The sequence below is a fragment of the Myodes glareolus genome, chromosome 25, assembly GCF_982192425.1.
Source record: "Myodes glareolus chromosome 25, mMyoGla1.1, whole genome shotgun sequence".
NCBI classification, from domain to species: Eukaryota; Metazoa; Chordata; class Mammalia; order Rodentia; family Cricetidae; genus Myodes; species Myodes glareolus.
Genome location: NC_142050.1, coordinates 4,098,403 through 4,242,581, shown reverse-complemented (window position 1 = coordinate 4,242,581; position 144,179 = coordinate 4,098,403). Strand labels below are relative to the sequence as shown.

The 144,179-nt window shown below is 41.1% G+C and overlaps 3 protein-coding genes and 2 long non-coding RNA genes across 7 annotated transcripts in view; 3 read left to right on the top strand and 2 right to left on the bottom strand.

Annotated features, from left to right (window-relative positions):
* The first annotated feature begins 28,746 nt into the window (after positions 1 to 28,746).
* Positions 28,747 to 58,992, top strand: LOC125402356 (serum paraoxonase/arylesterase 2). The gene is made up of 9 exons (XM_048437032.3): positions 28,747 to 28,906; positions 40,993 to 41,063; positions 49,083 to 49,138; positions 51,968 to 52,133; positions 52,741 to 52,867; positions 55,857 to 56,057; positions 56,639 to 56,720; positions 57,463 to 57,591; positions 58,210 to 58,992. Exons 1-9 carry the CDS (start codon positions 28,833 to 28,835, stop codon positions 58,366 to 58,368), a joined length of 1,065 nt encoding a protein of 354 aa, XP_048292989.3. The 5' UTR covers positions 28,747 to 28,832; the 3' UTR covers positions 58,369 to 58,992.
* Positions 58,993 to 61,821: 2,829 nt separating this feature from the next.
* On the bottom strand, positions 61,822 to 64,351 carry LOC148117806 (uncharacterized). Its single transcript, XR_015736629.1, has 2 exons — positions 63,741 to 64,351; positions 61,822 to 63,501 (listed from the first exon to the last, which is right to left on the bottom strand). It is a non-coding gene; the product is annotated as an uncharacterized LOC148117806 (long non-coding RNA).
* A 50-nt stretch (positions 64,352 to 64,401) lies between these two features.
* Positions 64,402 to 96,330, top strand: Pon3 (paraoxonase 3). Of its 3 annotated transcripts, none has more exons than XM_087901669.1 (10): positions 64,402 to 64,559; positions 66,044 to 66,114; positions 73,837 to 73,892; positions 79,288 to 79,453; positions 81,657 to 81,713; positions 85,999 to 86,125; positions 89,750 to 89,950; positions 91,497 to 91,578; positions 91,800 to 91,928; positions 96,026 to 96,330. In XM_087901669.1, exons 1-10 carry the CDS (start codon positions 64,486 to 64,488, stop codon positions 96,182 to 96,184), a joined length of 1,122 nt encoding a protein of 373 aa, XP_087757795.1. In that variant the 5' UTR covers positions 64,402 to 64,485; the 3' UTR covers positions 96,185 to 96,330. The 3 variants fall into 3 exon arrangements, with proteins under 3 accessions (XP_087757795.1, XP_048292966.3, XP_087757796.1); XM_087901670.1 differs by lacking the exon at positions 64,402 to 64,559 and adding an exon at positions 65,037 to 65,055; XM_048437009.3 differs by lacking the exon at positions 81,657 to 81,713.
* A 4,888-nt stretch (positions 96,331 to 101,218) lies between these two features.
* On the bottom strand, positions 101,219 to 119,361 carry LOC148117805 (uncharacterized). Its single transcript, XR_015736630.1, has 3 exons — positions 119,233 to 119,361; positions 103,028 to 103,154; positions 101,219 to 101,404 (listed from the first exon to the last, which is right to left on the bottom strand). It is a non-coding gene; the product is annotated as an uncharacterized LOC148117805 (long non-coding RNA).
* A 14,290-nt stretch (positions 119,362 to 133,651) lies between these two features.
* The window catches only part of Pon1 (paraoxonase 1), a 24,417-nt gene continuing 13,889 nt past the window's right edge, over positions 133,652 to 144,179 (top strand). Inside the window, exons 1-4 of the mRNA XM_048437000.3 lie at positions 133,652 to 133,851; positions 140,437 to 140,507; positions 142,312 to 142,367; positions 142,681 to 142,849. Coding sequence (XP_048292957.1) covers positions 133,778 to 133,851; positions 140,437 to 140,507; positions 142,312 to 142,367; positions 142,681 to 142,849 — 370 coding nt within the window. The 5' untranslated portion in view covers positions 133,652 to 133,777. The remainder of the gene's footprint in view (positions 133,852 to 140,436; positions 140,508 to 142,311; positions 142,368 to 142,680; positions 142,850 to 144,179) is intronic.

Genomic DNA, 144,179 nt, shown 5'->3' with positions numbered 1-144,179 from the left:
TGAAGTATTTCTTAGTTGTTAAAAAAAAAGACATTATAAAATTTGAAAGCAAATAGATGGAACTAGAAAAAAATCACCCTGAGTGAGGTATCCCAGATCCAGAAAGACAAACATGGTATGTACTCACTTATAAGTAGACACTAGTTTTTAAGTAAAGCCTAATCATGCTGCAATCCACAGTGAGACTGAGTAACAATGACAGCTCAAGGAGGGACCCATGGATTTTTCTGGGAAAGGGAAATAGAATAGATTTTGTGGGTGCCCTGAGAGTGGGTGGGGATGAGGACAGAAGTGATCAGATGGGGAGGAGGAGATTAAGGTAGAGAGTACAGGGAGAAATATGGAAATTATGGGAAATCTGGGGGACAATATGGAAATCTAGTGCAGTGGCAACTCATTGCAACTCTACAAGTGTGACCCTAATGAGGACTCATAGTAATAGGGAATATGGAGCCTGAACTGCCCATTGTCTATAACTAGTCAAGGCTTCCAGTGGTGAGACTGGGACACCAACCCAGCCACAAAATGTCCAACCTGCAATTTGTCCTTCCTCCAAGATGTGCTGGGGTAATAATGGTGTTGCAGAACTTGTGGGAGTGCCAACCAATGACTGGTCTAACTTAAGGTTCATGCCATGAGAAGCAGTCCATATCTGATACTGCCTGGATGGCCGGGAATCAGAAGCTGGAAAGGCAGAGACTTAGGATAAAACAAAAACAAAAAATAACCAGCCAAAAAGAAAATAAAAAGTCAATGAAGTAATTCCTAATGATATTCTGCTATACTCATAGATCAGTGCCTAGCCCAATCATAATAAGACAGGCTTCATCCAGCAACTGATGGGAACAGATGCAGAGACCCACAGCCAAACATTTGGCAGAGCTCGGAGAAGTTCACGAATAAGAGGGAGGAAGGATTGTAGGAGTCAGAGAGGTCAAGGACACCAGGAGAACAATGACCGTGAAATCAACTAAAAAAGACTTTTCGAAGCTCACAGAGATGAAAGTGACAGTCACAGCGCCTTCATGGGTCTGCTCTCAGTCCTTTGAATATATGCTATAGTTGTGCAACCTGTTCTTGATTTCCTAACAGTGGGAGTAATGGGTATCTGACTCTTTTTCCTGCTCTTGGGACCCCTTTCCTCTTATAGGGTCCACATGTCTAGCCTTGATGTGAGAATTTGTGCCTAGTGTTATTGTAACCTGTCATGCCATGTTCAGTTAATATCTCTAGGAGCCCTGCTTCTTTCTGAAGGGAAACAGAGGAAAAGTGGATTTGGGGGAGAATGGAGGTGTTGTGAGGGAATGGAAAGAGTAGAGGGAGGAGAAAATGCAGTCAATATGTATAATATAAAAGAAGAATAAACTAAAAAATAACAAGAAAAATGAGTCAAAACAGAGATGAAAATCTTTTTATAAATGAATGAAAATGAATGCACAGCATACCCAAACTTATGGGATACAATGAAGGCTGTTCTAAGAGCCAAATTCATAGCAATAAATGACTACATAAATGGTGGTGGTCAAACTAGATAGCTGCATGTAGAAGAACACAAATAGCTCCATACTCATCAACCTGACTAAAACTTAACAAACCTCTCAACATTAGACCAGGCATTGAATGTGATAGACGAGTAAGTGGGAAAAGTCTTGAATTCATTGACACAGGAAATGACTTTTTGAACAGAACACCATTACCACAGTCACTAAGAACAACAATTAATAGATGGGACCTCATGAAATTGAAAAGATTCTGTATGGCAAAGGACAAAGTGGCAGCCTACAGAATGAGAAAAGATTTATTTTTTTAATGAACTACACAAGTGATAGAGGGCTAATATCTAATATATTCAAAGAACTAAAAAATATGGACATCATAAAAACCAAACAATATGAATACAAAATGGGATACAGATCTAAACAGATAATTCTCAAAAAAAAGAAATACAAATGGCTGAGAAAATTTTAAAAGAAATGTTCCACATCCTTAGTCATTAGGGAAATGTAAATCAAAACCACTTTGAGATTTTACCTTACAACTATTAGAATTTTCAAGAACAATTAAACAAGTGAAAGCTCATGCTAGAGAGAATGTGGAGTAAGGAAAATGTGAATGCAGTAGCTGGGGGTGGGGATGTTTTGCAAACTGGTACAACCACTATGGAAATTAGTGTGGTAGTTCCTCAGGAAGCTGGGAATAGATCTGCCTCAAGATCCAGCTATACCACTCTTGGTCCTATAGCCAAAGGAGGCTTCATCCTGCCCCAAAATACTTGCTCAATCATATTTATTGGAGCTTTATCATAATAACCAGAAACTGAAACCAACCTAGAGGTTCCTCAACCAACATATGATTAAGAAAAATGTGATATATTGACACAATGGAATATTGCTTAGCTGTTAAAATTTGAAATCATGAAATTTGCAGGCAAATGGATGGAGAAAAAAACATCTTAACTAAGATAACTCCAACCCAGAAAGACAATATGGAATACATTCATTTCTATGTGGATCTTAGCTGCTAAGTCTTAGATAAGGAAGCTAAAATTCTTATAACCATAGAAGTTAGGTATAAAATAAGGGAATAATGGGGAGAGATGTATCTCCCTAGGAAAGGGAAATATAATATACAGTTATGGATAAGTGAAAGGAAGGAAACAGGAGAAACAAATGGGGAGGAGAAAGAAAGAGAGAGTACATAAAGAAATAAAAGGAGAGACAGCTAACACTAAGGGCCATTTAAAAGGTAGGATGGAAAATAAATATAGCATAAACTTCCTAAAATATATAAATGTATAAAGATGATGTAAATGAAATTGTCAAATAATGGAGGAGACAGAGCTCCACCTAGACATCTCTTATCACCAAATGAGGATTCCAGTACCAGGTTTGGCTTACATCTAATCAAGTTGTTGGCCAACAGGGCACCATAAAACCCCCCAAACAACCTGGGTCATTGATTGCTTTCCCTAAACTGATGCTAACTCCCTATTGATGAAGACAATACCTAAACAACTCATTGGACAGAGAAGTTGAGATGGTAAAAGCTTCACCCTAGCAAATAGTGTTCATGGTATTTATTCTGCATGCTATCAAAGGAGAAAAGTAGCTAACCTAGCTATACATTCTTTGACTTATAATGATGGTTTGCCTATAAGATGTGCTAGAGAAATAGTGGCCCAAAGCTTATGGAAGCAACCAACCCAACTATGATTTGACTCAAGGACTACTCCACGAGACAGAAACAATTCCTGACACAGCTTGGGTAGCCAAAGAACCTGAGACCAGACAGGCCATAAACCTAGGGAAAAATCAAACTCCACAGGTCTGAAAAATAAAAAGCAAACAGTAGCAATAAAATGATTCCTAGTAGCAATATATATAACAAATGAATTTAATTTATTTAATTTATGAATATTACATGCACAAATAATCACAAATCAGTGCCTTTTCCAGCCATTATCAGATGGAGATTCTTAGTCTCATATTTTGTCAGGGCTTTTTTTTTTTTTTTTTTAAACCTTACAAGTTCTTTGTGTTCTTATTAAAGTCCTGTGTGTACGAAAAGGTGTTTCTAAATGTGTTTCTCATGTTTTTCTTTGGCTATTTTTTTTTGTCTGTTAATTTTGTCCTATTCTGATTTATTTATTTTTGTTTTACTTATTTGTAGTGAGGAGCTGCGGGCAGGCCTGCTTTTCATCCTGCCTGGCTCCTGCACAGCTAGCTTAGCCCCAGAAATAACAACACACAAATTGTATTCATTTAAACACTGTCTGGTCCATTATCTCTAGAGAGTTAGTTACTGACTAACTCTCACATCTTGATTAACCCATTTCTAACAATCTGTGTAGCACCACGAGGTGGTGGCTTACCGGAAAAGATTCAGCATGTCTGACCTGGTGGCTGGCTCCATGGCGTCTGCCTCATTGCCCTCTTCCCAGCATTCTGTTCTGTTTACTTTGCCTACCTATTTTTCTGTCCTATCAGAGGGCCAAGGCAGTCTCTTTACTAACCAATGAAAATAACACATAACAGAAGGCCCACCTACATCACTTATTTTATTGTTATTCCTTAGATGCCTAATTGTTTTCTAAGGAGAGACAGAGAAAGGTTTATCTGCAGATGGGAGGGGAAGTGGAGGATCTTAAAAGAGTTTGGGAAGGGGAAACAATAATCAGAATATATTATTTAAAAAAGCATTTTTATTAAAACAAACAAAAAAGAAGTATGACCTCTGATAGACTGGCCATGCTCCAGTTAATGGCCACACATGTATGAGAATACAGGTAAATCAGATTGGATTTGGTGTGTTATTAAAAACACAAGACAGGAATTGAGAGGAATGAAGAAGAAAGAGGTAGACTAGGGAGGAGTTAGAGAGAGGAGTAGGGTGTGAATGTGATCAAACTTAATAAAAATACATTTAAAATTGTACATAGAAAGTCCTCTATCAATCATTGCTATAGAGATTTGCATTGGTATGGATCTTGGTTTATTGATACAAATTTAAGGTCAATTTTGTTATAATGTGTATATATTTCTGCTATTGTTTAAGGAATTGTGTTTGTGCAGCTCTTTTAAAAATGTAATGCATAATTAAGAAACATAGGTTAATAGATAGTCATCTATAACAATGAAACATAGGTTAATAGATAGTCATCTATAATAATGAAACATAGGTTAATAGATAGTCATCTATAATAATGAAACAAACTTGTAGTTATCTTAGTTAGATTTTCTAGATGTACAGAGATGTATTTCACATGTATAGGCATTCTTCAAACCTTTCAAAGACCACAAACTATGGCATTTAAAATGTTTTAAAATTTTAGGATTTATCATGACAATGAGACACATCTGCTTGTGGCAGCACCAATTACTTTAAGAGGAAGATGGGCATCAAAGAAGCTCCTTATGAAGTTGGTTAGCCATTTGTCAGTGGGTCAGCCTCGATAAAAATACCCTTTCCAGAGTGGAGGCATGGGAATTTAGAAATATAATAAAGAATACAAAGACACAAATGAAAAAGATAAAATGCAGAAAAATATAGGATAGTATTGAGAGGGAATTTTTCAGTAAGTATAGAAAATTCATCCATGTTTAATTTCCAACTGGTTAATATACCCCTGACTTCAAACGCTAAGGATAAAACAAAAGACTGCATTAACATACAAATTGAAAGTCACAGACTACATTCATAGCCCATACCCTAGACTCATGCCCTAGACCAAACACGCTGTAGGCAAACCACTCCCTGGGTGGAATCCCACATTATTTCCATAAAGGGGACTGGAACTTAGTTAGATCCTTGGACTAACTAGGTAGTAACCAACTACTTCCCTATTTCAGGAGCACAGGCCTAGTAACTAGCCACACCTGTTGACAATATCCTTGAGAGCACAGAACTCTGATTTACAACTAGGTGGGACCTTTCTATGTTTGCATTAGAAGTGCAATAGCATTGAATAAACTAAAAATAACTCCCCAACTCTCTGACCTTTGGCCTTTTTGAGTCTCCACAGCCATTTGGGCAAAAACCTGCTCTTTCCTAGACTGCTTAATGAACTGGACATGCAGGACCCACAGAAAAATGACTGCTAAATTTACCTAAAGGTGAGACGATCCTTCGGGGTCCCTGTTTCATGAAAGAGTCTGCAAGACATTCTGAAGTACACAGAAAAAAAGTGACTGACTGTAACATGAGGGGTTGCGGGCTGGCCTGCTTTTTGTCCCGCCCGGCTCACGCATGGCTAGCTTAGCCCTGGAAATAACAACACACAAATTGTATTCATTTAAACACTGCCTGAACCATTATCTCTAGAGAGTTAGTTACTGACTAACTCTCACATCTTGATTAACCCATTTCTAACAATCTGTGTAGCACCATGAGGTGTGGCTTACTGGAAAAGATTCAGCATGTCTGACCTGGTGGCTGGCTCCATGGCGTCTGCCTCATTGCCCTCTTCTCAGCATTCTGTTCTGTTTACTTTGCCTACCTAATTTTCTGTCCTATCAAAGGGCCAAGGCAGTCTCTTTATTACCAATGAAAATAACACATAGACAGAAAGCCCATCTACATCATTTCCCCTTTTCCTATTTAACCAAAAAAGAAAGGCTTTTACTTTAACATAGTAAAATTACATATAACAAAACAGTTATCGAGTAAGAATTACAGTTACAATATTTATATCTATTTTATCTTTATCATAATAATGGAAAACTATAACTATAACTAAGCATTTTTTAACTTCATCAAAGACTCCAGAAGGATATAATATTACCTAAGTAAACAAGAAGTAAGCAACTTCCAAAACTCTAGAAATGACAGAGATATCTTGCTGCCTGGACAGTCACCCAAAGTTCCTCTGTACTGTTGGGGCATCCATCTTCACCCTACAGGCCCATAGTATCCAGAGACATTTCCATGAAGCAGGAAATTTTAAAGGTAGTTTAGTCACTATCTGTTGTGTCCTGCAGAATGTCTCCCAGACTCTTTTATGAATCAGGAACCCTGAAAGATCATCTCACCTTTAGGCAAGTTCATCAGTCCTCTCTCTGTGGGTTCTCTGTGTTCAGATTATACAACAGTCCAGGTAAGAGCAGTTTTTTGTCCAAATGGCTAACCAACTCCACAAGGAGCCTCTTTGATACCCATCTTTCTCTTGAAGTAAATTGGTGCTGCCAGGAGCAGATGTGTCTCATTGTCATGAAAAATCCGAAGTTATTAAAACATTAAATGTCATGTTTTGTAGTCTTTGAAAGATATGAAGAATGTATATCTGAAATATATCTATGTACATCTAGACAATCAAACTAACATTACTACAAACTTGACTATTATTGATGATTATCCATTAACAACCTATATTTTTAATTATATATTGTATTTTTAAATGAACTACACAATCACAATACCTCAATCAAGATCAGAAATATATATACACACAACAAAATTGACCTTAAAATCCATACCAATGTAAATTATTTATATCTATATCATATCCCCCTTTAAATGTAAAAGAACATTTATGAGCAATATTTAGGAATATGGACATAGTTATTTCTTTCTAAACTTTTTTTTTTTTGCTGTATGGGGCACTGTTAATCAGGTCTTTTATGGTATAAACTGTGTGCTAGATTTATCTCAGTTGGCAGTTGAGCAAAGTAATTTCTTGAGGTGTTCATAGCAACCTTTCAGGAGGACGTGGACTATCATACCATATTGGGATAGAAGCAATCCACAGGGTGTCATCCTCTGTGGAAACAAAAGAACTTTTTTAAAGCATCATAAGCGTAGATCCAAATTTTGAAGTCAAGGTATTTTTAAAATTTCTATCTTGGATTAGTTTAGCAGCATTTATAAACAAATATTTTTCAGTAGCTGTTGCTTCTTTCTCAGCATTCAAAAAATTTAAAGAGAGCACAAAAACGTACAGTATCAAGATTTTTTGTGTATTTTTTATATTTATGTGGCTTTATTTTAACCTTTATTTTATTTATTTTTACTTTTTGAGACAGGTTTTTTGTATATCTTTGTCCTGGAATAACTCTGTAGACCAGGCTGTCCTCGAACTCACAGAGATTCACTTGTCTCCATCTCCCCAATGCTGGGCTCAAAGGTGTGTGCTACAACACCTTGAACTCACAGAGATCTGTCTGTCTCTGCCTCCCAGGCATTGGGATTAAAGGTGTGTACCACCACACCCAACTACTCTCTTTCTTTTTACTTTAAGAATTTTAACTTTTATCTTGCACATATTTTAACACACTGTAAACAATTTAGAGGGTTTTTTTGTCTTTGAATCTCTCTTTACTGTATCTCTCTCTTTTTCTGACTACATGAATCCTTAACTTACCAAGCAATATCAGTAGGACTAAAGCCGTGGCTTTGACAGCTAGATCCAGCCCATTCCTTAGTTTCCCAGCCTCATGGCGGAGGTACTGGCTGTAGCCATTTTTATTGGCACAACTCTATGGCGTTTCAAGGTCCTTGTCAGCAAGCAAGCTGCAGCATTCTGCTCACAGACCACACTCAGTCAGACTGCCTGTCTGAAAGAGTTAGAGTTTGCCCTGGCAGAACAGTCCAGAAAGCCGGCTTTTTAAAATGGCACAGCTTTTTTCCTGCTATGGCTGAAAACTGAAAGGCATGCAGTCAGCTTTTCATCAATACCATTTTAGTGTTAAATGACAGGACCTCTTAAAATAGTTGCAGGGTTTTGCAGCTAAAGCTGAGTCAGGAAGCCTCTCTTAGATGAGAGTAATTGCTTGCCTCTAGCAAGCAGAGCAGACCCGAGAAATTGCTGCTACCAAGAAAACATGCTTTACTCTATTCTTTGTGGAACTGTCTTTGAAATTTCCTGCTTCATGGAAAAGTCTGGTGGATACTATGGGCCTGTAGGCTGAATATGGATGCTTCAACAATACAGATCATCTTTGGGTGACTGTTCAGGCAGTGAGATGTCTCCGTCAATTCTAGAGTTTTGGATGTTGCTTACAATGTACTTCCTGTTTACTTAGGTAATATTAATTATTACCTAATTAATTAATATCCTAATTAATTATTACCTAATTAATATCCTTCTGGAGTCTTTGATGGAGTTGAAGAATTTGTAGTTATAATTTTCCTTAGTTATGGTAAAACATAAAGTAGATATAAATATTGTAACTATAATTTTTGCTTGATACCTGATTTGTTATATGTAATTTTACTTTGTTAGAGTTAAAACCTTCCTTTTTATTTAAACAGAAATGGGGGATTTCCCTCTGTATGCTGTGATTACCATTGATAAATAAAGGAACTGCTTTGAGCCTATAGCAGAGCTATAGGGTAACAGAGCTAGGCAGGGAAAACTAAACTGAATGCTGGGAGAAAGGAGGCAGAGTTAGAGAGAAGCCATGGAGTCTCCGCTGGAGACAGATGTGCTGAAACTTTGCTGGTAGGCCATGTTCTTGTGGTGATGCATATAAATGGAGATGGGTTAAATTAATATGTAAGAGTAACCAATAAGAAGTTAGAGCTAGTGGGCCAAACAGTGAATCTCTGTGAATTTTTCGTTTTTATGTGGCTCATTTTTCTCTATTTCTTTTAATCTATGACTGTCTGTACTCTATCTCTTTAAAGACTTTACTTTTTTAACCATTTACTTCTTTTTATAACTGTCTATATTCTTTTCTCTTTCTCCCAAGCCCAGCTCATTTGTCCAACAGTGTGACCCATTTACATGTCTTTTCTATGTGAATTTGTCTTTATTGTGTATCTGTAATTCTTTACTGTCCAGGAGTGCTTCTTAAAATTCTAAGTGTTTCTTTAAAATCTGAGTTGCACCATTGTTAGGATATATATGATACTTCCTGCTTGCTCTACACAGCCCAGCATGGTGGAGCTGCTTGAGCTATGTACAGTGCCCCATCTCTAGGCACACAGCAGGTCCATGTTGCTACCAAGCAAGCCATAGCACATTGCTCACAAACCCCATTCAAATGCTCTGTAGCCAGACCTCCAGAAAGAGTCAGAGTCACCAAGACCCAGAAAGCCAGCATTTAAAATGGCATGGCTTTTTTTCCCCTCACTGAGTCAGGAAAACCTCTCTTAAAGGAGCTGCAGCAAACTGCCAGCTGAAAAAATGAGGCTAAACTTTGTTTTTTAGTGTCTAGAATTTCTTTCAAGCCTTCTAAGGTTTTATGTGAATTTAGTCCACTACATTGGCATGCCAATTTGTATTAAGGGGGCTACTTGTTCATCCTGGTTGCCCAGAACAGAAATAAGAAGCTAGAGTTAATGGGGCAAACAGTGATTTAATTAATTACACAGTTTCTGTGTGATTATTTTGGAACTAAGTGGTCGGGAACCAACAAGCGGCCTCTCTCCCTCCAACAAGTCATGTCATCAGATAGGTAGTAAATGTTAGTAAATTCGAAGTGATTGGGATCATAAGAGCCATGTTCTCTGGTCATAGTAGAATCAAACATCAGAAAGAAATCTTCAAACATTTGGTGATTGAGCATTCTACTTCCAAATAGAAGTGGTCTCAAGGAAACTTTTTCAAAATAAACTGAACAAAATAAATATTTAGTGTTTGAATCTCAGAAAAACTACAATGAGATGTAACCATAAAATTTTCAGAATGGCTAAAACTTTTTAAAAATACAGTGATAATACCAAATATGGATAATTATGTAGGAAACTTGTACTCTTATACATCTTTGGTAAGAGTATAATATGGTAAGAGTACTTCAGTAAATAGTTTTCACTTTCTTTAAAAAAAATAAAATCTTTTACATATGCATGTGCATCTCCCTTTCTCTTCTCTCTCTCTATCTCTCTGTTTCTCTGTCTCTGTCTGTCTCTCTGTCTCTCTCTGTCTCTCTCTGTCTCTGTCTCTGTCTCTCTCTCTCTCTCTCTCTCTCTCTCTGTGTGTGTGTGTGTGTGTGTGTGTGTGTAGATACCTGCAGACCAACCACAGATAATAGTAAAAACAACAGAACTGACAACTACAGACAGGTACAGTAACTTTTAGAAATTCTCAAAGAACTATGCTGAATTACAAGCCATAAAAAAACAACCCATGATTTATATGCCATGTTATTCTACTCATAATAATTCAAAAAAACCAACATTTTAGGGTACTCAGGGTTATGGACACAGAATCTGTAAGCAAGGTAGTTGTGGTTATGCTTGGCAGCAGGAAGGATCTGTGACTGTTGCAGCTGATTAGCATATTGTCTGTGAGGGTGAATATGGAAACCTTCAAAGCAGCAATATCATTCAGTACATATACCCAATAAAATTAATCTTTTATCAATGCCAAAATCCTGAAGGTGATATTTTTACTATAATTTGCTAAATATTATCTTCTGCTGGAGACTAAGCAAACTATATAGCAGGTCCATGTCATTCAAATCTGTGTGGTTTAACTATAGCAACACAAAGAGGGAATTTATTATAATAAATAGCTTAGGCTTAGGCCAAGTTGGGTGTAAATTTTGCTCAGAAAGTCCTGATGACATTAAAGCTTGCAAAAACTAGTGTTATCCTGTACAAAAAGATTATAGATTTGAGTGTAAAATGTAACTGAGGGGTTTTAGCAGAAACCATAGTAGAGAATCTATGATCTAGGGTAAAAATTGCTTAGACAGGACAATAAAGACATGAATTCTTAAAGAGAACAGTCAGTAAATCATAGTTATTCTAAACTGCAGATATCTGCTCTTCAAGATACCCTATCATTAAAGTAAACAAAACAGGCTGGGGCTGAATGTTTGCTAATCATACAGCTAATAAAACAGGGAAAACCCTGTACTCGCGTATCCAAAACAAGTGATTTGCTAAACTCAGCAGCAATCAAATAAGTCAATTTCTACCACATAAGAGATTTGAAGAAACACTTCAGCAAAGTTGGTACATGAGTACAACAAAGGTACTTGTGATAGCTAGTCTTGGTTGTCAACTTGCCTACATTTGGAGTCAGCTAAAACTTAAGCAGCTAGGAAGGCTTGTGAAGGATTTTCTTGGCTGCATCATTTGACGGGAGCAGACTCACTTTAAGTCTAGTTCACACCTTCTAGTGGCAGAATAAAACTTTTGTGTTTTGCCTGCTTTCTCTCATTGTTGCTGTCAAGTTCATCTACCTATTGCTGGGGTATTCCTTCACTGGTGTGAGAACCTACTTCTTTGGGATTCCAACATAGACTGAAAAGAGTCAGCTCTCTAGGACTACAGAACCTGAGCCATCCAGGCCCTTGAACCAAAAAAAAATCCTCTGGATCCTTGACTTTTACAGTCAGGAGACAGTCATTATAGGATTGCTCAGGCAACAGTTCACAGTCTTAGTATGCATGCGTATATGTATGAAAACACACACACACACACACGTGCACACATGCACTCTCTTGCATGCATGTGCCAAACACACATACACATTCTATCAGTTGTGTTCCTTTTGAGAACCTTAACTAATAGAGTATTTGATAGTGTCTGCATGGTGAGTTGAAGAATGGTCCACATTCACATCTCTGAAGGTTGGGAATATGCTTTCTTACAGGCAAAAGTGACACTGTGTGATGGATGTTAAGGAGTTTGACAGAGCAGAGTTCCTAGATTGCCCATGGGGAGGTCCAGTTTCACTAAATGAATCCTTAAAGGGTGACAAGTATGCCTGGCTGCAGTCAGGGATCTGTGACAGCAGAATAGTCAGAAAAATCAACATTACAGATTTTCAAAATGGGATTAAGTACAGGGGCTGAAAAAGCCGGGAAGGGCAAGTACGTATGGTCCCTTCTGTGTGGACCCTCCAGAAAGGACAGCTTGTTAACACCAGGAGACCTCTACTAGACTTCTTATCTGACCTAGAACCTAGCAAATCTGTGTTCTTATTTATCATGATGGTAATGAAAAACTAAAACAATTAGTCATTCAATGTGTAATAAGAGGTAGATATTGTGGTGCTTGCCTATCATCACAGCACTGGGAGACTGAGGCAGAAGGACTGTTGAGACTTGAAATCAGCCTAGGTTCCACAGTGAGCAACTGACTGACAAGCCAGGGCTGCATGGTACCATCCTGTGTCAAAAAACAAAGAACAACAATGAAGGCATAAGGGGGCTGGAGAGATGGCTCAGTGGTTAAGAGCATTGCCTGCTCTTCCAAAGGTCCTGAGTTCAATTCCCGGCAACCACATGGTGACTCACAACCATCTGTAATGAGGTCTGGTGCCGTCTTCTGGCTTGCAGACATACACACAGACAGAATCTTGTATACATAATAAATAAATAAATAAATATTTTAAAAAAACAATGAAGGCATAAAATAGTGAGCTAGTTCAATACTCCCTTTAGAACAAATAGTTCAGAATTCTTTCGCAGAACCAAGCACTGGAGAAGACTCAAAGAAGCCTGTTTTTAAACCTGAAAAGCTACTGGAACAGTTTTGTTGGTTTTGGAAGAACTAGACATTGAACAAACACTTAACAATTACAGATCAAAACAGTCACATGAGACGTGTAAAGGGTTATTCACAGCAGCTGACTCTCTTTGTCACCATTAAAAACTGGCACCTATCCCAATGACCTTTGTGTGACTAAACAGTGATTTGTCCATTCTGTGGAATGCTTCTTAGTAGTAAACAGAAGCAAATTTCAGAAGCATGCACATTGTAGATGGATATCAAGACTCTCATGTCGAATGAAAGTTCCTCTCAAAAGGGTTGTGTGCTGTTTGATTCCATATGCGAATCATTTCAAAGTTTGCTATATTTGCAGAAAATGGCTCAGTGGCTTGGGGAGTTAGTCTGTGGGAATGTACATGACTATTAAGGGGCAGGTGGACTCTTTATTTATAGGGTGACATAGCTCTGAATCCCTGTCACAGTAACAGTAAATTAATCTAAGTTGAACCATGAGGCATTTTACAATGTTCCTCCATAGAAGTTCACCTAATATTCATCAAATTATGTAAGAAATGGGAGCAACACCTCCACCTTCATGCCCACCTAATGAAGAGAGGATGTACCGCAGGTTGTCCAAGCTATAACAAAATGCTACCTGGCAATTGAAGGGATGCAGTCCTGGTGTTTGCTTTGCCACAGATAAAAAGATGGGAAAATCCATAGAAGAAAAAATAAAATTGTGTTTGTAGAGGGTTGGCGGGGCAGAAAAAGAGTTATCTCAGGTGAGTAACACTTTTCTTTGGGGAAACATTAAAATAATTTCAAAGTTTGTTAACAAACCACTCTGTCAATGAACTAAAAATTATTAAATTGTACCTTTTTATGCACCATTTTTATGGTGTATGAAGTGAATGTCATGAACATACACTACATGAATCCTCAATAGAACTGTTTTAAAACTAAAACATATAAACACTGAAAGTGTTTGAGCGATTCTGTCCTGGGTTTATAGAGTTGGACCACCATGGTTTCATAGGAATTCCCAGCAGTACTATTCTCTGACTACTTGAGAATCTTAACCTCCTAAAGAAAAACAAAAAAAAAGTTAATTTAAAAAAAATGACACTGTTTCATGCACACAGATGAAAGATAGCTAAAGTAAATCTCTATCTAAATAAAATGAAATGAAATTAAAATCAGTATTTCTTAACTAGGAACAGCCTTGGGACAAGGTACTAAGGAAAACCATTATGTTTTTCTTGCAGTGAGAAACCAAGAAGGTCATGTATTCCATGCTTCCCTCGATGTGAGACAAGAAACACCCATGACATCCATCTATGGGCAGCAGTGATACATGCAGAGTCCTCTATTGGAAAGAACTGGGGCCTTAGAGTAATGGTCAGTGTCAGGACAAGTGATATATGCCCATCCCAGTGACCATCACTTGGGAGACCCAAATGAGAAGAGTATTCTGCTACTCCCCTAAAGCCAGTCCCCTCTTAGTGTCCCCTCATCCACAGAAGGCTAGGGAAAATAAATGGAGGTTGACAATATAGCATCACAGATGCAAATATACACACCAATCCTCAGATGAAGTTCCCAGAATCTTGAGAAAGAGCACTGATTATGGACTAAGAAACACACAAAGAAATAGCTGATAGAACTAGTGGAAATACTTTGAAAATTCCTTCATTACTGGAGTGTCCCCTACCAAGACAGCAAAGTCGTGGGTCAGTAAAGGGTGTGGAGATACACTCCAGAGATGGTTTCATGGAACAGCATCTTCTTTATGGAAATAAGCAACCTCTTATACAGAGGAAGCCTGTTGACTGTGGTTGGTTAGCACATTGCCTCGGATGGGACAGTGTGTGCTCACATCACCAGGGTCTCTATAAGAAGAAGCACATTAAGATGACCTGCAGAGTTTAGACTGATCCTCAGGCCAGCTACAGGCTACTCAGCCCACTTCAGAATTCAGTTTTCTGACTTTGGAAGCATGGTGTATTGATAGAGACTGTTTGTTTGTTTCTTGGCTGCCCAGACTCAAATAATAACACAGAAACTATATCAATTACAACACTGTTTAGCCAATAGCTTAGGCATATTATTAGCTAACTATTACATCTTAAATTAAACCATAATTCTTGTCTGTGTCAGCCACGTGGCTCAGTACATTTATCAGTAAGGCATTCTCATCTTGCTTCCTCCGCATCTGGGTGATGACTGCAGATTGAGCCTTTCTCTTCCCAGAATTCTCCTAGTCTGGTCACCTGACCTATACTTCCTGCCTGGCATTTTATTGTTTTATTAAACCAATACAAGTGGCAAATCATTACAGGGTACAAGACCATTGTCCCACAGTAATGGTGTATCATGTTTCTTCTTTAGAACCCAGGGCGTCAAGGAGGCTGACCTCCAAGTCATACCCACATTTTCTCCAATGCACTACTCACATAAAATGTTTCTTTAAGTCTCTCTTATGTGTACCAGATGTCCTTATCATCTACTGTGCTAAAATGTGCACAGTTTCTACCATCATGGACATTTGCAATTTATAGATGGAGCCAAGGCAAAAATAAAACACAAGCAATAGTGTTTAGGACAAAAATAGCATAAAAAGGAATGGGAGGGGCAATGCACATGAGTGTTCTTTGTGTCTTTGCAAGATGGTCAGGGATTCTTTTTCTGATAGGTAGACATTTCTGAATGGAGCTCTGAATGAGGGGAGAAAGCAAGTTTCATAATATTGAAGGAAGAACATGGCAAGGAAACGGAGGAATTGATATGCTTAGAGGATCAAAAATGTTGGCAACAGCAGAGAAACCAAAATATTGAAAGCAGAATAGACAGGGAAAGGTGTCAAGAATTCACTGGAGACTCTGTCATCTACGACAGCAATGGAGATTAAGAGAATTGTTTAAGGTGTTCGGTTCTGTTTCAAGACTTGGTCTCACTCAGTCTTCAGCCTCATGTAATGACCTTATTTTTATTCATCATCAATCCATAAGAACACTTGAAATAAATATGTAAATATCAGTAAATAAACTGTATTATCAATAATTTTATGTTTAAAATTTGGATATGTGGGCCTGGAAAGATGGCTCATCAATAGAGAAAACATTGCTCTTACAAAGTTCTGAATTCTGTTCCCAGCACTCATATCAGGTAGTTTACAGCTGACTATAATTCCAGCTCCAGGGAATCTGACACTCCTTCTCTGAACTCCAAAGGTACCCACATTCATGTACAAAAACTTATACACAGACACATACTTTAAAAATGATAAAAATAGATATTTTTAAAAACTGGACATCTGTTCTATTCCAACAATCAGTATTATTTGGTACTGTAGAATGGTACTTTACTGGAATAACAGTCTTTTGGTTTTAATTTTGAATATCTTATCAAATATTTTATTGAGGTCAGTAATTTTAAATGAATATATTTGCTTCATAAATATTAAAGAATCATTGAGAGAATTTAAGAATCATATGCTTAATATATATAATTTATTTAATATATGAACTACCTAATTACTCGGGAAAATATTGTTTGCTAAATGTAGAATTTAAAAGTGAAATATTGGTTTCGTTAATACAATTTAACACAAATCTAGATAACTATGCTTATAAATTAGACTTAATATTAATTAAAAAGGTTTTATTTAACAACTGTTATAGTTATGACAGTCTTAGTAAGAGAACTATAAGATTTGCTAGTTTTACCTTAAATATGAAAACTAACGTTTATAGCCTATAATGTTAATTATTTTTTTTAAAAAAATCAAAGATATTTTCACAAGTATTTGTAAGTGTATGTGTATACATATATAATTACATAAGATTTAAATAGTAATAGGAAAATAGAATGTAACATAAGTAAATAATACATGTGGAATTGGGTATGGGGCAACACTTGGTAGGTGGGGCTGGGGTTCAAGGCATCCTCAGCCTGGACCACATGAGACTGAGCCATAAAACAAAACAAAAGCCTGTGATTTGCCCTAGTGTTTTACCCTAGAAAAGTTTAACAGACTTTAAAGATTCTGCAGTGTCAAAGTGTTCGTGTATCACTTGTGTAAGTAACAATGAAAACGTCCTTGTGAACTCGTGTGTGTCCATTTTGCATTCCATCAACAGGGTCAACTCTCTCCTCAACACAGGTGTGACAGAGGCTGTTAGCCTTGGTCGTACTCTCAACAGAGTTAGTCCACCTGCACTGCCATTTCTGCCCCTGTCCCGACCGAGATCTTTGCACATTGCAGTAAACCAAAGGATACGCAGAGTTCAGACTGTGATTCTGGCACCTATGGTGAGAGTTATCTGTATCTGACAGCACAGTCATGGCAGAGGCGTAAACATCTGACCGTGACTGGAGGAGGAGTGAGGAGGGAAGAAGAGGAGCATCTGACCGTGACTGAAGGAGGAGTGAGGAGGGAAGAAGAGGAGCATCTGACCGTGACTGGAGGAGGAGTGAGGAGGGAAGAAGGGGAGCGTTCAAAGCGGGCAGTGGGTGGGGAGCTGTGCCCACACAAGACCAAGCTCTCCAAGGACAGTCAGAGGCAAACTTGCTCATCTCAAGGAAGTAAAGACAGAATTCCTCTTGAGAAACTATTCTCCTGATTGCTTTCCAGAGAGAACCTGTAGGCAGATTGATTGTGAAATGCAGGCTTTGGATATGGGCTATAAGAGAAGGTCACACACAGGGCTGGGGGAAGACTATCTGAGAGTCAAACTTGGATGGTTCTCCTTGAAACGAAGTGTGATTGGAGCAAGACCTTGTGCTTGGAAAAAACAAATCAAAACAAAATCGTTTATGCTAGATACTTTATTTTCTTAATAAATAAAACAAGGAAGCACATTGTTTTCCCCGATTAGTAAGGTCTGTAGGACTACCAAATTATGTGCTGCAAATACATGTAAAAACATGTTAAGCACAAAAAATAAGCTTCCAACACCCTGGAAACCAGGAACTTGGGATTTGGGGTGCTCAGTTTTACATTCAATAAGCCAGTGCTCTGTCACTGAGCAACAGAAACAAGCCTGAGAAAGATAATATCTTCTCCTACGTAGGCAAGATGTTAGTTACATGGAACGTAGCCAAGGGAAGGCTAATGGAAGTATTTGTAGGTAAGCATCCTTCAGTGTTCACTGAACACCAAGAAAATGAGAAGTTTTTCAGTTTTGTACAGAATGAGTTACAGGCTAGCCAGGGCTCCGTAGCGGGACTCTCGTCTCAAAAACTAAAACAAACCAAACAAAAATAATGAAAGAAGAGTGCAAGGAGAAAGGTGAGAAAGAAACAGGAAAAATAGGGATGGGGACGGGTGGGGGGAAAGTGGTAGAGACTCTAAACCCCAAGCTAGGGAACCTTTGAGGACATTTGGAGCTGTAATACAGTGGAACAAGGGAGACGGGGCATAAGCAAGATTAAATGCACGCATTAAAGAGAAAGGAACACTGAGAGCTCGGCAATCTGGGTAATGTGCCAGAGGCTGCCATGCGAATTGCACCATCATCCACAGAAAATGGCAAACCAGAGGGTGGCTCTATGTCAGCCGAGAGTGCTAATGCGTGTAAAAGGCCGTTCTCTTTAAGGGGAAGGGGGTGTTAAGTCAACACAGATGAAAAGGTCTCTGTGTGTTTGAGATAAGAAAAAAGCCTCCGCCTAACTCTTATGCCAAGAATGAGCTCACCTTCCTCTTAAGGCTGGTGGACAGTTTCAAGCTCCATGGCTTCTGTGAAATACAAGTATTAGAAAACAAAACCAACAAACACCAGGCTTAAAATTGAGATAGTAAATAGCAAAACACTTCTGCCAGAAAAAGCAAAGGAAAGACAGACACAAACGCTCCAAAAATAGTGCTTCAAAGTCGCTCATGTGCAGTCTCCTAAGGTTGCAGAGGATGTGCGGCAGAAACACAGCAGCTGAAAGGGCAGCTTCCTGTCTTCCTATCATTGTCTTCAACCAGAGATCCCTGATGGTTTGGGTCCACTGCCCCTCACCTGACCCCAGCCTCTATTCATTACACTGCCGAGCTGGCCTTCCAGGCATCACTGATACTGTCCACAAGCCCAGTCTCTGCTTATCTACCCATCTCACCTGTTTCTCACTGCTTCCTCCAGCAGGGCTTGACTCAGTCCTCAAACCCTGATACAGGGGCAGGCAAAGATCCGTCCTTTCCGCTGCATGCTGAAGCCAGCTGGGAACCATCAAGCAGTCTATATGAGTCAGCTGTTGGTCAGAACAAACAGATACTCTGGAGGAATTAATGCATCTTTTAGACCATTCAGCTACTTAAATTATCAGAAGAGTTTTGTTTGTTTGATTGTTTACTAATTCTTACTAGGTGAGAGTACACAGTGGTCCTTAGAATGTAAAGAAAATGCATGTACTTAGAATATTCTGCTGGCCCCATACACAACTGGCCCTCCATATCTGTGGGGTCTACATATATGAATCCTATCAACTATAGATACAAAATATTTTTCTCTTCATTACCCCCTAAACAATACAATACAGCTATTTGTAAACCATTTACATTGTATTGGGCATTACCAGAAATCTGCAGGTGATTGGAAGGTACACCAAAGGATGTCTGTAGGTTGTAGGTTAAGAAAGTCGCATTTTATAGAAGGGAAATTGACTTTCAGCAGATTTAGGGTTGTGTGTATATAGAGGAAGGGTCCTAGAGAGAAACTCCCAGACATATGAAGGGACAACTTGGATATAAATATCTTACACCAGGGCAGTCATTTGCTCTGGGACTAAAAAGCGTGGAACTGGGTGCCCTCTGGCTTGGATCTGGAGCTCATCACACCTAAGCAGGCTTTCCCTGAAGCACTGAAGCTCTCCTCTGTTCTTCTGACCTGCATGACTAACTTAAAAGGCATAATTTTTCTCTTATCCCCCTCCTCCCAGGGGCTGCTGGGGTGTTTCAGCTTCCCAATTTTGTCTTTTTGATTTTTTTTTATTGTTTTGGTTTGTTTTCTTTCCCATTCTCAAACTTTGATAAAATTGCCCTTACAATTTCTTCTGAGTCCTTTTTTAAAGTTATTTATTTTAATGAAACTAAGACCCAACGAACCATGGTAATGGTGAAGTTTTACAGAATGACCAGGAGTTGGAGGCAAAGTAAAGGCTGGGTCAAGTGAACAGAAGAGTGGGTGAGAAAAATTGCTAAATAGTAGATGTGTGTCAGCCAAAGCCACCAAGAAATCTGCTAGCGTGGTGTAAAGGCTAACGTCTTATCATCTAGGACCTAGAGCCTTCCAGGACAGTTGAGGAAGTGTCCTGGTAGTGCAACACAAAAAGTTGAAGAGAATTTAGAAATGCTAAACAGATAGGGATTTTAGTATGGTTATGGTGTCCAGGGGTATAAGGATTTTTGAAAGCTGGTGGGTGAGTGGGGGGATTAAAGCGGGAGATGAGGAAGATACTAGGAGTCTATAACTTAGTGCCAGAGCTTGCCTGGCAGGCGTGGGGACCTGAGCTTAAGTCTCAGAACCAGGAAAAAACAAACCAAACAAACAAAAAGAAAAACCAAACCAAACCCAAACCAAACCACACCTTAAATAGTTAGCATAATTCAGTGATTGAAGATACCTGACTTTAAGCCTGACAGCCCAGATCCGGTCCTCAGGACCCAAGCAGTAGAAGGAGAGAATGGACTCCTTCAAGCTGTCTCCTGACTTTCACATGGATGTGCACCCTCAGCTTCCCCTCCATAAACACAGATACACAAGATTAACAAGGAATATAAACGTTGTGCCAGAGACTATGGCTCTGGACTAACCTCCTGCTCTAAGGCTCTAGCAGACAGATGGACTCACAGGCCCAAACTCCAAGTTCCAAGATGAAACAATGGGAATTATCAGACCCTCCCAGATAAGTTAGCCTTAGAGAGAGAGCCAATTCCCTAACTATCCAGGCCAGTTTCAACTAGCCTGTCGTTGAAGTTCCCTCAGCCTTCATTCTTTTCTCCCTTTTCAGACAGCATCTCACTGTTGCAAAAGACCAAGCTTACTTCAGACAACCCTCCAGCTGAGCTCAGCCTCCTGAATGCTGATGTTACAGATGTGTACCACGTACTCTCTAACTTAAATATTACACAACGGAAGAAAACCTGAACTAGCCCTGAGTTAACTGGTCAGCTACTTCCCTTACAGAGAGTTTAGCTTTGAAATGACTCCTCTTTTTGGTGAGGCTATCTTTTGCCTTTTTTTTTCTCTCCATGAAATTGACTTTGTTATAAAATATGATAAAATAAATATCCCAGCAGTCTTTCCACATAGGAAACTGACAGAAAATTCCCTTCAGTGAGGATTAGGATAATGAAAGGGCTTTGATGTCTTGATGGGACCTCATGGTGGGAGGGAGAGCTTTAGACAGAAACAATGTAATCCAAGGAGATCTAATCATAAAATGGGGCTTAAAGAAAGCTGAAGATGCTTCCCAGTAACCTGGAGTTTAATGAAGAATGGGAAGGGGGAGGAGAGGGAGAGAGAAGAGAGAGGGAAGGAGAGAAAGAGAATATGGGGCTGTGAAAGGGATCTCTACAGAGGATCCTCTTCAGAGACCCACCTTTATCTCTGGTCAAAGTCCCCTGCAGCATCGCTTACGAATCCCCAGAACACTGGAAAGTTCTGACTCTCTAACCTTCCAGGCACGGCAAGGGATTTCCTACCTTGTGATTCAGTTCACTCTAATGTACATGACAAAGACCATGGAGGAGGCAAGTACCATAAGTGAGAACTCAAGTCAAAGCACATGCTTCTTAACTCTGCTCCAGAGAAAACATCAGGAAGAGGGCCTGATTCAAGCTGTGAGGTCAGTCCTAAAGACACATATTCTCACAAAATTTTTATTGACTCATTGAAGCTATTACTCTTAAAAAAAAAAAACAAATTGTTTTTAAACTAACCCATAGAAGTGTAATAATTGCATATTAATGACGTACCATGTGGTGTTCTTCTGGTATGTGTACACATTTCATAACATGCACCTCAGGGCTGAGATAATCAGCTCTCAACACACACACATTTTCCTAAGTGTTCTGAGTCCTGCAGTGTGCAATTGTTATCTATAGTCACCCTGTTGTGTGATAACACAACAGAACATCTTGCTCCTAACTAACTGTACCTTAGGACCCATGGATCGCCCCTTCCCCTACTTCGATAACCTCCCTTCTCCTCTACACTCAGCTGCAGGAAATTTCACACTAACAGATGGAGCAGTATTAGTTGTTCTGTGCCTGGCTAATTTCAGTTAGCTCAGTGATCTCCAGCTTCATCCCATGTCATCAACTGTGATTTGTTTTTGTTTTTATTCAGCTTTGACAAATGGTTGTTCTAATCCCTTAAAAGTTTTATGTAGCTTTGCATCCACGCATGTTTAAAAACCAAAACCAAAAGTCTCAGTTCCTGAAATGGAAACTGGAATGAAGCCTGACAGTCTCTCTCTCTCTCTCTCTCTCTCTCTCTCTCTCTCTCTCTCTCCCTCTCTCTCTCTCCCCTGTAATGGGAAGTCTGCTTGGAGAAACAGAACATATAAAGAGCAGGGAAATTAAGGAAAGCAGGCAGAGGAGCACATACCACAGGAAGCCTAGCTGGAGGCTGTCTCCAGGTATGCTACATGAGGCTATGTTCTGCAACTCTCGTTTCTTGCTCACTCTTGTCTGCTTTTACCACAGAGAGCAAAAAACCATAGCAATGGTAGACTAGGGTCTGAAAATTAATTTCTTTTTTTTTCTGGCTAGTTTTGTGTCAACACAAGTCATTTCCTTTTTTTGCTGGCTAGTTTTGTGTCAACTCGACACAAGTCAGAGTTATCGGTGAGGAGGGACCTGCAATTGAGAAAATGTCACCACAAGATTGGGCTGTAGGCAAGTCTGTAAGGCATTTTCTTAATTAATGACTGATGGGAGAGGGCTCAGCCCTCCTAGGCTGATGGTCCTAGGCTCTACAAGCCTGTAAGAATCATCCCCTCCTTGGCCTCTGCATTAGCTCCTCCCTTCAGGATCCTTCCTGATTTCCTTTAATAGGCAAGAGCAATGTGTAGGCAGGGGCTGCTTGTTCATTTCCTGGCCACCCAGATTCAGGAAATTTTACCACGAGGCTCATGGCCTACCGGCAAGTTTCCAACAGACAGCTTAAGTCTTTCCCCTCTGACAGCTACATGCCATCCTGTGACCCTGCCTTCTTTCTCCCAGCATTCAGTTTAGTTTCCCCACCCAGCTCTACTCTGCTCTATCACAGACTAAGGAAGTATCTTTATTCATTAACCAATAAGAACAACACATATACAGAAGGACTTCCTACACCAGAAATGTGGAAACCAAATAACCTCTTTCCTCTCCAACTTTTGGCCATGGTAATTTTATTACAGGTATAGTAACCCTAACTAAGACACTTGTATTGAGTCCACTACATTCCAGGTTTATAATCTTCATCATTATTCTTAATACTGAGCCTCATTTCTCTCACTTAAAAGTGAGAGATAGAAGTAATACCTAATTAAACAAGGTAGCAAGTGAAATCGGAAGTGCTCAGTAAATAATTGCTGTAACTGTTACTTCAGCTGCTCCTTAACTGAATTTTCCTCTTCAAAGACTTTGAAAGGCAGTGTACATATTTTTTATGAATGATCACGAACTACATATCTCTGGACAGTGAAAATTGTGTTTTCTAGTTCACATTGACATATATCTATACTTCCCTCCTAGAATGCAAGGATATGAAATCTAACTCAGATGGAGTCTGGGAGTTTGAAGAGTTGAAAATACTGGAAAGAGAAAAAGGTAAAGACAGACATGAAGAAATATGCTTGAGTCTCAGGAGACACATGTACTTTTTGGCCAAGCTTCAAATGCTGAAAAACCTTCAAGACTGACTCTCGAATTTCTAAATTAATTTTTGCATATATATTATAATGCTATATTTATACAGAGAAAATATTAGCTTGAAACTTGGGCCGCTCCTTACTAGGAAGAACTAATTTGAAAACATAATGATTTCATGACTAGTATATCACATTGTAGTTTATATTTATGTCTGCTTTGGTTTCTACAAGCAAGTTTATTTTTTTAACCTCCTATTGAGGAACTGGGAGTTAGACAGATCCTTGCTAGGCAGACAAATAGAGAGAGGGGCCATAGATGGGATTTTAAAAAAAAGTAGCAAACTTCCGGGTTTTTCCTTCATACTCATGACCAGAGATGAAGGCCTAAAGGCTTGGTGGGGTTTTTCTCCTGTAGGATCCCTGCCCATGCTGACAAGCTCAAGGCTAGATGACAGCATGTTTCTCCCCAAGTTGGGGGCCTTCCAAGTTCCCCATCTTTATTGGAGAGAAAAAGACACATCCCAAACGCTTAAGTCTCCCTGTCCTTATAGAAAGAGCAGATTTGGCTCTGGAGTGAGTCCCCCTTTTACTTTGCAGAGGAGAGGTCTTCTCATTGTGTACCTTGCTGTCTCTGTGTGTGCTTCCTTACCCTGGATAAAAGCCCTGCCCCACCCACTGACTCTACTGCTGCCCTTGAGACTTTCTGCTGTGCTCAAAAGATTTTTCTTCCTCTTAATTCTTTAACTAGGAGAGAAAATGAACCTGATCTAGACCCCTAGACAGTAACCGTGAGTTGATTATAAATATTTTTATATATTTTATGATGATCTTTATGTCTCAGTTATAACATTTCTTGTTATCTCATTTTTTCTAGTGCTGGGGAAAGAGCCTAAGTTTTAAGCACATTAGGTTTTACCTTCTAATGTACTGGAAAATAGCCTGGTTGCAGGGAGATATCTTTTACCCTTTACGAAGCCCTGGAGTAAAGTATTGAGAAGGCAAATGTTTCTCTTTCGGCAATAACCACCTCTTTATAATATCTTTTCAGTGGGTGTGTGTGTGTCTGCCTACACACACACACACACACACACACAATCTGTCTCCCTTTTTGAAACATAGGCAAGGGAAAAAAAGGAGAAGAAAGTTACAGGGTAACAAATCTCCTGTCACACATTACATAAATGACCATAATCGTGAGGCCCTCTCCACAAACCTCCATCAGCCCTACATAGAACAATACTCTACAGAGGACCACAAAAAGTCCCAATGGGACAGAATGCTGCTGCAAGCGTGACCAGGAGAGGCAGTGTGCTGCCAGGACCATTCAGGCTGTGAACCCATTGTTTCTGGCTCACGGTGAGATAAGCATGAAAAATTGAGGGCGAATGTTTAGGAACTATTATGGAAATGAGATAAAATAATTCATATCTGTCGTATCAAACGAAAGATTTGGGTTTGTATTTTAGACAGCTGAGATTTTACTTCATTTTCCCAGTAATTTACTTTCATTGTGTTTTACAAAGGCAACGAGAAACCTGTCCTTTCCTACACAGAAGCTGAGAAGCATTGGTAAAAGGGTATTATTATTTTTTGAAATTTTCCTTAAGGACAGCAAATTTCTAGTTACAAAGCAGCCAGCCCACTGCTTTGTAAGTACCGAGAAACACTGCTGCAGAGGGAGCAGCAGGACTTATCTATACACAGGCCAGTCCTGAAACAAGCTGGGATTATTTTGAGTAACTTGGTTATTTGGTAGTCAGAAACCACATGAAACAGGGGCTACTTTCTTGGTATTGCCTTATAATTCCCAACAACGGAAAGGATAGCTAAGTTATTCAGGAAATTCAAGAATTAATCAGCATTCTTGCAGTGCAGAAGGTGAGTTTCTGATGTCCAAACCATAAACAGCAACAACAACTATTGCTTATAACACTTGGTGGCGGTTATGCCTAATGGTTATGTATAATTATGGGAACTTCTTCAAGAGAACCCACTTCACACTGCAGCATTCCGAAAGAGAGAGTGGTGAACGGTACTGTCCCCATGAGGAGTACAGAATGAAGCCAACTTGACTGGCCTGATCGCAGAATCAAGGCATGGCTGGACTGGAATGAGTCAATGCTTAAGAGCACTTGCTGCTCTTTCAGAGACCCGGAGCTTGGTCCCAGCAAACACAGTGGGTGGCTCCCAACCACTTGCAACTCCACTCCAGGGGATCAAATGCCCACTCTGGCTTCCATGGATACCTGCACACATGGGTACACAAACACATATAGCTAAAACAAGTTTTTCAAACGAAGTAGGTAAAACATGGTTTCTCTCAGATACTCTGAGATGTGTGCTGAGCTCCAGCCAGAATGTTGTTCCCAGAGCAAACCATCAAAGTGTTCCATGCTGACTGAAGTCAGCAGTGGATTCCTGATTCCCAGCTGTTGTTCGGAAACTGTGAAGGCAAATCTGGGCTTGCCCAGAGATACTGTAAGGATCTATTTATTGATATCTCTCTAGACATTAAGAATATCACAAAAGTGGGTAAACTTCATGATCTGTGACTTTATTTTAAGGACATATAGGCAGATGTTTTGCCGGTTCATATCTCATATTATATAACACATATTTTTATATACTACCCAGGAATCTTTGAACGAACTCTCAGACTTAAGCCAGGGACTTAGGTAATAGCACCACACCTTTCTAAATACTGGTCATGTTTGTAAGGTTCCATCCCTGATGAGTCATATTACAGATGGTAGAACTGCACACCTGTCTGTCCAGTCAGCCATAAGCCTCATGTCAGATGTCACCACTTATGATACCCATCGATGATTTAGAAAGATCTGGCGGTATATTTTAGAGTCCGGATGCTTGTGAGGGACAGAAAGACACAGGGAAGGAAGGGAGGGAGGGAGGGAAAGAGGGAGGGAAAGAGGAAGGAAGGAGAGAAAAAAAGGAAGGAAGGAAGGAAGGAAGGAAGGAAGGAAGGAAAGAAAGAATTTCAGAGCTGTTGATAATTTTGGATGAAGGGGAAAACCACCTGATTTCAAAGGAAAATTTGCATTTTATTCATTCATGAAGGTAAAACAGCACCAATGAAACCTTGTTACGAAAGGAAGCAGCAGCTTCATAGCACATTATAGTTGTTAAAAGTATCTATAAATAACAGGCTTATCCTTATTTCAGTTTTTTCAATAAACAACTTTTTATCTAGTCTAGACTAGTTTTAAACCCAATATTCTCCAGTCTTTGTCACAGCCTCAGTCACCAACCCTGGCCCTTTGTCTTCATCTGAAAGATGCTCCTAGAACTTTCTACATTGATGTGTTAAAGATCACACCTAACACAAGGGTGTTATTAAGAGCAAAAAGTGGTTCCCATGCCAGGATGTGAAGGAGTGTGGCGTTACTATATCCCTGTGGCATGAACTCATTTTTTAAACACTTCTATAATCACATTTAGTGCAACTGGTTTTGTTTACAATCCCAAGCACCTAATGGTGTGCATTAGCAATCATTACTCTGCAAAGGTAGCTGTAGAGGAGAATGCATAAAGGATGCAGCCTCTGGGGCTCAGAAAGGACAAGTGTTCAGCTCGCCATCAGCCATTGGATGCAGCCCAGGCTCCCTCAGGGCTGGCTACAGATGCCTGGAGCAGAGAGTCTTGCTCTTTTCCCTTTGGTGAGGGGCCAGGTACAAACTGGCATCTGCTTTTTTTAATGGTTGGTTACAAAACAGAAGTTTGGCCTGATGTGGAAGCATATGCTGGTAATCCTCTTGAGGGTAAGGCAAGAAAGCCTCAAATTCAAAGTCAGCCCAGGGTACAGTAATACAACACTGTCAAAGAATGATATTCCTTAAGAATCGCTGGTTCTGACTTCTGCATCCGCACTGCAGGTAGCAATTAAACACTGGAAAGGGTGAGAAACTGATTTCAGATGATCTCACTTACAGTCAGCAGCTGTCCCAATCTCAATGAGTGAGCTTCCTTTTTATTCCCTCATGAGTATAAAAATATGGTCTATAAATATGAGCATTAAAATGAAAAGGGGGGAAAGAAAAGAAAATTTACTAATACTCAATGAATTTTGAGTTTGTGGGATTTTAGTCTAACATAAATCTTAATATAGAAGGATGTAATTCTACCTTTAACTTTTTGTGAAGCCTGTCCAGAACTTTTTATTTCAAGTAAAAAAGAAAACAGGAAAGGAATATTTGAAATATCCGAGCTGGAGAGATGGCTGAGTATCAAGGACACTGGCTACACTCTCTGGGGTATTGAACATCCTTTTCTGACCTCTCTAGACACAAGGCCTGGATGTGGTACACATACGCACATGCAAGTAAAACATCCATGTATATGAAATTAAAAAGAAAACTAAACCAAAACATATTCCTTTAGGCAGGGTCATAGCAATTGGCATATGGAGGCAAGGAGGATCAGAAGTTCACTGATAGTCTGGACTACACGAGACTTTGTCTTCAAAACAAACGAAAATAAAAAGGTATATATATTATATTTAGTATGTAATGTTTAATAAAACAAAAAGAAACAAAAAGTACAATTTTAATATATAATGTTTAAGACTTTTCTATATTATTTACTGTTAAATACATTTTGTATTTAAGTACTAAAGTATCACACACACACATATATATCCAACAAAAAAACCTATTCTATGATTGTGATGTGGCTCAGTGTTTGCCTAATACGGACAAACGGTCCTGGGTTTGATTCCTAGCTTCTCAAAACCAAATATAAATATAAATAAATAAATAAATATCCCCCGAAACGTCTAACCAAAACAACAGAAGCAAAGTCCAAACTTAACTAAACCCAGAAAACTCCACAAAGGTCACCCTAAAGTTTCTCAGGGCGGTGAGCAGGTGCAGAGGCGAAGGGTTTGGAGGGTGTTTTGAAAAGAGTCAGTTCAGTTGACTTGCAGGGCGAGCATGTGCGGCTGTGCTCCGAGGTCGCGGCGCCGGGCGGAGCCTGGGCTGCAAAGCCGGCGCTCGGGGCGGGGAGCGGGTGCGGCCCTGCGCTCTGGGCGGGGAACTGGCCCAGCTTCCCGGGCAGCCCTGCTAGGCCCGAACCAGACGGCGGGCAGGTCCCGCGACATGGGACGACTGGTGACACTGAGTCTGCTGGGCATCGGACTGGCGCTGCTGGGCGAGAGGTTCCTGGCGCTCAGGTAGGTGCCCCGGGTCGCAGGTCCTCAGGCTGGGATGGCCGAGCTACTCGTAGGGACACCAGCGATAGAGCTTCTGCAGCTCGGGCGAACCGTGCGGGTGGAAGAACTTTGGATCGCTACCAGTGTCCCGTTCAGCCGGCCCAGCCCACGGCCATCACGACCTAGACATTTAGTGAAAAGTTTCCCTGGCTTTGCTTGTGGGGAAGTTCTTCAGCCTAGGCGGACAAGTGAGAGCGTTGCAAATTTCCCAAGGGCAAACTCAATGCTTTAATTTGAAAACAAAACCATTACTCATGCATGGACGCTTTAATTATAGAGCTTTATTTCAGGTCACTGGTGCTGTTCTCCGCAGCCGGAACCCATCCCTCCCCAGCATAGTAGTTGGGGAAACTTCAGCGCCCCAGTCCTGGCGCTGGAGATCAAAGACACTTGAGAAAGACAGCTACTGATCTTACATCATTTCCTCATTTATTCACCAGAGCTCCAGGAGCAGAGCGAACGATTGTTAGATTTTTAACTACAGCGAAAACCTTCTGGGTAGACATCGTGTTCTCAAGCTACCAACTCCAACTTCATAAGCCTCTTGCAAAAGAGTTTCAGAACAGTTGAGTGCCTACTAGGTAGTAGGTACACTTTGCCCCAGGTTCCTGTAGAGAACTGGAAACCCTAAGTCAAGTCTTTTCTGATACAGGAGAAAAATATCCGAACTGGCTCTCCAAAACAGGAAAATGGAACCATTTATAGGTTAAACAGAAAAGATGCCGCCCTCCCTCCAAAGGTGAAGCCATCTGGCAGCTATGGTGGGTGAAGGAGATCATCCCCCGTGGCAAGAGAGGCGCCAGCAAAGGGGCCTTGTTGGGGAACGTTGTACAGCAGCCACTGAGGGGCAACATGACATCACCGAAGGGCAGGGCAAGCCTGGAGGGTGTGTTTGAGGCTGCAAAGTTGGGCTCTCCTTGATAGGCAAAATGGAAGTGTTGGTGCTTATTGGTTGATTAGCATCAAGCTGATCTGAGTTCTACATTGTATAAATAAGCAGGAAGGGCAGAGACGTTGTAACCTGGATATTAGGATCTCCTGGAGCCCTGCTGTCCACGTGGCACTACGTGACAAATTCTAATTCTGTTGGTCCAGGTGGGGCCTAGGCCTTGGATTTTTGGTTTGCATATTTTTTTAAGATGAAGTCACACTGTGTATCCTCCGTTTTAAAGCTCAGTCTAGTTTTGAAACTCAGGATTCTTGATCTCCTGCTGTTACAGGCACACACCAGCACAGGATTTTCTTTTCTTTGCTGTTTGGCTCCTTCCTAAAGATCTGCAATGTAGTTCAGTGATAGAGAGCACTTGCCTAGCATGCATGAAGTTCAGGGTTCCATCCCCAACAACATACTACAAAAACAAAACACAGACCACTCCTGTGTATGGTGTGTGCTTCGTAAGGGTGGAGAGCTACTGGACTGGATGTGGGTCTGTGGTGAAAGTATCACAGAAGGTTGGGAATGATAAAGGAGACCCAGACTGCTTCCCCAGGAATGAAACAAGGCCAAAGTGATAAGATGGCTTGCAGGACAATTCTAAAGTCCCACAGCTGCAGTTTCACTTGGCAATAAGGCAATGTGAAAAGAGTGTGGGGGTTGGAGCATTGGAATAAAGAGGATGCTTCTGCCTATGGTAGGGAATGGCAATGTTGGCCTTCATTGTAATGCATCTGAAGGGCATTCATGCATTAGATGGGTTTGGGCTATACTTATGAGTTATGATGTCAATATTTCAACACATACGCACATGTGCACGTGTGTGCACACTCTCTGTCACACACACATATATTATATAAGACCTATAATGATTAGTACAGCTATTACTTTAAGCCCTTGCTCTTTTTTTTTCAAGATGAGAATAGTAAAAATCCTTTCTTCCTAGTTGGAAGCATACACTACTGTTATTTAGAGTCAGTGCAGTTATTTAGAAGACACAGCAGAATTCATTGCTCCTATTTTTTATCACAGTACTGTACCCTTTGGCTGGTGTCTCCACCACCACTGGTTCATCCTTAGTCTTGGGAAACCACTGTTATACTTCAACCTCTTTTATGAATTTCCACACCTATCTGTGAGCTTTCCTGTTTTCCTTCCTTGCTTTTTCCTTTTCTTCCTCCATCCTTCCTGACTCTTTCAGACAGCTCTCTCTCTCTCTCTCTCTCTCTCTCTCTCTCTCTCTCTCTCTCTCTAGCCCAGACTGGCATCCGTGCCATGAAACTCTTGTCTCAGTCTCCTCAGTGCAGGACTAGTCATCCTTTTCTCGCACTGAAGAGATTCCACTGAATCCATTTTGCACGTCCACCACATTGTCCTTGTCCATCTCTTGTTGGACTCTTAGGGAGTTTCCATTCGGGAGCTGGTATGTAGACTTGTTGAGAAACTCACAGAACAACAGTGTCTCCTCAGAATGGGTCTCGTTCAGTACTGGGATGGCTGGATCACATATGGTACTTCTCCTTAAATACATTTTAAGGCATCTCCGTATTATTTTCATGATGGCATAACATTTTACATCATCACCCACAGTTCTAAACAGGGTGTGTAGTCAGTGGTAGGATGCCAGGCAATGAGGGAGCATGTGATCAGTCTCCAGGATAGATATGTGCTCATGATGCTTTTCCTCGTTTTAGCAGCAGTCATTGTAACTCGAGTGATGATCTCTCCTGGACAGCTTGACTTGCATTTCCCATGATTCGTGACATGGGTTATTTCCTCATAAGCACGTTGGCCATCATTTGTCTTCTTCTAAGAAATCCCTACTCAGGGCTTTTGCTTATTTGGGTTTTTGTTTGCTTGCCTCGCTTTTTTTAAAACTCATGAATTATGCAAATTTCTTACAGATTTTGCCTATTATTATATGTATCTCAAATGCATCCTCCCATTCGACAGAAGCTTTCCGGTTTGGATGCAATCTCTTGTTTTTGTTTTCTGTGCTTTTGAGGTCTTAGCAGTTAAGAGACTTTTTTTTTTCTTTTCTTGTGCCATCCATTTAGCTCTCAGTATTAAAAACAAGACACAAATATTCCGGGACTCATCCAGCTATCACTAATAGTTAAATCACTGTGCTTCCATGGGCTGAATTTTTCTTAGTCAGTAGTCAAGTTTCCCCCTTTTCTTACTAACCTTGAAGTCCAAAGTTGAAGTCCATTTGAGTGACAAGTATAGTTATAAATTTAAGAAAAGTGAACCGAGACCATACTGATGTGGCTGAGGAGATGCTAGTGGTGCCAGCCTGAAGAACTGAGTTGGAATCCCAAGTACTCACATGAAAATCAGACAGGGCCATGCATGCCTGTCCACTCAGGCTGTCTCTAGGTGATAAGCTGGAGAGTGCTCAAGGGAGAAACCCAGGGTCTTGTTCTGGTTTCTACATATATGCACATGGGTACATACATCCACATCCACAAGTACACAACACATACACGACACCACACACACACACACACACACACACACACACACACACACAATGCAGACAGTTGGTCGTTTACAACTTGGTGCCAACTTTCTTTATGAACAAAACCTTGACTGAGGTGAAATTTGATGAGCAGTGGTCTTGTAGCTAGCTGGTGACTTGGTGATTTTATTGGATAGTTGAAGCTCCAAATAGTGTCACGTAAGAATGTGGGGTGGGGGTCAGTGCCTTGCAGTCAAATCATTCCCTGTTCCAATCCCCAAAACCAATCAGGTTTACCAGTTAAGTTTGAATTTCAGATGAACAGAGAACCATTTTGTGTGTGTATAAGTTATATGTATGTTCATACATGTATGAATTTGTATGGGGGCACACACATACACACTCAGAAGGTGGGCATTGAGTGTCTTCCTCAGGTACTTTCTGCCATATGAGAGAAACAGAGTCTCTCATTGATCCAGGAGTTCACTGATTCTGCTAGCCTGGTTCGCCAGTAGACTCCCTGGATTCCCCTATCTCTGCCGCTCCAGCACTAGGATTTCAGATCCGTGCTCTTATGTGCAGCTTTCGCATGGGTGCTAAAGACCAAACTCGGGTCCTTATGTTGGTGCAGGAAACACTTTAGCCACTGAGCCATCTAAGCAGCCCCTTAGCAATATACATAGAACATATTTCTTAGTATAAGTATGCAGTCTGTGACATCATTACACAGCAGGTAGGTTTAACTAGGCACCCTGTATTGAGTATGGTAACCATCTGATTGAAGCATTGTAGTTGGAAGCTGTTTGTTCATTTCAGGCTGCCCAGACTCCCGAAATAACCACACAGAAACTATATTATTTACAATACTGTTTGGCCGATAGCTTAAGTGTATTTCTAGCTGACTCTTATATCCTAAACTAACCCTTCTCCATTAATCTGTGTATCACCACGTGATTGTAGCTTACCAGGTAAAGTTCTGGCATCTGTCTCCAGAGGGGCTACATGGCTTCTCTGACTCTGCCTTGTTTCTCCCAGCATTCACTTTAGTTCTCCCCACCTACCTCTACTCTGACCATATCACACAGGCCAAGCCAACTTCTTTATTCATTAACCAATAAAAACAGCACATAGACAGAAGGACCTCCCACATCAAAGCATAGCCCGAGTCTCCTGCCTACAGTGTGGTGACAAGATAAAAAGCAACCTGCTCCTCTCAGACCCCACTTCAAAGAGTGGGGTGCTCTGATTCCCTGCTGGAAGGGCCTTTCAGAGCCAGGAGAAAGGGTGGCTGCTTTGTGCTACTCTTTTTGCACTAACCAGTGCCTTCTATTTGCTTATTAAATTATTAAAAATGGAACTTTGGCTGTCAAGCTGTTTCTCTCTCCCAGGATGCCCACTTAAATTTCAACTCGCATTTTAGATAAACAATGGATAAATTTTCATTACATTTGTCCCCAGTGGATAAATGTCACTGAAGTTGTCTTTTATCCCACTGAGCTGTAGCTGGCTAAGGTTCCCCTGGGAGGATGCTGCTCCATTGCCACCCATTCTGCCCCTCCCTTCTTGAGCAACAGAGGAAAAAGTAGAAGTAGGCCAGCACTCCCAGGCTAGTTGCTGTCTGTTGTAAAGACAGACTTGGAAGAGTCATGAGACTTTAGTACACTAGAGAACATAGCGCGGCCAGAAACCCCAAGACACAAGTCTCAACAGTTTGCTTAAATGTTTGTGTCTTCAAAACTTTAAAAAATTTGATTGTTGTCATGTTGCCATTATTGTGTGTGTGTGTGTGTGTGTGTGTGTGTGTGTGTGTGTGTAGAGTACACCCGGGAGTTGGCTCTCTCTATCTACTCTATCTCTATTAGGATCTGGAAATGAGACTCAGGTGAAGCTTGAGTAGCAAGTACTTCTACTCACTGAGCCATCTTAGCAGATACTGGATGTGTTTTATCACAGCTCTGACAGGAAGTTCTAGAGTTTCCTTCAGATGGGGCAGTCTCTTTGTTTCTGTTTCTGTCATCCCCCTCCTTATCATTTATTGTGTGACTGCATTGTGTTGCTTACTCTGTCCGGAGTCTAGAACTTCTTGGATGGCTCCGTCAGTAAAGTGGTCACTGGGCCATCATGGAGTCATGAGTGTTGATGTGGGATTCCCTTCTGTATGCTGTGAATACCACTGGTTAATAAAGAAACTGTCTAGGGCCTGCACAGGAAATAGAAATAGGAAATACAGGGAAAATTAACTGAATGTGGGGGAAAGAAGGAGGATAGAGAGAAGCCAAGGAGCCACTGCCAGAGATAGACACACTGAAACCTTGCTGGAAGGCCATGAGCCTCGTGGTAAAATGTAGGTTAATTCTAGATATAAGAGCTAGCTAGCAATACACTTAACTAATTGGCCAAGCAGTAATTTAATTAGTATAGCTTCTGTATGATTATTTCGGGTCTGAACTGCCAGGTGGCCAGGAAACAAACAAGTGGTCTCCTTACAACAAATTGGCACCCAACATGATCTACTAAATCTACGTAAAATCTTAGAGGGCTTGGAAAGGAATTCTAGACACTAAAAAATAAAGTTTAGCCACATTTATTTTCCTGAATGGGCTTTGTTTGCTGGCGGCATGCTGCGGTTCCTTTAAGAGGGGTTTTTCTGATTCAGCAGTAGCAGAAAAAACACTGTGGTTTTGAAAGTTTGGCTTTCTGGGCCATGCTGCCAGCAAAAACTCTTGACTCTTGAGATCCAGCTATGGAGCATTTAAATGGGGTTTGTGAACAGAGTGCTACAACTTGCTTAATGGCAACATAGACTGGCTGTGTGCCTAAAAATGGGACTGTGAGCATGGCTCTCAGAGGCAGCAAATTGCTCTGCCATGCTGGACTGGGTGGGGCAAGCAGGCAGTGCCATATTTCCCCTAGCAATAGTGCCACTTAAGTTCATAAGAAGGGCTTACCATTTTAAGAAGTGCTTCTGGTCAGAAAATAATTATAGATACACAATAAAGACAGATTCAGATAAAAAAATACCTCTAAATGGGTCACAGTGTTGAATAAATGTACATAGGCTTGGGAGAGAAAAGAAAAAGAATATAGACAGTTATAAAAAGATTTAAATGGTTTGAAGAAAAAGGTAAACTCTTTAAAGAGACAGAGAACAGTCATTGATTAAAAGGAGTAAAGAATAGATTTAAAACAAATAAGCCACATAAAGATGGAAACACAGAGAGTCTACATTATGTATATTATTGTGTTTCTTTAATTTTTTGACTGTGAAAGAGCTACGTACAGAGGGACATTTTACTGTAGAAACTGTTCAACTAAACCAGCATTTATTCTCTAAAGGTATCTTGACTTCAAAATTTCGGTCTAAGGATTTGTTGCTTTGGAAAAGTGGTTCTGCTTTTGCTTCCACAGGAGATGAGAATCTGTGGAATCTTTCCAGATTAATGTGGTTTAATGGATCATGTCCTTCCAAGAGGTCATCATGAACACCGTCCAAAAATTCCTTTGCCCAATAAAAAGCAGGAAGGAGTTTGGAGAGAACTACACCCATATTTTCAAATATTGTTTATAAATGTTTGTTTACATTTAAAGGAGGATAAGCTATAAAGATGAATAGTTTGCACTGGTATGGATCTTGCTCTATTGATACAAATTTAAGATCAATTATATATATGATATATATATATATATATTTCTGCTCTTGATTAAGGTATTGTGTTTGTACAGCTCATTTTAAAATATACGTATAATTAAAAATATAGGTTAATAAATAATCATCTATAATAGTCAAGTTATTTAGGTTTTCTATAAATAGAGAGATATATTTCAGTTAGATAGATATTCTTCAAACCTTTCAAAGATCTTCAGAATATGGCATTTAAAATGTTTTAATAACTTAGGATTTTCATCACAATGAGACACATCTGCTCCTGGCAGCACCAATTACTTCAAGAGGAAGATGGGCATCAAAGAAGCTCCTCATGGAGTTTGTTAGCCATCTGGGCAAGAAACTGTTCTTGCCTGGACTGCTTGTTGCTATTCTGTGTGAACTGGACATGTAGGATCCACAGAGAAATGACTGCTGAACTTGCCTAAAGAACTTTGGGTGACTTTCCAGGCAGCAAGATGTCTCTGTCATTTCTAGAGTTTTGGAATTTGCTTACAATGCACTTTCTGTTTTCTTAAGTAATATCATATCCTTCTGGAGTCTTTGATGGAGTTGAAGAATTTATAGTTTTCCTTAGTCATGATAAAAGATAAAGTAGATAAAATATTGTAACTGTAATTTGTGCTTAATACCTGTTTTGTTATATCTAATTGTACTATGTTAAAGTTAAAACCTTCCTTTGTTTTTAAACAGAAAAGGGGAGGTGATGTGGGATTCCCCTCTGTATGCTGTGAATACCATTGGTTAGTAAAGAAACTGTCTTGGGCCTACACAGGGAATAAGAGGTGTGGGAGGGAACTAAGCTGAATGAGGGGAGAAAGAAGGAGGCATTAGAGAGAAGCCATGGAGCCACCGCCAGAGACAGTCATGCTGAAACCTTGCTGGAAGGCCATAAGCCTTGCGGTAAAATATAAAATAAGGGAGATAGGTTAATTCTAGATGTAAGAGCTAGCTAGCAATATACTTAAGTAATTAACCAAGCAGTGATTTAATTAATACAGTTTCTATGTGATTATTTTGGGGCTAAGAAGCTGGGAACTAACAAACGGCTCCTTACTACAGAGTGCAGAGCCCCAAAACCATATAAAAGTCTAGTTTATGCCGAGCCAGGGACCGAAAACAGGACTTTGCCTGTGCTAAGTAAGCCCTCCACTAGCTGATCTATGACCCAAAAGGTACATTTATTGACACTTGGGAAGAATGCCCTTTTGTTTTTTTGCCTTGATTGTCTTCTTAGATAGATACCTTGCCCTAATTCACATGTAAATAGCTGACTTCTCTAGCTGGGGGTTCCAGTGGGCATTCCTCAGGATCCTCCAGGCTGGCTCTTTAGTTTCTAGCACCCTTCAGCCCAGTTCTCACACAGCTTGTGGGCTCCTCCATGACTGAACAAAATTCCCCAGGTTTACATACTCAGTTATGTAAGCATTGCAGGGACCATAGGGGTGAATTCCAAACAGTTTTCAAATCTGTGTATAGAAGATAAAGCTCCCTTTCTATATACATGTGTACACAGAAGATGAAGCCCTGCCAGCATTTTAAAATTCAAAGGTAGTAAGATATGGTGAAGAGGAAGGTCTGGCTGGTAGTTCAGGGTTGACCTTACTCACAGCGTGTTACACCGTTGCGTTGCTTGTCCTATTGCTACCTGTCTTCAGGTGAGATGACAGCTAACAGTCCTCTGTCCAGATGCAGTCTGGGTGGGGACCGATGTCTCCAGAATAAAAAAATTGATTTCCTGTTGATGACTGTCAGTTAACAGTTGCTGGTTTGTAGCCAGATGGCCCAAATCCATTGAAAACGTTATTCACCCTACACCCTGGACTAATAATTTTACTTCTCTGTTGAGGGAATCGCATAACTAGATGATTTCTACGTTTGGACAGTTTAACCCTTCACTCTTCATACCCTTGTCCCTCTCAAGAGTGCAGAATGTCTGCAGTTGTGCCCAGCATTGTGCATGTGTTCCAGATGTGAGGAGGAAGGAATGGCAGCTGGCTCTCTTTTTGTGTTTTCCCCATTAGGAATATTTATTTTCAAAACTTAACTCCTTCGAATACACTTGTATACAAAAAGGTCAGGGGTCCTCCTGCCCCTGCCATGGGAAGAAAATGGAAGAAGGGCGAGGAGAGGAGCTAGTGTTGTTCTGGGAAGCCATAGCATTCCCCGGGCTAGCAGAGGCAGAGAGCCCTTCCAGGAAAATGGCATGTCCTGCGGCAACTAGGCCACACAAGAGTTAAGCGAATCCCCTTTTCCTTTTATAATAAAGGAGAACCACGTGTAAATTACTCAGTTAACTAAAAGTCTCACACAGGTCTCATGTAACTTAGTAAGTAGATCACGTCTGTAAGGAGGCCCTTTTTAGTAGCAGTACATCAGAACCTGCTACCTGGAGTAGATTGCATTCACTTACACAGTTTACCGACCGATTTGCTAGTCCTCCAGCCCTCTTCTAAAAGGCTGCTGAGCATGGTCATTATTGCTAGTTGTGTTGAGCAGGCTTCATAAGTCAGTTGTGCGAAATCAGCATCTAGGACAACACGAGACCCTTCCTAGAACCCGCTGATTAGCTGTACCTGTGCATCTGGAGTCACAAGACGTCGACAGGATTGATCTGGAAGTTTTCTAGGTTCCTCCTTACTGTCTGTGAAGAAGACTGAGACTTGTGGGAGCCCCTGACCTGCTAGGGGTTGTGGTTGTGGAACTGATAACCCTAGAACCCAGAAATCTTCACTCTTGTCTGAAGAAAGGACCAACAGAAGAGACAAAACTGTCAAACAGCTGCAAGGAAGCTTGCTTCTGTCTCTCTGAGCTGTTTATCAAATATAAGATGGGACTGATGGTATCCAGTTCACCAGGTTAGTTGAAGAATTAAATGAATTCATGAGATATATCAGATAAAACAGGGACCACTTAGACTCATGGCAAATTATAGATATTTTTACTATTCCTTCCTTTGATCACTGTAGCCGCTGGCATCATTTTTATTAGTACTGTTCTTGCTATAACTGCTTCAATTATTTATACTTCTTCTTGTTGCTATTTGCCTCTTAAATTGCTCTAGGAATTTGTGGAACTGAGATTTATTACATTCTATTACATTCATTTTAAAACTTTTATTTATTTAATGTATTTTATTGCATTTACATACTCACATAGTATTTATTTGCTTTATGCCCATATTTCAAGGAATATAATTTTATTCAATTGTTTTATTTTTATTTTGGCACCAGAAAGATGGCTCAGAGGGTAAAGTTCTTACTGTACAAGTTTGACCTCTGAATTCCATCCCAAGAACCCATGTAAAACTGGAAGAAGAAAACAACCAAATCCATGACATTGTCCTCTGACCTCACACATATTGTAAGACCTGCTTGTGCCCCTCCCCCAACACACACATTATCCTCACATCCAATAATAATAAATTTAAAGCATTTTTATGTAAACTTTACGTATCCCATGAACAACTATAACATGTATTTGGCATAGTCCCATAAATTCTGGGTTATCTAGGCCCAAGCATCCCTCCTTTTTGCTTAAACCCCATCTTCAGGTCTGGCAGGCAGATATGGTCAGAGACTGGGACAGCGGAGCACAAAGCAAATTGCTACTTTGACTCTTAAATGTTTGGCTTGTGGAAATCACATTGGAAGTGTAACTTTCCCGGCAGCCCACGTGTCAGTTTGGAGGCTACAGAACCAAGACAGGAAGAGAGCACAGGGGGGAGGGGCAGAAGCCTGCAGGATGTGGCCTGCAAAACAAAAGACGGGTCTTCTTCACTGGCCCAGACTGCCTGGCGGGCTTCAGGGGTAGCCCGAAGTAGGAGATAATCCACCAGTCCCCAGGATTCTTTGTTATTACTTTTGGGTCTTCCTTAAACAACCACAGCACACATAGGCACTTGAGCAAGTAATTCTGTTAGTTACAAATGTTACTGTTGATGATGGCACAAACCTTTAATCCCAGCCCTTGGTAGACAGAGGCGGGTGGATCTCTGTGAGTTCGGGGCCAAAATAAACAAACAAAAAACAAAACAAAAATCAAAACAAACAATAACAAATGTTACTGTTGTTCTCCAAACTTCCAGTCTCCAAAAATATTGTCATAACGATGGGAATTTTCCAAATTTCTTAATAACTATTTAGAGTCCCTGCTATGTGTCGGTCTCTGAAGAATTGCTAGTTTCTTTCAAAATTTTTAATACTGGGGACATACATGTGTCCCAGGCTGGCCTCATTTCTCTATGTCCTAGAGGGTGGACTCTGACTACTGAGCATCCTTCCTCCACCAACCAAGTACTGGGATGGAAGCCATGTGACACCACACTGAGGAGCCAGCTCAAGGCGCTGTGCCAGTCAGGAAAGGGCTCTACCAATGGGTCCACACCTTCAGCCTTTTCTTTCTTTTACGTTCATATTTTTACTTTGTATGCGTGCCGGGTGAGAAGGGCACCAATGCAGAGGCAGAGGACAACTCATGGCCATGCTTTCCCCTTCCACCATGTGAGTCCTGTGGATGGAACTCAGCTTGCCAGGCTTGGCAGCAGGCACCTCTACCCTCTGAGCCATCTCACTGTGCACCCCACCTCCCAGCCCTTTTCTCTTGGTAGCTTCTCCTCGCAGTGGGAGGCTTGTTGTCATTTTTCTTCATTTGGATCCTCAGGAGAATGTTGGGCTTCGGACTGATCACCTATCCTCCCTTTCTAGTACAAAGCCACGAGACTACAGGGCTGGTGCTCTGTTTATATTTGCCTGGAAAATTGCAAGCAAGCGTTATTTATTGAGTCCACAGCTCTGTCTTTCAGCCCTGCCCATGTGTTGAACCGAGTGCTCTATGTAGTTAATGTTTCTTGTGCTTTGTATGTCCCTACACTTGTTTCCACCCCTCTCTCTCAGCTTCTTTTTGGCTTGCTCTATATCAATTAAAAACCTTTTCTGAGATGAGTCGAGAAATCCATACACAAATAGTTTCCTTCTGTTTTCCACCAGGAGTCGACTTAAAGCCTCCAGAGAAGTAGAGTCTGTAGACCTTCCAAACTGCCACCTGATTAAAGGAATCGGTATGTATGAGAGATCGCTTGCTGACAGCACTGTTTATGCCTTTGCTGCCCTTCAGCAATTATTAGGACAGCTCATTCAATCAATAGGTACCTCTCTGACCTATTCCCTTTCATCTTAGATTTTCTGTATTTCTTCTTTCTTAGACTAACAAATTGTGTATATGTTTATAGATTGATTTCTGGTTCCCTTGGGGACTTCTTTAAATTGCGTTGGTATAGTTAAAACTTAAATGCCCTCCGCAGTCTATGTTCTGTTATCTTAACGGTAAACCAGTGGTGGGAATTTGGAAGGAAGGTGTATTCTACTTAAGTAGGAGTACTATTGATCTTGTTCGCCATCCTGTCACCAGCTTCTGGTCTTCTCCCTAACAACTGATGCTTGCTATTATTTAGTGGAAACAACAGCAGCAGCAGTGTGCTAGTTTCTTCTCTGTTGCTGTGAAGAGACACCGTGACCTAGGCAACCCATAAGAGAAAACATCTAATTAGGGGCTTGCTTACAGTTTCAGAACATTAGTCCATGGCCTTTATGGGTCAGGAGTGCAGAAGCAGGCGGACAAGCATGTCCCTGCAGCAGCAGCTGAGAGCTCACATCTCATCTACAGTTTGCAGGACAAAGCCTGGACCTGCTTCTGAAATCTCAAAGCCCACCCTTAGCTACACACCTCCTCCAACGAAACCACACCTCCTAAGCTTTCTCAACCTCCTCTAACCCGGATGAAACATTCAAACATACAAACCTGTGGGAGCCATTCTCATTTAAGAAGCAGCAACAAACCCTTGTTATTTAATCTTCTTAGCTGTGAACACAGAAGGGAGAGCAAGTAATCAGGGTGAGTCCTACCCTCCTGACTCTTTGTAGGGTGTGAGGTGGTGTCCAAGTCTCAGGGGCCGCTTCTAAGAACAGCTTGGGTCAGCAGCAGACAATGAGGGACAGGGTGGGCCTCTCCACCTTCCCTGTAGTTTCTTCCAGGGCAGAGTCCCTGTCTTGTTGGTTTTTACCTTTGCCATCTACCAAAGTCCCCAGGAGTTAGTAGATTCTTAGTAATTGCTATTAACTTATCAACAGGTGATAAAAATCCTGGGTTTTCTAAAAGGTGTGATTAGAGGTAGGGAGATGTCAGGAGACCTTGTTTCCTGCTCTGGTCCTGCTACTCGGCAGCTTGAGCATGGGAAGCTTGGCCTTCCTATTAGCTACTTATATAGTTGAAGGTTTTTAGACTTTAAAACTTTTGGGCTCTATTTTTTTAGAATACACTGAAAGCATGGAAGTCATTAACATTGTTCCCCTTTCAGCCTTTATAAGACAGCTTTGACCATGGGAGACACAGTTGGATTTTTAAATGCAAATTAAAATCTATCTCACACAGAAGTATCTTGCTCCTTATAGCCAATAACACCATTAAGTAATGTTTGAATATTTCCAAATGAGAGTTTTTCACTCAACACTATGCTTTGACAACTTCTATCCACTCAATCATCTTCCTTTTTAGCAGCTGAGAAGTTGCTAAAAAACTACTATCTATGAGTTCATATAAACATTAGATGTTCAAACGCAATCTAAAATGGCAAATAAAGTCTACAACAAACTTCATTTTTTTTCACAGACGTAGCCCTAGAGATAAACCTTTTTATTCCCCCATAGACTTAGTGCACATACAGGCAAATATATACATGACTATTGTCACAAACAGCATCTTAATGAGCTGCTGTCCTTCCTGCTTTACTCTTCTTATTCCTGAATGGTGTGAGCCATGAACTGGCACATGTACATTTATCTCTCAGGTGTGTGCAGGTGTGTGTGTTCCTTCTCACACTTGTGCTCTCATTCACGGGTGCCTGTGTGTGCAGATGCAGGTGGACATTTGTATGTCGAGTACAGGACAATTCAGCTACTATTTCTCAGGTTCTGTCCACCGTGTTTGTCTGCACTTTGCTTGGAGATAGGATCCCTCATTTGCCCAGGCAGGATTAAACTCAGATCTTTTTGTCTGCAAGGTAAGCACCTTCTCCACAGAGCTACCATCCCAGTCCTACCCCAGCATTTCTCTTGTTGTTGCTGTTTTGTTGATTTGGTTTAGTGGGGGTTTTGTTTGTTTGTTTTTGTTTAAGATATAGTCACTATAGCCCTGACTATCTTGGAACTCACAGGGCAGTCCTGGCTGGCCTCAAGCCCCTTGTTGTTTTAATATTTCCATGTCCTATGATTTATTTGATTCTCCTTTTAATGTACATTTGGTATATTGTAAGACTTCTTATTTCTTTAAATTTTTAAAAAGTATGTGTAGTAAAATGTAGAGTTCATCATTCTAGACATCTGCAGTGTAAAATTCAGTAATGTGAAGTATATTTTCATTATTAGCAAGCTAATCCTGTATGGCAGGCTAAGCTGGAACTTACTTTGTAGCTCAGGCTGACCTTAAACTTAAAAATCTTTCTGGGCTGGGTAGTTGTGGCACATGCCTTTACTCCCAGCACTTGGGAAGCAGAGGCAGGTGGATCTCAGTGATTGCTGGTGCTCTTGAGTTTGTGTATCTGTGAAAAGATACTTAACAGAAAGACTGTCTTTAGGAAATGTTTTAAGTTCTGGTAATCATCACTGAATTGCCATCAAGTTGACAAAATTAATAATGCATGGATTTATAACCACACTAAGTCCAAACAGCATTTATAGTAAGGTCACATCAGCAAAAGCAGAATCTCCGTGTCACCAAAGAGTTTCTCAGCAGGTGTGTACTGGCCCCGTGTTCTTTACTCTTTCTCATGAGTTCTGGCCCCCTTTCTTCATTGCTGTCTTTTATTTTCCTAGTCCTCCTTTCTTCTCCCTGCTCTGGATAGTTTTCATGGGCTTCTTCTTCTTACTATCACCCAGACAGACTCAGAATCAAACGCAAGACTAACTTGATTTCTGCTGGATAATGCAGCCAGATTTGGAACTGAAGGTTTTGTGGAGTTCCAAATAATCCAGCAACTTACTTTATTTTGCCTGGCAAAAATGAGAGAGGAGGGAGGGGAGAGGAGGAAAGGAGAGAGAGAGAGAGAAAAAAATGAGAGCGAAAGAGAGAGAGAGAGAGAGAGAGAGAGAGAGGCTCAGAATTGATCTGGCAAGAGCCAAGAGACATCTATGAAGAGTGTTGGACAAGGGTGGGAAGCTGGATCACTGAACTCTTTGGTTACTTTTGCTCTCCAGTTAATAATTGTCACATTATTAAACAGCCTTTGGCTCTGTGAAGGCCACCTTCTGTGATTTTTCAGTCTCAGAAAAGATAATAGGGCACAATCAGACACATTACTGGACAAACTGCCAAGTATGTTCGTGTTACAACTCGCTGAAACGAAGCATGACTCTGAGGAAAACAAGCCAGTATCATTTGTATTCTGAACAGGCGTCTGTCTGTGTTTGTGACCTTTATGTTGTGATGTGTGTGAGCTGCTGTCTGGAACTAGAGAAAAGGGGGGAAGTATGTCACCTATGCCCCTCTCTTGAAGTGTTTATTGCCTCTGAGGCTCTTCAGAAGCCAGCAGAGCGGAGACGATAAGCGATTAGAAGCACATTTGGGATACATTTTTGGATCTAATTACAATTGTGCTTTTTTTTCCATTCTATTTTGCTTTTGCCCTATAGTTAGAACACACCATATGAACATTTGCTGAGTGCCATGTTAGCAGTGTGTAATGGTTACTAAAACCTCTGTGTATAAATATTGACAGCAGCTGTTTATCCACTGGGCTTTGATTACAAGGAATAAGGGTGCTAGACCAAGATCCCCATGTCCGCAAAGCACTTTTTGTGTTAGGCACAAGGGTAACTTTAGTAGTTGTGCACTTGACACTAATCTATTCAGGTGGAGACTCCTTCTTGCTAGTGCTCTGTCCCCATCATACACACACAGACACACACACTACAATGTTACCTTCATCATCACTGGAAATGAACTCTTTGTAAGTCTTAAGTGTTTTGGAAGTGTATCTATCATATATCATATCATGTCTTTCTGTTGTAGTAATAGGTGTTGACTACAAACCATGTGTTTACTGCAGACACACATCTCCTGCAGTAAAAAACTGTTTACTACATACTGCACTTTAAATTCCTCCTGGTCTGCCTTATAGGCAAGCATCCACATCCTGACAATTTAGTGCAATCCCAGTATCTACATAGTAAAAGATAATGCCAGGAGCTGGTTAGGTTGAGCCTAGATTAAGATTCAAAACAATTTTATTTTCCAATAGCTAGACATTCAGAGTTATAAACTAAGACAAAGTTTCTTTCTTTTTAAAAAAAATTTATTTATTTTTATTTCATGTGCATTGATATCTTGCCATGTGTGTTGGGTTCCCTAGAACTGGAATTACAGATAATTGTGAACCGCCATGTGGATGCTGGAAATTGAACCCAAGTCCTCTGGAAGAGCAGTAAATGCTCTTAACCACCGAGCCAACTCTCTAACCCAAGACAAAGTTTCTAATCTCTCAATTACCGCACCTCCTTCTCTTCCATTTTGGGTTTAGAGCTTTTACCATCTACTCCACAATTTACATATGTAAAAATTAGACAAGTAAGCCCAAGCCAATGAGATACAGATTTATGTGTCCTTTTTTCTTTTGTATGACACACAAGAATCTGAGAGCCAAAGAGTCTAGATAATTATGTAGATATTGTAAATTCTTTTTTCAATGCATTATATTTTTTTTTTCTGAGTGATTGGCATTCTATACCAGAGTATTGAATCAAAAATTTAGAAAGAGGAAGTGTGTGGTATATAGGCCTGTAATCCTGAAACTTGCAAGGCGAAACAGAAGGAACACCATAAATTTAAGGCTACCTTGGTTTATTTTGAAAAGTTTAGACTAAATTGAGTTACAAAAGTGGAGCATAATAATGATAATAACAATAATAATAGGCTACAGTAATACACATATATCCTTTTATTAAGGCCTATGTTGCTGTCAGAAAGTTACAGTAGTTAAAGAGGTTTATTTTGATTTTTCTATTACATTGTCTAGGAAAGGGCTTGGAGTGATCAGGTGGCTGCTTTTCATGTCAACTTTCAGGAGCAAATGTTAATGATGTGATAAAACTGTCTCCAACATATCACTTACGTTTTTGTACAAGGTTACAAACTCCTTTGTTGGCATTTCAGTTCAGGAAAGGGTAGGAAAGAAGAATGCACAGAGACAGTTTTAAATCTTATTTTGCCCAATAGTTGTGGATGTCCTTTATCCTCGTGTCCTACTGATTTGAACTTAAACACGTGGTCATCAATGTCAGCAAACGGCTGTGGCAGCTGTGTTGTCGGCTGTCTATTGCTAAGAGGGAAGCAGGAGAGAGTGTGGGACCCTAACACCACCGGCCCACAGTGGCTTGTAGGAAGAGGGGTCTAAAGCCAGATGTGCTGATTGAGAAGAATTCCTAGAGACAAGGCTTTAAAGGAGGTTTTAAAGAAAACTTCAAGATTTGAAATTGATAATGATTTCAGTAAAAGACATAAAAGCAAACACCCAAATATGGTGTTATCCATGACTGAATTTATAAAGCAAAACCTATTTTATGTATTTATTTACTTATTTATTATTAATTTACCACTGTGTGGAAGTCAGAGGACAACTTTGGGTCCCAGGACTCAAACTCAGATAGTTAAGCTGTGTGACAAGCTCTGCCCATTGAGTGATCTTGCTACCCAAGTGTGTTTTTAGGGAAAACCAGCCTATGGTTCTAACGGAAAGTTCACTACATAATAAGCTGATCCTTGTAGGTCATACTAAAGGACTCCAATCCTACCTTCCCAGTTGGAGACATTGATTGATTGATTTATAATTTGCTTAACCTTTCAGAGGCTCCCTCTTCTATAGAAATATGAGAAAATGATGCTGCTTCTGAGTGTTCTGAAATTATGGAAATGACTTACAAAGAGCTCATCGTTTGTGAGCACTGAATTACATTGACGGCTATCACTGCAGAAAGGAGAAAGCTTTCTCCCACAGCAATGATTTCACTTGGAGTCACTGAAGGGGTGATGGGAGCTGATAAAACCTCCTGAGATATTAGCCATAGACATGAGCGTGGGCAAGAAGATCTCGAAAATATTCCAAAATAAGCAAGACACAAAATTCAATTTCCTCAGTGGAGTGAGACCATAGGATTAAATACAGGGAAAAGATGCAATGTGGCTGAATGGAAGCAGCTTTTAAATTTGTCTTATTAATACATTACCAGTATTTGTAGAAAATTGTATCCTTACCTTGTTACTGAATTATTTGTTCTTTTTCTTATATTCCCAGTTAGTTTTGGGGGTTGGGGGTTGAACACAGCCCCACAAATTCCAGGCATGAATCTTTTTACAAAGCTATACCTGTCGCCTTTAGAAAGTTTGAAAGGCAGAAGGAGTAAAGTGGAAAACAAGAATTGCTCATCCTTCTCCCACTCAGGGAACAGTGGTGATGTTTTCTTTATCCTTTTTATAAGTATGAATCTGCACATGCAGTTAAATATTCTTAAATGACTTTCAGGGGGGAAATTAATTGAGTTTCTCCTACATGGGCCCAGAAAAAAATCCTTAGACTGGAATTGTGTGTGTATGCATGTTTATGGACCACCTTTGGCCAATGATCGATAACTCCCAAACTGAATTAAACATGTTAGAGTCTCTTTTCTTCCTTTCATCTCCAGCATGGACTTCATACATAATAATTAGAACATAGCATCTCATGTCAAAGATGAACATAGCAGGATGTCTGGTGATTCTTAGACATGGGGGCTTATCACAGACCCTTGCATGGATCTTCTGCAAAACCAGGGACCCCTGTCACAGTAAAGTTATCATCTGCAAAATAAACATGACATTTTTTTCAGTGCAAAGAACTTAAACAGGTTCATAGACTCCCTGGAGCCCATCTGTGGCCCTCAGGGACCTAGGATCCCCTCCTCACAGCTAGAGTATACATAAGCATCTTTTTCTAAGACTCCCTTCTGAGGACCCAACAGGGAGTCCCTCTTATAAATGTACTTGTGTTTTCAATTATGTTTTCCTTTTTTGTTCTGTGATCGAGTAAGGGATACTAGGGGTAATAACCCACCTATGGGCAGAGTCATGAATCAAAACCAGGATGGTGGCATAAATGCTTTTTGATTTCGACAATCTAGAAATTTTCTCAGGAATAACCTTTGGAGTGGTCTTAAGGAGAAAGATTGGATCTTGTAGACTGAAAGAATGTGTCATGATTTGGCTTCATAAAAGGAATTTTTAAACCTTTCCTTGTGTTTGAATCTCTATTGTCTATCTGTGAAATGTGTACAGGGGGGCAGTGAAGAGAGTCTTCCGGTTAATTCTTTGCTATGCTGTGTGGAGGATACTGTCCACATTCAACAACAATAATAGTAACTGTAGCCTGGCCCAGAGACTCGAGTCAGAAGCTGGGGTGGGCATGGGTCCATGGTACTTTTCATTAATTTTGTTTTGCTAGTTTTTCTTGTAATTTTAAGATTAAATTGAAAGTTCTATTGCTTATGAGAACAAATAACCACTTTCTCTTTTCCATTTTTTTTTTGAGAGAGAATATGTAATCCCAGGTGTTTTCTCTCTGTTAATGAGAAAAATGTCTTTTTGCTTCAGACTGAATGAGCAGAGAGGGGAACAGGAGATTTGCATGGTTAAATGACTGTGGGTTCTTCCTTGTGGAAGTAATATTCCCCTGTTGTCAATTACTTCTGTACAGACATCTGGATGCTTACCCTAGAAGTGTGCAGATGTCAACTTGTTCTGTATCGAACTAGGAAATGTGGTGATAACTTGACTTTGATTTGAGTAAACATAAAATATCTAGCATTTAAAGTCAGAAGTTCACTTTGAGAGAGGGTTTAGACTGACATTTATTAAAAACAATAGTGCCTTGGAAAAGAAATTGGAACCATCCCTAAAGAAATAGACACTCAGAGAAAGTAAACAAAGCCACAGTTATGCTATCTTAAACCAATGGCAGTGTTTGATGATGACCTTTATCTCCTCCTTGAACTTGCAGAAGCTGGTGCTGAGGACATTGATGTTCTTCCCAATGGTCTGGCTTTCTTTAGTGTGGTGAGTACCATCTTCTTGTCCCTCACTCCGTCAGGGACAGACTGGGTCATTCGTGTACGCCCATATACTAGAAACAGATTTTAAATTTCTTACCTCCCAAAGTAAATCCTGAAAAAAAGACAGGTCAGTCTGGGTTGAGAAAAGTCCTTAAGCTTTTCTGAGTGTAGAGTCGAAGAGTCCTTGCTAACTGACCAATTGCCTTTTGTCTCCCAGTTGTACAGCCTGGTCTACAAAGCAAGTTCCAGAATGGCCATGGCTACACAGAGAAACCCTGCCTTAAAAAAAATAAAACATATCTTTAAAGCCAAGAAATACTGGAGTAGTTGAAGGTATTCCTGTAGTTAGAAACAGCTGTCAACTTCTCACAGTGCTGTTGCTGCTGGAGGCACATTACTGTTGAGAGACGTGAGTGAAGGAGGAGGGTTATTAACTGCTGACATAGGTTGTTGTAAAGTCCTACACAGCTGCAGTTTATTCTGCTTGTTGGGCCAGCCAGTGTGAAACTCGGCAATCGTGCACAGGTGTTAAAAATTAAGAATTTCTTCTGATGTCCATTTTTGTGCGTGAGTCTTTGTGTTTTTATTGTGCCCTTTAATTTACATAGAATATAACCACACTGCATTATAACCTGAACACAATAGTGAACTCACATATGTTTTATTATCATTGTAAGGCTTCCTTTAAGAATAGGACTCTGCATTTTATAGTTAGCCAGATAACCCAGATAATCTCTTCTAGCTCGTAAAAGCTGTTAATACAATTCAATAGTCACTCAATTAAAAGTTCCATGTGAACTGAAAATAAGAGGAATCCCCAGAAATCAACAGCAAACACCATTCTTTTTTGAGTTGGGGGGGGGGGAATGTTTCAAGGCAGGTTTCTCTGTGTAACAGCCCTAAGTATCTTGGAACTTATTCTGTGGACCAGGATGGCCTCAAACTACCAGTGTCCCTTGCAAGCATCACTCCTAACAGTAAAATGTGAAGCACATTCCCATTAATGTTCAAGAGGGTAGAAAAATGTTGTGCCCCCAAACTATCGCCAGTTACCTGGAACACCTAATGACCTAATACAACAAGAAAAAGAAATGTGAAGTGGGCCGAAAATCCAAACATGGTCATGATTTTCAGATAATTTGAGCCTCTGGTTTATTTATTTATTTTAAATGACCCAGAGAGTCAACTAACAAGACTGTCAGTAATTGTAGAAGATTTGGGCTCAAAATGAATAAATAAAATGGCAAGTGTTTCCCTGTACTATACAAACGACCAAGTCATTAACTGTGCTCCATTCAGACACAGGTACTCACGTGGTGATTAAGGATTGGTGTGTTAGGTGGGGACGTTGGTACCAGAATACGTAAGAGACGTCAAAAGAACAAACTAGAGAGTGCCCTAACAGACCAGTATAAAAATGATGGTCCAGGGCAGGGCAAAGGAGACACTATGGATTGATTTATTTGCCATGCTTCAGATTCTGGGATCCAGCAGGAAATAGGAAAGAGTCCTGGCTTATGTTTCTACGATTCTGGTCAAGAGGAGACAAGGAGATGGGGCAGGGAGGGTGACAGTTCTGGTGCGTATGACATCATGCTGTCCTTTGGGGATGGAGATGAACTCTGTCCCGTTAAGGACATTGCCCAGAATTCAGGTAGATTAGAGTGCTAATCTTGCCCATCTGGTGAGAAGAGACTTGTTCATGGCAAGAACAGTACACAAGTCCCGAGAACTGAGTGCACAAGCTGGATGGAGGACAGTGGTAATCACCTCACCTCCTAATATACTTCTCTCTCGCCCCATGCATGCGACCTATCACATAGCACTTACGTCAATATTACTATGTATGCATGCCGGTGACACCGGGAGGGGGAATGGAGGAACGAGAGCTAGGGTGAGGGGGAAAGATCAGCAGAGGCCGGTACTGTACTTGGAGGCTGCCTCGCTAGAAATGTGACCTCTGGAACAGATGTAAATAAACCGAGGGGTGGACCCCGGCATCTTGGAAGGAAGCAAGTGGGTCTCAGGCAGTGGGTCTGGGAATAAACTCTGGGTGAGAACATGCTTGCTTGTTAACGAGGATCAGAAAGCCTGGATGAGATGAGAGATGGGCATGGGAGGTCAGGAGGGTGAGATAGGCCTGCCATACAAGGCCTTCAAACCATTCTAAAATCCTTTCTTGGAACCAGACTGAGGTGGGAAGTCATTAGCGTTTTGGCTGAAGGTGTGTCATAATCTGTCACAGTCTGAATGCAGAGGGAACATAGATGTCAGGGAAGCAAATGCAGAGGCAAAAGAGCTGTTTTCCTGGTTCTGAAATGTCAGTGAGGGTAGCCATGGAGAGCAGTGTGAACTACCAATCTCTGTATGAAGGGTTGTCCTTTAAAGGTAACGCCAACAGGTTACCTTTTGTAACCTTTTGTTTTGCTGACCTATGGTCTGCTCTGTTCAAACCTTTCTGCCTCCTGCAGAGAACAGGCCTGGGCTGTGAGGGGTTTCACAGTTTGTATCTGCTCTCCTGACCCTCAGTTCTGCCTGGAAAGGCTTAGTCCATCACCCATTTTGTATCCTTCCAGAGAACTGATGCAAAGTATCTGTCCGAGCTCAACAAAATCACCTGTTGTTCATCTCTCCAGCTCCCAGTTACCAGTTACCCTTCTGTTCTGTTTCCTTTGTGCTCCTCACTGTCCACCCCACCTTTTTCTTTATACTTGTGACTCTGTGCCACCAACTTTAGCTAAAGGTGCTGCTTGCCATTCGTATGCAGTGCATACCTAATTCAGGAAGGTACCTAAGCCTTTTTGTTTCATTTTTCCTCCCACTGTTTCCAAAGGGCCTCAAGTTTCCTGGGCTCCACAGTTTTGCACCAGACAAGCCTGGAGGAATACTGATGATGGATCTCAAGGAAGAAAAACCCAGGGCACTGGAATTAAGAATCAGCTGGGGCTTCGATTTGGCTTCATTTAACCCGCATGGCATTAGCACTTTCATCGATGATGGTAAGAGCTATGAGCTACCAAGGTGAAGAAACACACACTGCTTCATGGAGGCTGTGGAAAATAACTTTGAAGAACACACATGCACCACAATACACATATACACACACACCACACATATAGCACACACATATAACACACACTACACACACACACACACACACGAAGGGGACGATGCTCTACTGAAACAAGCCCATGTCTCCCTACCAGTCACTTGTTCACAAGTCTCCTAAGCTGTCAGTACATTATGCTGCATTTTGAAATGTCTAGCAGTTAACAACCAAAAGCATGTTTAGATTTCCTGACCTTTTCATATACCTGTGACCACTGAATTAAAAAGAGCTGTGTTCCCAATTGAGCCTATGAACACATTATGCATGAATTCTGTATATAGAGTGGGGACCCCCTCCTTCTTAAAGGTCAGGAGATCAGTGATCAGAACTAATGCCAGGCCAATGTCAGAAGGACAGCAAGAAAAATGATCTGGTAGGGTATAGAACAGCTTGTGCCTTCAACCTTCCCATGCCCATGGTATTCAAGTGTCACTGCCTGCCCATGGGTCCTGTATCTGTCTTCTAAACTAACTAGTTCTGCTCCTTCCATCCTTTAGATGACACAGTTTATCTGTTTGTTGTGAACCACCCAGAATTCAAGAATACAGTGGAAATTTTTAAATTTGAAGAAGAAGAAAATTCTCTGTTGCACCTGAAGACAATTAAACATGAGCTCCTTCCAAGGTGCTTTCCTTTTGTTCTCCTCATTTGTCTGTTTATCTCTGGCGTGTGTGTGTGTGTGTGTGTGTGTGTGTGTGTGTGTTTGTGTGCGTGTGCGTGTGTGTGTGTGCGTGTGGACCAGAGGACAGCCTTGGGTGTCATTTCACAGGAGTTTTCTGCCTTGTTTTTGAGACAGTCTTTGATTGGCCTGGAGTTTACCTAGTAAGATACTCTCAGTGGCCAGGGAGCCCCAGGGATGCTGTTTCCCCCCACTCTGGAACTGTAAGGATGTGCTACAACTCCATGACTTGTGAGGATTGAGCTCACGTTCTCAAGCAAGCATGGCAGTCTCTTTGTTCCCTGTTATCTTCTCAGCCCCTATTGCGGACACTTCCAGACACTCATTATTTTGGGTGGTTTGTCTTTTGTAAGGGCTTGCCTACGTTAGCTAATACACAATATAGAATCTAACATATGAAATCGTATATGTAGTTCAGGAGTTTATAAATGTTAATGTGTATTAAGAACGTTAAGCATTTTCAAACTGAAATCCAAAGTCTGGGGTGCCCTGTGGTTTGACTCTTTTTGAGCTGCTATGCTACAGGCAGAAATTTCACAGCATGAAATTTCATATATATATATATATGAAAGAAAATGTATATGTATGTATGTATGTATGTATGTATGTATGGAAGCATTGTGTGGTTTCCCCGTACAAGATACCCACAGTATCAGGCAATTAGCATTCTAGCCTGGAAGGTAATAGATTCAAGAGGCCTCAGCCCTTGCTGAGAATCTTTTGGCAGTTAGTCACTGGGGGAGGGAGGGGTACTTTTACTTCAGGGGTGTAACCCCTAATAGACCGACCATGCTCCAGTGGATGGTCTCACACTCCTGGCATACAGACAGCACTAATTGGACTCAGTGGATTTTAAAAAATAAAATAAATAAGAGAATATATATTTTGGGAGAGAGACATTGTGGGGATTGAGGTCCAAGAAGGAGATAGTAAGCATTGATATAATTAACATAAATTGTAAAATATATACAATTCTCAAAGAAAGAAACTATTATAGAGGGTTGAAGGGGAGGGGAGAGGAAGGTAGGGGAGCAGAGAAAAATGTGTGGCTCAATAAAATCAATAGAAAGATGAAAAAAGAAACTAATATATATACAATATTGTAAAATTAAGGTCTATGTAAAATGTAAATGTTTAGACTTGGGTGTCATCCATAAGAAAGATCTCATTATGTCTACAAATATCAAAAAATCAGAAACACTTCTAGTCTCCCAAAGATTTTAGATAAAGGCCACTCAACATCTCTGTCTCAGTCTCTCTCCCTACCTCTCTGTCTCTGTCATGCGTGTGTGTGTGTGTGTGTGTGTGTGCGCGCGTGTGCGTATGTGCATGTATGTTTCCATGTAGATAAGAGAAAGTATGTCTGATACCACTTTTTATAATGATTAGTGTTCCAAATGAACTCCCTGAAATGATGGAACCCCAGACTTGAGGTGACTCTCTTCAAGCCCAGTTTGAGAACAGAAGATAAACCCTGCCACTTTCCTGACTGTCACCCTCATCTCAAGTCCTGTCCTTCCCTGGAGTAGCTTGTCTTCAGTGGGACTCACATGCTTTCTACAAAGCACACTCAGGGGGTTCATGGTTGCTGTGGGGTAATGCCCCTGCAGAACTGAGTGTCCAAGCTGGAAGGAGATCAGCACTCCCCAATGACACTGATGGAGAGTGTGAAGGAAGGGCACCCGTGGACTGCTCCTGCTTTAAGTTTAAACTTGATAGATATTTCTTAATCTTTACTTCCCTTTCTAGGTTATAAGCACGTAACGTCCAGCCATTCTTCCCAAAATGCACACCATATAAACAGGAGTATAATTACTAGTCAGGTGGGGTCTAAATTGTGGAGCTTTTCCAGAAAAAAAAAAAAAAAGAAAGAAACCTTCCTTGTAGCCCTGTATTTTTCATTTGACAGAGAAGAACGCAGCTTTCTCAGAAATTTTTGCATAAGATAATTGGAATTTCAATTTAATGACACCCATGCCTAACTGGTTGGAAACGGTAATTGTTTTTAGCATATCAATCTCCCTCTTGAAGCATTGTCCTCTGACTATTTCATCATCTGTCCCTCTGCAAGTGTTTATTGAATGTCTGTTCATCGCCGGCTTGGCAGCTTTGTGAGGCAGGTAGAAATTGAACAGTCAACCTTAGTTTGACTAATGACTAAGCAAGGGGCCTCAGGAAAGTCCAGCAGCGGAATAAATGAGGGTGGGATCAATGTGACTGACTGCCTAATGACAGTCAGGGCCTGCCCAGCTCCACACCTGAGCAGTGCTGTCTTTATAGGCAGTTGTTAAAACTGTAATGTTCCTGTCAGAAAACATGCTTTTAGCTGGGCATGATGGCACACACCTGTAATACTAGAACTGGGGTCGTGGAGGAAATCAGGAATCCAAGGTTGTTTTCCGCTACACTGTGAGCTCCAAGCCAGCCTGATCTACTGGGGAAAAATACTTTTCCCTCCCCTCCCCTCCCCTCCCCTCCCCTCCCCTCCCCTCCCCTCCCCTCCCCTCTCCTCTCCTCCTTTCCCTTCCCTTCCCTCCTTCTCCTCCTCTTTCTTCTCCTTCTCGTCATCTTCCTCCTCCTCCTTTTTTTGAAATAGAGTCTTAGTGTGTGTGATTCTGAGCTTGAACTCAAGTTCCTTTTTCTTCTGCTTCTCAAGTTCTGGGATTGTGTGTGTGCCCCTGCACCTGGCTAGATAGTTTTCCTTCTATAAAGCATCCTGCCATTACTGTCAAAGGGGTTGTCCTCTCATTGCCATGACTGTATGGTATTGCTCCCTTGTCACCATAGCGCATTGCCTGTGGCTCTGGATCACATCTACTGGGTCATCGTCATGTGAAACCCCTCCCCCAGTTGTAAACCCCGTGTGTGAAGCTTATGGACAGCCCTCCAGTCTGTGCTGTCGGTTTCCTCTTCCATGCTGTTTTTCTCTTTCAGTGTGAATGACATCATAGCTGTCGGGCCAGCCCACTTCTATGCCACCAATGACCACTATTTCTCGGATCCTTTCTTGAAGTATTTGGAGACATACTTGAACCTGCGCTGGGCAAATGTTGTTTACTACAGTCCCGATGAAGTGAAACTCGTGGCAGAAGGATTCGATTCAGCCAATGGGATCAATATTTCACCTGACAAAAAGTACAGCCCCTTCTGTAGTATCTTCACTTCTCCTAAATAAACTGTCCTGATAAACAAATCCCACAGGTTCCAATATATCCTTTTTAATTTTATATGTAGCAATATAGTTTTCATATTAAATAACACTATAGTAGAATGACTTGATGTTTTAAATAGAAGACAAAAGGAAAATTTTCAGGTTTTAAAGCTCCTTCAAAATAATTTTTTAATTAATTAATTAATGTCATTCTCTGACTGTATTATTCTATTATAAGGACAATTCTAAACTGGTTTAACCATTTTCTTGTTGATGGATACTTGGTTTTTCTTATACAACCAATTTTTTTTTGTTATTTCAGTGGCAAATATTATGAAATATATATTCAATTAATATGTTTTCTTACAAACCTTTTGAAAACTAATTTAATACCCCACGATTGCTATAGCACCACTAAACTGATTTTGAAAATCTTTGACCTTTGTCAAGCATTTCTCCTGTGCATCCCGATGAAGCCCTCAGCGGGTGTCAGAACTTTCTCTTTCCTGCTGCATTAAGACATCTCTGTGAGCAGAAAGGGCTAACCAGTGTCTTTTCTAAACAGGTATGTCTACGTTGCAGACATACTAGCTCATGAAATCCATGTTTTGGAAAAACAACCTAATATGAATTTAACTCAACTAAAGGTGAGTATTTAGTTTTCTGTGGAGCTGTTCATTGGTTGTTCTATGTGCTGTTCTGGCCGTGCTGTTCTAGCTGGGCTAACTGTAACAACAACACACCGAAACACAGCACGGGTACGGGCAGGGCAGCCATCTATGCTTTTCAATATTCCCTTCCTCCAACAAGACAAATCTGTTGGCAGCTGTCACTAGGACAGACAGTGATTGCAGCCAGCAGTGGATTGAGTGATATTGGCATCAGGTTTAGGACTGTTCGTGAGGTATTGACAACATCTAATGAATCCCAATAAGACTTTTCACAGTTGAAAGAAATAGTTAAGTTTTCAAATGAAGATTTATGTGCATTCAGTTTTTCAATAATAAATGAAGGTAGAAATTGATTTTCCCACCATTATTATTTTCCATAAACACATATTTTAGGTTGATTAAGAATTTCCTGTCTTGTTTTAATAGTTAACTGATCATTAACTAGCTAACTGATCATTGTGTATCTTTTAAAACAAAGGTTTGTTATTTTATTATTTGGACAGATGGACTATCACCCTAGATTTTGTATTTTCAGAGAAGATGAAGAATGGCTTTAAGCCAGTTCATTAAATTTATTTTAAGTGATATCAGTGTTAGAAGGGCAGGAGCAGGGAGACGTGTGTAATGCCCCACATCCATAGAAATGGGAAAGGTTAGCTCTAAATTATTTAATCAGGTTGCTTGCATCAATTAGATATTGACATTATTTCTTTTTAAGGTTCTGCAGTTGGGCACGCTGGTGGACAATTTATCTATTGATCCTTCCTCGGGTGACATCTGGGTTGGCTGTCACCCTAATGGCCAGAAGCTCTTCGTGTATGACCCAAACCATCCTCCATCGTCAGAGGTTTTTATATTTTGAGTTTTTCAACCTTAATTATTCAAGTCCTCTGAACTAATAATGCAATAAACTGTCACCAGGATGATTTGTTAGTTCTTTTAAACCAATAATACAATAAACGTGGGAGGTAGTTTTGTAATTGCTTTAAGCCAATAATTGGCAGAATGTTACATTGTTCAAAGGCTTTGAGAAAAGTAATCTTTTGATGAATTAAATTATGGTGGAAACTAGTCAAAAGTCATTTTTATAAAGATACGGGTTCTGCTCATGTGGTATACTGGCAGTTTTAAAAAGATCTGGTTTATTGTCAACTCGCCACATGACGTGAGCTTTGTGGAAGTAGTGTCAAAGCGACCACAGTGGTTGGCGCCTATTTCCATCAATGCTGAATTGCTCTAATGACACAAAATCCTGTGTTGGCATGGCATGACTAGGCGCTTTAAAAGTCCTTTCTTTGGAGGCAGGAGAAAGTACGTTAATTTAAGCATTAAGGAGATTGGTCACTGCTGTTTTCAGCAGCATGCCTTCTTAATCATGTGTCTTTGGGGAAGACAAGGGATTATTGGTGTTTGAGTGGCATGGCTGTGTGGGGTTCTTTATTAATGTTTCCTATCACCTGCGTAGGTTCTCCGCATCCAGAACATTCTATCCGAGAAGCCATCTGTGTCTACAGTGTATATCAACAATGGATCTGTCCTCCAGGGAAGTTCCGTGGCGACCATATATGATAGAAAACTTCTTGTAGGCACTTTATACCAGAGAGCCTTGTACTGTGAACTCTAAATTGTAATCTTGGCATCAAGTGCAATAAGTTGTAGCAAAACAATCTTTTAACGAACTGCTAATTCTGAGGGAATTTAACCATCAGTACCAACCTAGGAATATACCACATACATAGTTCATTTATTTCAATAAGGAAAGGCCCAGAATTCTGATGCACTTTTGGCATCAAAAGAAAATGATTGTTGTTATTTTTTTAAATATTATTGTATTTTTTTTAAAATGCCAATACAAGAAAGAAGCTGCTTTTGAATAAAGTGAATGTGTTTTGCACAGAGGGACTTCACTTCCCACCCCGTAGGAGCCCACTGGAACAGGATGAGTTGTAAAGTCAGTGGCCTCAGTCCCCATGCTGGGACCGTTGTGCACGCTCAGGACTACTGATAGATAACATTGTGATGATCTGTTCTTACAGCTTTGTTTACTGTCTTACAAATTAGAACTGTAGTAAAGACTAACCAAAATCCAGGTTTTGTTTCTGTTTAATTCCTGAAGTTGATTCTCAGGAGAACAGAAAGGAGGTGACTTTTAAGGGATTTGGTTGGACAAGAATGGCCATATTAATTTCTCATGAAAGCTCAGTGTAATGGAGCTCTTTTGTGGAAAAAATAAAATAAATCAACTGAATACTTTAGCTCAGAGTTTTATTTATTTACATTTTCTTTGAAGCAGAATCTCATTCCATAGCTCTGGCTGACCTGGAAATTGTTGTGCAGACCAGTGTAGTCTCAAACTCACAGAGATCCACTAACCCGGTCCACAGATTGTCAATTCCTAAGGCATCTCCTGTAGGTTCTCTTCCTAAATAGAAGCCTACTTTCAATACAAAGAGGAGATAAAAGCTTGGAGTTGACATCTTATATCTTACCTATTCAGTGAACAGAACTATGACCAGAAGCCAGGAGAGGTGAGACTGGCTGTCCAAGCCTTCCTGGTTAGGTAGCACTATACTACATCAGGGCTAAGGGTGCCAAAATCACAGGAGGAACATTTTTTTCCCCTCTAGCTCCAAAAAGGGTCCTGAAGAGACTTTAATATGCTTCTTTCTATTGTCACTTACACTTATTAAAATCTTATTATAAAGGACGTTCACATAAATCACCATTGTCTCTTACAAAGTCTTTTGCTTCACTTCCCCATCTTCTTCATTATCAAGACTCTTATTAGTTCTCAGATGTACAGCCATTGAGAAGCAGCTCGTTCTCAGATGCCCAGCCACTGGGAAGCAGTTTGTTCTCAGATGCCCAGTCATTGGGAAGCAGCTAGTTCTCAGATGCCCAGCCATTGGGAAGCACTACTCTCATTATTCCACTTAATCCTAATTGCAGCCTAGAGGGAATAGATGTCGATATTGTATCATTGTTAACATTTCACAGTCGGTCAAGGTCACACACCTCCTGAGGGTGAATATCAATCTGTTTCTAATGCCAGACCCTGAACCATTAGCAATTAGATGAAGCTACTGCCATAAAACCAGGGCTTCAGAGTCACCCAGTCCCTAGTGTATACAGTGTGTTCTGTTGTGAGTTTTCTTACAACATACCAATTTGAGTTCTATGCTATGTTAAATGATTTAATGGCTTTAGGATGGGAATTGCAGAAGTATTCTTAAACTTGGTCTGTGGTTCATTTAGCCTATAATTTGTATTTATATTTTTCTGTTATTTATTATTTTACATTTATTTTGTTAATAATAAATTGGGGGTGTATTTCAGGCTAAGGAAGTGAATGCTTCTTGCTGCTTCTATTGTCCGGGGGGGGGGGGGGGGGTGGGGGAGGAAGTGTTCACAGATGAATAAGGCGAGATTAAATATTGTTTAGCTAAGGGCAAAACCCAAGAAAGAAATGTTTGCAATTTTAGGAGATGTTAACAATGGCTATATATCTAAAAGGCCACATTAATAAGAAATACCAGAGTACAATAGAAAACAAGGAAAGTTGCTTTCCACTTCATTATTTCAAAGTTTCATTTGTACAAAAGTGGGTATACATTAATGAGCACATGCCTTGTCTATCTTAGGTGGACACAAAAGGTTTTAATAGATCCTGATTTGGGGTATCAATGGGTATGAGGGATTACTTTATCAAACTGTAACTATAATGTGTATTAATTTATGATGACCTTTTTATGATCATATTCTGAAAGAAACGATGTGGTGATTAGGTCATCATTATCCCACAAGAACTGCAGTGGTGATTAGACACTACTAGGGGATACATTTGGGGCACAGGTTTTCTCTGTCCATCTCCTCCCCTGCCTCCCCATTGCACGCGCGCAAGTGTGTGTGTGTGTGTGTGTGTGTGTGTGTGTGAGAGAGAGAGAGGCTAGGGGAGGACAACCACACTTCTTCTTCTATTGTTCTCCATTTTATTGCCTTAAGATAGGTATCTTCACGAACATAAACCTTTCTGTTTCAACTAGCACTGGCCTTCCAGGTAAGTCAGCCATGCCCGGCTTCTGTGTGGGTTTGGAGATTCCAACTCAGAACCTCTGGCAGATATCCTGACCCTCCCAGCCATCTCTTCAGCCTTCACTGACACTCTTCTTTCTTTTTGGTGAAGCCTCAGCTCTTTTATGAAACTAACATGAGTGCTTACTATAAGGAGCAAGGAAAATTGAATAAGCTATGTGAATCCTCTTCATTTTTTGCATGGGTGGCTCACTCCTGGCAACTGCTCTGAAGACAATCCTTTCCTAGGTCTTGACTGTTCGGTTTCAGTCTGTGTTGAAGCAAACAGACCGACTGGTGAGTATCGTGCAGGGAAGCAGGGAAGGAGTTACAGCACCAACCCAGCTCATCTGCCTTCCTGCGGCTTCTTGCACTTTCATTCGGACACAATTTTCAAGAAAGAATCTCTGCATGTGAGAAGAGAAAAGGCCCGAGAGATCACGTAAATACTCTTTTAGCTTTTTGCTCTTGCTTTTCACAAGCTTTCTTTCAATGTGTTTAATTTTCATTCTCTTGTTACAAGAAGCTGGATGTGATTACATACTCCTTTAGTCTCAGAATTTTGAAGGCAGACTCAGGTGGGATCTCTGGGAGTTCCTGGCCACCCGGGGCTATACAGTGAGACCTTATCTGAATGAATAAATGAATGAATGGATGAATGAATAAAATATGCCCTTTTAGGTATGTAAGGAGAATTATATCTCAGTGAATTTTCTTGTCTTTAGTTTTCTTTAAAGACAATGACCTTTCCCTATGGCTGAGAATTCTTTTTGTTTTAAAATGTATTGGTGTTTTTCATGTATGTATATTTGTGCACCACATGCATGTAATATCCAAGGAGACCACTGAAAACCTCAGGCACCCTGGGTCTGGAGGTACAGAGGGCTACAAGCTGCCATCTGGTGCTGGGTATTGAGCCTGGGTCCTCTACAAGAGCAGCCAGTGCTCTTGACTGCTGAACTCTGTCCAGCTCTGGATTCGTTACATGTATAAAACAGAAAAAAAATCCATTGCTGACTTTTAATAATAATTTTTTCAGATCTTTTTAGTCTTATGTTTTGTAGTATTAGAGATCAAACTCAGGGCCTCATAATGCTAGGCAAATGCTCTGTTAGCTACCCATGCTCCCAGATCTGCTAGTTTTTTTTAAATTAAGATTTTTTAATACAATCTTTCTCTTCATTTTACATAGCTATCCCTATTCCTACTCCCTTCCCTCCTCCTGCTCCACCCCCCATCCACTCCTCAAAAGGGGTAGGGCTTCCCATGGGTTAGAACTTGATATTTCAAGAAATTGTGCCTCTGGTTAGAACAGAAAACAAAATACAATTTTCAACATTCAGAGTATTGAGAGGATGGTATCCATGGGAAATGCCATTGCTCCCCTCAAATCCTCCAGCTTCACTTAAAACAAAACCAGACCCAGCATCTCACTAGACTCTCTAGTCCCAGCTTGGCTTTGGACATGTGGTCTTCCTGTCCCAGCCTCCTGAGTGCTCAAGTTGATGCTCCTAACCACTAGGATTGAAAACTATACAACTGCTTATTAGTCTCCTAGTAATATTTTTGCAGGTGACAACTTTGATGAGTGGATAATAAAAATGGTCACCCTAATTACTTTTCTGGGAGTTGAATGCCAAGTCTTCAGAACCTTTAACACTGAGGCCCTACACTCTACCCCCAGATCCTGCTAAAGACTGCATGGTCATGTGTTCCATTAAAGGTCATGAAGACAGATACATTGACTATTGGTGGTCTTACTTCCAAGTCCCTTTCACCTGCTTCTTTATACTATAAACATCCTCATGCCCTACCCCCAGGGAGACAGGCTCAATACCTGGGTCTGTTTGCTCTTTGTCTGGTAAGCTTGAGAATAAACTCTTGAAAGACATAAGCCATTAGCACACTGTATTCTGGGCAAGATGAGCTGCCTGGTGCCAAGATATCTCTTGAAGAAGAACTAATGTCATCATAACATTTTTCCTGAACCCATGTCCTCTGCAAGAGCAGTAATTGTTCTTTACCACTGCTGAGCCATTGTCCATCTGTCTATCACCCAATATCATGCATAGGTATTCTATATGACAAGGGCTACCTTCTTCTTGATATCTTTAGTCCTATAAAATATTTTCTTTTATTATTTATTTATTTGTTTATAAAAATTTCCACTTCTTCCCCTCCTCCCAATACCCTCCCACTCCCCCCACTCCCTCTCCTCCTCCCTCTCCAGTCCTAAGAGCAGTCAGGGTTTCCTGCCCTGTGGGAAGTTCAAGTTTCTCCCCCCTCCCTCCAGGTCTAGGAAGGTGAGCATCCAAACAGACTGGGATCCCAAAAAGCCAGTTCATGCAGAGGAAACAAGTCCCAGTGCCATTATCAATGGCTTCTCAGTCAGCCCCCATGTCAGCCACATTCAGAGAATCCGGTTTGATCACATGCTCGTTCAGTCCCAGTCCAGCTGGCCTTGGTGAGCTCTCATTAGATCAGTCCCCTTGTATCAATGGGTGACCGCACCCCTCGCGGTCCTGACTTCCTTGTTCATGTTCTCCCTCCTTCTGCTCCTCATTTGGATCTTGGGGATCCAGTGCTCCAATGTGGGTCTCTGTCTCTATCTCCATCCATCGTCGGATGAAGGTTCTCTCTGATAATTTTTTTTCTTTTTAAAACTGAATTCTACTGCTGCTACCTCCTGTTAGAAAATAAAAATAGATGATGTTTGAAGGTGCAATGCTCCCTAAACTCCTCAAGTGTCCCGCCATCTTCAGAATCTCCAGCAATATTGTTTATATGAGAGGAAAGTGTGCTCTTCAGCAGAAAGACCCGAAGTTTACAGAAAAGATGAACAAGAATCTCCCAGGGAAACTAGGTCCTTTTTATTGAATTCAGCTCATCCTTCAGGTATCCAGACAGATAGACTTAGACTCTCACCATGCACAACATCCTGATGGCAAAGGTCCGAAGACATAAAGTCCAGAGCTCCGATTCCTGGAGAAGAGGCTTGGCTTTCAGTATTTCCTCCCCTTTAGGGGATTTCAGGATCTGTTTCTCCTCCTACATCTTGCCTGCCGGAACCTAGAAGCTCTGTCTATGAACTCTGGACTCCCAAGCAGCTCTCCCCACCTTCGTCCACAGGTGGAGCTGAGGCAATTAAGTTCTGTGGCTTTAAGAAACAAACGCCACCCTGCACGGACTCCGTGAAGAGCCAGCAAGAACTTTCCTGCTCTTAGCCAGAGGTCACCAACTGGCGACCTCCGACTAGAGTCTTCTGAGTCCCGAATTCCAGGCAGAAAAGTGTCCTTGAACTCTGAGCACGAGGAGTAGTTGCCTTGGACTCCGTACCTTAAAGTGGCCTTGAACCAGCGAGCAAAGGTGACTTTGCAGCTGGCTTGCAAAGATGGACTTGAATTCCAAGAGCAAAAGTTTCCTCGATACTCAAGCAAGGAAGTGGCTCGGAGCCCCGCCACGCAAAGGTGGCCTTGAGCCTTGGAGCAAGAGAGGGAGTAAAGACAGTCGCCTGACGCCAGGGGATTAGCGAAACTGCAGGGTGGAGCAGGCAGGGCCCTTGGCAAAGAGCAGTGGGCGGGGCCACATCGTGCCCGCCTCCCCCCCTCACCACCACCCCTCCGGGAGCAGCTCCTGGAATAGGCTTGTCGCTGCTAGGCACCCAGACACCATGGGGAAGCTAGTGGTGCTGACCTTGCTGGGGGCCAGCTTGGCCTTAATAGGGGAGAGGCTTCTGACCTTGAGGTGAGTGGACACCTCCTGGGAGACGTCTTCAGATTTTTTTTTTTTTTTCTGGTCCAAGTTAGGTCAAGAACAACCTGCTTCCAACTTCCTAGCGGGTGCAAAGGAGCATTTTGGGAACCAGTTCTCAGTGCCACCGCCTCAACTTCTCCTTGAAAATGACTCATTATGAAAGGGGACTGCTGCTTGCCTTTCTAGGCTGCTGGGGTAGGAAAGCCCACACTGGATCGCTGAAGGTTAGGTACCTTTTCCAAGTCTTCTGATACATTGTCCCGGGAAACACTGAAGTCCTGTAGAAGTGCTGGACTTGGGGGAGAGGACCATCCTTGCCGCTAGGTGTTTCTAGCTGACTCAGACCCTGAAAGTGCAGGCTTAGGGATTCCGTGCCACACTAGAGGAAGAGAGCTGAACCCTGCGGAGGGAACAGGCTTGAGGTTGGTTTACATTTTGAAGCAGCAGGTTCAGCAGAAACAGCCATTCCAGAATCATCTCAAGCAAAGTAAGTTTGGTCTGAAAGATTTTTTTTTTTTTAAGTTTTTTAAAGTCTTATTCCTAGGTGGGGCTAAGGCCTTCGCCTGTCATCCTGCTTTGATTCTTTCCGTAAGGAGAGACTGGTCTCAGTTCACTGCTGCAATCTGTTCAGACACCTGATGTCTGCTGGCAACACTTTCTAGCCCAGCTTGGGAGTGCTTCTTGTTTCTCTTGCTCCCCAAGCAACAAGTGACAGGATCGTCAAATGGTAAATTTAAGGGTCGGACGTTTACACACCTGTGTCTAGTACAGCTCGGGTCACAACTGCGCCTCCACCAAGTTCCAGCCCATCCCTTAAAGCACTTTTTATAAGTGATTGAAAGAGAAATCTAACTTTTCTTGAATATAGCTTAGTGAATATTTCAAATTATACCTAATATTTAGAAGAGCATTTCACTGCAAAAAAAAAAAAAGGAACATTGCTGAAAAGTCAGCTGGCTAGCAGTTTGATGGGGGTGAGGCCCATGAATGAACATATTTTGAGGTAAGTCGCCATAAGCTGCTGAAAAGAACAAAGGGTAGACTAGAGTTACAGGTTTAGCTCCTTGGAGACCTCACAGAAATAAGGAGGGCAAAGGAAACGAGAGGAGGCAAAAGGAAGAAAGTGCAGATTTATAATCAATAATACCTAGGAAAATGATCCAATGCTGTTTTATTTATTTAATGAACAATATGGATCGTTTCTACCTAACATCAAGTGGGGTCTTATATTTGGTAAAGAATCATGCTTTATTCTTTCAGGGTTAATTGGGAAGTCAGCTTGTGTGGGCACAGTGCTTATGTAAGAGGTATTCTGTAACTAGGAACCAAAGGCATTCATTGCCTGCTTGTCCCTTATGCCATCCATAAAAAGAGGAAAGGCACTGGAGGGCTTCCATGCCTGTGCTGACATTGATCTGGGATGCCACACTCTGACCTCTGTACTGGTTTCTCATGTTGATTTCCATTCTCTGCAGAGAAAGACTTAGTTCAACACGGGAGATCAAGTCCACAGAACCTCAGCACTGCCACCTGATTGAAGGCCTCGGTAAGCACGCAACAGGACCGAGACAAGGCATTTCTCCGTCATTTCCCTAGGGCTGGGAAATGATTTAATTACAAATTACTCCGTGGCGGGCAGCGTGACTTCTGCACATGACTGTTCCTAGACTACCTCATGCCAAGGGCGTTTCTCCATCTTCTGATGAATTTCACTGCTTCTTGACTGCTGCCCCCACCCCCCCATTTTTAGTTCTCCCTTTTTTGACAATCTTGACTTCAGGTATCCTTTCCTTCCACATTTTCTGGCAAGCACTTCTCGTATGTACTTTCAGCCTGCCTAGATGTCATTCAAAAATACTAATCTTAACTTTGCAATCACATCTCCAGCCTCTCAAATTGAAGGTTTTCTTTCTCCATCACTAAGGCCAGAGTTGTTTATTTAGAGTCAGACTTAACTGACATTAGCTTCACACTCCTGCCATTCCCTCCATGGTTCCTCAACCCACAGCTGGCCCGTTATCCCTTGGAGGTTCAGTTAAAATTCTTGGGAGCATTGGTTTCCTCTTTGTCCCTCCTGCTTCCACAGAAGACCAGTGGGCAGCAGTCTCCCCTGTTCCCACTGGAGACCAGTGGGCAGCAGTCTCCCCTGTTCCCACTGGAGACCAGTGGGCAGCAGTCTCCCATGCTCCCACTGGCCTCACCTAATTGGCTCTGCTCCTATGTTTACTTGGGCTGCAAGCCTCCAGTTTTGCTACCGGAAAATAAAACTAAAAGCCAGCCAGATTCTCCTCACTGTCCACCAAAAGTGTCCTGTGCCTTTCTCACCTGCGCTGTGGCATTTTCTCTCCCACGGCTGCTCACTGAAGTCAGCTGCAGCCTCTTCTTTCTCCTTCTTACTCTTACAACATTCTGAGACTCAGCTGACTCCACGCCTACACCTTGGTTTATTTCTGAGCTGGTGTTCTCTTTCATTATCAGATTGCAAACTCCCTAGGGCCAAAGACCGTGACTGATTTATTGGTATGAGTTAAAACAGCTTATTTTATGGTGTGGATTTGTATTTTCTTTTTTCTTTGTATTTATATTTAAAAAACAAAACAGAAAAAGAAGCTCTTTAGTTTTGGTTTCCTATTCTTTTACCTCTTCCCAGTTTCCAATCCTTTGTTTTTATTTTTGAAACTATTTCTCAAGTATCTCAGGCTGCCTTTGAACGCAATACATAACCAAATACGAACTCGGATTTCTCATCCTCTTGCCTCTACCTCCCAAGTGCTGGGGTCATAGGGCTGCCCTCCAGCATCTCGTTTGCATGGTGGTAGGAATAGGATCCATGGCTTCCGTCAGTCTGGCAAGGACTGTTTCACCTGAACTACCTCTCCAGCCCTGTTCCATGCTCCTAGAAATGGATTATGCTGCCAGATGGAAACTAGAGACTTGAGACAACCCTAGGCTACCATGGTGTTTTAGAAACCAAAGTGTTCAAGAGGTTCGGCTGGGGAGAGTGAGCGCATATGTGGATCTCCGAGATTAGTGGGCCCTCTCCACCACCTTACAGAGTTTTGGGAAGGAGCAAACACGAGATAGAAGCTCACAAGTCATCTTCAGAGCAGTTTGACCTGTGCCCTGTGTGTCACAGCCTAAACAAGGGCTGTGCGCATGACACTCAAGTTACAGAATTTAAAGGGGCTACAGAGGACTTGGGGGGCTGCATTCTGCTTGATTTTAAGACACACCTCCTCAGCTCATAAGAAAAGTGTCAACAGATTCTCAGTAGTTTCTCAGTTTGGTTTCTTTTCAGTCTTATAAAATGAGGCCCTGAGTTCAAGCCCCAATAAATGACAAAAGAAACACACACACACACACACACACACACACACACACACACTGACACACACAGAGTTCCTCATGGTGTGGTGGCCCCCCAAAGCATAAAAATTATTTTTGTTGCTACTTCGTAACTGTAATTTTGCTACTGTTGGGACTCGTAATGTGAACAGTGCTGGAGACAGAGGTTTGCCAAAGAGGTCATGTCCCACAGGTTGAGAAGCAATATTGAGAATAATATTCTCTCTCACCGTACATATATCTGAAAACGTGAGCATGCCAAGCATTTTAGAGGGATAATTAGATTAGAGGATTTTGCTGTCTACTCTAATTCTCAAGTTATATAAATCAACTGAGTTTGAGAAAGTAAAGCTAGAGTTGATATTGTAGCCAGAGGTCAATGCCCTGAGTACCCTAACAGTTTTAGTATTTGGAAGCTGGCTTAGAAGAGATGAAGAAAATCATACCATGCCATGCTTTGCATCTGTCACACCTTTATGTTTTATATTTGAAGAACTGAACATGCTAGGTTGATAATAGGACAAGACTGATGATTATTAAGAAAAACAAAACCCCAAAGTTCACATTTTCAAATAAAGCACCTGCTTGATTCCCAACACAAATCTACAAAGTAAATGTGGCTCCCAGTGCTGTGTGGAGGACAATGACACAGAGAGGGACTGAGTTAGTTGCCTGATGGTCCAGATGTTCACCTACTTAGGGCTGCAATGTTTGTTTTTTCATGCTTTGAAGTCTTTGTTGGCTAGTGCTGATATGGTATATAATGTCTTATCTACTGACAAGACATTGTTTTTATTCTAAGCATTCCAGAAAAGTCTTATTGCAACAGAAAGCGTAAACAGGTAGAGTATTACTAAATGGAAACTAAACAAGAGAAGGCAACTAGGGATTTAAATAGAGATAGCTAGGAAGACATTAGTCAGGAGTCCAAACTGTTCGTTGGCAGGTTTTATGCAGCACTGTAGGCACACTGGAGGACTTTTAGCAGGGTACAGCAGGCACACAGCTAAAGGAAGTTATGCTTTTATTTTCTTTACAATCAGATGGGTTTTGTTGGTTTGTTACTTAACTTATTTTTTAACTTGTTTATTTGTGTTCATATGTGTGTGTGTGTGTGTGTGTGTGTGTTTGCTTGTTTGTTTTACTGGGGCTTGGGCCCAAAACCTACTCCTAGGTTGTATCTACAACTCAGGGTCTTGTTACATAATTCAGGCTAGCCTTCAAGCTAGCCTTGGACTTGTTGTATGGCTCAGTCATGCCTTATGTTTGTAATCCGCCTGCCTCGACCCTGCAAGTAGCTGGGATTACAGCTGTGTCCTCAGCCTCAGCTCAGAGCAAACTTACAAAATTAATTTATCCTTTTTTGTATGGTTATTTTACCCTTCCCCCTTTCCTGCTCCTCCTTCTTCTCTCATCCTTTGATTTCATTCATACACAGTCTTCTATGGAACCATGGTTATGCAATCCTCCTTTGGATTCCCAAGTACTGGGATTGTAAATGTGGTCAGTTTTCTTACAGGAAGTCTCGGAAGGTCAAATAATTCTTCCTTCAGTAAATGCTACCTCTATTCTTTCCTTTTGCATTAACTTTGGCTTTTTTTCCAAGCCTATGAGGGTGAAGATGCCTTCAACAAGGAAGTTATGTGGCATCTCACCAAAGCTACACTTGAAACGTGAGTTCCCTGCATCAGAGCTTTCCGTGGGTGGGAGTATCACATTTGCGGGTTTGTATGTGGTGCCTTTCTGCCTTGCATCCCTTCTGCACCTTCTTGGTCTCCAAGATTGCTGTTACTCCAAGGTGTGAAATAATAAAATTATATAAATAGCATATAATTTTATATAAAATATATTATTTATATATACAACTTATATAAACTATATAAAAATAAAATTATATATAGTGAACTACTGGAATGACACTCTCTTGGGGCACTATGGGTAATACTGAAGAAAGAAAGAAATTATTGAAGTGACGGCAACTCATGGTAGGATTGAAACGTGATAGTTACTACTTCAAGAGCTTTGTGACCGAGGGGTTTGACCATAGCTGTGGACTGAAAGGTATGAAGGAGAACCCAGAGGACAGGGCCCTGGAGCTCCACTCCCACTGGTTTCCCTGCTGTTGAGATACTCGTCCTGTGAGTTCCATGTCGACAAGAGTGTGTGGAGAGTCGGGGGTGGAAGTGCTGTCAGTCCAGCTGACGCTGCTTAGCACCTCCATGCTCTGGGGGAAGCAATAAAGAACAGAGCCCCACCCCCATGCTGCACATTAGGTCAGAGTGATGCTATCATGGGAGATATATAAAACTGTAACACGAGGGGACCACCTTGTTGGGGTATCTGTCCCGCCCAGTACCCCACAGTCGGCAAGCCCCAAAGGAAAATCAATCACACAGAGATCTTTATAAGTTATAAAGCTGATTGGCCCATTAGGTCAGGCTACTTATTAGTTCTTATGACTTATCTTAACCCATTATTCTGATCTATGTTAGCCATATGGCTTGGTACCTTTTTCAGCTGTCAGCTCACATGCTGTCTCTTCAGTGGTCTGCGCAGGAGTAGCTGAGGAAGTTTCCTCCTCCCTAGCCTTCTCCTATTCTCATTGCCCTGCCTCCACTTCCTGTCTGGTTGACCCACCTATACTTCCTGCCTGGCCAATCAGCGTTTTATTAAAATATGATTGACAGAATACAGATAATTCTCCCGCACCATAAAACTGCATTTGGGAAAGAAAAGGAGCCAAGTCTGAGATCACACAACTCAGAAAATTTTGTATAATTGTTAGTTAAGCAAGAAGCTAAATTGCAATGTGGGTTTTGCATTGATAAATGCCTTTAAGTAAAATGCATTTCATGCCCCTAACTCACCGAACATTCCCAGGCAGGCTGTGTGGGAGGACCTCTGTAGAGTCCATCATTTCCCTCCTGAATGGGAGCAGCCTCTGCTGATATGGCTCAGACTCCAGTGAGAACTGGGAAGATCAGAATTCAGAACGAAGGGTAATATTTCTCCTGAATGTGTTTCGTTTTCGTGTCTTTGGGAAGTTGAACTCTCCTAATCAAATCGTTATAAACTGGGACACCTGTACTCAGAGATAACATCCGTATAATTTAACTCCAAAATGAGCCAAAGTTCAAATTACTAATCTGCTTACTTATTAAGTGAAACAGCTTGCCTCGAGAGCGTGCACAAAAAAGGCGGGTGTTATGTAAAATACACAGATTCGACATGGAATTAAACCCAGGCCTTGTTCCCAAAAAGCTTTCAGTCAAATAGGATATTAACAAGCAGACACGGGGCACAGTGTGAAAAATGTCATGATAAAGTTCCCACAGGCAAAAATATTTGCAGATAAAGGTGGATGCTAAATCCAGGAAAGCTTTGGAAGGCTGAAGCGGTGGCCCCGTGCCCTGCAGAGCACTCGTGGTAAGGAAGGTGTAAGGAATGGCTAAACCAGGAGGAAGACGTGTGTGTGTGTGTGTGTGTGTGTGTGTGTGTGTGTGTGTATGTGCAAATGAATGACTCTAATATCATTCATAAACTACTCAAGGAAGCATCTCATAGCTAGAATTGATACAGAAAGGCAGGATCAATGAGAGCTGAGCCTAGGCCAAGGTGTGGACGGATTTGACACCAAGGAACATGAGATTTATACTGCTAGCCCCAGCAGGCCTTTTAAGGCTTTAAACAAGGGAATGATAGGGTCAGCTTGGCAGCTTAGAAAGATGAATATCAGTACAGACAATAGGCTAGGGAACAAAGTTGACCTATTAAGAAACGATTGTAGAAACTTGAGAGTACATACATGGCAAACAAGTGATGTTTTGGGGGAATGAAAAAAGAAGGAGGTGCTAAAGATAGCTCCAGGTTCCCTGCTCTGGGGACCTGAGGATAGACGACATTCATTGACATTGAAAGATGGAAAATATGAAGGGAGGAAACTTCTAGCTCTGTTTGGAACCTGTTGTATATGAGAAACCAAGGGGAGTGTTTAGCATCAGGTGACTGTGGAAGTCTGAACTTGCAAGAATGACTTATGGAGATTAGAGAATCAAGAGCTCGGGGGTGGCACCTGAGAGCACAGGACTGGGCTGTTGCTTGCTCTGGTGGAGAAACAGGCAAGGGCAGACAGACCTTATTCTATATTCAGAACAGAGTGAGAGATACAGGCAACAGGAAACCAAGAAGGACCCAGCAGTGAGGTGGGAGAATCCTCAGAGAAGTAGCCAACCTGTGGTGTTGAAAATTGCTTTATTCAATGTGTGTGTTTTCCCAGTGTGCATTTCACTCCATATGGAAAGAGCATTGTTTTGTCAAGCCATCTGAGCACCAGAGATAGGTAAATCTCGACGAACCCAAATGCTTAGGATATGGGAAGCTCTGGTTAGTTTTACCAGTTGGGGGTTAGTTTCTCCTGTCTCTGGTTGTCAGCACTTGCTGCTCACCATTCTATTGGTTCAAATGTACTTTTTCTTTGGCTTTATTCTCATTTTCTTGTCCTCATCTACATGTTCTCTCCCAGTTGCCTAGTGACAACCTAGTAATCCATTTCCCCAGGTACCTATTTCCCGTGTGTTCCAATTAGTGTGGCTGCATAACAGGCCACCCCACACTTAGTGAGTTTGAACAAAAAGGCTGGACATAGTAATACACTGCTGTAATTCTAGAGTTTAGGAGGCTGAGGCAGGAAGATCATGTGATCAAGACCATCCTGTACTACGTAGGGAGACCCTGTCTCAAAATAAACCTAGAGACTCCTAGCTATTTTTCTTATGATATTGGCAGGGCTTCGTGAAGAAAGTCCAATTGTTCCATTTTCATTAGCAAAGGTGACTCAAAGGTTGGTAACAAGACACCTGGGATCCTCTGGCTTTTCTCCCCATCTTTCTGTTCCCTACATACATTGAGAAACTAGACTTTTGTGTTTCACTTCAGGGCACCCAAGGTACATTCTGGAGAGGGGGCGAGGAGTAGATGGGATGGCCAAGAGAGGGAGGAAGAGAAAGGAAGAAGGAATATAAGGACCTAGAGGAGGGAGAGATTGCACCAGGGCATCTAGGGCTAACATTTAGCCTTGGAAGTCACATGGCATTACACTCACCCCATTCCATCTGTCAGGACAACTTCTAAGTTCCCTCAGGCTCAAGGGGAGAGAATACAGTGAAATAGTGTGACTGTCACTTCTTCACAGGAACGTTTGCCTGAACTCGAATTCTACAGAATACAGTTAGCTGTATTAGACAGTCATCACATCCAGAATCAGCCCCTTCCTCAAGTCCTATGAGGTCTTCTCTCTACTAAAACCCATCCCCGCTCCATCACACTCACACATTACATACTCCCTTCCACAGAAAATGCTCAAGGCTCCGAAGGAGGAAGTGAACTTACCCAACTCCTCCTAATGAATCTCTTGCCAAAACCTGTCCCAAGAAGGATAATTATCGCACAGATCACTTGTTGACTGATTTCTCAGTGCGGTCATGCATGTTTCAATCTGACAGACTGTAGAATGGGGGACATGGCAGGGAGACTTCTCTAGAAGCTTTTCAGTGATACCTGAATTCTCTCATTCAGTATGTGAGGGAACAACACAGACTTTCTCAGGACACCTCCTGCACGTTGTAACTTAAAGAATCAACCTAGGACATGAATTTCATTTTATAAGGTAGTTTGTTTTGCACTTTACTTCAGAAAATGGAATTCTAAAGAGGAGTTTAATGCTTGTGGAGATGGACTCAGGGGTTCTAATAGAGCAGCAGCTCTATCAGTGGGATTCCTGAACATTACAGCAGTTTCCCAAGTAAATGCTTGCAACCGTCAATGCATTTTTGAAAAGTAATCAAAAGTTTGGGCCATTGAACTTTTCCTTTGAAGGCTCCACATATGCATTTTTGTGATTATTTTCCGTTTTGTGTTTTTGCAGAGAATGGCTCTGAAGATATTGATATACTTCCTAGTGGACTGGCTTTTATCTCGACTGTGAGTATTTGCCAACCACTCTGATGCTCACATCAATAGCAGCATAGACAGGGCATTAAAGTTTCCAGCTTGAGATGCCAGATGGACCCCTACATGTTCATCCCACCTCTGGGTAGAACAGTCAGCTACAAAAGCCAAAGTGCAATCTGGAAGGCCAATTAGAACACCACAGGCACACCTGACTCTGACTACCCCATGTGGGCAGCTCCCTGTGGGCAGCTGCATGCTTGGCTACGGTCTCTGGAAAAGTGTATTGATGTCCGTTTGACTCTCAGGATGGTCTTCAGCTCTGTCTAGTTTCTTCTCAGTTTCATCACTGCCTAATTGGGTGGTACCTCAGTGTCTGATAGTCATCATTGCATTAACCAGTGTTCTTGCCATGTTTGCCTATGTATGGAGTGCTATAAGTTAAAGCATTTAACATCAATACTTGGAGTCCCTGCTATTCCTTCAATGTTTTTTCATGAGTAAAGAATAAAGTGTATTTTGTTCTCAATACCACTTTGACAAATGTTAAATGGCCAGGAAGCTATGCTAGGGGATGGGAAAAAAATCAGTAAACAAAAGAACAGTGTGTTTATTAGATGTTGAAAATTGTCCTGGATCTATCAAGCCAATAGCACATTGGAATAGGGTCTGAGATTTTGCTAGATGGTGTTATTCATATGGGTTTGTTAGAGATTGAAGCCAGAGATGTGTGCATGTCAGTCATAAACTCTACTGCCTAACTAAGTCCACAGTTTTATTCCAATATTTTGAAAAATTGGATTTAACACATTTTTAGTGTGAATTAATTTCTGTGGCTAGAATTGCATATGGAAACATTCAATTTTCCCCAAACCACTAACTTACATAAATTCTAAGTGTAAATACTTTTGACTCAAAGCAAGGCATTCTATGGAAGCATGGCCCAAGTTTCCAAATTCTTAAATACGCAGATATACTCCAGAGAAGGGCACAGTCAATTTTAGATGGTGGGAGGCAGGATTCTCTTTCTTCACTTTCTTCCAAACTCAAAGATAAAACTGTCTGGAAAAGACTCTTTTTCATTGGCCTCAGTTTTCTACTGTCAAGTTTGATTTTCAGGGCTATGCTGGACAGACCTGCAAAGGTGATTATCAAAGAGTTAGGAGCTGTGTTTGCTGCTAGGAAATGCTTGCTCCTGTCGTATGCCTCCCCGACAGCAGAGCTGCACAGCTCTTGCTCAGTAGAAAGAGAGCATTCTCGTCCCAAACAGTGCATGAGAGATGGCAGGACCCTTTTCTTTGCATCGCTCTGCAAACCAACAACTCCTATTTGAAGCTTGGGATTTAATCTCTTTGCTCTTTTTCCTCTTCCTGCATTCAATATCTTGTTCTCCTGGGTCAGTCTCTCCCATGACCTTCTTGCCTCCCTTGGCAACGTTCAGACTCAGAGTTATTCCATGCAAATACATATTCTTCGCCTTTCTAAAATGACAAGGATTACTCCCATCCTCCCACTTTGCCAGTTAACTTCTGTTTCTCAGTGACGCCTCCCTGTGGAGGTATGTAGCTTCCTCAGCAAGCCTTCTCTGGTTCTGCTGTTGGATGTGGATGGACCACATTATCCTGGTATATTCTTCTTGTGATATCATGTGACTTTAAGTTCCTTGAATCTGGAACTTGGATGTGTTTATTAATAATACCCTGTTGTCAGGGTTTTCTGTCTTGCCCAGTTCCCACAGTCGTTAAATCCCAAAGAAATCACACAGAAGTCTACATTAGTTATAAACTGTTTGGCCCATTAGCTCAGGCTTCTTATTAACTCTTATAACTTATATTAGCCCATTATTCTTATCTATGCCAGCCATGTGGCTCAGTACCTTATTCAGCGAGGCAGTCACATCTTGCTTCTTCTGTGGATGGGACAGGACTGCCGAGGAATGGGCTTCCTTCTTCCCAGAATTCTCCCCACCTCTACTTTCTGCCTGGTTGTCTCACCTATACTTCCTGCCTGGCTACTGACCAATCAGCGTTTCTTTAAAATATAATTGACAGAATACAGACAATTGTCCTAATTCCCCAGACACCCATCAAAATACTGGACATATGAGGTCTGATGATGAATAATGACAATGGAAAGTTTCAGTTAATGTCCACAAATACCTTCAATACATTTGGGGAAATCAGAAGCCGACACTTCAGGGTGACTGTCGTTATTTTCAGTGATATGCAGTAGAAATGAAATTGTGTGCTGTTACTAGCATATAGCAGGATTGCTGCCACCAATTCTAACCAACAGAACATCATGAAAAGAAACCTCAATCTCTATGAGTATTTCCTTAACACTCTTATTCTAGGCAAAGTTTATGTGCAGTGCCTTGCTCCTGTTTCTATCAAATCTTTTTCATTCTGGTCTCTTTGTTTGGACAATAGTGGCCTCACATATTCCCATGATATTAAGGTGCTTGTAGAGATGTGCTGCCTTGACACACAAACACCCCTTTTTTGTATTTATGGTGTGGTGGAAGGAGGCTGTACATGAATGCAGGCATATGGCTAGATATCCCTAACATTTCCTCTTTTGTGTTGCCAGTCTCTGAGCTGAAGAACCTACTGACAGATTATCTGTAGAGAGGGCAACTGAGAAATGAATTTTGGATGGAACTGAACAATGATACCCTTAGCTGAGAAGAACAGATGCCCGCAAGAGGGAGGGTCTGGAAGGATGATGTTTGACTTTGGTTTTTGACAAGTTGGTTGAAAGTTGACCTTAGAAGTGAGTCGGCGTGGGGGTGGGGGTACACTACAGCACAAGGGACAGGCTGTAGGTAAACATATATGAAAATCACTGGGGGACACGAAATAACTGAAGCTTTATGAACAAAACCTACAGGAGAGAGCACAGGGGAGGAAGCGTTATGAGGACGAGAGGAAGACAAATCTAAGAGGCAGAAATCGAGGTGGAAAGTCTATTTCATAACTCTACTTCTGACTTTTGGTCATGAAGGAAAGAGACATTCTGTAGTGTCCAGGGCCCCGGTGCTGCGGACAGAGAAGGGGGAAATGCAGTCAAGGAAGACACTTGGAGACTGGTGCACCACCTGGAGATTAGCTTCTCCATAATACAGGAGGTAGAAGGTCCATCCCAGTGAATGGAGAGTGGGTAATGAGGTTGTGTGATCTTTCTGAGAAACCCCAGGTGAAACAAGGAGATAAATACATAGTTGAAGAAAATTAGGGAAAGACTTGTTTCCAGGAACGAGAAACAGAAACAAAATTCCAGGCCACAGACTAAGTCACTAATGAAAAATAAGGAATAACGCAAGAGGGGGTGGTGTCCTACAGAGTAGGGGATTGGGAAAGAAATGAAAGACCTGACAGAACAGCGGAAGTGTGTCTCTTCCTCAAGAAATGAGGCAGAAGTGCTGACGGTCATTCACAGAAAGAAGTCAGTACCATGGTCCTTCCAGAGAACTGTGAGCTCAACTACACTCATAGTGACGCAGAATGGGCTGTGGACTTCATGAGATGAACATTGAGGAAACTATGTTGAAAACAGAATGGGTTGTCTGTGACGGTAAAATAGAAATCAGAGTAACAATGTGGACTGTAGGTGACGCTGGGATGCACAAAGTCTTCAAAGTGCTTGTGGATGTCTTCCTCTTCTCATAGGCATAGCATAAGTGACTGTGTTTCACTACAGTCTTTATTACAGGATTTTGAGAATTCCCAACAATTCATTTTGATCAGATTCATTTCCACTCTTCTCCCTAATTCTTCCCAGATCTATGTATGGTACCCATATCCACACCTTTTCCCAACTTTCCACCTCTCCCCTCTTTTCAATGGCAGACAGAGTTCAGTGTGTGATGCCCATATGCTCATTGGGGTGGGACTATCCACTGACGCTTGGTAGACCCACCAGAGGCCATATCCTAAAGAAAGAGGACCCACTAAAGAAGCAAGTGATGTGACTTTATTAGAGAAATTCTTTATTTGGTGTGGACAGAATCTGGCCCAGAAACAGAATCTGAGAGTAAGGCCCTGTCTATCCCTCCTTCGGGCCTGGTGAAGAAGGGTCTTTCAGGAGTGGAGAGCACTGCTCTGATGGCTTCAGAGACCTCCTTCCAACAACACTGAGGTTCAAGCCTTGGGTGATGAGGAGGATTCCAAGAAAAACTTGGAGAATGGAGTCATAGCTCAACACTTAAGATCACTTAATGCTTTTACATCAGCATGGCAGCTCACATCTACCTAAAAACTTTAGTTTCATGGTATTCCACACTGTCTTCTGACCACCAAGGGCTTCTGGTTCACATGTGGAACACATACATGCATGCACTCAAACATGCATATACATAAAATAAGAATGACTAAATCTTTTCAAAACACTTGAAGATATGGATGGAGACATGCGGAGATTCCCAACCACACCAAAGTGAGAGGGCAAACAGAAGGACCAATAAGTACATGTATTTGCAAGGCTAAGAGCAGAAAGAGAAACCAGGAGAGACTGTAGATTAGAAAGAAGAATATTTAGATTAGCGATTGAGGGGGAAGAAAGAAGCTGGTCTATTTTGTGTTAATTCAGAGCGATGGGGGAGATATGTGATCATGAAATAACTGTTTGGTTCTTGGTATAGAATAACCAACCTCAAGGTTTGACATACTGAACTGGGGTATGTTAAAGGTTCAGTACCTTGTGGGTGTCTATTGTTGGTGATAAATACTTAGTCTTGTTGGTAGAAAGGGTTACTTTCCAAAGTACTAGAATGAACTTTGTGTACTCATTGGAGTAAATATTCATATTAGATTTTTCAGAATTCCTATAAGATGCTAGCACCCTGCACTGAATTGTGGCTGGTGTCATTTATGACTACATAGTGTAAGTAGTGAAAAGAACAATAGAATTAAGCCACACACCCTGTAGCTATGCTTCGGGAAAGGAAAATTTCAGATATCAAGAGTGGAAAGATCTTGGCCATCATAGTTTCAGTCGTTTCATTTTATGGATGAGCACTCCAAGACCTAGGCAGACCAAAAGACTCTGAAAAAGTAACACAGCTTGGTCCCTGGCATTGTAATCTGTGGTTTAACTCTTCCTAAATTGAAAATGGTTTCTTATCTCAAATACGGCTCTTTCTGTATTCATAGCCAAGGTTGGCATGACATTGCTGACCCCCTTCCCCCAGATCAGATAATGGCTACAGCTGACAGAGTGAAAAATCCCCAAAATCAAAATGAAGTGCAGAACCTGGAACATTTTTGTTTGGCTTTGGGATTCTGACTTCCCTATGAAAATGTCATTTAAATAAGAGTATGTGTGTGGACTTTCATTTAAGTGTGTGTGTGTGTGTGTGTGTGTGTGTGTGTGTGTGTAAACTGACTCTTTAATATGCATATCAGTGTAGACTGACTCTCTGTTTCTAAAGGGATTAAAATATCCAGGCATGCCAAATTTTGCACCAGACAAACCAGGAAGAATTTTCCTGATGGATTTGAATGAACAAAACCCAAAGGCACAAGTGCTGAAAATCAGTAATGGATTTGACAAAGAACCACTAAACCCGCATGGGATCAGTACCTTCGTCGACAAAGGTAAAACCAGGTGACAAAGAACAGGGGGATGGGGGAGAGATGCCATAGATCCCTACTTCTCAGCATCTGGGTTATGGGTAGAGGGCAGGTGCTATTCCAACAAAGAAATGTGCACAATCTTTGCAGAAATCTTAATATGCACAAAAAACATTTTAAAACATTGTTCTGAAAAAGAGTGGATAGGAGGGATTGGAGGAAGTCACTCTTTTTCTTATTCGACTAACATAACCTGCTTGAATACTGTCCAGAGAAATCAAATATACAAACTTTTGAAAGTAGTAATATAACACTCGAAATCATAGTATAAGGGCAAGCAGAGATAAATGTTGTTCATGAAAACTGAAACCATAATTTTGTACCTAAAAATACTGCTAAGAAAGTGAAGAAAGCCTAAAGAATGACAGATAATATCTGCAAAATAATATGTCTAGTTAAGAGAGCATACACACACACACACACACACACACACACACACACACACACACACATATATATATATATATATATATATATATAACTGTGAGGAGACACCATGACCAAGGCAAGCTGAAGAGGAAAGGATTTGATTTACAATTCCACATCGTTGTTCATTACTAGAGAAAGAACTCAGTGCAGGAACCAGGATGTAGAAGCTGATCCCGAGGCCATGGAGAAGTGCTGCTTACTGATCTGTTCATCATAGCTTGATCAGTCTGCTTTCCTGTGTGTTTGGTACCATTCACAACAGGCTTCCACACATATTACTAATTAAGAAAATGCCTTCCAGCTGGAACTTATGGGGGCATTTTCTCAAATGAAGTGCCTTCATTTCCAATGAATCTAACTTGTGGCAAGTTGACATAAAACTATTCGCACACAACTTAATACTCAAAAAACAAATAGCCCAATTTAAACATGGACAGGTATCTGAATAAACATTTAGACTAGAAAATAGACAAATAGACTAGAAAAGTCTACAAATGCTCAATGAGATGTTAAGAGGTGTTCGACATTTCCAGCTTTTTGAGAAATGCAAATAAACTCAAAATAAGTCACTTCTTCATATCCACAAGGATGACAATAATAAAAGAGATAAGAGACTGGGCTCATAGGTCAGATGGTAACAGCACTTGGTTTCAAGCAAAGACACCCTAGTTTGAATCCTCAGCACCTACCTAAAAAACCAAATATGGTTGTTTATTTCTGAAACTCCAATATTGAGAGAGGAGACCGGTGGATCCTCAGAGTTCACTAGCCAACCATTGTAGGCAAAATAGTGAACTTCCAGTTCAGCCAGAGACCCTGTCTCAAGACAATATGGCAAAGAGAAATAGAGGAAGACACCCAGTGTCCTGTTTTAGACTTGATATCTACTCATGTGCAAACAGCCCACATGTATGCATTCATACATGCACATGCATGAGCATACACATGCACACACACTTACACGTGTTGTAAGATAAGTGTCAGGCTGTGTCCCATCACCCAGCTAGCTTAGCCCCCAAAATAACAACAGAGAAATTGTATTAATTAAATTATTGCCAGGCTCATTACATCTAGCCTCTTCTTGGCTAATTCTTACATCTTGATTCAACCCATTTCTAGTAATCTGTGGAGAACCAGGAGGTCGTGGCTTACTGGAAAAGATTCAGCATGTCTGACCTGGTGGCAAGCTCCATGGTAGCTCTCTCTCCCTGCCTTCTTTCTTCCAGAATTCAATTCTCTTTTCCCCTCCTACCTAAGTTTCTGCCCTATCAAAAGGCCAAGGCAGTTTTCTTTATTTAACCAACAAAAGCAACACAAATATAGAAGGACCTCCTACACCATTTCCCCTTTTTCTGTTTAAACAAAAAAGAAAGGCTTTAACCTTAACATAGTAAAATTACATATAACAAAACAGTTATTAAACAAGAATTACAGTTACAATATTTATATCTATTTTATCTTTCATCATAACAATGGAAAACTATAACTCTGATGAGCCATTCTTCAACTTCATCAAAGACTCCAGAAGGATATAATATTATCCAAGTAAACAAGAAGCAAGCAACTTCCAAAACTCTAGAAATGACAGAGACATCTTGCTGCCTATACAGTCACACAAAGTTATTCTGTACCATTGGGGCATCCATCTTCAGCCTATAAGACCATAGTATCCAGCAGACATTTCCATGAAGCAGGAAAATTCAAAGACAGTTCAGTCAATTTCTTTTGTATCCTGCAGAATGTTTTGCAGACTCTTTCATGAATCAGGAACCCCAAAGGATCATCTCACCTATAGGCAAGTTCTGCAGTCCTCTCTTTGTGGGTTCTTCATATCAAGTTTATGCAACAGTCCAGGCAAGAGCAGTTTCTTGCCCAAATGGCTATCAAACTCCATAAGGAGCCTCTTCAATGCCCATCTTCCTCAGGAAGTAGCTTGGTGCTGCCAGGAGCAGACGTGTCTCATTGTCATGAAAAGCCCTAAGTTATTAAAACATTTTAAATGTCATATTCTGTAGTCTTTGAAAGATATGTAGAAAGCCTATCCATCTGAAATATATCTATGCACATCTAGAAAATCTAACTAACATGACTGCAGGCTTGACTATTATTGATGATTATCTAAAACAACCTATATTTCCTAATTATACATTACATTTTTAAATGAATTACACAATCACAATACCTTAATCAAGATCATTAATACATATACATATAACAAAATTGACCTTAAATTTATATCAACAAAGCAAAATTTATACTAATGTAAATTATTCATATCTATATCATATCCCCCTTTAAATGTAAAAGAACATTTATAAATAATATTTGGGAATGTGGGCACAGATTCTTTTCTTCAAACTGCTTCGAGTTGTATGGGGGCGCTGTTAATCAGGTCTTTCATGGTGTATCCTGTGTGCTAGGTTCATCTCAGTCGATAGTTGAGCAAAGTAAGTTTTTGAGGGTATTCACAGCAACCTTTCAGGAGGGCGTGGTCTATCATACCATATCGGTCTAGAAGCAATCCACAGGGTCTCATCTTCTGTGAAAACAAAAGAAGAACCGCTTTTCCAAAGCATCATATCCTTAGACCCAAATTTTGAAGTCAAGATACCTTTATAATATACATCGTGGTTTATCTTAGCAGCCCACATAATGAGATGTGCCTCTGTACATAGCTCCTTTACAGTAAAAATAACATTTAAAGAAAATACAATAATATACATAATCCTGGCTCTCTGTGAATTTTCCTTTTTTATGTGGCTTATTTTTCTTTGTTTCTTTTAATCTATACCTATCTGTACTCTGTCTCTTTAAAGACTTTACTTTATGACTTTTTAATACTTTCTCTTTCTCCCAAGCCTACATATGTCTATCTAACACTATGACCCATTTAGAGGTCTTTTATGGCTGAATCTGTCCTATTTCATTTTCTTTAATTCTCTACTGTCTTCAAGAGCTTTTAAAATGCTAAGCTGTTAAGAATCTAAGCTGTGACAATCCCAGGTCAAATACAGGTACTGCCTACTCTCCCCGCCCAGTCCAACATGGTGGAGCCACTTGTGCCTATGAGCCGTGCGCACTGCACTGCTAGCATGGCGGAGCTGCTCTGGATGTCGGCTCCACCTCTCTCTAATTTCAAAATGATGAACGTACCATTTCTGCTGGCTCTGGGGCCACCAGGTAAGAGCCACACTCAGCACTTTAACTCTGATACTGAGCGTGCGGCACATAAACTCTTTCTTTCTGAGTTACAGCCAAATCTGCCACGCAGAGCACTGCGCAGCCTGGAAACACCTCTGTGTATGGTGGTGGGAATCCGCCATGCTCTCCCGCCTACCTAAGCCTGATCCTGCTGTCTGTCCAGGCGGGAAGAGCTGAGCCACAGGCTCAGATTCTTTGTTCCTGACCCCAAGTGGGGACACAAACATCCGGGCCCACAAATGCCATTTAACAACCACATGCAATACACACACACACAACACACACACACACACACACACACACAGTACAAGCCAAGATGTTGAGAAATTGGGCCCCACTGTGAAATGATGGGACTGCCTTGGCAAATGTCAGTTCCAAGTATGATGGTACAATGTGACATGGCAGCTTCACTGTGTGGCATGTGAGCAACAGAACTGGAAACACCTCCACACACATGTGACTACACAAATGTCACGGCAGCATTTCTCCCAGCACCCACATGCCCACTAGCTGATGAACAGGCCGCATGACTCTCAAGCAGAGCATCATATGACAATAGAAAGAATAAGTTGCAGGTACGTGCTACGACACAGATGTACCTGGAAAGGCTATGGTACGTGGAAGAATTCAGTCACTAAAGGTCACTAATCGATTGATTCCATTTACATGAAACATCCAGTAAGCAAACTTATACAGACAAAATGTATACCAGTAGTCGACAGAGGCCGGAAAGAGGGGGAAACGGAGGACAACAGCTAAACAATGAGGGATTTCTTTGGGTCTTATGCAAATATTCTGGAATTAGGTAGTGATTATTAATGCACAACTCTATGAATATACTGAAACTCCCTGAATATTACATGACCAAATTTAATGACATATGACTCATATCTCCAGAAACTCCCCCCAAACAAGTCACACATTATCCACTTTGAAAATAACAATCTCTGATACATTTTGCTTGTTCATAGCCCTTAATACCAAACTAATTTAAATTTGTGAGTCCCTTGAGTGTGCAGGTGCCATTGTATAAAGTGGTGTCTTCCTTCTCTAGAATTCTTTGTTTCTACTTTATTCGCTAGTTTTTCCTCCTTTGTCTTCTCTGGGTATGTTCACCCTAAAAGTGTATGTCACATGCTTATTACTGGAATCTGAGGGTCAAGAACAGTGACTGAGACAGACTAGGAACTGAGCAAGCAGGTGTTCAGTGACACGTGAATATGGATTTTATGGCCAGGGCAGCTTTTAAACACCCCACTTCATACTTCTTAAAACTTCTCCATGGAGAAGCACTGGAGCACAGAGAAACGCAGCTCAGCATTGACTTGGTTGAGCAAATGACTGCTTCAGAGTGAGAAGCCAGGTGGTTTTACTTACCTTGTATCTTTTATGGGGTAAAACTAGGGAACCACATTGTACTTAATCCCCCAAATCAAACCTTCTTTTCCTGACACTGTGCTGCATAGAATGTTAGAGTTATCAGCAGCTGGTATTCGAAGATGGGGTTGATTTATGGATTAACTGCCGGACTTACATATGGGCTTCCAGAATTTGAATGTATTATGACTGACAGCCCATTTTATTGATTTATTCACCTTTCTCGATTAAGAGACTAATTCACCAGACCAAAACATTACACAGAAGACAGTCAGGATAGAGTGAGGAGAGAAAACACATTTATCTTTACAAAGCATCTCTCTCTTCTATGGAAGAAAGATCCAGCAGAAGCATAAGAATGGGTAAAGTCAGGGCAGAGTGAATGACTGCCATACTTCATCTCTCAAAAGTGTCTGCTTGGAGCCTAAAACCCAATCCACGTTCTGTTGCCAACAGCTGGACCCTATAACACAGTAAGATCAGATCAAAGGAGAGATTTCCCTGTGGGGGAGCGGCTCTCCATATTTTGCACAGAACAGCTCAGTGTGCTCAGGGGTTCTGAGTGTAAAGATTGCATGTGAGGACTCAGACTTGCCCCCATTCCATGGTTGATGTCTACCTAAAGGAACGGAATACGGACGAACACAGAACGAGTTTCACAGCGAGAGGATGGGGCCAGTCCCTCAAAAATTGAGACCCACGTCTTGTGATAAGTCAGGAAAGGCCACTACTGTCAGTCTCACAGCAGTTGAATTCCAGAGTGAAAACAGCAAGGCGGGGACATTTTTGAGGCTGGTGATATGCAGAATAATTGGTTTGTTTCCTTTGGCATATTGACTTTTCATGTCCTCTAAGTTGCTACTGAACCTCAGGTATTTGACTAGTGCTAGAAATTTATTGTGTAACTGGGGAACAATTATGTTTGCTTTAACGCAATCACATGCCCTGTGATTTCTTGAACTTCTCTTGAAATGTCGATATTTGTGACTTGTCCTAAACATTCTCAGTAGAGATTAGCTTGCTCTCAGTCATGTATTGGAAGACCATCCAGGGAAATTATAGGTGTTTACCTCCCACTGTATTGCTGTAGCCTCTCCGTAAAGAGGCTCTGCTGGTGAGGCCAGAGACCATTGCACGAGCACCTGTGTCTGCTCTGTTTCTTGGTGTTGGTAAAAATCAGTGGGTTACCCCCCAGTTTGAGTTTCAGTTTCTTCAAAACCAGAAGGATCTAGCATTGGTGTTAATGATCCGTCTAATGGACATGCAAGATACCTAAAGGAAACCCCTGCACAGTAGTGCAGGCCTATGTAGTCCCAGCCACTCCGGACTGGAGCCTAGAACTTCAAGGTAAGTCTGTGTAACACAACAAGACCCCATCTCAAGACAAAACCAAAGCCTTGAGAGATGATCAGGTTTTTAAAGAATTCTAATAATGGTTGCAAGAAAAGTATACTTGGAAATTACATCTTCCTTTGAAATTATACCCACCCCACCCCTTTTAGACAACACCGTGTATCTTTATGTTGTGAACCATCCTCACATGGATTCTACTGTGGAAATATTTAGATTCGAAGAACAACAGCGTTCTCTCATCCACCTGAAGACTATAACACACGAACTCCTCAAGAGGTAAGGAGTTAAAACCTTTATTTAAAGGTTTTATTAAACCTTTATTAAAGGTTTTATTTTTTTTTATAATTTTTTTATAATTTTTATTAAAAATTAAAACCTTTCGCTGTACTTCTATTTGCTTTACACTGCCTCTGGGGGTGTTGTTTGTTTGTTTGTTTGGCTCAGTGGGCATCCATTAACTTTTGTTTTGCAGTAGTTTTTCCTCCAGAATTTTCTAGAGCTTCCCATGGAGAGACTTCACTAGAAATTGCGGTGTTCAGTATTAAATGTCTCTCTATTTTCCAACTTTTTGAAAGCTTTTAATCCTATAAAGATGCTCAATTAGATTCCCAGCTCTAATTTCAACGTCTTTGCCACAGCAGCTCAATACTGTGTTCTCTTTAAATACCTACTCCCTTTTGCACTTGTCCGTGTAGGTGGCATTCTCAGAGCCTTACCCTCAGGTGTTAGAAACAATCTCCAGGTGGCTTAGTTCTTTGTACCCAGTTTTTAAAAGAAAAATTTGATTAAAAAAATCAAACAAATCAACCTGCGGGCACTAATAAAAATAACCTTTATTAAATGTTGATTGTGTACCAAGTGTTATGTCAAAATACTTAAACTAAATTTTCACCTAGCATTTAGTAACAAATAAGAGTAAGATGAGTCTTGTGGAAGCAGTGGGCCAGATAGGGTCACCGAGTCAGTTTGTGCCTGGCATAATCATCAAGTCGGCCTGAGTCCCTCAGGGCTCCATGCTGAGTTCTTAATTTGAAATGATCAACATTCTTACTGAATTTAGAAAATTAAAATTTTTAGTGGCTAGCCCATTTCAACTCTTAAATAACAAAGGATTTTTCTTTTATGAAGGAAGCACGCCACTAGGTACTGAGCCACAGTGGACCAGAACCTCACAGGATTCTGGGGAAGAAAACATCACTTACGTTGTGCCTCAGTCTCACAGTAAAGTGAGCTTTTCTCGTTGAGGAGTCTTACCTCATCGGCAGGTTATGGGGAGCATATGACCTCACAGGGGGAGTACTAGAAAATGCCCCTGTAGGGTTTCAGTCCTAGAACACTTAAGTCAGAGATCAGCCTGAAGTAAAAAATGGGAAATGTTATTAGTTAAATTATGTCCTGCAAAACTGTAAAATATTTTCCATCATCCAAATTTCGTACATCTAAAATTTTATATAAAAATATGTGTTTAAATTCCTACCACACATACCTCAGAATGTGACCTTACTTAAAAAAAATCTGCAGAGGTAATTACAGACAAAGTCTTACTATAGTACATATGATATATTGTTAATCAGTTAGAAGGCAGACGGATACAGAAGACCGGCATACAACAATAGATACCATACCGACACTGAGTGCGAGATCTCCAACTCAGTGAAAGCTGCCTCAATCTGGAAAAGTCAGAAAACAGGTCTTCCCACAGCATCTTGGGAACAGACTCTGTGAATATTGCTCTGCTAGCTCCTTCATCCATGTTCTTGCTCTGTAAAACTGTGTTATAAAAACTTTTGTTGTTCTAATCTGTACAATTGATGGTAGCTTGTTATGGCCGACCCAGGAAACACATACGTGAGGAAGTGTGGGAAAGCTCTGTCCAGTCAGCTGTTGCTGAGTGCAGGGATGACACAGCTGAAGCAGCCACATGAACCTTATTTCACAATGATCTCACCAAGGCAAGAAAGAGGGAAGAGTTTATCATGCAATCTCATCTCCTCTTAGTCAACGGTGGCCCAGGGGGCCTCCTCACCCTTACCATGCCCACTCGTGTGTGTTCAAGTCTATCTCAGTGGCATCCTATGTTTTGACAGCGACAAGTCTGAAGTGGGAGGCAAGTTGCCAACATAGAGGGTAAGACACTGTGAAGTGGCACCCATGGGAGATCTGTCAGACCCAGTCTCCCCAGGACTGGTTGAATTTGGTCCTTCTTGGCAGTGGAAAGAGTCAAGGGGAGCTGCAAGGTTCTAAGGAGGAGCGTGAGGGTGGTTATGACACACACAACACAAGCACCAAGGGGGAAATAGAGTCACAGGAGGAAGCCAGGGGGATTTGATGCAGGGTCCCCGGCAAGACTAATGTCATTCGTGATGTCACTGGAGATCTTTCGGAAGAAGGGGCACTTAGGATGAGTCAGGAAGGATGAATAAGCCAGTGACAGGGTACACTGCATGAAAATTACAAAATATTTCCTTTCCTTATCCAAATTTCCCTTTCCTAAAATTTTATCTCTTTAAAACAAAACAAAATAAAAATGCTTTAGGGTCATGAAATGGCTTCATGGGTGAAGGTGCTTGCAATTGCTGGCAGCCTGAGGTTGATCTCCAGGACATACATGGTGGAAGGAGAGAATGGACTCCAACAAGCTGCCCTTTGACCTCTGCACATGTGCTGTAGCAGACATGCTGAAGAACTCTCGGGTGTATACACACACACACACACACGCAAATAAATAAATCTAAGATATCTTTCATCTTTCTTTTTAATTTTCAAGCCGCATTTTTCTTTTCCCAAATATTGGTTGTATTATGACATTAAACACTTTCTTGAAATAAAGAACATAAAGGACTGGGTGTGGCAGTGCCTTTAGTGACAGTGCTCATAAAGCAGAGGTAGGCAAATCTTTGAGTTCAAGACCAGCCTGGTTTATAGAGTAAGTTCCAGGACAGTCAAGGCTGTTACACAGAGAAGCCAAAAACAAAAAACAAAACAACAATGGGAAAGAAAGAAAGAGAGAGAAAGAGAGAAATATTTATATATAGAGAGAAATAGAGAGAGAAGAAAGAAGGAAAGAAAGGGTATCCTACCTGCTTAGAGATAGACTTGGTTAGCCTATAATGACAGGAAGGAATGCCTATGGGTCAAAACTGTGTGGTTTTCTTTTATTTCCTCACTCATGCTGTATGTGCTGATCAGGACCTTGTGTCAGATTGTCCTCACATAGGTTCCTCAGAGAACCACAATAGTATGCCGTCAGAAAGATTGCTTGTTTCTGTTAAAATACCATGGATCTCTTATTGGTTCCTCAAGTTTTTCATTAAGAAGCCTGGGAAGATGGCTCAGGCAGTTAAAAAGCTTGTCTTATAAGCATGAGGACTGGAATTTGATTCTCAGAACTCATGTAAAAAATGGCTACACATGGTAACATGTGCTTATAATCCTGGTGTTGCAGAGGCAAAGATAGGTAGATGCCTAGGGCTTACTGGTCTACCAGCCTAGTCTATTTGGGAAGTTCCAGGACAACAGGATATCTCAATAATCAACAAACAAAATTATATATATACATACATACATATACTTTTTTGGTCAAAAAAGTCACATGATAGTGCTTAACTTTAATAATTAAACCTCATTCTAAAGGAAAACAAAGATATTATGTCTGTCACAGAAAATCATCTTAACATCTACAAGTCTAGAGTTTGTTAGTATTCATATTCATTTTTTATTTAAAATCATAAATAGCCAAAGTAAAGCATGTGGAAGTAAAGTCAGAACGTTTTATGGGATTAGTTAATTCATTTTAATTGAAGTCTGTCATTTAAAACTGATAAACATGGTAATCTAGGTCTTTGTCAATAATCAAGATATTCGAGTATCTTTTGAGTTTCTCTCAATTTTTCTTTCCAGTGTGAATGACATTGTGGTTGTTGGGCCAGAGCAGTTTTATGCTACAAGAGACCACTACTTTACCAGCTACTTCTTGATACTTCTGGAGATGTTCATGGACTTTCAGTGGACTTACGTTCTTTTCTACAGCCCAAGAGAGGTCAAAGTCGTGGCCCAAGGATTTAGTTCTGCCAATGGAATCACAGTCTCACTAGATCAAAAGTATGTGCTTTCAGGGTAGTTCTGCCCTTTGTCTCGAACACTTTGAAGAGCTCCTTGGCTCAAGAGTTCCCTTAAGCTCAAGCAGTCAGTGTGTGAGTGGAGTGCTCAGAGTTCACATGAAATATGTGATACTAAAAACTATTTGTTTTCTTCAATTTCAAGTACCCTCCAGGAAAAAAGAGACTTAAAAAATAATTTTTGTTCAAAATTCTTACATAATGAAATGCACTTTTTCCAATATTCTTTCTAAAAACAGGATGAATATGCAATATCTTTGTCCCTTATAAGTGCAGAAGGAAGGTATTTAACCACATCTATAAGACCATATTAACTAAAAAGCTCTTATTAGAGAAAGAAACCTGCCTTAAACATGTGATGGTGAAGTTGGCAGACTTATGATAATTCCATGAATACTTTTAAGAAACATGAACATGTTGTGGGATAATTTTCTTTGTACACTATGTATTTGTCAAGGCACCTTCTGATTGGTTTACTAAAGAACTGAATGGCCAATAGCTCACAGAAGAAGATAGGCAGGACTTCCTGGGAAAGAGAGGAAGAGGAAGGAGGAGGAATCTAGCCCTGGATTTCCCCGGCCAACTGGGAACTAGTGCCATACTGAAGAGCGGTAATGGAGTCATGTGGCAGAACATAGATTAAAAAATGTGGGTTCTTGAAGTTATACGAGCTAGTTAGAAACCAGCCTAAGCTGAAGGCCAAGTTGCCATAATAGTAAGTCTCCATGTAGTTATTTGGGGACTGGTGAATCAAAGACAGTCTGACAACAAAACTTGCTATATGAAATTTTAGATGAGAACATTCCAGGAAAAGAATTAAGACTTAAAAGTTTTAAAAACACAGATAGTCTATGAATAACAACATTTAGATTTGAGATCATGAGTGGGGATGATCTTTGTATAAAATGCCTTTGGACTGGATGTAGTGGTGCATGTCTTTAATGTCAGACCTTGGGAGGAAGAGGCAGGAAAAAAATCTATGATAGTGAGGTCAGCTTGGTCTACATAGTGAGTTCCAGGACACCCAAACTACATAGTAGAACCCTTTTTCAAAAAGCAAAAATAAATAAATAATAAAACAAAAGCAAACCACCACCAACAACAACAAAAACAAAATGCCTCTGTGCATTTTCCCTGTTTGGAAAGCACAGTGCACTTGAGCTCCAGGGCCACACCATTGTTCTTTCAAGCTCTAAGTGTGGAAGTATGGGCTCTTTAGCCTTGGAAGGATGTTCCTACCTCATTCAATTGAAAAAAAATATTGTAACTCCTAAGTAATGAGATCGACCCTATATGCTATCTACAATATTACTTTTTACTTCATGGTCACTTTTCACATTAAAAGCCTCTAGAACATTTTAATAACATTGAAATTATCACTCTCCACTCTGTTATCTACTTTTATAGCATTGTAGAAAAACATCACTGTAGTACTTCAAACCAATGTGAATTTTACATTTGTTCTCCAAAAAGAAGACAATGTCATATGTTACTACTCATTTAAACATTAAGTGTTACATGCTTTACAGGTATGTTTATGTAGCTGATGTAATGGCTAAGAACATTCACGTATTGAAAAAACATGATAATTGGAATTTAACTCAAGAGAAGGTAAGAGCTCCCCAGCTAGCCCATACAGCAAGGCTCCACGTATATTTCATATTTGATCCAGGAATGGTTTTAAGGACCCATGGCTATTTATACTTTTAGAGTGCAATCACAAAGCTTCCTAAAAATACCAGCGTCCAGTACCAGGAAGAATTGTAGGCGGGAGGGAGGGGGATGGCAGCGAACGCTGAGATAATGTCCTCACCGCTTTCTCTTTGTTGAAGGTAATTCATTTGGGAACATTGGTGGACAACTTAACTGTGGACCCTGCCACAGGAGACATTTTGGCAGGATGCCATCCTAACCCCTCAAAGCTACTGGTTTACAACCCTGAGGATCCTCCAGGGTCAGAAGTAAGTACTGATTCTGGAACTTACAGGCATCTCTGCAAGAGTGAAAATTTGCTGAGGTGATGTTGAGGGCATTTATGTTTATGTAGGTCACATTTTCATTCTAGAACTGAATAAACATTTATATATATATATTCCAGCCACCCAGACTCCCGAAATAATCACAAAGAAATCTGTATTAATTGCAATACTGTTTGGCTTATTAGCTATATTTCTGACTCTTATACCTTAAATCAACCCATTTCTACTAATTTGTGTATTGCCACATGGCTGTGACTTTAGGGCAAAATTTTGGTGCATTTGTCTCCTGCCAGTGGCTACATGACTTCTCACTGCCTCTGCTGTTTTCCTCCCAGAATTCAGTTTAATCCCCAGCCTCCCCACCCCACACCCCACCCTACCCTCAACCCCACCCCACCCCCCCTGCCTAGCTGTGTTCTGCCCCACCATAGGCTGGAAGCTTCTTTATTAACTAATGGTATGCAGAGGGGAATCCCACATCAGATCCTAGCTTGGCAAGTGCTTTGCTATTAAGAGTAATGAGGAAAGATGAGTTTGATAGGTTATATTGGCATAGATGGCCCTACTGTGTTTCCCATAGAAGGCAAGCTCCGAGGAGCTGCTGCAGTGGGGCAGAGAGGGGGACATGCCTAGAACCATCTCTGTTCACACCACGGAGCACACAGCCTGCATCAAGCCTGCACAAACCTGACTTGAGTCTCTGAAGTAGATGAATTTTTATTCTCAGGTTCTAATAAATATGATAGTGTTCAAAAGTGTTTCCTTTTAAAAGATTTTTTTTTAATTTTAAAAGTTTACCTTCTGAAGTAAAAACCATGAATTATCTGCAGCATTTAAACCAATTGCATAACACTGCATTTTCTATGACACTGAGTTGAAAAATAATAATAAATTTTAAATCTCCCTTGAATTTAACTATTACAAATTCTTTCACACATTCTTGAAATGACTTATTTTTTTTGACACTTACATTTTGCCAGATATTGTTTTAATGTTTGGGCTCTCTTGGAAAATAAAATACATACAGGCTGATAAGATGGTATAAAGCACTTGCCATGTAAGCCCAATGACCTAAGTTCAATCCTTGGTTCTACCATGGGAGGAGAGAACCAACTCATAAAAGTTATCTTTTGACCTCTGCAAGTGATGCGACCTGTATGCCTGCACCTGTGTGCCCACCTGCTCAACACACATGCATACAAAAACAAACAAAAACAATAAAATAAAACTTAAACAATCATTAAAAAAAAAACCATATCAAGACCCCAATCTTAGAGCAGAGAAGGACAAATACTAAATGAACATGTAAGTTCATGAACATATAAGTTCATTTATAAAAGGAACATATAAATTGCATAGATGGTAAGTTGTGCAGGAAAAAACAACACGGTTAGGAAGAGGGTAAAGACTGCTAAGAAGGCCTGGGCTTGAAGGTCCTGGATTGAAGACAGAAAGAGACGAGAAGCTGTGGCTTTGAAGAAAGATGACTTGTTTGTGAAGTTGCAAAACTGAGATTCAAATTTTCTTAGCTTCTTCATTGACCCAGGAGGGGTCATTTTTATTGAAGAATATGACTGTTTTTTAATTATTTTTATTTGAAATTAACAACAAAGTATATCAACTTTTGCTCTGTGTTTACAAAGTGAAAATAGGCAGTGAATACAAGCTTCCAAGCACTCACTTGCTATCTACCCATCAGCCTTTTTATATCGCTGATGCCTATTGTATGGAGATATCTAAAGCATGGCATATGTTTATGTAGTTTCATTATTAATTTTTTCACATTTACACTTATGTAAAATAAATTAAAAACACACCAACTTCGAAAGTGATAGCTTTCCCCTTTCACTTTTTGTTTTTGTTTTGTTTTTATTATTTTATTTTTTATTATTTTTTTATTATTAAAAAATTTCCGCCTCCTCCCTACCTCCCATTTCCCTTCCCCTCCCCCGCTCCTTTCCCCCTCCCTCTCCAGTCCAAAGAGCAATCAGGGTTCCCTGCCCTGTGGGAAGACCAAGGTCCTCCCCCCTCCATCCAGGTCCAGGAAGGTGCACAACCAAACAGACTAGGCTTCCACAAAGCCAGTACATGCAGTAGGATCAAAACCCAGTGCCATTGTCCTTGGCTTCTCAGTCAGCCCTCATTGTCCGCCACATTCAAAGTCCGGTTTGATCCCATGCTTTTTCAGTCTCAGTCCAGCTGGCCTTGGTGAGCTCCCATTAGATCAGCCCCACCATCTCGCTCCTCTGGTGGTCCTGACTTCCTTGCTCATGTTACACCTTTTGTTTTTTTTAAGATTTAAAACAACCCAGTTAAATGCCTGAAGAAATTCTAGGTTCTATCATGCAGTAATTGAAATAAGAGCTAAAATGTTCACCTAGGGCATAAAAATCATGCAGTTGACTCCTGCCTTTCTACGACATGGAAGCTCTCAAGCGGACAGAACTATTTCTTGGACTTTGAGATTTAGTTAGTTAGCATGTTCTGACTTTCTCCTAGATTCTTTTATAATAAACTAAAATTAATATATTTACATATATATGCATATGATTATTTTATGTATACATACATTTAATCTCAGAAGAAAAAACTAGCCTAAAAGAAGAATTGTTACCCCAGCTAGCAAGTCAGCTGCCCCTTTTCAGATGTACACCTTGCTGCCTTCCTAGGGACAGACAGAGCTTCCCTACAAGTGCCTGGCCAAAGCGTCTGCTCTAAGTGTGTCCTAGTTAAGGTCACTATTGCTGTGATGAAGCACCACAACCAAAGCAAGTCGGGGAGGAAAGGGTTTTTTGACTTGCATTTCCACATCACTGTTAATCATTGAAAGAAGTCAGGACAGGAACTCAAGCAGGGCAGGATCCTGGAGGCAGCAGCTGATGTGGAGGCCATGGGGAGAGGGTGCTTGCTCAACATGCCTGCTCAGCCTGCTTTCTTATTGATCCCAAGACCTCCTGCCTGGGGATGGAACCACTCACTATGGACTGGGACCTCCCCATTAATCAGTAATTAAGACAATGCCCTATAGTATGATATTCTGGAGGCCTTGTCTCAATGGAGATTCCCTCCTTTCAGATAATTCTAGCTTGTGTCAAGTTTACATAAATCTAGCCAGCCCAAATGGAAGGCAAATATTACTGTGAGATGATAGAAAACTTGCTAAAGATCTGTTTCTCAGGTCCCCATTTTCAAGTTTGAACATCCATTCATGCTAAATCAGCCTTACCTCTCCACATTTGCTGACCCCTCCACTTAGTTGCCTTGTGCTTTCTGTGTGAGATCCAAGCTCCATTATTTTCATGTAGCAAACTCAAAATGAAGTTGGTAGAGCTTGGAATGAAAGTAAAAATGAAAGGAAACAAAGAAAACAACCTGAAGCTTCATTCTATTGCAAGGAATCAATAAGGGGAACCTTTGCTTCATGGTTAGTTGTTTTCCTTTTATTCCTGTCTTTGTCACCCTCCACCCCTACCCTGTCCAGTGAACTTCATCCAGGCTACTTGGAAACCTGAGAACTTATGTTTGCTGATTAGCAAAGCTGGATGTGCTAATCCTGGGGATCAATAACAGCTCTAGGCAGCTGTAGGTCCAAACTCCTGCACCTACTTCCTGTTTCTTAGCTGCTTCACAGATATGGGGTCCTTCAGCAGTGAAGACTGCCACCATCTTGACTAGTAGGTTGAGTTAGTTGACTGGGTGCCCATTAGTCATCTTCTCCCGGGATTCTGTCCCCATACTATAGGCTCAGTCAAAGGCACATTCGCAGGCAGAGAATTACTGTCAACTCAGGAGTTAGACAAGTGTTTATAAGACCCAAGTTTCTTCTTCAGGGATGCCAAATTATCAAACTGCTGAAGGTCTCTATAGAGGAATTTGACTAATGTTAACAACTAGTCCATTATCTTGCAGAGATGTTGTTAGGACAGTAGTACCGTTGTAGAAGAAAACTTAATTCTCATATACTTCCAAATTTTAGCTTAGTGGTTTCTGAAAGTATTCATTTGCTCCGGAATTCTTGGGAAGAGAAATCTCTCTAGATAGCTTTTCTTGGATACTAATGAGTGACCTTCTCTTGACAGGTACTACGCATCCAGGATGCCTTGTCAGACAAGCCCAGGGTGAGCACACTCTATACCAACAACGGCTCTGTGCTTCAGGGCAGCTCTGTGGCTTCTGTGTACCATGGGAAAATGCTCATAGGCACTGTGTTTCACAAAGCTCTGTACTGTGAACTCTAGATCTTTTTCAAAAGTCTTCATACTTTTCATATTTTGCACAAGTAAAATTACAGTTATATGCTAAATGGAACTATAATTATTTGCAATTACCAGAAAAATATGTATGACTTTTCTTATGGAGAAAATAAAAGGAGTACAGAAACTTACACCTATGAAATCAAGAGTCAAGTTAGTTACTTAGGCTTGTATTTCTTGGTGACTGTTTAGCAAAATTTTCTCCCACAACTGTGATAATCTAAGTTGCTGCAGTCCAGACTAGTGAAAAGAGCTAATGTTTAACTACTTACCATTCTTATTCTCATTGCTCTCTTGGGTGGGACACTATCTTCCAATCAAGTATTCCTACTTACAATTCTCATCTTGAGACCCCAAAGCCTGCCTTGCACTTGGTTTTGCCCCAAAATATAGTCATACAGGGGACACGATTTTGAAACAGACAAGACAAAACAAGCCTCGTAGCTTTGATATAGACAAGCCTCATCAGCTAGCTTAGTGCTGATGTGATGGAATAAGACTTTATTTATACTGATACTTCCATTGTGAGTGTAACTAATCTTGGCTCTGAATATAAGAAGGGCCTTGAGACAGACATCTTCAGCTTTCTCTATTAGTAACTCAATAAACATTTAATAAGCATGCCAGCTGACTGGCACCAATAAGTCTAAAATGAATAAAATTATTATGGCCAAAGGGCATGTTGTAAGGACAAATCTAAACTTAATTTGATAAGAATAAATAAAGACATTGCTTTCTTGTTTAAAAAAAAGACTACAAAAAGGTGACTCTCCATCTAAAGTCAGAGTAAATGTAAACTAGCTCCACAGTTGACTCTGAGAAGCCCAAAGGCTAAGTTGGCTTGGCGCTGAGAAAAAGAGAAGGGAGAGATTGGATAGGGTGAGAACTGATGATCACATGCCTCCATCATTCAAGATGAAGCTTAGATTGTAACTGAAGGGTCAGAACAGATCTCAAGTCCTGAGAAGTTGAGCGTATAATGGTAGTTACCAGAGACCGAGAGAGTAGGGGTTTTCTGGTAGTGGAGGGGGATGCTAATCATTGGGTACAAAGTTATAATTAGATAGAGTGAAGGAATTTAAGGGTGTTATTACCCAAAGAGATTACTATAGATAACAAAAATGTCCTCAATATTTCAAAAATATAGAAGAAAGGATATCGAATGTTTTCACAACCTAGTAGAATGGCAAATGTTTAAGGAGACAGATATATTTACATTGACTTAAATATTATACAAAGTATAATGCTTCAAAACGACACCCAGTAAACCATATATATGTACATTCTAAATTTTTATATAGCAATAAAAGTATCAAGTTATGAGTTCACTTATGCCATGTTAGTGAACTATTACTCACCTGCAGAAACAAATGCAGGTCCCCTTGTGACCTTATACTATGTGCTAAGAATATCCTACAAATATTTTCCCAATGAAAAGAAATAGGCATTCATGAAAACTGAAGAGAAGGCGTTACATAAATAAGAACGAAACAGTGGAAACAAATGCACCATAAATAGGCCTACAAAGACCTTATATTTACTAGAATGATGACATTCAGAATTGACAACCATACTTAAAGTATAATAGAAATAAAAGACACTCTTAAACTCAGAGTACAATAAACTAAAAGAGCTGCCCTAACGGACCTAATACACACTTGGACTAGATAAAACAAAACTGAAAATATTTAACTCTTAACGATAATGAACAGAAAAATCTAAGAGAGTTCACAGAGATTCTTGCAGTATGAAGCATACATTTTTCACTATCTGCTTTCAAAGCACCAGGAAGGTCTCTCTTTACTGGACAGTCTGGTAAGAATGACTTCTAGGATACTGATGACCCCAGGCAAGTATGTCCTTGGAGAGTCACCCAATGTCCATCAGTAAACCTCCTAAAGGCAAATAATTTGTTACCTGCTGAGGTTATGCAGGCTCCAAGAAAATACAAGGTCACACGATGCTCAGATAATGTAACGGATGATTGAATGAATTATGTGTTGAGTTTCTGGAGAATAATCTAGACTAGCTTTCAAGTTTTCCAGATCGTTTGTTTAGGAAATATATGGTTGTATGAGGTACTAAGAACAAAAGGCCAAATGGGAAGGGAAGTGGGTGAGGAAAGGGGGGAGGGTGGGTGAATTTAACTAGAGATGAGCCAGAGAAGGAGAGTGAAATGCAGAGACAGACATCTGAAAGAGATAGGGTAGCTAAAGTAAGCTGACAACACTTGTGACAAATTGGAATCAGAAGAAAAGAATGAGAAAAGAATTTAGAAAAAATACTTAAAAGTAATCATATTGCAAATTAGAAATATATACCATATCTTGATAAAACTGTAGAATATCAAATCCAAAGACTTTAAAGAGACTGAAAGGTGAAGGGGGCTGATTGTCATGAATCAAAACAAACTTAAAAGAGGAAATATTGCCATGGGCTAAAAGGAATCCCAGAAGACACAATGACTTTATAGCTTCTTGTTTTGTTTTTAACAGATTCACCTTTAATTTTTATTTCTGTGTCTATGGATGCCAAGTATGTGTGGAGGTTTCAGAGTCCAGGTATCAAATCCCTTGGAGATGGAGTTACAAGTAACTGTGGACAGACCAGTGTGAGTGCTGGGAAGAGAACTTCGGTCCTTTACAAGAGCAGTATACATGCTTAACCACTGAGCCCTTTCTCCAGCTCTGACAGAAACTCGCATGGCCACCCTGCAGAGACTGCTCAGTGGTTAAGAGCACTGGCTGAGGGCACGGATTCCAATCCCAGCACCCACATGGCAGCTCACAACTGTCTGCAGTTCCAGGAGATCCAACACCCTCACACAGACTTGCAGGCAAGCAAAACATCATTGCATATAAAATAAAAATAAGCAAATCATTAAAAAAGTTTAAAAAAACTAAAAAAAATTAATGGTCACCCTGTTTATAATAAAATCTTGAAATAAAGGGAGATTCACAGAACTACAAGGATGAAAATATAAATAAACTCTCATAATAGAGCACTGATTTTAATTGTATTTACTAAGTATCTATTCAGACAATTCTCAAATATGTAAGTGGAATAAAATATAAGTAAGCCTTATCCAGTAGAGTTAACATAATACAAACTTGTGCCAAACAGTTGAGGGCACATATTTTTTCTCACCTACAAAGAACATATATAAATATAGATTCCATACTGAACAACAAGACAACAAGGTCTGCTGATTGATGACAAATCAACAGTTTGGCTCAATTTTCTAAAAATCATACAAAGTTGCCTTATTTTGAAATTAAGTAACATTTGCAAATAACACATGAGCCAAAGAAGTTTTAGTAAAGAAAATGAATGGAAATGATTGGAAAATGTGATTTGAGCTGGGACTGCTGGCAAATGCCTGTCATCCGTACATGGAGGCCCCGCCAGTCCCAACTTCCTGGTGTTCATATCCGGGCTAAGTCCCCTGCCTACCAAAGATGGGTGACCTATGCAACTAATAGAATGTTCCAGAAGTGCTGTCCAGAGACTGTAGAAGACATCACAGAAAACCTTGGTCATTCCTGCTTGCTTATGAGAACTACACATCCCAAAAATTTAATTGCTTTACGAAACTGTGTTCTAGATTAAATTGTTAATGATAGCTAGAGAGACAGAAAATCAACATATAATGAAAAAATTTAAAGGCAGCTATAGAAAAATTCAACAGTAGCTACATGTTTGTTCCTTAAGAAGAACAAAAGTATCTAAAACAAAAGATAATACATACTTGATGAGATAAACAAGAAAAAAAATTCTCAAATGTGTAACTTCAAAACTGAAAAATAAAATGTGCAGATGTCAGGGGCACTTAGAGAGACAGAAAAATTGATAAAATCTTTTATACCAATGAGCTTGAAAATCTTTTATGTGAAAATAGCTAAAAGACACAACTTTATTCACTACTGTTGAATCCGAAACAAACAGAATAAAAATTCAGTGCCTAAAAATGTACATCTATTTCTCCCACCCCCCCCCCCTCTCCCTCTTTTGGTTTTTCGAGATACGGTTTCTCCGGAGCTTTGAAGCCTGTCCTGGAACTAGCTCTTGTAGACCAGGCTGACCTCGAACTCACAGAGATCCACCTGCTTTTGCCTCCCAAGTGCTGGGATTAAAGGCCACAGTTCAGCATGTATTTCTCTTTTTAGGTGTCCTCAGGGGACTGCATCTGTTTAAGAAATGTATTAATATTTATTTCTTAAGCATCTGTCAGAGGACAAGTGTAGGAGTCAGGTCTCCTCTGCCATGAGGGTCCCACAAGTTGAAGGTTGTCAGGTTTGGAGGCATGCACTTTTACCTGCCCAGCCACCATTCAGACTCCTAGACGCTCTTCTTGGTTACCAGGTACCATACTTGTTAGTCGCCACAGGAAAGAGAAGCCACATTAAAAAGGCCTACTGAGGGAAAGTCTTAAGATATTTTTATTTTATTTTGAAGTAAGGTCTCATGTTGCCTAGACTGATTTTGAACTCTCTATATGGTCGTGGATGACCTTGAACCTCTGATCCTCCTGGTCACTATTACCCAAGGACTTCACCTGGAGGTGTGTACCACCCGTGAGTGCCAAGGATTGAGTCTAGCACCCTCTGCAAACACTCTACCATCTGAGCTACACCTCTAAGCCTTGTGGGAAATTCTTTATGAGGGCACTTGGTATAAAGGCAGGACTCTTATAGGAAACAAAACAAAATAAGAGGATACTTCAGTGTGATCAGTGGGTGGGTGAAGTGAGGTGGTGAAAGGCCAGGGACTCTTTTCTCCCCAGGTTTTGCGAGCATATTTGCTGAAACAGCTACTTAAAAACATTTAGCCAACATGTAACCATTCAATAAAGAGACCATGGTGGGAACAATGATTCTTTTCCTTTCTTGTTTTGTTTTATTTTTGAGACAGTTTCACTGTACAGCCCAGGCTGGCCTTGAACTCTCAGAACCTCCTACTCCAGCTTCATTAGTGCAGAAATTACGGGCATGCGCCATCACCCAATTTGGATTTCACTCTTCATTTTCTCATCCAACTTGAAGTCAGAAGACAGGGGCTTTTGGTGGGGCCCTTTAAGGCACTGGACACAGGTCAGCAGGGAGTCCATTACACAGTAACTTTAGCAGGGCATGGTCTCCTTCATGTTGCTGCTTCAATCTGTGGGTGATTGCAATTATCTGAACGGTGGGAGCCAGGTCACACTATCTGTGGTCCCAAAATGGGAAGAGAAAAATGAGAAAAGATATAAAGAAGCAATATAGCCCAGAACCAGAGATGGTATCCGTCACTTCCGCTTCCCTCTGGGTGCTAAAACCCAACTACATGGCCATCCCTAACTGACAGCATAGAGAGACAGGAAGTGTCATACAACTAGAGAGAAACGTGCTCAATGAGAGGTACAGAATAAATTTAGGGATTAATTCATCTGCATCTCACACATTCAGTTTTTCCTTCTCACTAAAGTTCCATCTAATGCCTATCTGAAGATAGCTCAAAGTTCAAAACCCCTCTATGATGTTCTGATGTGCATGTTAGTTCCAGATGTGGCTGCAGGTACAAGGTTAGAAAATAGAAACCTTGTCTCCAACATATCCAATCGCAATAGTTGAGTGTGACCTCTAAAGCTACAGCAGTCTGTTCTAACAAAATGAAAAAATGAGTACATTCAACAATTTGCAGTACCTAGCAACAAGCCTGTCCCATCATAGAGAAACTGAAATGTTTCCCCATCCTAGCCATGATCTGTTCTCCAAGGTTCTCTGCAATTCCAAAACTCCAAATATTTTCAGGTCCATTATGCTTCAATGTAGAATCTGAAGAGGATCTTGGTTGGACTGGATTTAATAGCCTGCTTTCTTGAGGTGTCTGTGAGTGTCAAGCATGTCTAGGCTTGCCTCCCGTGTAGCTGCTTCCGAAATACAAGTACCTTGGAAACAGAACAGGCATCTAGTCTGTTCATTCTGTCTAGTGTCCGTGCCAACAATGGCGCCCAGATTTCATTGCAGAGCTATGCTCTGGCTTTAGTGGTTGCTCTCATGATCGGTTTCCTATTTCCTTGTTTAAATTATATCTCCTTGAAGGCTGTCTGAATAAAGCCTGTGCAGAAGAGAGAGTTTGCTTTGTTTTATTTCAGTTGTTTTTATTGAGCAATATATTTTTTTCTGATCCCCTCCCTTCCTCCTCCTTTCCCTTCTTCAATAGAGGAGCATTTAGGTTATTTCCAGGTTCTGGCTACAACAAATAATGCTATAAACATAGTTGAAACATGTCCTTGTGGTAAGATTGAGCATCCTTTGGGTGTATACCCAAAAGTGGTATTGCTGGATCTTGAGGTGGGTTGTTTCCTAATTTTCTGAGAAATCTCCATACTGATATCCAAAGTGGCTAAACCAGTTTGCACTCCCACCAGCAATGCAGAAGTGTTCCCTTTACCGTACATGCTCCCCAGCATAAGTTGTCATCAGTGTTTTTGATCTTGACCATTCTTACAGATATAAGATAGAAACTCAGTGTCATTTTGATTTGCATTTCTCTGATGACTAAGGATGTTGAACATTTCCTTAAGTGTCTTTCAGCCATTTGAGATTCATCTGTCGAGAGTTTCCTGTTTAGGTCTGTACCCCATTTTTTATTTTATTTCTATTTTAGATATTTTCTCTAGTTTTTTTTTTTTTAGCTTTTGTCTTGATCATTTTATTTTACTGTTTTATTTGACAGTACTGAGGACTGAACCTAGAGCCTTATTCATCTTGTTCATGCTAGACAAACACTCTACCTCTGAGCTTCAGCTACAGCCAAGATTTCTCCCCTGTATTCACCAGATCTTACCTGAGTCCATAGCTTTCTCGTAGTCCTCTGAGAGAAACATCAGGCAATAGCCAGGCTGGCAGACATTCTGATGGTTCTCTGTGGACGTGACCAGCCTCTCACATCCCTGCAGGCTGCAGCTGTACTGCTGTGTTGTAAGGACAAAACAAGGATCTCCAGTTTTGCAACTATGAGACCCTTCGGTTCCTCCAGCTCCTCTTTGAACTTGTGTTTAAAGTTTTGTAGAATCCCACTTCTAGGTTCAAATTCCTATATATTTCAGCTCACCTAAAGTGATTGAAACTGAGACATCCTTAAATACAGAGACTTAACAGAATACAGACATTGCTAGATGATCATGCTGCTTTAGATGTAGACATTGCTAGATGATCATGCTTTAGGTACAGACATTGTTGGAAGATCATGGTATTTTAGACAAGGGGAGGCCAGGGATGTTTGTTTTCTGGACTGGACCCTTAATTCAATCCAGTATTAATTGTGTGACTCTGACCTCTGAGCTTCAAGGTTCTATAAATTTAGTTAATATAGTAGTTACCACTTACCATTAGTGACTACCATTTAATAAACCTAAAATTGAGATAACAATAGTAGCTACAGCCTATAGTTGGTTGAAGGATTAAAAATAATAATAGGATTTATTATATGAAACTGGTGACTCTTGAGCAACATAGAGATTTCAGGGCCAGCTTTGGACAAGACCATGCCTCAAAGTAGAAAGAAAGAAGGAAAGAAAGAAAGAAAGAAAGAAAGAAAGAAAGAAAGAGAGAGAAAGAAAGAGAGAGAGAAAAGAGAAAAGAAAAGAAAAAGACTGAGAACATAGCTCAGTGGCCGAGTATGTCTATGACACACACAGGGGTGGTTCAAACCTCAGCACTATGAAAGAAACAGATTTTCAAGATCCCAAATGACTGTTTTAACTCGTTGTGAAAATTTTGGTCTTAATGTCCAACGAGGACATTAAGAGTTTCCCATTCAGTTATCCTGTAGGTCAATGCTATTAGCTTCGAGATCGAAATCAACTGATTTTGATTTCCCAGCTGGGTGATGGTGGTGCATGCCTTTAACCCCAGTACTCAGAGGCAAAGGCAGGTAGATCCTTTTTAGTTTGAAGTTAACATGGTCTGCAGAGTGAATTCTAGGACAGCAGGGCTATAAAGAGAAACCCTGATGTCCCACAGCCTCAGAAAGGCATTCTAACAGTATAGAAGTGTGTTGAGACATGTAGGCTTGGAAGCTGGTTAATTCTGAAGCATGATATTTGCAAGTTTTTAAAGACTTTTTAGTGATTCTTTGTGGATTTCACATCATGCATCCCAATCCCATTCATCTCCACAACCCTTGACATCCCCCCTCTGCACTTGCAATCCCCTCAAATAAAATAAAATGTAAAAGAAAAAAATCTTGTCATGTCGTGGAAGCTGTGGTGTGGCACAGAGAGCCACACAGTGTACCCTTTAGTCCATGCATCTTTACTTGGATGTGTTCATTGCCATGAGTAACTGGTCTGACTCTAGGACTCTGGCTTCTGTTACATTATCAATATGTGGTCATCACTGGGACTCCTCTTGGATGTGCTGTTGTTGCCCTCTGTCATGGAGAACATGAAGCTTTGGATCTGCAGGACTGGACCCTTCACATGGATGGAGTGGACCAACTAATAACCCTTGTTCTGGTTCTGGATGGTGCCTGGGCTGGTCACCCCTCCAGTTCTCCCTCATCCTCACCAGCAGGGTGAGCTCTTCAGCCCTGCCCCATCTAGCTCACCCAATGTATCAGGTAGAAAAGGGTGGAGCTCATGCCCTGGGGGGTCACTCACCCACACCCACACCACCATCATCCCAGCCAGCTCTACTGTGTTATCCAGGCTAGGTCCAGGGCCTACTCTCCTGAGTGCTGCAGTCAGTGAGGGCAGGGCCTTGTCTCCCACACTCGTGACCCTGGGCAAGGTGGGCATCTCTCACTCACCTGCACTGCTAGGTGACAGATGAGTAGTGGGGTCAGCTCTCCCATGCTCACACCCTTGGGACTAGGTCACCTATATCCCTGCTAACAGGGTCAGTTCTACTGTGCTGCCCAGGCGAGGTATTTGCAAGGTTTTCATAATCAAGTGTTAGTAAAAGAGTTTGGAAATCTTTGTATAATTCTATAATCACTAAGGAAATTGGGTTTAAGAAGTTGACATGAAACAAAACTAAATTCTAGAAAGAGCTGTGCCCATAGCTGAAATAGATAAAGGAATACTAAGACTGGATACAATACAACATTGTATAGTACAGTAGAGTCACACAATAATGAGGGTATAGTTCACATATAATGTGGAACTAAGGTGCGTGAAAATGAATCATATTATAGGTCTTTATTTGGGGGGGGGGTCCAAAAGAGACAAAATAAACAAGGTTGTTTGGCGATGCATGCATAGGTGGTTAAACCAAACAAAATGTGAAGGAGGTGGTCATCATAAATATCTAGGTTGTTTCTAGGAAATATGGGAAGTATGACAGTAGAACATATAGGGGAGTTCTATGGGGTGCTGGTAACAGCCTGGACATTCAAAGGCAGGAGAATAGACAAATGTGAGAGTAAGAAATATTTGAATGTTGACAAGACATTAACAAGTTGTATATTAGGAACTCTTGACAATAACAAAGTGGGGATATCAAATCCGAAGAATAGCAGGGTAGGTGGTGTGAAGACACAATTTACAGAAAAGAGAGAGAGGAAGCAAATGAAAGATGTTCCGAATCCTTGGTCATCAAAAAAGTGCCAATTACAGAAGTTCCTTCAAATTACTTTATACCTACCAGACCAGGAAACATTAAAAGGCTTGTATTGTCTAGTGTTGTTGGGAACGTAGGGATACAGGGAATCTCACACACCATCAATGGGAAAGCAAATACGTACAGGGTTAGAAGATAGTCCTTGTTTCCGACACAACAGAAAAGGCCCTGTCTGTTGAGGATGACCGCCAAGAAACGGAACAATGAATATTTAGCACAGAATTGTGCTCATCAGGTTGCACGCTTTGCACATCAGCGATCGCCAGGCTTCTCCAAGCCAAGTGGTGAATCCCATCAGCCACAGACCCTGTGAAGCAAGATCTTAATCCAGCGCAGATGGAACAGTCTACAGATTGCTATCAGCTTCCACAACAGGAAAAACATTGGCCTTTCCAGTGAGTTGGGACCTCCGCAGGAGCAGGCCTGATGGAGATTGCATCCAGGCTGGAGATCTAAGAGAATATGCTGTTCATGAGTGGGTTCCAGAGAAGGCCACTGGTCTTCAAAATAATAATACTGTGAGCTAAAAGCATGCCAACAGATGAGCTAATGCTAAAAACATACTAGACTGACTAAACGTGCCTACCACACAGACTTTTTCCTGACCCTTCCCCTGTCCTTATATTGCTATGAATTCCCAGGACTGTTTCCAATGAGCTCTCTTTCAAAAAAACAAAAACAAAAAAACAACAACAAAAAAACCACATGTGGATAAAGTCCTCAGTGTCCTAATTTTAAGGAACCAGACATAGACATTGAACATGAAACCCAGGCAACTGGATGCTCCTTTTCTCAATATCTATCTGAGCTTTTAAGAGATTTCAACTAATCCTGGTGTCTTAGTTATTATTTTAAAAGTATTTTATGAAAACAACTAAATTTGAAAGAAAGTCTTTATTATGGCCTTCCTTATGTACTATACAATTCAAAGGTGCAGTCTATCATGGTGAGGAAGTCAAGGCTCCAAGATTTATTATTTTCCACACTGGGTTTTGGTCATGCTTTGTTATGATAATTCTTTGATGTGTCCTATTTTTCCCTTTTAGAATTTAGTCTATTTAATTTATGTTGGAAGTATGTATCTTGTTTTTTAGTTTATAGTTTGACCATGGTTAAGAGATTGCCTTGAGTTTTAGGTGAGACTTGGACTTCGGACTGTTAAAGAATGCCAGAATTGCTAAAGACAGGAACATCTTTTAAAATGGACCAAATATATTTTTTATTTATAAAAAGACTATGGGATATACAGACAAGGAATAGAAGGCTATGACTTACAAGACTTATGTTTAACATAAGTCAAATTGACAAAAGAAGGACTTGTGATGTTTAGACTGATTGTCAATGTTTTTGTGTCTCCTAGAAAAGGAACCTGTGGGTGTTCTCTGCTGAATCTTTAAAAATTAGGTTAATTGAGGAACCAAAAAGATCATGAATATGGGTAGCACCATTTCATGGACTCGATTCCTGTACTATGTAAAATGGACAAGGGAGCTAGGGATTAATATTCATTGTTCTCTGCTTCCTGGCTGTGGATGCCATGTGACCAGCCTCCCTAGGGTGCCAGTGCCATGACCCCCTGCTATCATGAACTCTACCTTCAAACAGTGAGCTAAAATAAATGGGTCTTTCCTTAACGTGCTTTTGCAAGGGTACAGGAAAGTGACATGGCCTCTGAGACCGCCACACTCCACTCTGCCTGTGTTTGTCAACTTTCTGCCCATTCTTTCCAAAGGTGATTTGTAAGTATAAGTCATTTGCAGATACACACATTTGAAATATGTTCATTCATGTTTTGGTGCACCACTTTGACAATCCTATTTTCATTAACAGGAAAGCTGAAATTTTGGTGATGTTTAGTTGATCAGTATTTTTGTTCATGCATACTGCTTTTTGTATCCATTCATAAAATCTTCATGTTCCCCAATGCTCTGAAGTATATTTGTTTGATATTTTATGAAGGGATTATTGTTCTCCATTAAGGTTTATTAGATATCTGTAAAATATTTTGGAGCATCCTATGAATAGGGATTAAGACTCATTTGTAGCCATGTGCATAGTAATCAGGTTAGCATCCTTTACTTAAAAGAAACTCTTCACTGCATACTTGTCTTGAGTAAGATGGGAACACAGGTCTGGATGTGGTGGTGCATATATTTAATCTCAGGACTTAGGAAGCAGAGACAAGTGGATCTCCATCGAGTTTAAAGCCAACCTTGTCTTCACATTGAGTCTCAGATCAGCCATAGCTATCTAATGAGAACCTGTCTGAAAAACAAAACCAATCAAATAAACAAGCAAAACTGAGAATGCACAGGTGTGTCTACACCTGTACTCTTTCACCTTTTCTACCAGATTGTCAGTCATGTTACAAACACATTGGTTCAATGATGACATACTTAAAGTAAATCTTAATTTTTGATAGTAAAATTCTCCAAATATTCTCATTCATAAAGCTTTATGAGTGTTCTTTTTTGCATTTTGATTTAAATTTAGAATAAGCTTGTCAATTACTGCAAACCTTCCTGGGACCCACTTTGAATCTTCCAAAATCTGAATTTGTATGTGTTTCTGCTTAAAGCTTTGATGTCTGTCAGTAAAGCTTCATCATTTTATGGGTGGAAATTCTATGTACCTGTTGCTAGATACTAAGAAGCTGACCGTTCTGATATTCTTGCTTCAGATCCTGCTGGTTGTGGTGGTGCACACCTGGAATCCTAGTATCTGCATGCTCAAGGCAAGAAAGCTATGAGTTAAGATCAGCTTTGGCTATGTAGTGAGAACCTTTCTCAAAAAAAAATTATTATGGATTTAAGTCACAATCAGTTTGTTATTGTTGGTTTTATTCCTTCATCAAGATGTAAAAACTCCAAAACAAAGTAGCACCCAGTGAAAGATGCCACTCTCCTGTTAGATATTACTGGCACAAGAAATCATTTCCTGGTACAGCTGTAGGAACGGCGCCATTTCCCTTACACCTATACAGGAGAGGTTATTTTCTGACCTACACCTTTATCAGGTTACAACATACTTCTCCATGCCACTTAGGCTGTCCAATGTTCATTTGAACTAAGCAGATGAGAACCAGCCAATATCTTACATAACACAGAACCTGGAAGACATGATGATCTGACTCAGCTCTCACAAATTGGATCCCCACATACAAACAACCATGGGACTAAGGCAATGAGATTTAGAAAAGGTGGAATTTTGAAAGGTTAAGTGATGACTCTCCGTTTGCACTTTGAGATGTTCCCATCTTGAGGCAGGCAGGCAGCTCTCACCCCAGAGAACTGGGAGAGTTGTGGAATGCTGTTTGTTACCCACATTGTTAACTCTTTAGAAACCAAACAGTAGACCTATACTCATGTTTCAGTAGTGTGCTTTCCAAGATGAATGAGGCCCTGGGTTCTACTCAATATTGCAAAAGGAAGAAGGTAAGAGAGTGACCAGCTGAAAACAAGCCAAAGCCAGAAAACAAACCATGTCCGACATGTATCTCATGACTCAGAGTCTGCTGCCTTCGACATTTCTTTTCTTTTCCCCTTGGTTCATGACCACTCAAAAGTCAACCATGCAACAAAGGGCCTGACACTCTGAACAGCCACTTCTACACTCTAAGACGTAAACACGGGCTCAGTTTATACTTGAGAATGCTCACTTCAGACCTATGGCCACCATACTTGCACTACGCAACTAGGGTCTTTACGTGGACATTGCCATACTAATCAGAAAAAGTTCTTTTCATAAGGACAATAGAGAAATAAAATGTGTGTAGGGCTGGGAATATAGCCTAGGGCTCCACCAATGCCACACATGGAGTGCTCCACCACTGGGCTATAGCTCTAAGCAGGGATAAGACATTAAGTCCACAAGGAACCAACCATAAACTAGTCAGAATGCACCATGTAGTGGCACAAATGATATCCAATCAATTCATGACATGATTGTAACCTTGCGACCACTTAATCACATGCTGACTTTTAAACAATGGCTGTGTTTTACTTAGTGAAACAAATTTGAGAATTAGCTATAACAAATACATATAATTAAAGTTAAAATGATCTCAATTAGAATTAAGTTTGATTAATTCATAATTTTCAGCCCTTCTACCCTCTGCCTTCTTTTATTAATGTGGGTAATAAGTGGGTTATTTGCTGACACTCAAAAACTGGATTATCCCAGAGAAAACCTATGTTTGGAAAGAACCTCAATTGCAATACCTAAGATGAGAAGTGCGTTGGCTTGAAAGAACTTGCCACTCTCTGTAGGCACTGCAAGAATTGTCATAAGTCTCTTTTCACTGTGCTGCTTCTGAAATACCTGCATAAACAGACCTAAAATAATCCAGTTATTAAGTGGATTTTTTGCCCAAATACACAACCTTAGGAATATCTACTAGAGAAATACATTTCTTTCTGCATACAGATACTATTTGTTAATGATGGAACCCAAATTATTTTGCTGTTGTATCTTTAGTATGGTGCGGGAGAATTGTCTGTATTCTGTCAATCATGTTTTAAATAAATGCTGATTGGCCAGGCAGGAGGTGTAGGTGGAAAACCCAGACAGGAAGTGGAAATGATGCAAGGAGAGCAGGAGAATTCTGGGGAGGAGGAAGCTGATTCCCCCCACTCCTGCCCAGATCACAGAAGCAGCAGGATGTGAGCTGCCCCACTGAAAAAGGTACTCAGCCACATGGCTAACATAGATCAGAAAAATGGGTTAATCAAGATGTGAACGTTAGCTAATAAGAAGCCTGAGCTAAAGGGCCAATCAGCTTTATAACTTACAGAGTCCTTTGTGTGATTTTTCTCTGGGACTAAACAGTTGGGGGGCCAGGCAGGACAGAAAAACCCCCAACAAACAAGCCCCCTCATGTTACATTAGTATCTAGTAGTTTAAGGAATTCTATGGTGATCATTTCATTAGATTTTGGTGACAATCTTTTCAAAATGTGTTTCTTTTTATTATTATAGCTGTTGCTTTACTTATTAGGAAATGAGCCATTTGTCCAAATTACAATAGTTTAAATTGAGTTCACTGTTTTAAAAATTAAAGTCTCACTGTATTGCCTTCATGAGTCTAAAGTTCACCCCTTGAACGACCCTACTCTGCTTTCTTAAATTCCCAGATAGCTGAGGCTAAAACTGTGCACCCTCATGTCCTTCTCCACGTGAGGACATTCCTCTTATTTTAGTATATACTGACTTTACAACGCAATTGATTTTATCACTATATTTTCATAAACACATAGTACATGTTTTGATTAAGGCCTCTACCAGATCTCCACTCTTGGCTGTTTCACTGGCCCCTTCCCCTCTTCAGGTCCTTTTACTTTGATGTCTCAGTTTTTAAAGATGTCTAGACACCATCCATTAACAAAAGATGCCTACTTTTCTGATTTTGATTTATTTTGCTTTAACATGAAGAGATCGGTTACTCCATTCTCAAATTTTTAGAAGAATAATTTTGTACATTCAACAATCTGGGCTGCAGAACGTAGAAGAATTTGTGTTTGGAAGGAAAGTAGCAATTTTAAAATGCCTAATAGCAAACCTGTTAGACCAATATAACAATTAAAGACCTAGGTAATGACCAAAATATTTTATGAACAAAATCTTTTCACATCATATTTCGTCCTCAAATGCAATAATTGCTTTAATTTATAAAAAGTGGCTCATGAGAGAAAGACGCCATGAGACAGGGCTCAGGTGGAAGGGCTTTTCATTGGGGGAAAGTGAATGGACATGGGAGAGGGAAGAGGGCAGATCAGCTTCTGGGGACAGGAGTGGCAGAAAAGAAGACAGAAGCAGAGAGAGAGGAACAGACAGAGACAGAAAGAGGGAGAGATGGAGGTGGGCAGGGCCCTTTTAAAGGGGAACATAGTGAATGTGCACAGAGGTGCTCTCAGTGGCTACAGCTGAGGCCGTACACCCCAACCTCAGGCCAGTCCAGATGCCTGAATAGTAACAATAATTCATTCTCTAATTGCAGACACTAGAGCTTTTTTGAAGTATTAATACTGTAGTGCCTGTTTGTGTTGAGAAATGTAAATTATGGAGTTCATTTTAGTATGCTACTGTTTATGCTTTATTCTTTTAACAAAGTGTACAAATTCAAAAACAAAACCAATCAATCATTTCCTGATCGTTACCACACAGCTGTAAATTATTATGTACACTGCTTCTGCATCTGTACAGTATAGGTAAATTTGTATGCGAATTTGAGTACTTTATCAACAGAGTCAGTTGAACTATCTCCACACCAACCATGTTCTCTGTGAACAATGAGCTTCTCGATCTTTCCACATTGTGAAACCTGCTCTTTCCCTTCCCTCCCATTTAACATGAGTGTAGGTGACAAGAGTAAGTGTTCTCATACAGGAAGGCTTTGCATTTCGTCAGTCTAGAGCTTACTGCAATGCACCCTTTCAGCAGCTCGCTTTGTCTGATTGTTTAAACATAATCCATCTATTACAACTTGCTAAGATTTTTACTATAACATGTCTATTACAAATTCCTTTTTTGCATCTGCTGAGGTGATCCTACTAGTTATCTCTTTTATCCTGTTAATTGTAGAACTAATTTAAGAATTCAATCCAAATTTTTACCCTTAGCATGTGTCCCCTTAAGTGCGATGTTTTTGCCATTTTATGTGTTGTAGATTAACTTAACTAATATATTTTTCAAAATCCCAATGTCCACAGTCATGAAAAGACTGGTCTGCAATTTCGATTACTCCCTCTTTAATATGTTTACCAGGTTTACATGTCAAGGTTATATTGACCTGACTAAGAACCAAGAGGTATTCTTTCTATTCCCCAGTAGAGTTCATGTAAAAATTATTATTTTCCCTCCATTAAGTATTAGAAGAGTACCAGAGGCTGAAGATATCTATTAAGGGGACGTTAAAGTCAAACTGTGTTGGAGAAATGAGATGGTTCATGGGTGAAAATATTTGATGTCCAAGAATGATGCCCTGAGTCAGCTCTCTAGAGCCCATGTGAAAAGCCAAGCACTGTTGTGAGAAGAGACAGGAGAATGGCTGGGGCTTGCTGGTTGCCAGCAGAACTCCATGCTCAGTAAGAGACCAGGGGTCCTGGCAATAGAGTCAAGTGAGAGAGCAAGGCAGCTAGCATTCTTCTTTACCATCCCCAAGTGCATGTATACACACATGCACATATGTACAGCATGAACGTGTGCCACACACATACTAAATAAGGTAGAGATTAAATTATATCAGCAAACATTAACGCTGTATTTTTTCTGTTTCTTTTTCTATATGCTTTAGTGACTTTGGGGTGCATTTTTCATTTAATATTAAATTTTTAGCGGAATAAAGTAGTTTAAAAATATCATTTTTCTGTTTTTAAACATACTTGAACCTTGTTGTGATCCCATCTTTATTCTTCCTAGTATATAAAATCTGTGTTGCTCTCTTTCCAAATTTAGTTAGGAATTCACACATTTTATTACTCCCCTAACCCCTCTGGCCAACTTTTAAATACCTTTTCTGTTTAAAATAAGTGGCAAAATTCATGCAATACAAAATCTACTGTTCAGCTATTTTCTAGAGTAGAATTCAATGAACTACCACCTTCATTCTCTTCTACCAGATAATTTCATCAGCCCCAGAAGGAAATCTATCAAGTATCTCTCCCACTGTCCACTCCCTGCAGCCCTAGCAACTGCTAGTCTGCATGTTTCTTCACACTTCCCTGTCATAACGACTTCACAAAATCGCAGTCCTGACATACTTTGTTGTTAGTGTCTGACTCGCTGTGTGTAGCAAGGCTTAGACATGCTCTGGCATGAATGAAAACCCTTCTTTCTTATGGCTGAATATGTTTATTTCTTTACTCTTATTGTTGTTGTTTCCATTCCTGCTATTATCATTTAAGTTTTTCAGCTTTTTGAGATTACTGAGTAACTTAAGGGAAGTGGAATAGTTTAATTTGTTTTGATTTACACATTTTGAAGTGCTAGTTTCGGGTGAAGATAGAGTCAAAAAGTTATCAGATCTGGATGTAAAAACTTGGAGCTCTCACACATTCTTATGAGATGAGTCCACATAATATAACAATAGTAACACTGGTTTCATTTTTACTGGGACATTGCAAGGTACCATACTTTAAAGAAAAGAAATAAGGACTAGTGAAGGGAAGGAAAAAAGGAGAGATTTTAAAAGTCAAAGTGTTTCCTTGTGAGCCTTAAAAATATTAGATTATAAATTTCTGGTGAAAAAGAAATGTTAAGCTCAGAGCATTTCTATGACTTCCTATATATTTATTTTTAATATTCCCTGGACTCAGTCTTATTTGCTCATTTTAATGGCTCTGAAATAGAAAGCTTGTTTAGCTGATAGTTTTTAAATGTGAAGAAGATCAACTGAGAGTTATCCTTTCCATGCTGTGATATTTTGTTTGTGTTCTGGAAAATAAAGCTTGCCTTGAGATCAGAGGGTGAAACTAGCCACTAGTTAACCATAGAGGGTTGGAGGTCTGTACATACAAACTGGAAGTTGTAAGGCATGGCAGAGATAGGAGCCATTTGGGTCTGAGAATTTGTAGAGGTAAGAACTCTACTGCTTCTCTGATCTTTCAGCTTTTATTCCGATATCTGACTCCTGGGCTTTTATTATTAAGACTAATTAGAATTGCACTTCATTTCCTAGTCATGCCTAAAGTAGTAATAATTATTATTACATATTTAACATTGTTAGAATCTGGAAATCAAGTATTCAAATATGCTAGAAACTTGTGTATGGTTTTTAATCAATCATTTATATTTTGAAAACATTTATTGGTTGTTTTTCCTTGACTGAGTTTTGTTTCAAAATCAAGACTATATCCTTACAAAGGCACTATTATCAAATAAGCTCACAATCTAGTGAGAAAAACACAAAATCAGAAAGCACTAATAGCCAGGTGGTGGTGGTGCCTCGGGAGGGAGAACTAGGTGGATCTCTGAGAGTTTGAGGCCAGCCTGATCTACAGAGCAAGTTCCACAATAGCCCAGGCTGCTACACAGAGAAAGCGTGTCTCAAAAACAAAGAGGAGAGAGAGAGAGAGAGAGAGGAGGAGGAGGAGGAGGAGGAGGAGGAGGAGGAGGAGGAAGAGGAAGAAGAAGAAGAAGAAGAAGAAGAAGAAGAAGAAGAAGAAGAAGAAGAAGAAGAAGAAGAAGAAGAAGAAGAAAGGAAGGAAGGAAAGAGAGAGAAGAAAAGAAAAAAGACAGGAAAGAAGGAAAGGAAGAAGAAAGGAAGGGAGGAAAGGAGGGAGGGAGGGAGGAAGAATGGAAGGAAAGGAAGGAAGAAGGAAGGAAGGAAGGAAGGAAGGAAGGAAGGAAGGAAGGAAGGAAGGATTAATATTGGCATGAGAAGGTATCATCATTTGGTGATCAGGAAAGGCTAGCAGAGGTAAATTTCAAGCTAGTACCTGAAGGAGCAAAGAAGTTTTGGAAATGTTAAAATCAGAAAAGGATTTCCTGGGACTTTTAGGGCACTCCATCCAGGGAAGCAGTGAGGCTAACTGCTGGTCTCTGATCTGCGGCTCTCTCCGTCCGCTCCTCCAAACCCATTCCCCAGGCCCACGCCTTTTTCGGTAGCGGATAACCTGCTGCAGTGGAGTTTCTAGTACATCACACAGATCTTCTCCTACCATCCTGTTCCCACCTCACTGCTTTATCCAAACTGCCACCTGGAGCAGGCCTTCCCTGAGTTCCCGCAGGCCACTCTAGTCAGCAAAGCAAGCAAAACACAGATCGTCACCTCTCCTTCCCTCCATTCCTCCAAATCCAATCTCCCAATCTCATTCCAAACTTCTTAGCAAACTGCCAGCTGAGGCCTCTCCTCACTTGCTGCCCCATTCCCAGGGGAAAACCAAGATCCCGAAACACCCTTTTGTTCTTCCTGTGGACCTCCTCAGTACCCCCCCCACCTCCTAGCCCATTGAAGATTTTAAGTATCAGCTCCCAATACCTATAAATACATTGCCAGTAACCACACCTATCAAGATTCCAGAATAATTGCCAGTTAAGCAACACACAGCCACCACACTCTCCTAAGAACTAGTAAGGACAACTGAAATCAAAGAACAAAACACCCTTCCAACAAAGACAAGACCAGATACCAGTACCCAGAGTTACAATCCTTCCAAACCCAGATGACCAGATGTCAGCACAAAAGCACAACCAATAACAACAAGGGCAATGTATCTCCACTAGAGCCCAGCAGCCCTACTATTACAGACTCCAATCACAGCAACATAACTGAAGCTAAGAAAATATCTTAAAATAGCATTTAGGAATATGATAGAGGTCCTTAAAGAGAAAACAAATAAATCCTTTAAAGAAATCTATGAAAACCCAAACAGTGAAAAGAAATGAATAAAAAAGTTCAAAACCTGTGTCTTTGGATTTTAATGCTGTGAAGAGGTACCACAACTATGGCCACTCTTATAAAGGAAAAGATTTAATTGAGGGGGCTTTATTTGGTTTCACGGGTTCAGTCCTTTATCACTGTGGTGGAAGACATGGTCTTTGAAGAAAGACTTTGAAGAAGATGTTAAAAGCTGGAAAGATCTCCCACACTCATTAGGATTAATACAGTAAAAACGGTCAATGCAAAATTCCAACACAATTCTTCACAGACCTTAAAAGGACAGTTTTCAGGTTAATAGGAGAAACAAAAAACTCAGGATAGATAAAACTTTCTTAACAACGAAAGAACTGCTAAAGGTCTTACCATTCCTTATTTCAAGTTATATACTACAGAACTATAGTAATAAAAACATCATGACATTGTCACAAAAACAGACATATGGATCAGTGAAAACAAATTGAAGTCCCAGTCATAATTCTACACACATAAAGACACTTGATTTTTTTTTTATAAAGAAGCCATAAATACACACTAGAGATAGACAGCATCTTTAACACACAGGGCAGGTCAAAATTTGCCTGCAGAAGAATTCTAATAAATCCATATTTATCATCATGCACAAAACTCAAGTCCAAGTAGATCAAAGACTTCAACATAAAACCAGATTTGTTGAACCTGATAAAAGAGAAAGTGGGGAATAACCTTTAATTCATTAGCATAGGAAAAGACTTTCTGAACAGAACATTGATAGTACAGGCACTAAGATCAATGATAAATAAATGGGACCTTATGAAACTGAAAAGATTCTGTATGATAAATGACACCGTCATTCAGACAAAGCAACAGCCTACAGAACAGAAGATTTTTGCCAACTTCACTTTCAACAGAGGACTAATACCCAAAATATATAAAGAACATAAAAAACTAGATATCTAGGATACAAACAACACAATTAAAAATGGGATACAGATCTAAACAGAGTTTTCAATAGAGAAAATGCAAATGACTTAGAAACACTTAAAGAAATGTCCAACATTCTTAGCCACAAGGGAAATGCAAATAAAAATGACTCTGAGGCACCAGGCAGAATGACTAAGATCCATAACACAAGTGACAGCTCATGCTGGTGAGTATGGGGGACAAAGGAACACTTCTCCATTGCTGAGAGGAGTACAAACTTGTAGAATCACTGTGGAAATCAGTATGTTAGCCCCTCCAGAAAGTGAAAATCAATCAACCACAAGATCCAGCTTTACCCATCTTGGGCATATACCCAAAAAGTGCTACTATGTATCCTATTACAGTGATACTTGCTCAACTATGTTAATTACTGCTCTATTCGTAATAGTCAGAGGCTGGAAACCACCTAGCTAACTGTCATCAGAAGGCTGGATAAAGAAAATGTGGTACATTTACACAATGAAACATTACTCAGCCATAAAAAAGAGAAGAAATCATGAAAATTGTAGGTAAATGGATGTAAATAGAAAAAAAAAAACAACTTCCTGAGTGAGAATCCAAGACCCAGCAAGAAAAACATGGTATGTTTTTACTTACATGTTGATATTGGTTGTTAAGTCAATGATAACCAAGTTACAATCACAGATGCACATGAATACAGAGTAACAGGCTAGGAGGTACAGGTAGAGCTTGTTAGGAAGGGAGGTAGAATAGATGTTTGTGGATGTAAAGGGAGTCTTGAAAGGGAGGCTCAAGTTGGGAGGCACAGGGTAAGAGCACAAGGAGAAACAGCTAAAATCCTGGGATATTTGCGGGGTGGTATGGAAACCAAATGCTGTAGGAGTTTCCTAATGCATACATACATGAAGCATGTATCATTACATACTAAATCATACTAACTGAAATCTCCAAATAATGTGGAGACAGAGTCTAAACTGGCCATTATTTGTCATCTACATAACTTACTGAACAAAAATCTGCCTTGTATCTGCATAGAGCCTTCAACACTATGTGCTGGTGTCCTTGGTAGAGGCAGGTGCTCTGCCCTCTGCCAAAAGAGAAACATAAACACCAAGCCAGCCACAAACCTTTTGCTCTACAGTGGTCTCCTCCCTGAAAGTGATGCTGGTAGTGTGGTGGCAGAGAACTTGTGGGAGTGACCAGTCATTAGCTGATCTAACATGAGATGGTCTCATATCGACACTGCTAGGATGGTAACCAGTTGATAGCTAATCTAACACGAGGCCACTCCATGAGATGGTACTCTGAGACTAAAGCCAAATACTCTGGCTTAAAAAATGTAGCAATAAAATGATTTCTAATGACACTCTACTATACTCATACACCATCGCCTTCTTGCGAGGCTTCCTCTTGCAGCCCTTGGGAACAAGTCCAGACACCCTCAGCCAGATATGATGGAGAGAGTAAGAGACCTTGAAGTGTACATCTCCAAATGGGAGGCATCCATCAAATTCTTCCTTTCAGGGCCCAGAAAGCCTGGTGGAAGAGGAGGCAGAAAGAGTGTAAGAGCCAGAGGGGATGGAGGACCAGGAGAACGAGGTCCTCTAAGCAGACATGATCAATGCTCGGGTGAACTCACAGAGCCTGAGGAAGCACACACGGGGCCTGCACAGGTCTGCGCCAGGTCCTTTGGGTTTATATTTTGATTTCTAGCTTAGGGTTTTTCTGAGATTCCTTAGTGCATGGACACGTGAGTCTCTGATTCCTGTGTATTCTCTTGGGCTCTTTTCCTTTTGTACGTTTTGTCCAATGCCAATGTGTTAATTTTGTATTATCATACTATATTTTTATCCATTAGAAGCCTGTTTTTTTATTATAATGAAAGACAGAAAGAGAGTGGATCTGGATGGGAGGGAAGGTAGAGAGAAAATGAAGGGAGTAGAAGGAGGAGAAACCATAAAAAGGCAACATTATGTGAGAAAAAAATCTATTTTCAATAAAAGGAAAAATTCAAAATGGACAAAAGTGAAGCAAACACCCCCCCACACACACACACAAATCAGAAAGGAACAGGTGAGAACAGCTCCAGGACAGTAGTTCCAGAAGTGTTCATAAATTGAAAGTCACTACCTGGGTATCTCCCTGGGTATCTCCAATTATCTGGGAGTCTTCACTTTTCTTCCGGTCAGTATTCCCAGTTTATGGCCTAGTCACAGCAAGTTGGATGCGTGTGGCCATTGTGGTGGAGGTGGGATGTGAGTGTTATGATGGAGCTCAAGACAGAATTAGCTGCACCCATCTGAATCTCAGAGAACATCAGATACCAAGAACACTAAGACTTTCTGCTTTGTAGCCTGCAGAGCTGAACAAATTCTTAGGAAAGGAGATTTATATATTGCATAATTATGGTTGATTCCTACTGTGGTAATCTGCCAGTCTGACCTGTCACCTGGGTACCCTGCCCTTTAAGAGACAAGCCTGCCCACTCCCAACCTCCCCTTCTTCCTAGGCAAGTGAATCTCCCACCTCCTCTCCAGGGCTCCCTCTCTCTCTTTCTCTTTCCCTCCCTCCCTCCCTCCCTCTCTCCCTCCCTCCCTCCCTCTGTCCCTCCCTCTCCTTTTCTCCCCCTCTCTCTTTCTGTTCATCTTCTGTAGAGACAACTTCTGCCTCTCTCTTCTCCTCCCTTCTCCCCTTTCCCCTCCACAACCTACTAAATAAACTCTATACCCAAACTCTCTGCATAGCCTATCTGTCTATCTGCCTATCTGTCTATCTGTCTCCAGCTGAAGCCTCAGGCCACCTGCCAGGGGATCCGCTGAGGCCTTGGGTGACCCTTGTCACCCCAAGTGGGACTGGTCCCCCACCACCTCTTTATAAAGGATAACATTGGTGTGTGACTCGGCCAGGCTCTCTCCATGTTCTTTCCCACCCATGGGCAGGCCAGCTGAGGACACATGGGGACCCTGGACTCAGACCACTTTGAACATCCTGTGCCTGATCCATTGCTTCAAATGGTAAGGTCCCTTCTCCACCTCAGCTTTCGTTGGCATTCATCTCTGGTTATTCCCCACAGTTAAAGACTGAGATTTGGCTCCTCACCACTGGGACTTTTGTCCTCTTTCAGGCCACTTGGAATGGTCCTATCTGGTCCCCAATTCCTGTACCTACAGGTCTCAAATTGGTCTGGCCTAGCGGGCGACTCTCGCATTATCCAGAAGATCTTCTGGTTAAGAGCTCTTGGGTCCTTGCCTTTCTCACGCCTTGGGAAATAGACCTAAAACTCTCTGTCCAACCCTTCCCCCTGCCCTCCCCCCGCTGTATGTCTTTTATAGACTCTAAAACCTCTGCCTTATTACAGATTCCTAACCTTACCCGCCTTTGCACTAACAAATGGCCTATGTACCCCTCAAATAGCAACCTAAAGAGGGAGTTTTCTAATTTCTACCAGCAAACAGGCAGATCAAAAAGTTTCTATCCAGTCATGATCCGTATTACCGGTGTCTCCCTGGCATCTCATGCAGCTCCACTTTCCTTTCACTGGGCAGCCCCACCCCCACCACCTGTGCGCGCTTTTTCTCACTTCTATTCCTTTTCTTGCTCCTATTCTATCTCTGCCGCTGCTACAACTGCTGGTCCCACAGTAGTGGGCAAAACTTGCTGGATCTCAGGCGGCCGTTCCACTCTTAGCCCTCACTCCCTGCAGCAACTGGCGGGGGCTGGCACCCGACTGCTGGCAGTGCTGAGTAATTTTCCTGTCTACTTCATGTAGGAAAGAATGTATGAATGTTGTGGCCACACGGATGTAATTCTGTTTTAAATGCATGCTCTATACAGCGTCTATGTCTCTCTTGTTATTTGTGTCTGTTCAAAATTCCCGCCACATCTCTGAAAATGCAATTTCTCCATACAACACGTGACCACCGCCATTTTGACTAAGGGCAAGTCAGATGACCTCACCACCATCTCCTCTAAGAGCAGGTTAGGTAACCAAGTCACCATCTTTACTGTGGTATTCCTTGTCTTGTCTCATGGTTTGCTTATGCTTTTGTCTCTAAATTCGTCTTACTGACTCTGATACATATGTGTTTTGCTCAGTGACATGCTTTCAGTGGGGACCACCAACGAATCCACTTCACCCAACTCCTATTTAAATATATGTGTGTGTATGCATGTGATTTTTGAGTTAACTTTATATATGAACATAAGTTAGCTTTAGCTCTGTGTGTATATGTGTATAAAACTTAAATTCAACTATGTTTAAATGTATATGTAATTACTGTTAAAAATGTTTTAAATAATCTGTTCCTTATATCTCACTCCAGACTAAAAAGCAATGTCTCATATTTTAAATTGATATGTTCTTTTAAATCTCTTACAAAAATGCTGTATATGTGATTCAAACCTGCTTTAAAATATATTAAGCTGTTCTCCACTATTGTCAGTTCCACCAATAAGCTTCTATTGCAAACAGTTTTTTTCTGTTAAGTTAAAAACCAGTGCAGTCAAACTTGGACCCAGCTCTCCAGGCAGATCCTATGCTGTAGTTATAACTTATCTATACCCGATAAACAGCCCTTGACTGCTTAGAGATCTGGGGAATATGACATTTAAATGTTTAATTATTAAAAGACATTTCATAACAGAGAGACAGGTTGGCTCGCAGCAGCACCCCACTTCCTCCAAAGAAGACAGAAAACAGAAGGACACCAAGCAAAGTCCATTCTCAATTTGCTTCAACTGCCAAGTGCTGACCACTGGGAAAACGGCCTTTCATCTAAACTGAAGATCTCCAAACTGTAGATAGAATCATTGGAATCGATTGCCTAGCTGCTCAGGCCAAGGTAGGCTTGTCTTCCTTCAGATTTCCTAATCCACAAGTTCTTCTAAAGTCTTACAGGCCTTGCTTCTAACAGCAGAAGACATATACAGTCCTGATGGTCTTGCCCTCGAAGACCATGGAGGATGCTGAGGAGTGAGTCCTCTAGAGTAAGTCCCCTGTCATTTTTGATCAATAATTTAGTAAAACTTTCTATTTTATTGATTTTATTGAGCTCTACATTTTTCTCTGCTCCCCTCTCTTCTTCTCCCCTTCCCTTCAACCCTCCCCCAAGGTTGCCATGCTCTCAATTTACTCAGGAGATCTTGTCTTTTTCTACTTCCAATATAGATTAGATCCATGTATGTCTCTCTTAGGGTCCTCATTGTTGTCAAGGTTCTCTGGGATTGTGAATTGTAGACTGGCTTTCTTTGCTTTATGTTCAAAAGTCACTTATGAGTGAGTGTATGTGATGTTTGTCTTTCTGGGTCTGGGTTACCTCACTCAATATAATGTTTTTTGATCCATTCAATTGCCTGAAAATTTCAAGATGTCATTATTTTTTTTTCTGCTGTGTAGTACTCCATTGTGTAAATGTACCACATTTTCCTTATCCATTCTTTGGTTGAGGGGCATATAGGTTGTTTCCAGGTTCTGGCCATGACAAACAATGCTCCTATGAACATAGTTAAACGCATGTCCTTGTGGTACAATTGAGTATCTTTTGGATATGTACCCAAGAGTGATATTGCTGGGTCTTGAGGTAGGTTGTTTCCTAATTTTCTGAGAAATCTCCATACTGATATCCAAAGTGGTTAAACCAGTTTGCACTCCCACCAGCAATGCAGAAGTGTTCCCTTTTCCCCACATCCTCTCCAGCATAAGTTGTCATCAGTGTTTTTGATCTTGACCATTCTTACAGGTGTAAGATGAAATCTCAGAGTAATTTTGATTTTCATTTCTCTGATGGCTAAGGATGTTTAGCATTTCCTTAAGTGTTTTTCAGCCATTTTAAATTCCTCTGTTGAGAGTTCTCTGTTTAGGTCTGTACCCCACTTTCTTTATTGGATTATTTGTTCTTTTGATGACCAATTTTTTGAGTTCTTTGGAGATCAGCCCTTTGTCTGATGTGGGGTAGGTGAATATCTTTTCCCATTCTGTAGGCTGCCATTTTGTCTTGCTGACTGTGTCCTTTGCTTTACAGAAACTTCTCAGTTTCAGGAGGTCCTATTTATTACTCAGGTTCTATTTAGGATGTGACATTCTGTGGTAATGCGTTCAAGTGTCCTTCCCGCTTTCTCTTCTATGAGGTGCAGTGTGGTTGCCTATTTGTTGAGGTTTTTTTTATCCATTTGGACTAATTCAAGTAAAACATTTTTCTTGTCAAAGATCTCTAATACAGTTTGACAGCTGAGAAGCTTTGTCAGTTTCAAAGGACAATGTCATCAAATAAATTTCAGTATAACTTCTTAACATGTTCTAAATAAAAGAAGATCTACAAATGCAAGTTATTAAGGTGTGTACCTACAAGTTACAAAGGTGTGAGTACAAATACAAGTTATCAAATTTTTCTCTCACAGTGCCTTTCATAGTCTTAAAGATACTTTTCATTGTGGAAAATTATCTGTCACAGTTCTTCTGACCTAAATATGCTGCTGTTTACACAGTGCTTATGCCTCAAACTTATGTTTTTACCAACTCAAAAATCCTTGTGAATTCCAGGGAGCCGAATCAAAGGATCCACTTTAAACAGGTCAGATATGCCCCTCTCAATTACCTGGTCCTGAAGAAACATTTTTTCTTCATAAACTTAACTTTGTTCTCTGCTCTGCCAAAATTCTGCCAGGTCCAAGAGACACCAGATAGTTCCATATCACAAATCCTGGACAGCAGTAAAGTGACCAGTTACCCCAGGATGCGACCAGCACCCAGCTTTCTCAGGCCTCCCAAGAAAGACTTTGATGCCTACAAATAAGCAGAAAGCAGTCTTGAGAATCCGCTGTCCCAATTCCCTCAGCCTGCTATGCCTAACTCCCCACCTGCTTATTATAAGAGAAAGATGGGAATGTTGTACTATGCTGGCCTGGCCTTTCACCTGGGTATCCTATCCCTTTAAGAGACAAGTCCTGCCCATTCCCAACCTCACCCTGGCCAGGTAAACAATTCTCCCACTTCTTCTTCAGTTCTCTCCCTCCCCCCTTTCTTTCTTCTTCTTCTGGAGAGGCAAATTCTCTCTCTCTCTCTCTCCCTCTCCTTCTTCTGGAGACGCAAATTCTGCTGCTCTCTCTTTCTTCTTCTCGAGAGGCAAATTCTGCTTCCCTCTCTCTCTCTCCTCCCTACCCTTCTCCTCTTCCCCTTCCCTTTCCCCTCCATAACCCACTAAATAAACTCCACACCCAAACTCTTTGTATGGTGTATCTATCTGTCTGTCTCCTACCAAGGCCTTGGCTGTCCCACCACCACCCCTTGTGGGACTGGTCCCTGCACTACCTCATTACAAATGATAACACACACTATAAGTTTTAGCTTTAAATATTGATAATAAATCCATTATCAATTGATAATTGAGCAGAGCCTGTGTTTATTCTTTTCTTAATTTATTTTCAATTGACCAGCAAAAATTGTATACTTAAATCCATAATGTTCAATGTGGTGTTTTGCGGTGTGTATACACTGCTGAAAATGCACCCCCAGTATGATGCTTAACCTTTTGCTGTGGTGACTAATCAACATTTATTCTCTTCCCACTTTTCAGCAAAACAGTACCATGCCATAGTCACCTATTTGTATTATAGATCTCCTAAGCTTATTTTTCCCCACATGACTGAAATCTTACATTCCTTGCCACAGATCTCTCCGACCTCCCATTCACCATTTCTGCTGTCTGCTGTCAGTTCAGTGCTTCTAGAAGATACATTTAAGTATTTTACTTTCTCACCTGGACTATTGCATGAAACATATATTTTATGTTTTCGTAGGCCATCTGCATTTTGTAGATGTTTTCTTTTTAAACATTACATGATATTTCACTGTGTTTATGTATTACATTTTCCTTAATGGGCCTCTGTTAATTCATACTTCTTGGCTCTTCATCATTGACCTCTGAAAAACAATAGAAATGTTTTATATAAAATACATTTTTCTAAGAATTTCATACTGGATTAATGTTTCCGTATTTGTTCCAGCAAAAACTGAGCATAATTCTCCTTCAGAAAATAAATGAGAACATGTAGTAGCTTGGTTATTTCATGTATGCTGTATCTCCCAAAGATCTATTTAAATCTCCACTCTCCCCTCTTGTCTTTAGGAACTTCAGTTCCATCCAGGTACAATAGTTGTACATCTTCTGATTCTGGAAGCTGTGCTGGAAATGTTGTTAATATGGGAACTTTGGGTGCGGGAAGGAACAAGTCAGAAGGAGAAATAATGAATGAGGTAATTTATCGAATCCCCCAGGACTTATGATTAATCTGCAAAGGGACTGAGGAATAGTGAAGGCCAGATCTCCATTTGGATGGGACACATTTCAAGATAACAATTGGATTCTGGTGTCAGAGATTATGTGTACCATGTAAGAGAGCAAGAACTCAGAAAGCACCCTCTACCTTGGCAGTCACCTCTCTCATTTCCTTCCAGTGAATCAGCCTGTGTGCACTGTGGGTGGTAAGGGGGAATGGGAGGACTCAGAGGAAGAACAAGGTGGAGGTCACAGCCAGACAAGGGAAGAAAGGTCTCTGTCACCTACATTTGGCTCACATTATCTTGTTCAGCAGACTGATTTAGAAAACCTTTCTCTTGGCTTTGTAAGAGATAAGGAGAGTGGACAAGGAAAGAAAGACAAGATGGGTTGAAAAAAGAATGCAAGGACACAATCAGGATAAGCAAGCAAGAACCTGGAGTGAGTGAGTCCCTGTGCTAACAGAACCACTTGGCGGGAACACGAAGTGGCTCTTGTTTGTCCTGTTCACCAGCTCCTCAATCCCTTAGTCCTCATCCTTTGCATTTCTTCATGCTTTATGCATGCTTGAGTAACTGTGGGGATCCAGAAACTACTTAAGGGGTGACAGACACAGACGGTGGCTAGCAAGTCAGTCGGGAATGACGCCCCCTTCCCATAGTTCACAGCTTGGTGAGAGAAGTCAGACTGTAGGCAGATGAGCAAATGAATAAGCAAGAGCAGAGGTGTGGTCAGAGTCCAGAACCATAGGCGTGCATGGCCCAGCCTCTCTCGTCACCACTGAACAAAGTGCTATTTGGAAGCACCAGAGAGAACCTACTGTTCCAGGCAATGGCAACTGCCTGTAGTTGTGAAATGAAGAGAGGAGTCCTTAGAGGTGGTAGAAGGGTCAGCACGGCGGGAGATTGCTCATGGAGCTTGAGGAAGTGGTTATTTACCTATTTACAAACCAGCATACAAAGCGTTTATTATCTTCACCACTAACTCCGTACTGGAAACAACCATCCGATATGAGCTCTGTGGTGTTAGAGCCTGGTGGTAGGGATGGGGACTGGAGGGGAATTGGCAGGGGGCTCTCCAGAGAGCAGTTACTGTGGCTAGGGAAACCAGCAAAGGCCTGTCAGAGACAGTAGCAAGCAAACGAATCCCTGGATAGCAAGAAGAAAACCGCAAGGGACAGTCAGCCAGTGAGCAAGTGAGGGCGAGGGGTGAGTATTCTAGCCAACAGCCAGAAAAGCTAAGGAAGAAGAAAAGAAGCTTGACACACACGTGGAACCGGAAGGAGCAGCGTGAAGCTGAGGCAGCTGGCACACAGGGCAGAGGGACTGGGAAGGAACTAGAGGGTTAAGCACAGGCCAGATCTTGTGAGGCTTGGTAGGCTGTGACAGGAACGTGAAAACAGGAACTGTGGGAGGAATGATTCAAGGCAGTGAATGACCTGGCATAGCTGGGGATTAGGGAGAGAACAGAGAAAAGGTTGTTCTGGCCTGGAGATAGTGATGGGAACATAGGGCAACTGTGAAAAGGCAGAGGGGAGCTGACTGGAGACTTATTCAGAAGCTGTGCTGGTTTTTAAGCTACCTATGTACAACTTCCATGTTGTGCCTAAGGAGGTGAGGCTTAATCATTTCTGCCCCTCAGTGTGGACTGGAGTGTCAGATGTCATTTTGAACCTTAATGAGGGCAGGATTCTCTGAATGTGGCTGGCCTGGAGTCTTTCTGAGAAGCCATTGACAATGACACTGGGACTAGTTTCCTCTGCATATACTGGATTTTTGGGATCCAGTCTGTTTGGATACTCACCTTCCTGGACCTGGAGGGACGGGGGAGGAACTTGAACTTCCCACAGGGCAGGAAGCCCTGACTGCTCTTAGGGATGGAGAGGGAGGAGGAGAGGGAGGGGGGAGTGGGAGGGCGTTGGGAAGAGGGGCATAAATGGAAACTTTTTATAATTTAATAAAATTACTTTCAAAAGAAAAAAAAAAGATGAGGGCTTCTGATCAGGGTTCAGGGTGACTTGCTCTTTCACTCTGAAAGATAGCTCACTTCAAGAGAGAGTATCTGTCTTGTTCTGCCACAGTTCTGGGTACGAGCCTCTGAGGCAAGGGACTGCCATCTGTACGGAGCTCTGTGACTTACCTGGAAGCCTGACTTCACCTCTACTACCTCAGCTGAACTTTGTGACGATTCCAAAACCCTGACTGCCAGTTTTGCTGCCAGCTTGAGTGCCGTGGCAGAAACTGCTCTGACTGTGCCCGGATTCCTGATCCGTAGATATTAAGATAACGAAGGTCCGTCATCTTTTAGGCTTGGTGAACCAGTGATTTCGTGGGTGACTTACAGGAACATGAATGCCTCAAGGGCAGTTATGTCAATAAAAAGTCCAATCCAGCATTGGTGATTACACCTGAAAGCTGAGTACCCGGTACTCCCTGTTCAGCTTGCGAGGCTGCTTATGTGAGCTCAGGAGGAAAGGCTAGCCTGCCTTGTGATCTTTAAGATGTAAACAGATTAGTCTTACTTCTTTGAATACTTTCTATGTGTATATAATGTACTTTGATCATATTTGAACATAGTCACCCTCCCCCAACTCCTCCCCCAGAATTCCTTCACCTCTACCCGTTCCCAACTTCTATTTCCTTCTCATTCTAGTCCGAGTCTAGTTTGTGGTACATAAACTCCTGAGTGTAGGACCACCAGCCCGAGCAAAGTTCACGTATCCAGGCCAAACTCTTAAGGACAATTGACTCTCCTTTCTCAAGCAGCCATCAGCTGTCAGTAATTCTTCAGCTGCGGACGGGGCCTCACAAACACCTCCTCCCTGCTGTCTTGCTCCACGCTCCATGCGCTTCCTTGCTCTGCTCCCTGTCTTGACCTTGCACACAGCTTGTGTGGGCAGCCACAGTTTCTGTGAGTTCGTCAGTGCGGTGGTCCTGGGATGTCCAGAAGACACCGTTCCACATCAGTACTCCCTGCCTTGGATCCTAAAATCTTGGGGTTCTGTCTTCCCTTGTAGGGAAGCTGTTGATATGAGTGTCTGTTGATAGGCATTGCCCACTAGACTCCGGTGGCAAGACCCTATTGGTCATGGGATACATGTGACTAAGCACTCCATAGACACTCATTCTCTTTGCTTTGACCAGCTGAGAATTTTTCTATTAACCGAAGTCGACTGCACAAAGAAATTTCTCCAATGAGGTCTGGGAGTTGCAATAATATATGGGAAGAGAGATAGAAATTTAGACAACAGTTTGAAACTATCTCCATTTTGCATAACTAAACTAGTAAGTTCACCCCTGGGCCCTGTGAGCTCCACAGTCATGGGTTCTTGGCTAAAACAGGCATGGATTTCTTCCTGCGGAAACATTTGGTTACTCTGATAACACTTATGCCACGATTGTACCCGTGTACATCTCTTGTCTCGTCAGCTCACAGCGTTCACCACTGGGTAAGAGTGCTGAGACTCCTCCCCTGCTCCAGCCTGCATATTACCTCCTGGTTCTATGAGAGCTAGCTAGTAAGGACACTTCCTTGTCAGAACCAATTTGATTTCTTTATTTCCTGTGACCAAACTATGTGGTGGCTTCCATAATAAGGTCTTATCATCAATTCTAGTGGGCAACCAAGAGCAATGCCAATTACCTGTATTTTGGGAGATCTTTGAAAAACTCCTGGCTAACATTATTTTTAGCTATTAGGTTAAGCATAATATAATTTATTTAAAATAGGTCAATAGATAGCTAATAGAGACTTGTTTGGAAAAGTCCACTTTTTGGGGTGTGTGTGCATATTTATGCATGTGCAAGTACTATAGTGGCATTTCATTTGTATTTTAACAAATAAGGCTTGCCTGAAGATCACAGTGTAAAACAGCCCCACTGGTCAGTCTTACAGACCATGTAGTGGTGACACACACCTTTAATGCCAGTAGCCACACTTGTTGCCATAGAAACTGGGCGGTGCATGCCTTTAATCCCAGGACTAGAGAGGATTATAAAACAGGAGGAGATAGCTCTCAGACACAGTCTTATTCCGAAATTCCTGGAGGAAGGATCACCATTTTGGGACTAAGGTTGAGGTAGGAGCCAGTGGCTGGCTATTATGCTTTTCTGACCTTTGTGTTGAACCCCAATTTCTCTCTGAGTTTTTATTAATCATGCTTCAAAGTACCTGTGTGCAGGTGCATATGCACACGTTCAGAGGACAATGTCAAACATTGCTCTTCAGGTGCCTCTTTTATTTGAGGCAACATGTCTTACTGATCTACTCAGCAAGTTAAGATTCAACTGTGGCCGCCTACCCAGGGCTGGGATTATAAACACACACCACCACACCCAGATTTTTTTGATCATGGATTGTGAAGATCACACTTTTGTCTCCATGTTTGTTATCAGCTGAACTGATGGGATCATTTGATGCAAGAAGGTATGGGGAAAATGTGATACATGATAGAAATGTCTAGTGTCGTTGTTGAAGCATGAAGAACTTGGAGAGACATGACAAGCATGGGGGTAGATCAAAGTTCTGTTTTCAGGGAACCAATGAGATGGCTCAGCTGGGGAGAGTACCTGTCACCAAGTTTAATGATGTAGAACATATAGGTGAAGGAGAGAACTAACTCTCACAATTTGTTCTCTGACCTTCCCATGCCGACATGTACATAGACATGAGCACACACACACACACACACACATGCACATATACACACACATTCAAAATAAATAAAGTTGAACTTTAATTTTTGTACCTATTTTGGAGAAATTTCTAACTATTCCACCTAGAACATCAGCCAGATAGCTTGCTGAGACATGCCTAAATTTCTTAACCATGGTTTATCAGCATAAGATGGTTGTAGAGATTAGCTCTCTCTCTCTTCCTCCCCTCTTCTTTCCCTCTCCTATACACATCACATTACGCTCACACAATAATAACAGTTATTACTAATTAAAAATAAAAACATACAATGGAGAAAGACACTAGATTTCTGCCCTCTGTATGTGCAGTTGAACTCATTCTCTAATATACATGTACACACTCACACACATACACACACATAGAAAGAAAATTGGTGTGAGAAGTCCTTCTGTATATTGTAGGGCCATATTATACAGGTCCATATTTTTATGTTTTATGGCGGCCAGACTTTCAGGCCATAGTTTGCACCTGCCACACAGAAGGCTAGGTAACCTTTCCAGACAAACTGATGCCACCATAAACAAAGGGTCAGGATATGCTAATGTTACTCTGCTCTTTCTTTGTAATTGTGGGAGATCACCCTGGGAAGAGGTGTTAATTCAGTCTACTTGACAGAGCAGACACAGTTGCATAGTTGCGAATGTGACCCAAGTCCCGCTGTCCCAGAAACAGAATACTAATGAACTTCCCCCTCAGTTTGCCTTTTGATATTAAAGCTGTTTGGATAACAAATGCAGGAGATCTTCAGGATTTGAATGAACCTGAGACTCCCTCCTAATATTGCTGTGTGAACTGTGCCTCAATTATTCCCACGCCTTTACACTGGTCTGAGAGATAATTTATGTCGGGGCTGGACCTCAACAGTATATGTGTTGCTTTTATTGGTTAATGAATAAAGGAGCTTACTTGACCTGTGATAGGACAGAGTAGAACTAGGTGTGGAGGGGAGAGTCTAAACTGAATGCTGGGGAAAGAAGGCAGAGTCACAAAATGCCATGGAGCCACCAGAGCAGAAAGACGCGAGCTGTCAGCTGGAACCTTTCTGGTAGGCCATGAGCCTTGTGGTAAAATATAGATTAATGGAAATGGGTTAATTCTAGATCTAAGAGTGTTAAGCCCAAATCCGCAAAGTCTGCGCAGAAGCCAACAAGGAGACCGAGTCCCGTACGTAAAAACAAAGAGCCTTTATTTTAAGTAAATTTGCAAACTCAGTCTCTTCACATGACCAATGTATTGAAATAAACAGAGAGCCTTGAGCTCAGTTAGAATAGGGTTTTATAGTAGTAAAGGCAGGGCTGAGGGGTTTCTGAGATTTAGGACCCCTAATTGGCTGACATTTGTCTAGGGGTGTTCTGGTGAGTGTGTGCTGGCAGGTGATCCTATCTATAGTGGTTGGAACGTTAGGCATTTCCTTTGGATGGCCTGTTCTTGGGTGGTGCTCAGGTAAACTTAGCTTGTGGTTCTTCCTGCAACCAGGTGTCTCTTCAGGGTAAACTACTGAGACCCAGGCCTTTTGTTAAATTTATCGATGGCTAAGTCCTGCTCTGGCAGGTGATAGTGGTTGGAAGTAACGAACTTCCTTTCTGTGACCTGCCCAGACTTAGCTTATCGTGGCTGGCTCCCACAAGAGCTAGCTAGCAATGTGCTTAAGCTATTAGCCAAACAGAATTACAAATAATATAGTTTTGTGTGATTATTTTGGGTCAGGGTGACCAGGAAAAGAACTAACGACCTCCGTCAACAGAAAACAGTTGGAGAAATTTCTCTATTCTTCCATTCTTCCATTAACCTATTCTAACATGGCATGGGTTCCTTTGTCTCGACTGCAACATTTGTTCTAATTAAATCACCCACAGTATCCACGTCATCAAACCCAGTGACTCCTTTTCTCTTCTTATAGTTCCCGACTCACAAACACATTGGGTACATTATTGCTTCCATTACAACACTTTCCCATCCTGGAGACTATGGCCCTCTTCTCTCAGGTACATTGCTCTTCTCTGAGTGTTGTTACCCACAATGCCTCAGCCTCCTGCATCTGGTAGCTAGTCTTTCCTAGAAAGTTCAAGAAGGCTTCAGTTCTTTCCACGGTGGATGTGGAAGGAAGGCAAGCCGTAGCTGGCTGCCTTCCCTTTCTTGTAGATCCTCCTCAAGGATGGTTCCATTTGTTAAACTTGAATCTCTGGTTCCCAGGGGAGCAGAAAAACAGGGCATTGGTTAGGTTGTAAAGTCAAAGGCTTTCCCTGAGAACTGTGGGTGCTAACTAAAGCACATTGACTTCTGATGGAAATATTCTAGAAAGGGTAAAGAGATGAATGCTGTAAAAGAGAGAAAGGACAACTGGGACCAAATGACTTGAGAAGAAAAGAGACACAGAGCAAAGGGAGGGCCTGGCCGTGAGTCAAGCAAACAGTCCCATGTAAAGGACAGCAGAACACTGAAGCAGACGAGCATAAGAATTCCTCCCACCGGGCCTTCGCTCCCCTTACTGCTCTCATCTTAACTAGCCCCCTTTGCACACCCTGCTTTCCCAGCTTTATTTTTCTCCATGGCCCGTGTGCATATCTCCAGAACACGTATCCCTATTCACAAATGCCATCTTGACTTTCCTCCTTCCTTTCTTCCTTCCTTCCTTTTTTTTTTTTTTTTTTTTTGTTCTTTTGGTTTTTATAGACAGGGTTTCTCTGTGTGTCTCTGGCTGTCTTGGAACTAGTTCTGTAGACTAAGCTGACCTTGAACTCACAAAGACCTGCCTGCCTCTGCCCCCTGAGTGCTGGGATTAAAGGTGTGCACCACCATTACCCGGCTCTGATGTTTCCTTAAATTACACTCTCTCTCTCTCTCTCTCTATCTCTCTCTCTCGTGTGTGCACATGCACATGTAGAGGTCAGAGGACAAACTGCAGAGTCCAAGTCTACTTCCACTGTGTTAGCCCTGGTTATGGAATTCAGAATGCCAGGCTTGGTAGTAAGTGCCCTTACATTGACCCCCTCCCCAGAGTGATGATTTTTTTTTTAAGTTTTTCTTCCCTTACTGGATATACATTCCATATATATTTGTCATTTTTCTTAGCATCTAGAAAAGTACATAGCTGATACTCAGTTTAATATCAACCAAGTAAGGAAGCTGCTGAATGGTTAAGTATTGTATCTCAGAGAGCTGTACCCTGGGAAGTGGCACTGGGAGAAGGTGATACTCTGAAATGATGGTGTTGCAAGGCAACAGTTCTATGGGCCACTTGGTGAGAACAGCCTGTATCTTAGGGGATGTGACCACAACGCTCTCTTCTGTGTTGTTAATTGGCTGCTATTGTGATCAAGTTCCGAGCCCCTCTGAGCCACAAGGATTAGGACTATTTTTTTTGGCACAAAGTGAGTAAACAGCTCACCCTCTTGGCTCATTTATTTCCCATGGCTCTCTGTTTTCACTAAATTGCTTAATCCCTTTCCAGACCAGTTTTGGCACCTGTTCTGCTTTTCTCTCCTCAAAGTTGGGGCATGGATTAGGGTGGACAAGGGCAATGAAACACCTGGCCAGGAGATTGCAGCTAGAGGATTCTGGCTGACCTGGAGCCGTGGCACTGGGGGCGGCCCCAGGCAAACTCAGCTTGGCCAATCCAGAGTTTTCCAAGCCTCCAGGCTGCAGGCCTCAGAATTGATCAGCGTCCCTGAACTTGTCCATCCTCAGTCTATCCGTCTGTCTCGGCCATGGCGAAGCTGATAGGGCTCACCCTCGTGGGACTGCTCTTGGCATTCTATAAGAACCACCAGTCTTCCTATCAGTAAGTTTGTTACAGTGAATTGGGTGGGTGGGGTGAGGGCTGCAGCCCCGTGGACCCCACCTCTGCTAGCTTCAGGAGCACCTCTGCACCCTAGAGTAGCCTAGAGTAGAGGAAAATCTGTAGATTTAGCAAATCTTCCTTTCAGGCTTGGAGAACTTCAGTTTAAGGCTCCGCTGAGGGGGGGCAGAAAGCCTGCTTATGGACTGAGCTGTACAGAAACGACTGTTCCCTGGTGTGGGCCACATGCTCCAGTGAGTGCTGAACTGGAGAAAAGGGGAGTCATGCATGTGACTACTGGGATGGCTTTTGCTTTGAGCAAGGCATCTTGGGTAAATCATTTTGCAACTCATTGAATGTGCCAATAAACTGGACATAGTGACATATGCGTATATAGAAAACTACCAACAAGGAGCCTGGGAGTCAGTAGCTATTCAGTGGTGTTTGTCTCTGCTTCCCTTGAAAGCTTGTAATAACCCACCAGGGTGTTAATGGGCAGGAGACTGAGAATGTATACAAAGTTTCAGGATAATCTTTCATAAGGGTTCAAAGTCTAGACATCATTCTACTTTAAAAGGCTTAGTCAACATTATTGTGTTATTTACTCTGAACTAAAAAATTAATCAACGTGGACTATTTGGGATTAAACAGTTATATAATCTTATGGACTAATTGGAATCTCACCCACAGAGTTGGGTTTTGTAAATTATTATTTCGAAAATCGCAAGATATTAGGAAAGTATTTGGGTTTAAAAACCTTGTATGTGTAATATGTTGGTGTGTGTGGATGACTGTACCTGCTCATGTGTGGACTTGGGGAGGTCTGAGATTGGTGTTAGAAATCTCCCATCACTCGCTACCTCAGTTTTTTAGGTGGGGTCTCTTACAGAATCCAGAGCTCTCTAGATTGGCCATCTAGGGAGCCCCAGAAATACCCTGTCTCCACTTTGTCATGTGGAGTTACAGGTGCACAGTGCTCTCTCCTGCTTTTTCCAAGGGTGCAAAGGCTGAGAACATGGGGACTCACACTTCTGTAGCATGCATTTTAACCATAGAGCACTCTCTAGCTTGCTTTGGGCCATCTCTGCTGAAAAAGTCAGTTAAATTACAGATTGGGAAATGTGTGGAGTCTCCTGGAAGATCTCCGACAGGAGAAGGAAGGGAAACAATACTCACTGGCCAGAATCCCTAAAGCCTAAGCACAAATAAGGATCCACAGGTCTAAGAGGTACACAAGACCTCCCTCAATAAGCAAAGTTGTAGGTCCCACTTTGCATGATTGAATCTGATCAGTCATACTTAAGCAAATACTCCCACCTCAGGAGATTTGTATGCTCCATAAAGGATGCTCAGACCCTGCCTGTTGAAGCCAGAGCCACAGGGCCTCAGGGATAAATAATGACTTACCCCCATTTTGAAGACAATGCACCTAAGACTCAGGAGGATCATGAATCTGCCCAGGGAAGAGAAGGGAGAGGAAGAGACTGTGTCCTCTCAACACATGATGGCAAGTCCTGAATCCAGAGTATTCATCTGAATACTGCCATCTTCAGTGATGGACTGTATGCAAACAAGGATGCAATATACACATGAGAAGTTGGAGGGAGGCCACGAGAATCTGTGCAGGACCTGAGAGAGCCTTGGAGAATTTCTTGAACATCTGATATTGGAGGGGAAGAGAAGAACAAACCAAAGTGCTAGTTCATCCTTGTAGTCAGACCTGACTTGTGGATTTTCATAATATTTATCGTACGAATCCAGATGATGCTCAGGACAACACAGAACATTCCTTGAGGATGTGAGGCATGAAGAAACAAAAAGGCTCCTTCTTAGATCTGCTGCCATGATGTGTAAGATCTCGGTGTTTCTGTCTTGGGATGGGAATGGCCCCCCCTAGCACTAGCTCCTCGGCATATCTCTGCTCCCGTGCACTCATGCTAGGTAACGTGTCCTAGAGGCAATGGTGGTGGCAGATTCCCAGGAACATGGAAAAGATCTCATGTCTGCAACTTTCAATTTATTTTAACATGTTAATGCCAAGCAAAGGTAAACCTGTTTCTCTACCTAAAATTCAAGGAAAAATAATATACATCACATTAGGATATATAAAACTGGGCACATAATAAGCTTTCTGCAGTCATTTGATTTCATAATTGTCATATGACCTCAAAATCCACCCCAAGAATCTGGTGAATGATACTTGGTGTGTTAGTCAGACCTTCCGCAACTGTGAAAAAAGCCTGAAACCAACAACTTAACCAAAAAAATGACTTATTTTGGCTCAAGGTTTTGGAAGTTGAAGCCCACGGTGTTGATGCAGTGCAGTGGGCCTGCTACAAGGAAGATCAGGATGAGGGGGTGTATCTTGGTTAGAATTTCTACTGCCGTGAAGAGACATCACAACCACAACAATTCTTACAAAGGAAAACATTTAACTGAGGTTGCAGCTTATAGTTCAGAGATTTAGTCCATTATCATCATGGCAGGGGGCATTGTGGCGTGCAAGAAGACATAGTGCTGGCTATATCTTGATCAGAAAGCAATAGGCAAGGAGACTGTGACACTATGTGGTATCTTGAGCATAGGAGACCTCATAGCCCGTTCCCACAGTGACACATTTCCTCCAACAAGGCTAGACCCCCTCCAGCAAAGTCACACCTCCTAATAGTGCCACTCCCTATGAGACAGTGATGGTCAATTCCATTCAAACTACCACAGGAGGTAAGAGCAGGGACAGAGAGAAGCAACCAGAGTAAAAAAAGCTTGAGGACCTGGTAGACTTTCAAATCTTCAAATCAAATAGGACCAAGTGGCCTACTTCCTCCAACTCTGCCCACCTTCCATAGTGTCCATAGTCTCGAGAGAGTCCACTCAATTAGACATTCATGAATGCACTGCTCTATACCACATAGATCAACACTATCATGATTCTAAGGGCCCATGTCTTGAGCATTGCACTGAGACCACATTTCCAACAAATGGGCATTTTGGGAATAGTTTATATAATATTACCATAGTTTTTGATACTATGGCTAAGGCTAAATTGCCTTCCAGCTCTGCTGGCCCCATCAGCATTTCTATACCATCTTCTGTCTGATGAAGTAGACTAATAGTGCCATAGAACACCTCTGCAGACATCGGCTGAGTTCCCTCTGCTACGAGTTATGAAACACGAGTTATGAGTTCACATTGGAAACCACGTTGGAAGTAATGTGGTATAGCATGACTCACTAATTTAATAATTTAATAATGTGGATGGAGCAACAAGACCAAACAGCAGCATGGCAAGGAACTTGATAGACTTGTATATCATGGTCCATGAAAATGAATGAAGGAGCTACTGGTCCCATCACAGGAGACCGCAGGAGGCTACAGAAGGCAGGAACAGGCGGTAGGTGGTGAGGGAAAGGGCATTCAAAGTGAAGGAAAAGTGTGGGCTAATGAAAAGGGTACAAAGGAGAAGTAATAAACACTGCTTTGTATCTTGACTCCTGATTTCATACCTCTGTTGTCCCTTTTAAATTAAGGAATCACATCCAAATGACCTGGTATTTGATGTTTTTACATACAGAACAAGGAAAATGTGTTTGTGTATGTGTGAGAGAGAAACAGTAAGAGAGGACACTGCAGAGATTGAATCCAGGACATTGAATATGCCAAGCAAATGCTCTACCTCTGAGCTATAACCCCAGCTTGGAAACTTGAATCTTTATTTTTAAAATTGCTTGAAGGATTAAATGAGGAAGTATGTGTAAGTTACCTTAGCATGGGATTTGGCATGCAGTACCCTTCATAAAGAAATCCAGATGAATGAAGAAGGCTTGGGAACTCAAGGACGTACCTGGGCCCAGAGTAGGAGCATAGTCTAGTGCGCTTTGGCAGGCAGTCAGTGTTTATTTGTACAAAACAGTTCACAGTGAAGTTTATGTGAATTTTGGATGGACTTCAGAGGCTTTGGAATCAGGGACATATCTCAGACATTGAACTTTACTTACAAGATCCAGAACAGCCACAAAGCTGAGAGCTAGACACAGGCTTGCAGGTAGATGAGAATCTAAGTGCATCTTCATCTCTGTAGTGATGCAACCTGTAAACTTCATCCAGTCAAAAGACTGAATGCAGATTTGCCTTCATGTTTGTCTTCCAACCTTGGCTTAGGCACTTCATAACTACTTAATCTTAGCCATCCATAACTAGGGAAAAGAAAACTGGAGAGAGGTGTTTGCGAGCTCAAAGAGGACACACACAGGATCTGAAGTGTGACATCACTGACATCCCGCTGAAACCTGGTTTGGTTGGGCTGTAAATTAGAACCTAGAGTAACTGGGTCAAGACCTTCTCTCTTCTTGCCTGTTCTGGGATCTGGCTCACGGTGGTGATTCTGATGAAAACAGCTGAGCCAACTGGTCTTTCTCTGTCCTGTGCAAGTCCATCATTTAAAGGACCATTTGAGGAGATACCTTACTTCTTACTTACTTACTTGTGTGCTTTTGATTCCCAATAAACTACTGACTCCTTCCACAAGTTAACACATTCAGTGATTTCATGTGCTTGAAATTCCTCTGAGTGATCCACTTTGCCTTGTCTTATGACCTTTGCCCTTAATATCTTGAACCCACACTTTAGTCCTTTATTGAGGCACTCTAACCATTCACTGAATGCCCCCCCCAAGAAAAGTGTCACCTTGGGAAATCATGACCAACATCTTTAAATTGAGTTGAAATGAAAAAAAAACAAACAAAGAAACCCATACTAGGAACATGCCTCGTGGGGCCAGAGGTACAGCTCAGAGGAAAGTGTTGTCTGTCATGTGCAAAGCCCTGACACAGTCTCTGGCCTATGTGAAGCTATTTTCAGGTGTGTGTGTGTATGTGTTTGTGTGTGGTGGTGTTGCTTTCACATTTGTGCAGGAACACTGTTTATTTGCACCGTCTCAACTGTTTTTCCCAGTGTGGACCTCTGCAAAGTTTGTAAACCACCGCTGTGCCAGATTTTTTATTTCATTATCAGAAGCTCTTATGATGACAATGTCAGATTGTAGTCTGGCATTTCTTGAATTTTTTGTTCCTGAAATGCTTCTTAGTTTGCCAAGTCACAGAACTGGTCCCAGCTTTTCTCTGGAGTCTGCTTCCCAAGTTAATTCCCATCACTGAGGGAGTGCAAACTTCTAGCATGCCCTGCATTTCTTATCTGTTTGGTTATGTCTGCTTCTCTCTCATCCATCCCAGTGGGTTTCTGTTCTGGTCGTGCATTGGGACAAACTCACTCGGGTGCCCTCACAAAAGAGAATAGTTGGCTGCCTTACACCCCATTTGTGCAGACTGTACTAGACTCTGGAACTGAAAGTCACTTACATTAGGGTAGAGATACCTCAATTCTTTCTGAAGAAATGACCCAGCCTCAATTCTTACTCCCCTTACTTGCAGTCACTGTGAGGAAGTATACAGTGTGTGCTCAGTCCTGGCTCATCTTCTCTGAGATAAAGCACCCAGACGGGAAGAAGAGGAGTTTTCAGCTCATCACTGGGCAATTAAAATTCCTAGGAACTCTTGAATGATTTACACTGCTTATCAAGGCTATACGAGGTCATTGTTGTAGAAGCTGCATAACTTTCTGTCTGGCTCTCTTGGCTGTGCCAGCATCGTGGTCTACTGCTTCCAAATGCCACATCAATGGCTTTGCTCTGTTCAGAAGCTTGCTGGCACTTCCTCCTCATGTCTGTCTGTTTTTCCTTTGTTCTTCACTCAGATACTACCCCCGCCCTGCCACGATGCTTATGTCCTCAGATTCAATAAATTCCTTCTTTGCCTGGGTTCACAGTATGTGTGTAGGTTCTTGCCCACATTAGCGATTGCCCACCTGTGCTATGCCTTTCTCCATGCTGGCCTTGGATATGACTTTCTGAAGTTGTAAGTACTTTTAAAGCACACCTGCATCTTCATATCGGAAAAGCAAATACTCCATCTGGGCCATAGAGCCAGCAGAATAGAAAGTACATATTCTTGAGGTATATGGAAGATATCCCCATTTTAATGGAAGCATTTGTTTTTCTAGTATGGCTTTTAAGTGTTTAACTGATCTGGAACTATATAGTAGCATATGTATTGGGAGTTTACATGTTTGAGAAATTGCAAGCTCTTCCTGTGAGAAGCTCTCAGATATCAGTGGCATTAACTGGAGTTTTGCTGCTGTTCAACCTAACTTTCCACATTGGAATCCAAGTACAACTGATGAAATAGTCATGGGATTGCCTAGCGGACATCACATGCCTCCTGTGTATCTGTACTCCTCTGCACATAACAGTCCTCACCCAACCCTATGTATCCGTACACCTCTGCACACAACAGTCCTCACCCAACCCTACGTCATACCCCGGGGTCCCCACTGGTTGTGAAGAATCCCGGCTGTACAGGAAGACTAAGTCAGGGAGTATACCCAAAGCAAAAGACAGTTAAAGATTAATTTGTGGGCTTACCTTTGCATCTTAACTCTACCTTCTGAAATTTATATTTATACACACACACACACACACACACACACACACACACACACACACACACATATATACAATTCTTTTCTCTTTTCCAGAACAAGATTAGCTGCTGTCCGTGAAGTAACTCCTGTAGAACTTCCTAACTGTGATTTAATTAAAGGAATTGGTATGTATATGGATGAAGAAGTGTCAAATTTTAAATGCAAGGATATTGTCTCACTATATGTTTTGCTAATACTGAAGTTCAATTTTGTCAAAAATTACAGCATTGAATCAGGAGTGTGATATAGAGAAAGGAGGTGCTTACAGATGCCACATGCTTTGACTTTTGACCTCACAGACATATTACCAAGATGCTTCAGATTTTATTGGGGTTTGTTTGGTCAACAGAACACAAACTGTAGACATAACAATGGTTTCATGGTAACAAAACCCAAGGAACCGGCAAAAGGGAGAGGGAGGAAGAAGATTGAAGCCTAAAATAAAAAATAATGTTTCAATGAATGCTCTCCCAGGCAATTACCACAAGGCTTTTTGAGTGTTGGCTGGGAGATGCTTTTCCGGAAGTTCTCAGCAGATCTCCCTTTAGATCTCATTAGGCAGAGCTGGGGGACAGGCTGAAGTCTAGTTACAAAGGAAGCTGGGAAGATAATTACTGCTGTCCATCCTGGGAGGCAAGACCTGTCAGCAAAGATAAAAAGGTGGGGAAATGGTAACCCCTGGTAACCAACTGAGAGCATCGCAGAGCACAAGTGTGCATCTTGTTTCAGCCAACCGGCTAACTTTGTTAGCGGAGGCCAGCTCATTTGAGATCCATGCTTTTGCTGTATTTGGGTAGGGGTTGTTGGCTTTTGCTCTTAGAGCTATTTGTCTGAGATGACTGTAGTCCAGAAGGCAAGTCAAGAAGACTCATTTCAGTAGGATTCTTAAACACGTTGTCTTACAGCACAACACCTTTTCTAGGAAATTGTAATATTGCTGTCAAACATCCCTGGGTTTCTGAAAAAGATACATACCATGAAGAGTATGACTACAAAAACAAATACTTCATTTGTTTCTGTACTAATTGAAAAATTTAAAAATTAAATGTATTTAAGTCGTAACTCACTTGAGATATTTTATTGGTATTATACTTAGCAAATACATGCTACCGACTATCAGCAAAATATCTCCACTTCAAAAAAAACAAACGTTTGGGATTTGCCTGTATTTCTAACATGGTTTTCAGACATGGAATTGATTTGAAACTGTGATGTAGTGTATGTACTTGGTATGAGTTTATGGGTTCAGGAGTTCACACTAATACCAGCTCTTTCCAAATAATCACACTTTTGATAATTTGTGAATGTCCATAGATTATGAGATATATGGATATAAGAGAGATCTTGATTCTGAGGTAAAGAGTCATCAATCTGAAACAAGTAAATGAAGTCCAAGTTGTCATTGTGCTTGCTGATGATATTAATTGTTTTTAATTCCATATAGTCAAACTAGGCATGGTGGCAAATGTCTGTCTTCCTATCACCTGTGAGGGCTATCCTCAATTTACAAAGTGAGTTCAAGGTTAGCCTGGGTTATGCAAGACTCTGTCAAATAAATAAATAAATACAAAATTCATTCTGTTTGTTTGTTTTGGTTTCAATTTTTCCAGATAGAGTTTCACTGTGTAACAGCCCTGCTGTTCAGAACTCGCTTTATGGACCAGGTTGGCATCTTGCAGAGATTCGGCTGCATCTGCCATTCAAGTGCTGGGGTAAAAGGCATGTGCCACCACTGCCTGGCTAAAATTTATTCTTTAATGTTCTTATGATCACAATCAACAATATGAGTGTAAGGGAGAATTTGTTCTGAATCTAGCAAATATGAGCTCCGACAGAGATTCACTTTCAAGAGGGAGGAGATGAACGAGAGGATTGCCAGTGTCCTGCAGGACTCTGAAACAGTTTCTCCTCCTGCTTTCCTTCCTGCAGAAACAGGTGCTGAAGACTTGGAGATCCTGCCTAATGGATTGGCTTTCTTCAGCACTGTGAGTGTTTGCTGTCATTGACCGTGTCCACTTTCAAATGAGATGGGTTCTACTCTGTTACAGGGCTGGGAGCTGTTCTGTGTTCACATATGACTTGACTGAAGGTGATGTGACCTCTGTATCGGGATAACCACAGAGGAGCCCATGGCTTCCAGAGTGTCCTGTGGGCTTGTCCCACAAGTCAGTCAGTTAAGAGATGTCCCTGTGGTCACCTGTGGCCCAGAGCAGTTATTGTAGAGACACATGACAATCAGAGCCTCTCAACTCTTGAAGCACTGTGATATGCCTACTTTTTCTCCAATATTCCTTTAAGGGACTAGAATATCCTGGCATAAAAAGTTTTGATCCCAATACGCCTGGAAAAATACTTCTGATGAACTTGAATGAGAAGAACCCAGCTGTGTTGGAATTAGAAATTACAGGAAATAATTTCGATAAATCGTCATTTAACCCTCATGGAGTAAGCACATTCACAGATGAAGGTAACAGTTAATACTGAGTAAGAAAAGTTTCAAAAGGTAAAGTATAGCCAACAATGAACATTTCTTCTCAATCTATGAAAGACTAGTCATGAGTAATTTTTATGGATTTTGACCCTACCTTCTGTTTTTAAGTAAGCAATTCTAAAATCATTTCAATGCCTGAAAATGCTACATATGACAGATTTGTAAAGCCACTGATTTCATAAACTAGTAGTATTCACATTAGGCCCATATTATAATTATATATTCAGCTTTAACTGTAATAGGTTTTCTCTGTTAAACAATGGACAGATCCGAGCATCTGCAGCCGTAGTGTTTCCAGCCCTCAATCACATGAAGCTAGCTACCGCAGACACGGTGACACTGCTTTCCTGCACAGCTTTCTCAGGCCCGTCCCTGGTGCTCTGTGCTCTGTGTAGAAGCTCATTTTCATTTGGATGCTTTCAACTGCACTTGCATTCCTCCACCCACAATGCCTTGAGTGTGTTTGGTCCCATTTCCTTTGCAGTGTAGGAACTGTTAAATTCAGTTGCACACAGAAACACCTGGAAATGTGAAAATCCCAGTGTACAAGTTTCAGCCCGGGAAACTGAATTCTGCTGGTTTGACGGTGGCTGGGGCAATGGTTAAGACTTGTCCAGGTGACAAAAATGGTCATGTATGTTCTTTGTCTCCATTTCCTCTTCCCTTCCCTTTTTTCCCCTCTCTCTCCCCCTTCCTTTTTCCCATCCTTCCTTCTCCCACCTCACTTTCTTCTTTAATAGCATCGCCCCTACCCGATGACCCAGCTTCTGCTCTCCCTGCCAGGGTCCCCCTCGTCAGCCACTGTAACATTTTGCTGCCTGTTTATTTCCCTCATCCAGACATTTCACACTAGTGTCACTGTCTGCACCTGTATTCTCGGAGAATATCACCAAATAAGGGTTATTAATATTATTTTCCCTTTAGATATTCAGTCCCATATTAAAGAATCTTCATAGATACTTCCATTTTTGTTCCTCTCCTATGACCACTTTAAACTTAAAATGTCAAAAAATGATTATATATATACATATATATGTATACACATATATATATATATATATGTTAATGATCTTTCTATACACTCACCCCAACCTTTGCCATTTTATTTCCCTTTCAAAACATTTTGAAATGAATGAATGAATGAAATTTATGCCCTGGCAATGCTGAAGGTGCATGGGCACCCCATATATGGCAATTCTGTTGAACTTGTCCATATTGGGTTTCATGGTCTAAGTTGATGAGGAAGAATGACCAGGTCTCTTCCTCAAGAGGGCACCAGATCTCGTTACGGATGGTTGTGAGCCAC

Coding starts and splice junctions, on each gene's coding strand:
- Pon3 (XM_087901669.1), top strand. CDS start 64,486: ATGGGGAAGCTAGTGGTGCTGACCTTGCTGGGGGCCAGCTTGGCCTTA. Junction 86,126..89,749: donor ACACACGAACTCCTCAAGAG/GTAAGGAGTTAA, acceptor TTTTCTTTCCAG/TGTGAATGACATTGTGGTTG. Junction 89,951..91,496: donor ACAGTCTCACTAGATCAAAA/GTATGTGCTTTC, acceptor CATGCTTTACAG/GTATGTTTATGTAGCTGATG.
- LOC125402356 (XM_048437032.3), top strand. CDS start 28,833: ATGGGACGACTGGTGACACTGAGTCTGCTGGGCATCGGACTGGCGCTG. Junction 41,064..49,082: donor CCACCTGATTAAAGGAATCG/GTATGTATGAGA, acceptor TTGAACTTGCAG/AAGCTGGTGCTGAGGACATT. Junction 49,139..51,967: donor GTCTGGCTTTCTTTAGTGTG/GTGAGTACCATC, acceptor CTGTTTCCAAAG/GGCCTCAAGTTTCCTGGGCT.